Source organism: Poeciliopsis prolifica, unplaced genomic scaffold (assembly GCF_027474105.1).
Source record: "Poeciliopsis prolifica strain line A6 unplaced genomic scaffold, Auburn_PproV2 SCAFFOLD023, whole genome shotgun sequence".
Lineage (NCBI taxonomy): Eukaryota > Metazoa > Chordata > Actinopteri > Cyprinodontiformes > Poeciliidae > Poeciliopsis > Poeciliopsis prolifica.
Genome location: NW_026562398.1, coordinates 899490 through 1043668, shown reverse-complemented (window position 1 = coordinate 1043668; position 144179 = coordinate 899490). Strand labels below are relative to the sequence as shown.

Genomic DNA, 144179 nt, shown 5'->3' with positions numbered 1-144179 from the left:
GATTTATTGCCTGCTTGGTTATATTCGAATATATGTAGAAAGAAAAAAAAATCTGCATTAAATATTAATCCTGCATGCTGGACATGTACGGTAATAATTTCTATTTTGTACTTTCATCTTCTCCTGTATAGTAAGAGCATGTCGTTGATCCGCGCTTCTCCATTTTTTTTTCTTGCATTTCTTTTCCTTTTTTTAAGATAACACAGGACTGCCGGTGCAGTACCATTTTTGGCGAGGGGCTTTCATGATGATTTTAATTGTTTTTTTGTTTTTTTTTTGTCTTTTAAGGGGGAGGGGGGCAGAGGGAGCTTGTAAATATTACGCAACTGCACAACAAGATTGAGGAGGCTGGATGAACTTCTTTTCTTTTGTGTTACCTTCATTTATTGTTTGTTACGATTTATTTTTCTGTCATTTGTAGCGAGTTGTGTCGAAAATAAAGGAAGATTGCATTGTTTTGATCTAATTGCATTTAAATACACCAAGCTGTGTTTCAAGTGCACTTTTAGATGATGGTTTAAAAAGTTTTCATTTTGAACTTTGCCCAAACCTCCCTACAGGAATACATGCTATCGTGTTATGGTGTTACATTGTTATTATTATTTTATTTTTGTTTTGTTAAAAAAAAGGGGGGGGGGCGAGGGGGGCCCAGTTGTAACAGTTTTAGTTTGATATTTGGGCGCATGTTGGCATGCTGACTTCTGAGTCACGATGAAACAAATACTAATGATTAAGTATTGATTTTTCTTTGTTGTTGTTCATTGAAATTCTGTTTGAATATGTTTTCTTCTGCATGAACGTATCCCCTCATTCCGACGGGCAGCCACCTGTTGCTCTCTGTCACTGGGCCTAATATTAATGATTTGTATTTTAACTATGTAGAAATCATGCTTGCTAAAAGTTTTAAAGTAGAGCTAATATTTAGATAACACATGTTTTGATACAAAGTTTAATGCTCTATGTTTTCCTGATTTTTTTTTCTGCCGGTCAGTAAAAAAAGGGGACTCAGGTTGTGCAAATTTTCAAAATGAAAACAGTGTTTATGTTGTGTAACATGGTTTCTTTTGTTTGTTTGTGTGTGTTTATGTCTGTTTTTTTTTTTGTTTTGTTTTGTTTTGTTTATTATTATTATTATTATTTGATGATTCTGGTTCTGCTGGCCAGATGCGTAGTTATGAAAAAAGTCTTTATTTTTAATGATTTAAATTAAAGTGTGTGAGATCATATCGATTTGAGCACGGTGCTTGCATTGAAAACATGTTGAAAAGTCATTGCATTAAAAAAAAAACAATCTTTTTGGTTTGTTGATTCAACTGTGTTGAAATCGAACTGAAACTGCAGCAGCAGCGGGATGTTGTTTTGTTCTGTCTTTCACCGATTCCATGTATACCTACTTCTAGCGATGACGTGGGGGAGGGGATCAATTTTCAATCCTGTTTATATATGAATTATAAGTAACACTTAAAAAAATTGAACTGTTGCATTCAGGCTGGTTTCTGTTTTGTCCTTTTGTTGTTGTTTTTGGAAAAATAAAAGTTTCATATTTTGCTTATTAAAGTCATTGAAATGGCAATTGTGATCTCAAACTTTTTTTTTTTTCTGGTCTGCCAACAAATTAATTCACGGAGAATGTCTCTCGACTGCAACAAATCCGACCAGTAATAAATTAGGATACTTTTCCAATCATGTTCAAGATAAACCACATTAAAAAAAAAAAAAAAAAAAAAAAAAAAAAAAAAGGAACCTGTCGACTGAGCTGATTTGTGGGATTCTCAATCTCTCTTTATTTGCATGTTTATCTTTGCTTGATATTGCATCTCCTGATGTGACAGTGATGTGCAAACTTTGGCTCGAAGCCCGCTGGTCTGCAGGGATTGGATCACCGGGGTCTGTCAGTTCATGCTATGGGCCGCTGCTGCAGGGAGATTCCTGTACCTGCTGCTCCGCCTGCATGCTGCTGACTCCTACAGAAAGCCCGTCGTCGGAGGCGCGCTCGGTAAAAGGAGATCTTTGACCTTGCAACACACCAGAGAAAGGGAAGCAAACCTCAGATTTACATTAAAGCAGGAAAATAATTTTCACCTTCGCCGTTGCATGCATTTGAATACACTTATAGAGAAAGTTCAGCTCCTTCTTGCACAATTTTGACTTTTTTTTTCTTTTCTTTTGGGCTAAAGAGTCCGACCATGCCGCTTATTACCCGCAGCTGCACAATAACTCATGTGCGCACTCCGTGTGATTTTATTTTATTTATTTATTTATTCCCATTTAGTGACACAATTACTGACAAGTGTCTTTACATAACCAATCCAATCCCCGCTCCGACATACTCTCATAAAAATAATCTTCTTAATTTGACTTAAAACAGCACAGGTGCTGCACAAGAAGTGAAAACCGTCCAATAAAAACACAACGCGTATGTCGCTCCTCGGTCCGCATAACCCCGATTGTGTTACAGTGGAAGCAGGAGAAGCAGGGAGTAAGTGTCGATCTGGTCCCGCTCTAGAGTTTCTGGTGTCAGAACATTATCTGCTCCGTGTCTGCACATTCTCAAGGACAAAATCTGCCAGGCAGAGAGTCAGCCAATGAGACCGAAGCACGGTGAGCCTAGTTTACTTTCTCTCCCCCTTCCCTCTGGACAGCCACCGCAGCCTGAGGGCAGGAGTGCAGCTGGGGTGAAGCAGCAGAGAGAGGCCCCGGGCAGCGATAATAACCCGAAAAAACAAAAAAACAAGTGTTTTTAAGGTGAGCCAGTTCAAACTTTTTTTTTTTTTTCTCGAAGAGAATTATGCGCTGGAAGAGAGTGAAAGGGGGATGTATGGAGGAGGACAGAGATGTGTGCGTTTGTGCTTGAGATGTCAACAAAAGTAAAATGTCAGCTGGGTGCAGAAAAGTGGAATTTAACATGAGAAGAAGCTCTTTGCCTACATGCAAACACTGATTCTTCTCCCTGTGTCCCAGAAGCTATTCGAGGTGAAGATAATCTTATGTTTTCTGAATGCAGTTTGACTGATATGAAAACGCAAGATAAAGTCACACCTTAAGGAATTAAAACACAAATGAAATGCTAAGATATTTCAGTCATTCTTTGGGGAACTCAAGATTATGAGTCAAATAGCAATATCTTTTAAGTGTTTATTTTCACGTGATTGTGGAATCCCAGACTTCAGTTCATTTGCATAATACACACAGAAATATCATGACTTACACAATCATGAGGAAGATTATTGGCTTGACAGTCCATGCCCTTCACAATGAGGGTATTAGTCAAAGAGGGCATTTAAGTATATCATTGGAAAGTTGAGCGGAAGGAAAAAGTATGCCACCATGCACAGATGTATCTAATAGATGGGCTAAAGTTGTTGAATATCTAGCTCAATTCAGATAAGAATGGGCTCTGAGCACAATTGTTCAGTGGACAGTCTTGTTTTCAGAATTATGCAATTTATTTGAAAATTAATCTACTTGCTGTTATTTTAGCAATATTACAAAATTTTAGTGAAACAGAATTTGAGTCTTTACAAATGTAAACCATAATCAATGAGTTTAACAAATCGAAACATTTGAAATGTCTCACTTTGTGTTTAATAAACTGCAAAAGTTTCAACCTTTTAATTAAGTTACTTAAATGTTGCATTTCATTTGAAATGAAGGTTCCAAGTATCTTGAGGAAGTGTGAGGCGCAGAAACCAGGCAACTTGAGGTTCAATGGAACATTTCCACAGTCATTGATGATTTGGGGAGCCACGTCATCTGTTGCTGTTGGTCCACCGAGCTTTATCAAGTCCAAAGTCAGTATAAGAAAACCTTCAGTTGTAAAGCATCTGCCCACACTGCCAAAAGCACCAATGATTGCTTTATTAGTCTTGGTATCACTGCTTGGTTGGACAGAAAACCTTCATTACCTAATCTCCATGTCTGGAGTATTGTTAAGAAGCATATGCATGCAGATGAGCTGAAGGGCCTTATTAAAGCAACGTGGGCTTCCACAAGACCTGAGCAGTGCCACATTCACACAAAAACAGCCAGGACCAAGTCCTAAGACCTTATTCTGTATGGATGTACTTTCTGGTTTACAAAAACAGTCCTTTTTTTTATATAAAAAGTATTTAAAAAAAAAAATCTTATGTCATTTTCTAAATCTCTTAACATCTGGATTATGGGTTTGTAGCCTTAAGCCAGATTCCTCAATATAACAGTAACAAAAACTTGATTTGACAAAAACTAATGCATTTGATAAGAAATCATATCATTTCACATTTTCCACATTTTATGATGCTTCATGCTTATTCCAAAGTAGATTAATTTAATGTCGTTCCTTTAAAATTGTGCACAACACCATTACCTAATTATTACAATCTGGAAAAAAAGGCTAGTCTTTTTCCAAATCTATTAATAATGCTTTGTTTATCTACTGTTGGCAGCAATTACAGCCTAAGGTCTTTTTTGAAATATGATGCCACAAGCTTCATATTTTATGCCGCTTTACCAATTTTTCGTTGCAGTACTTCTCAACCTTCATCAGGTTGCATAGGAGAGTGGATATAAGAACCATTTTCAGATCTCAGCAGAGGTCTTAGTTTTATTCAAATCCAGACTCTGGTTTGTCTAATCCAGAACATTCCCAGAGTGGGTCAAAAGTCATAACAGTCATTTGATAACCTGTCCATACGCTTTGAATTGGTGTCCTGCAGAAAAATGAGCCTTCGCTCCAGTCTGAGGTCTCGATTGCTCCACAGCAAGTTTTCATCAAGGCAGTCACATTGCTGCATTCATATTTCCCTATATCCTGACTAGTCTGTGATTTCCTGCTGCTGCAAAACATCCCCATAATATGATGCTACCATCACCATGCTGCATTGTAAGGCCTGGCAGAGAATCTTCTTTCTCATGGTCTGAGAGACCTTCAGGAGTCCTTTTGCCAAACTCCAGACTGACTTCTATGTGTGTTTTACTAACATACACAACTGATTGGTAGATCACTCATGATTCACCAATCAGATGCATAGACTGTTGTCCTGCTGAAAGATTTTTGACTCTCCACAGAGGAAACCTGAGGTGTGATTGTCAGGTTCTTGGTCACCTCCCTGACTAAGACTGCTACCCCCTGTTCCTTCAGTTTAGACAGTCATCCAGTTCTAGGAAAAGTCCTGGTGGTTGTTACATTCACCAACGATGGAGGTCATTAAACTCAGTGGAACTTTCAAAGCACCAGAAACGTTTCTGTGTCCTTTTCCATTTGTGCCTGCAGACACAAATGGAAATGTAGACCACCTGTCTCAGTGATCTACAGGCAACATTTTGATTTTTTTCTTGGTGTTTGACCCTTGATCTGCACTGTCAACTTTTGGACCTAATAAAGACACCTTGAGCCTTTCCAAATCATGTTCCATCAACTGAATTTGTTACAGATGAACTCTGCTTAAGTTATAGAAACATCTCAGTGTCATCTTCATGTCAAACTTCAGTAAATGTGATTTGTCAAAAATCTGAAAAACATTTTCAAAGTTGGAATAATGGAATATTTCTATGTAGAATTTTGGGGAAAGTGATTAATCCCACAACTTGGAATAAGGCTGTGTGTGTAAGGAATCTATTTACAGACTGTGCTTCATTTATTACGAGCTGAATCACATAAATTAAGTTTTTTGATGATATTCTAACTTATTAAAATGTACAGATACACAATTCAGATATTCTTCATATTTAATATGATGAGTTATGTTTTGATGCTAACGTAATATCTGTGTGTGCAGGTGGGTGAGCTGGGATCACATTCACAGTGTTGTTTAATTTCCTTTTGTGGCTGCATCTGAAAATGTTCATTTCCACAACTTAACCTCGTCTGGAATAATCACAGCAGTGTTTTGCTAGAAGTGGGAACCTGAATGAAATTCTGTGTAGGATCTCATACAACCTTGCATCGGCTTTGGGCAAAACTAGATGGAAACAACTTTTTGTTTCCAAAAACTACAGGCTTCTGGCCTGTAGATTTTGTTCAGAAGGGAAGGTTTTCTCTTTACCGAGAGCTAACATTTGCAAAGAGTTAAGAAAGGCAGAGAGTGAACCTATAAGAAAGCCTCAGCACAACGGAAGAGCCAAGGACACAGTGACCAGGCGTACTGTAATGATTTTAGTCTCCAATCACACGTTCACATCCCCCCACATCACCCATGGAGATCCTATCTGCATTCAGCTCTGTCAGTTTCCACTGTCAGCTGCTTCAGCAGATGCAAAGACTCCTCAGGCAGCGGCTTCAAACCTGGCCTGTTTCTGTTCACTGCCTGGACCTCACAACATTTCTAAGATCTATAGTCGGTCCCTGCAGCCAGACACTCTTGAAGCTTCTGCCTCAGCTCTGCTGCAGGTGTTTCAAAGTCTCTGAAGTGAGCACACTTCTGGCTCCTCTCTAACATCAGATTCGACAAACCACAAGCTAATTTGCATTGATGCATAAATTGAAAGATCAGTTGTTTCTTTCACTCTCAGGTGTAATGGTTCTGTTTTATCTATTGTTGATTTACACACAGTTTTAGAAAATGCACATTAAGAGAATACCAACTGTCCATTTACTTTGACTGGAAGCGATTCCCCTGTTCCACTGAAGTATAATGATTTACTGAGAAATTAAAACAGAATTTTCTCAAACGAGACATTCATGCATAAAAGAAAATGCAAGCCATTTAGAGAAAGTGTTTTCAAAGTATAAAAAGACAAATAAGGTTGAGTTCTAATCTGTTTATTTTCATTACTTTATTAAGGTTAGCTTGGTCACTTTATTTCTCATGCCTTAAAAAAATATTCATCCTCTTGGACCTTTTTCACTTTTTTGTCACGTTGTTGTTGTGAATTGAAATATATGATTTTCAAATAATTTTATAACAAAAACATCTGCAAAAGCGTATCATGTGTTTGAATTTCAGTCCCTTTTATTCTGTTACCCCTGAATAAAATTGATTTTGGAAACTTGTATTCGTCACCTAACCGATTCCAGCTATGTTCATTTGTTGTCAAGATGAATGTAGCTGTTCTCTGAAGCCTTCATAGCTTAGAGAACATCAGCGAACAGAATAAGACTACAGAATAAATCAGACTTACCAGGGATAGTCGTGGGTAGCTTTAAAGCTGAGTTAAAGGATAAAACTATACCCCAACCTTTGCACATTTAACGGAGCAACATTAAATGCATCATCTGAAAATGGAAAGTATATGATGCAACGTCAAATCTACTAAGACATAGTGATCTAGCTGAACTGACAGACTAGGCAAGGAGAACGTTAATAGTCACAATGAACAGTGTCTGTGGAGGAACTGCAGTTCCACAGCTCAGGATTGAGAGCCTGTCAAGAAGACAATAAGTTGAGCACTCCAACCGTTATGGAAGAGTAGAAGCAAGAGAGGCACTGTTGAAAGAAAAACAAAAGAAGTCCATTTAGCAGGTTGATTTCAGTCACAAAGAAGAGGATGGTCTGCTCAGATGAGGTCAAAATGAAACTTTTTAGTTTAACTAATGCAGAACATCAACAGTTGCATCATGCTGTGGGAATTCTCCAGCTGCAACAGGGAAGCTCAACATAATTTATGGGTAGGAGAAAGGAGCTAAACACAGGACAGTTCTAGAAGAAGAATGCTCTTTTTTTGTGAAACATTCATTATCTTTCGTTTCACAATTACCTACTGCTTTGTCGATCTTTCTCACGAAAATCCAAACAAACTGCATTGAAGTTTGTGGTTATAATGTCAAAAATTGGAAACATTTTTGTGAATGCTTTTGCAATGCTGCGTATTTTTTTGTATTTTCGTGCTTTCTCTGACAGAGGGGAATCTCTGTCAATACAATGCAATCCACTGAATGTGATGTGGTGGCAACAGACCTTCGCTTTCTTCCTCTCTTCCCTCATATTGCTCCCCATCTTTCTTCTTCAATCCCTCAATGAGCACAGCCAAGTCTTGAGAATTCAGATCATGGCAGCATCTGGTGTTCATCTACACTCTGTCAAAGCACACATGCATAAGCAGAAAAACACATTCTTTAATAAATACATATAAAATTCTACATGGTGGTGCAGATATAAGAATTTATTTATATACATAATAGTCAAAAAACACATTTAGTCCCATTATGATAGACTGAGTAAAATCTGACTTAAAAAGTTTGAAAAATACATGCTGATCATTCTGCAATTATATATTTTTAAACACGTCTCAGCTCCATGATCAACAAAACAAGATTAATTCCTACTAAACATGGCCACTTATTCCCACTGCCCACATCTTTTCATAATGTATCCTCGTGGTCACAGTCAGTCAATGGCCTTGTCTAGCACTGACCATGGTCGCAGCAAGTTGATGAAAGTGACCCGTGTGTACGCCTCTGCTTCCAGGATGTGAAACCCAATTCCGGGTGGGATTGATCCTTGTCTGGCCACAGAGGGGATAAGAGCAGAAGGAGAAGATAAGAGAAGACGCTGAGTGGTCAGCGATAGGGTCGAACCATCAACTTCTACCACAGACAGCAGAAAGGTATAGTGAATGTGAGATATTTAAAGAAAACACAAGGATCACTGGCCACAGATGTTGTGAGTCATTTAATCGGAAAAAGTGCAAATTGCTGCATTCCTGCAGTAGTAATGTAAAAACAATAAAGGGCTGTTCTGGACTTTTGCACTGGCACTTTGTTAAAAGAGTATAAGCATTTAACAGAGTGACTTGAAATCATATTCAGATGCTTGTTTACATAAAATTTTGTAATGTCACAACAAACTTTTATCTTTTTTACTGGGATTTTATTGGCAAAAAGCATGGCTGTAAAGGAGACAGTTTTGAAAAAGTTTACCAAAACAAAATGAGCATAATTTCAGCTGCAAAAACATTGGGGTCTACCAGATTGCACATCGAGATGCTAAACATTTTTGGCATCTTGTCTTTGCAAAACAGCTCTATCCCTGCTGTAGGATGTATGACTGTCAAGTCTCGCACCAGATTCTCAATTGACATCGCTCTGAACTTTAACGGCATCATCCTAACGCATGAATGTGAGTGTGCTTTGATCTAAACTATCGCATTGCAACTATGACTGTAGGTTTAGAGTCGTACTTCAGGAACATGAATTTCTTCCACAGTCTGAAGACTTTTATGTCGTCTAACAAGTTTTCGTTCAGCACTGATCTGTATTTCGTCTTGTCAACAGTGACTGGATTCCCCGGTCCTGTTGAAGAAAAGCATCGCCACATTATCAATTGTCCAAGAAATTTAGCGTTTTGCGTGAATGACAGAAAGCTAAGTCTTGGTCTCACCTTACAATATTCTTTTGGATACTTTTGTTATCCAAGAAAATGTTTTCTCTCTATTCCAGGGCCATGCGTTTAACAGTGCTTCATCCTCTTCAAGCCTTCAGATGCTCTTTTATAAACCAATCAGCTTCAAGCATGTTTAGAATTACAGTAAACTTATAACCTGTGTGGTGTGCTTCTTTGTCTTCATTATACTGTTTGTAATTATAGCAACTACTTCACTACTGAAAGGAAATGGTTGCACTGGATTTTATTTAGGTGTATCAAATAAACTGAACACAAATGTTCAAACTCTTCAGATTTTCATGTGTAAACAACTGTTGAAAACTACCCTTCAATTTGCGTCGGCCTATTAATTGTTTGCTACTTTGCTTTGGTCTTATTTCAGCTGCAAAAGTTTGTTAGCCTCTTCCTCGGCACCATATTTCACCTCTAGGATCTCACTTTTGGTATCCTAATCCAAATTAGTTTGGTCCACTCACTACCAAGATCTCTGCTATCTCAAATGCCTCTGAGCTGAGAAAATGGCTAAATGTTTTATAAAAATGCATTTTTAAGAACTTCCAACCTAATGTCACACTTGAATTGGTTATTTTCACAGAAATTAAATAATATCATTGCCAACATGACAAGTGGCGTTCATAAAACACTACAAAAGTTTTGAGATGTGAAGATGTGCACTTTGGTCTGGTCCTTCCTCTGATTTGCTGCTTGGAAACTGTTTTTAAATAAAGGCTTAATTGGATCTAGTGATAGTGAATTGACAAGAAGGTGGGTAATGAAAGAAGGGGATGACATGCGGCAAAAGTCACCAGGCCAGGAGTTGAACCTGCGACAGCCACATCAAGGACTAAGGCCTCCAAGCTGTCTTTCGTTAGAACTGTCTGTTTGCATGTGTACCCCATCATCCCAACCCTGTGCTTTGCACTCTAGTCTGTTGTCGCCCTAGGACGTGAGGTAAATAATTCAATGGATCCATTAATAAATAAAGTGCAGGGGGGGTAAGAGGAGGAGACTGTGAAGAGCTGAGAGGGACAGGTCACTCATCTTTACAATCACCAAGCAGGGAGTGGCATGATTGCAAGCACACTCTAAACTCCCCCCCTCTCTGTGTTTTCTTTTCTCCCAAGGAGGTGTCTGGGCATTATAAGCATTAGCTGTGCTGAACTGTGACTCTGGGGTTGGAGCAGGAAGTGGCACTTCAACATATTTCCCCTCTGATCCGCTGGGACTGAGCCACTTCCTGTAAAACAGGTGGAGGGAGGCAACGTGGAACTACTGCCGCAGATTAGTCTACTTTCACCTCAGTCAACCTGTTTTCCACTAGGACCCGGTAAATTCCAGCTGGCAAATTTTATTTCTATATGCCAAAGCTGGCAAATTTAATATAAACCCTGCCAGGGGAGCTCTAACTGCGAAGGCGCTTATGACATTGTGGTTTTGGAGAGTATAGAATGTAAAGCGGGGTCATTATCAACTTCTGGAAAGCAGTAGCACTTAGCTAAGAATGTGCAGAGAGGATTTGGAGTAGAAACCATTTCAAATTATTTTTGTTAATACTTAAATATAACACGTTTTAATACAAATCCTGGAATAAATTAAACAAAGCAAAAAAAAAAACTGATAAAATATCAAACGGTTCGTCCAGCACCTTGTTTTCATGTGCGATTTGTGACCTCATTGGCAGCTTTGGACAAAGTTCATCCAACCTTTCTGTACAGCATAACCTACATATTATTTATTTTTAATAGTTCAATGCAATTAACTTTCTGCATTTTTCAATTTCTATGAAAAAAAAATTCCCGGAGAGTTATTCTTACAATTTTCTTACAACCATTACAGTTCGGAGTTCCTTGTTGCATTAACAATCACAGCCTATTCAGGTTCGAGTGTAAATTTACTGGGAGGATTGGTGTTTTTCTCTTAGGGGTGCAGCAAAAAGAATAAAACAAATAAAATAAAATAAAAATGGCTCATCATTGAAATGAAATAATAAACTCGATTTTTTTCATACATTTTTAAAGTGTAACTTTGAAGGTAATATGAATTAATTGGCCAAGTGCCCAATTAGATCATATTTATTGTGCCAGTCGAAATCAGACACTGATTTAGTGTTATCTCTTTTGTACATGAGCCATGACAAAACCCTGGCCCAGATCTACAGGCACTCGCCCCTGTTGGCCCCGGTCTAGAACCCCCTTGAAGTAGAGTAGTTTATTTCAAGTCCCTCCTGCATGCCATTTTGTGATGATTAATGTTAGAGTTTCCCACATTAAAACCTGCACCTGAATTAACTTTAACGCAAGCTTTGCTGGGGAATTCCTCCTGATGAAGACTAACAGTAGTTTTAAATTTCAAGTCTTAAATTTTTTTTTTTTTTTTCGAACAAGTTTTTTTCTTCTGCCTGTACTAGGTGCTAGTGCAATCAACCATGAAGGGAGTAGAGGATGCAGAGTAATCTATCACTGGTTTCATGTGATTCAAATCATTGGAAATGTAATAAAATGTTAAGTTCTTGCAAACATTACAGTGTCATAGCCGATATCGGAGTAGCCATGTTGGCTGTTCAAACGCCTGAAGTTCAACTTTGACAAGAACTCCAGTTGACTTTCCAACTTTAAAGAGAAAAGAATGAATTTCCAAGAAAAAAACTGAACTCCCTTCATCTACACTATTACTAATCAAATTTATTATGACAGCTTATGAAACCATTTCCTGTCTGATGAACAAAATGTTTTTCAGAAGTCTTTTCAAAACTATTATTTTTACACTTTCTTCCTTATCCTTTCATAATTCCCAAATGTATCAATAAAAAAGCCACTCATACTTGACTTTTGTGTGCAAACCTCTAATTTATCTTTTTGCATCATATTTGGATATAAACATTTCTTTTCCTTAATATAATTTTTTCAAATTCAACTTAAGCTTGGACAAACACACTGGATGTCCAGTTTATTTGTTACAAATAGTAGCAGCTCAATGCATTAAGGCATCTGAGTGTTATGAAAATGACTTTCTGAAGACCAAAAACAGCATCAGAATAATAAGTAAAAGGTATTTAATGTAACTTTAAATATAGCATTGGTTGTTAGTCAGGCCTGTATATTTTAGAAATGACTGAAATTGGAACTATTCGCTTGGTACCAGCAATAAGCTGTTTTACATGTACATTTTTTCACTATTTTATTCACCTCATTCTCACATTTACTGTCTTGCTTTCACCCCATTTTTTCACAACCTGGGCTTTCTATTTTATTTTACAGCTCCTGATCTCTATTTAGATTTCCTCGTTCAGAGTTTAGAGTTGCCATGATATTCCCCATTGCCAACATCTGTAAGTGGTTTGCAGGCAAGAGACACGATGGAAAAACAAGAAATAAAAAGCAGAATGGTGTTAAGCTACCGGGGTTAGATAGAAACGGAGGTTTTGAGACGGTTACGAATTGCACGGGGGATCAGAGGCCTCCACAGACAGCAGACCTGGCTCCATCTTGACTGAAAGTTTGAAGGGAGATAATGTTCAACATTCTTTTTTCTTTCTTTTTTTTTTTTTGCAGAGTGCATAACAACATAATACCTACTATTCTGAGGCTTAGAGTGGTTTGAGTTCCTGGGACCCCACATTTTAATTTTACTGGGGGATTGACCTCAGTCACGTGTACGGTTTTAGACAGATTGTCCCTAAGCTCCAGCACTTTTAAAGAGATTATGTTATTGCAAACGATTAAAAGAAGCAGATACATTGAGGGGAGCTAATGAGGGGTTTCTCCCCTCCCCAGCTGCTAGCTTAATTCAGTGCTTACTGTCCTGTTGATAATGCACATTACAATAGTATTACAGTGGCATTAGAGGCTTTACACTGTTGTGGCATTAGGATCTACACTGTTGACAGTGTAGCAGAGGCTCAGATGTTTGTGCACTTTGTTTTTTTTTGTTTGAGCTGTTGGCTTTTCTCCATCAACATGTGTAAGGGGGAGAGGCAGAGTTTTTTTGCGTACAGTGGAGTCTCATTAGGTAATGAGGATGATTATCCTGTAATAGGTGGTGCAGAAGAGTGGCAACAGCCTCAGAGTGGGAGGGGGCGAGTTGGGGGGAACATGTGTCTGTGATTAGCGGCATAAGCACATACCATTTATTTGACACAAGCTATCTGTGTCTCGTGATTGGTGCAGGGCTGTCGTCTGCATGTCTGCTTGGCCCTATGCGTCCTTGACTCGGAGGGTAGACAGACAGATGTGGTGTGAAAGGGGAGCGGAGCGGCAGTGTACGCAGCGAGTGTGGAAAGGTACTGGGCTGAGAGTCTGCTGTGGTTAGAGGTAAAGACTGGAATATTGGATGGGAGTTTTGTGGGTCAGACTCGAGGACGGAAAGGGTTTTGTGAGTGCACTGACGACAAACTTTTATTACACCAACGAGCCATAACCATTTGAATACGATAAGTAGGTCCTAATTATGCCAACAAGACAACTGTGACCAGACTCTGTCCAGAAGCCCATAATATCTGGGTACCTGGTTGCGATCAACAGATCCTTTGGAGTCTTTGGCTTGAGGTGTGGGTTTGCTGTGGATTGGGTTTTGCTTTCCCCAGATCCCATCAGAGCCCATTTTACTGGTTTCTGGATACTTTAGAGGCTGAGTGAACACCTCAGCCTGCTCTGTAAAAATTTTAAACAATTTCAAAGTTTTTACATTAAAAACTTTCAAGTAAAATATAGATTTTTTCCATTAACATATTCTGGAAAACTTGCTGCCATCATGATGTGTTTCATAAGGATCTCTGTTGACAGACCAAGCAGTGCTAAGTCTGTTAACTGTACATTTATAGTTTACTAATTTATTCAAATAAAAAAACAATAAAAATAAAACATCTATAATCAATATGGCCTATTATTTTTGTCCACTTGTACTTAATCTCAACATCTCCTGCTGTTCTATGAAGGCTTCAGAGGCAAGTTAGAGAACAAACAAACACTATCATGTTGATAATACAGACAGGGTAGGAAGCATGTTCCTGTTTCAAAGCAGGGATAAGTTACAAAACAAGATCCCAAAGTTTAACATCTCAAAGAGCTCTGTTTCATCGATGAGCTGAAAAGATGAAATGCATAAACAAGAGGAAACCTAGCAGGAAGTGGCTATTTTCTTCATCAATTAGCTTCCATGTATCCACTATTGTGATGTTTATGTGACGTTCAGATCATGGCATGCTACAGTTTGGACTCTACGGCTACACACGTTATGACAACCCCTCCTACTGGAGCTGTTGCTTAACTGTAATGAAAAAGCACCAAAACTGCTGCAAGGTGCAAGTGAACAAGGGCCTTTGGAGACAGAGGTTTTCTTATCATGGGATCAATCATCCGAAACATACAGAAAGTCTAGATTGGAATAATTCTGGGCTAATCCGAAAAGCAGAATGGTCAACAAAATCCATCTCTGGATGTGCAAAGGTAGAAGAAAAATCCCCAGAAGATTGAGGGGAGATTAGGACCAAAAGTTCTTCAAATCATTATGTGAAAGCTTCAACATATCGCTTGCCAATTTTTTTTCTTTCTAAAAACAATGTGTTTCATATTACTTTTAATTCACTTCAGTTATGCACTGCTTTGAGTTTATCACATAAAGTCTCAAACCGATTAATTGACGTTTGTGGCTGTAAAATGACAAAATGTGGAAAAGTTAATAGGCTATAAATATTTTTGCAAAGCACTGGACATTTGAGCTTGCTTTGTAAAATCTTAAACTTTTGCGGCATACAATTCCTCTAACGCAGTTGTGAAGAAACAACCTCAGGATTGACTATCAAAGTGGAGAATTTTCCTGGATTTGTGAAGAAGGCTCCCCTGTGCATGGAGTTGCCCTCTCAGTTCCACCTTCTATAAGTAGGCAGGTATTTTTATCTAGGATAAAGTGCTGACCCAGTCTAAGGTAATTACACCCCTGTTGGGCTTTTGGCACAGGCATGTCAGGGCGGCGCTGAGTGCACCTTACACCCCATCTACGTGTAAACCACACTTATCTTGCTATTTACAAGCGAGTACTGAGCCATGCTTCACATGGCACACAGAGGGTATACCTTGGCAAAGCTGGGGAGGCTTTTTCCTGGCAGAGGTCTGATGACATCTCATCCTTCTGCAAAGAAAGGCAAAGAAACACTATTCCACATTTATGCAAGAAGTGTAATCAAAGTAAGGAATAAAGCAAAATGAGTTGTGCCAAACCAATGGATTCTGCCATTTTTGTAACTCTGTGTGGTTTATTGCCTGGCATGAATTTGATTAAATAAACCCTATGAGGTTTAGGCATCTTCTAATCGCTTCTAGGATAATGACATAATGAGGAGGAATAAACATGAATGATGCATATTTTCTCCTCAAAGACATTATGAACTAACAAAAACACATATGTAAGGGGAACAATGGCTGTAGAAGCAAAATGAAAAGGAAGCTTTTCTTTGTTACAAGACTTCTTAGACATTTACATTTACAGTTGAAAATAATGATGCTGCATTTGTTAGACAAAGGGATTTATGAGTTAAGTAGCAGAGTTGAGTGTTATTGATATGTTCTTGGATTGTGTGATTACCGTTTTAAGAAACAAGACATACTGGCAATTCAACAATTCATCCATATGAAACAAAACAACAGTACTGCAATAAAACATGGGGACAAAAATCATAGCAGCCTGAGCCTAAACTGTAAGACTATTAAATTGATCAGTCATTGAACCTGCCTCGGAGTCAGCTGGTTTAACACGGCTTTAATATTGGTAAAGTTTATGCTTCCTAAGAGTTAAACAAGCCTCTAAAATCAGCTGTTCAAATAGTCTAATGCAAAGATTGGACATAGATATATTCATCATAAATTTTAATGCTGTTTAATGTTCAAAGGAAGTTATTAAAATATCATCAATAAAAAAATAAAAGAAAAACATCTAAAGATAGATGTGTGTTTGCTTAGTAAGATATTAATGCTGGGTAAGAAGAGGTTCACACTTTTTTTTGTAACAATTTGGCACATTGTTACAAATCTTAATTTGTCCCTATCTAATATATATATATATATATATATATATATATATATATATAATATATATATATATATATATATATATATTTTTTTTTTTTTCTGTCTATTGACCTTTATTTCAGATGTCTGTAATGGTAGTATTAATTAAATTTGGTCAAATGTAACTATTTCTATAGAAAATTTACAATATTTATTAAGAAAAATCAACATGAAAGACATTGCACATGTGTTTTTCAATCGTAGTGTGCCAGGACAGCAATTTCTCTTTACAAGAGACTTTCTCAAGTATCTATATATTTTCTCTCCCATTAAATGCATGTTCTATGGAAAGTATGTGCTGTGTGTTGCAAGGCAAAGCAGAGGCGGAGGGAAATGGCTGTGGTCAGGCCATGGTCCTTGAAAGAGAAAGAGAGACCAAAGCAAGGGGAGGAGGACAGAGATGGCAAAAAGAAGAAAAAAAAAAGAAAAAATTAAGAACTTTCTCATTAGGGTCATTTGAACAAATGTGCATGCACTCACATACACGCTCACGCACACTCACCAAGAAAAATGCAGCAACAAAAACACACATTGTAGTGTTCCAGCTGATGTGCTGTGTGTAGTAATACGCTGATGGGAATGTGCCACTGCACGTTAATTCTCCCTTCACGCTTGCATTGAGGAACACAGAGGCTCTAATTGATGCTAAACAAACTGCTGACCCAAACTCAGTTCGAAGGTCTGTCAATGATGTGCACACACAAACACACTCTCCCCAACTAACTATAAAGTCTGCTGCTGGTCCTTAAATTCACAAAAAGGCAAATTTGCAAAGCTCAACTGGAATCAATCTGAGGGATTGTGAACTGGCATGCACACATTATGGTCAGATCGTATAAATCTTCCTCCCATGAAGAGGAATGATTCACCTTGAAGGTGCTCTGCCATGTCCTTAGACCTGTGCAGAACACCTGCAAGCGCACGCATATGCATGTCAGAAGAATGTTTTTGTAGAGATGGTGAGGCCAGTGAAGGTAAACTCCTGCACACAAACATAGCCACAGATATACAGATCATGGTCCCAAAAGGAAGCTCCAAGCAGGTACAAGGATGTCTTTGTGTAAGCCAGATTTCCCATGTCTCCCTGCTCCAGCACACAGATAGATCATCTGAGTGTATCCCTCTGCATGAAGGGCAAGTGCATGCATGCTGAAGAGAGAAAAATGGGGAGGGAGGAAGACAGTGAAAGAGTGGGAAAGAAGTTACAACCCAATCGGCTCTCTTTTCACACTTTCGTCTTGTCTCCCATGTCTTTGCCTCTTTCTCTCCCTCTCTCCACAGAGGAATCCAGTCTCTCTACTGGGACTAGAGCTCTTTGAAGGTGATCCAGAACTGTGCTGCTGTTCCTGCCTCTGCTCTCCTCCCTCTCTGCCCTAAACCGCCCCTCCTTCCCCTCCCGAATCCCTCAACCCCCACTCTCCACCCTCCGCTTCCACCCTTGAGCCCTCGGGGGGCCTGGATCCCGCTCAACCGAGAGCAACCTCGCTCTAAATCCAGTCCCAAGCTTAACACTTATGCTGCAGGCCTCACTGGCTGTCCCACTGCACCAAGGAGACGGTGGGGGGCCCAGCAGAAGAAGACGGAGGGTGGGGGCAGGTGCGGGAAAGGGAAAAGACAAGGGAGAGGTGTTTGGTCTGTATCCACATGTGACATTTTAGAAAAAGAAATGAAAGCAGGAGATCCTGCAAAACACCTTTTATGAGAGCAACTCTTCTCCCAATTTGAAGAACACTTTTTTCCCCTTCTCTCCTTCACTCCACTGTTTATTTTTCTTTTTATTTCATCCTTAAACTCCCTCTCTTTTTCCATCCCATTTCCCTTCTTTTCCCTCCGTCCCAAGGGCGAGCGCTTCACAGACTCGTCCAACTGGTTTCTTTGGCAGATGTCGTTCACACAATCACATGTTGGGGTGCCAACATACACTCAGACACATACCTTCTCACTTCAACGGAGGGGTCTTTAGCCGGGTGTCTCACAGACAAGCAGGAAAAGAAAGATACTGACAAACAAGCAGAGGAAGAAGGGAAAAAGAGGCAGATACAGAGCAGGGGTTAACTGGAGGGATGTGCATTCCTTTGGCTTGCCTGGCTCTGGAGTGAAGGAGACATGTTGCTGGCTGTTCAGTTTATTATCCCCAAGCCATATGGGTTGGCAGGCTTACGGGGTGTGGTGGGATACATTAGTGTGTGCGTGTGTGCACGTGTCTGGATAAGTCAGGGTAAGTCGGGAGTGTGATTAAACTTACATTATGTCTTTTGTCACATACAATATGAATCTGTGTGTTCTAGACCACAATGACCTTTCTCTCTGGAACTGAAAGTTATTCTGGATTAATATAAAAGAGCTCTTCAAGCTCATCTAAACCTACTAAGCAATACAGGCTGCGGAGTTATTACTGTGTAGTGAGAAACACTATTTGAGGAAAAATGAATTAACTGCAGAGAAATCACAGTCAGGATATTGTGTCATTCAGTGCTTTCCAATGGCTTTAAGAACAAAGGGAAGTTCAAACTTACTGAAGCTGGGATCTTTCCTTGCTGTGGTCGTCACTAATATCAGTTGCATTAGTGCAAATGTCACGACACTGACGACTGACGTCTTGTTCGCCATTCTAAGTGAGTTGTTCACAGTTTTTCTGTTTTGCTTATTTAATTTGAAGTCTGTGTTCACTTTATTGCTCTTTGATACGAATCGACGTTAAAAAAACAACCGTCAAAGATTATGTGTGTGCCATTCATGCAACCAAAACAAGTTCTTCTCTTTCAGGGCTTTAACTCTTAAATGTTTAAGGGTTTTGTGCCAGTATTTTAGCTGAGGGTCTGCTATGACTTGGGAACTATGTTAGATCTCTGGGGGCCAAACTTTTTCAGGTGCATCCCTTTCCCTTGGTTGAACTGATTTATGTAGTCATCTTAAACACAAGTTTGATATAGGCAACAAATAGTTGTTATTGTTCATTTAATATCTCTCTAGACCTGCTCAGTAGAGTGTCTTGAGAGTCTTTCAGATATAAATGTAATATGGTTCTGATACAGTGGTTTGCAAAAATCCTAAAAGTAGTTGAACACTTTCACATTTAATCCCGTAACGGCTTCAGCGCGTTAAATTGGAATTTCACGCAACAGTCCCATAAACACTTACTACAGTGCAGCTGGTCGCAAGTTCAACTTTTTCAAAAATATTGGTGAACCACAATCTAAATTTATGTCTTTCAGAGTTTCAAAAGACTGTGATGTGTCACGTGCTGCTCTTCTGACAGTTTTCTTTGGCTACTTCCTCTTGTTTCACCATGTGTCCGTTCTCAGTGTGGTTCCAACAGCAATATTATCTTGAAACACTTTTCTCTGTCCTCAAACTTTATACCAGACACATTGAATTCGAATGCAATACTTATTGCACTCATAGTTGTTAGTCAAAAACTATTTGCTTAATATCAAATTGAATGTTAAATGTTCGCATATTTACATCAGGTAATCTAAAACACGTTTGACATGTCTAAAAGTGAAGATGGTGTATTATGTACAATATCAGTCCACATGTACTTTTTGTACCTTTGTTTTATCTAAAACAAATGATTAAATTCAGAATGTTGTACAGCTGTTTTGACCTCATAACATAAAGACTTGAGTCTAAGTCTGATTTTTTTTACTGATATACATACAGTCTTCAACTTAACAGTCTGTCTATGAACCACTGACCTCATGAGATGGGATATTCACATATATACCAGAAAGCCCGGCAGCATAAACACAAGCCAGTAAACTCAAAGTTGAAGTTGCTGATCTAACAAGCTCAAACAAGATCGTCGTTTTGCGCTTTCATTTTTTTTTCTTTTTTCTTTTCTGTACTTTTGAGCTCCTACCATGGATGAATGCTCGGGTTTTATTGGGATGAGTGAAGGGGGGCTGCATGATTTTCCTTTGTATTTTTCCCCAAAGCGGATGCGTTTTACTTTGACACCGTATCTCACTCCCAGTCCCACTCATGAAGTTTCCATTAAATTGCTGTGTAGTTCTGACCAAAATACACACCGGGTCCGTCTTGGTTGGACATTCAAAGACATAGTTGCAGGGAATCGGTAGCAGTCTGTGAGGTCCCAATAACTTTAAATTGTTCTAACTGTTGAGTATCATTCGATCCAACTGGATGCGATGCCAAATCGGATCCAGTGCATCTTGGTCTTACGTTCTTCTGTTTTTCATTTGCCTCATGAAAGTTCAGTGATCTATGAATCTTCCAAAATGCTCAAACACTTTTTATGTTATGTTTCCATTGTGGTTTTTGTTGTTGCACTGGCTTTTGCATTTTGTTGGATGACAATATCTTTCCTCAGTGTTAATCTATGAGCAAAAGGAGTTCTGCATCAACAAGATATTCTTCTATAAGTGAGAGAGTTACTGATGGTAAGAATATTGAATTTTGACTCTCATTTAGTCAAAGTACCATCCAAAGCTAAGTTTTATTACCAAAAATGAAATGCAGAATAACTTACAGCAACGGGAATAAAACATACAGATTAAAATTTCAAAGTTCATTAAATAACATCAAAGGTGATCAGCCAAACATCGTCTCCAAAAGCACTATTCTTTATGCTCTGCACTCCTTAGTAACTCCTTTTAACTATGGTCCTTGTTTTCTAATCACCTTTTAGTGCCTTCTTCCTCTTCAACTTCAAACGGGTCAGGTGCAGTGTGTCCCTGCATTGGATTCTGCTAACATTGTGCACACATGCATGTGTGTGTATGGGTATGAGGAAGGCACGAGCTATCTATAGCCTATGTATCCCCTGGGGATTTGAGTCTTAAACTCCATATTCATGACACATCACTGTGGGGATTAGAAGGGCATCATCAGATAGAGGGGCTTACGTCAGCGGACATACACAGCAGAAAACAGCGAGATGCACAGCCAGCATCAGTCTCAACCCTTAAAATCACAGCATATCCAATTTCTATGAACTTCCTTCAGTTTTTGGGACAACTACTTTCTATCAGTCTTAATGTAGTGATTATTTACCTTTACCAACAGCCATAAAACGCCCTTGGAACTCTTTGAGTCAGTCTCTGGAGTGCAAATAATTTTCTGGATGAAACCAAACCAAAAAATGTGGGATGAAGGTGGAGGCGGGGCTGTGCAGGGAGTTAAGGCCAAACCGCATGGAAGCTGATCTGCAGGGGAGGCAGGGAGAAGGGAGGGGGAGTTAATGCAGGCAGCATGGATCTGTGTTGTGATTGTTTGTTAATGGCTGGGTGTGCATCCATGCGTGTGTATGTGTGTGTTCTTATCTCCTCTGCTCCACAGCAGCGGGAGCATCGGAGGAAGTGTGGCCTTTCCTTCCTGTGCCTTTCACACTGTCACGGCACACACAAACCATAAAGCTGCATGGCTCCAGCCAACATATAGACACAACGGGAGTGAGGGAGAGGGAGAGAGGAAGAGAGAGTCGAGGTAGCTGAGAGTGCAAAACATGTGTGCGTGATTTGGGGCTTACAGTTCATACCATTTAATTGACATAGTCGCCTTCTTCTGTTTGGAACATGGTTGTTTTCTACTGTGATAGAGGCAGGGAGCAATTGAGGGCAGGATCCTTGAAGCAGCTGGATTCCTTGGGGTGGAAAAGTAGTCCTGCTGCAGTGGAGGGTACTGGGACAGTGGATATAAAGCATGGGCTGGTTTCTTCCACAGAGGAGCTGGGGAAGGACACCTTTCTGCCCTATATTCTGCAGCTGGCACTTTCTGTTGGCAGGAAGCCATTCACCTGCTTCCCCATTTAACCCAGTGCTGGAGCTCATCCACTTCTCAACAGCTTTTAAGTTGCCCTCATCCAGTTATTGAGTTGTCAGTCCCACAAACACTCACTCATTACAGCATAGAGTTAAGTCAGGAAGGCATGGTGACACTAAAGAAAATAAAAACAAACATTACTGTTGGGGACTATTTCAAGTGTCAAAATGTAGCTACCTGATGTAAATGTAGTTTTATGGAAACTACCCTCAGTTTCACCGACGTTACACAACGATTATGTCTGCTTGAATAACACAGCATGATTAAGACCATAGCAACGTTTGAATTAACAGAGGACTACGTTATGTATAATAAAAAAATTTAATTGCGTTTGAACTGTGTCCTACCTTGTAGAAGTGCAATGAAATGTTTTTCTATTAATGTTTAATGTCATTATAGGACATTAAACATACATTTTATCTTCTTTAATCTTTCATCTAATGCCTTGCATATTTAATTGAGGGGTAATTTATTGTTATTTTTTAGAAATTAGTCCATCCATCCATCCATCCATCCATCCATTTTCTTCCGCTCCATCCGGGGTCGGGTCGTGGGGTAGCAGCTTAAGAAGGGAGGCCCAGACTTCCGTCTCCCCAGCCACTTCTTCCAGCTCTTCCAAGGGAATCCCAAGGCGTTCCCAGGCCATCCGAGAAACATACTCCCTCCAGCATGTCCTGAGTCTTCCCTCAGGCCTCATCAGGGAGGAGTCCAGGAGCCAACCTGACCAGATGCCCGAGTCACCTCAACTGGCTCCTCTCATTGTGAAGGAGCAGTAGCTCAAGTCTGAGTCCCTCCTGGATGACTGAGCTTCTCACCCTAGAAAATAGTACCAACTTTATTCCAGAAATAATATAATAGTGATTTTTTTTTTCCTTATGTACAAGGATCCTACAACGATTGTCTCATGTCAACTCCCATGTTTCTCAACTAGCATCAAGATTCAACAGCATCAGGTCGTTGAAATGAGTGAGGCAGTGGGGAGCAGTAAAGTATGTAACTCAATCCAGCTGGGGGGAAAGCAAAGTGGAAAGATGGTTCCACCTGGTTCTCTAATGCCTCCTTCTAAGAGGTGAGGTTATCCTGAGTTTCTGTTCTGGCTAATAAAAACACAGCTCCCCTGATATTGGGTTCTAGCATAATAAAATACATAAATTTACTTTTAAAAGATGTCTGACTAATGAGGATCTGTAAAAAACCAGTGTGCACCAATAACACAAGAAACAATGTTTCTCTGCCTTTTATTACCAGGTCAGTTAATTGCGCTTTACTTTGCACTAGTGATTTGGAACAGCTTATTTCAATGATGGAGCAATATTTACAGAAGCAATCAAAGAACACATGAAAATACAGCAATACAGCTGTCTTAACATGTGGCGCTCATGAAGGTGAAGTAGAGTGACGAGCGTCCATCAACGCAAAAGAAACACTGTTCTGTGGATACTTCCTCAGATGTTGTAATATATATATTTCCTATGTTTACAAGAACATACTTTTAGAAGAAATCCAAACAAAACATAAAACAGCAAGAAATGAGGGCAAAGTGTGTACACAGGTGGTGTTATTCTTATCTGGCACATAAGCTCCCTCTTTTTATGGTGGAGCGGGATGGGACCGCTGGAAGAGCAACACATTATTTTTATTTCAGATCAGAGGCCTGACTTTGACCTCTAAGCACAAAACTAGTTACGCACTCTAGATCAACTTCTGACACTCTCCGTTTGCAAGTTGTCCTCAACTTAATTTTGCCTGCAGTTTAAAAATCCCAAAACCATTTTCTTCCGATCTGCATGTCCACCTCACCTTCTGACATTATGAGAATGTCCCAGACCTCATAATGACTAAACGTAAGTGACTTGTAAAGCTCATCCTTGGTTGCTTCCTGTTTCCTGTGATCTTTGAGCTGAGCTTCCTGGTTGCTGGTTCTGGGTTTTGTGGAAGGCCACCTTTCATCGTTATGACACATCTTTATGTCTGTCACACAAAAAATATGAGAGTTTTCCAGTTCACTGTTAAACTGCCACCAGCGGAGATTGTGAAGAAAAAGAGAAGACAAAAAGTATAAGTAAAAGTGAATCAAAGGCAAAATTATTATGCAATCGTTGAAGACATGGCAATAAAAAATAAATACTAAATGAAAGACTTAATTTTTCAAATCACAATAAGAGTATAAATGTTTTGCAAAATTTTCAATTTGAGCAGTCAAATAGCCAAGTAATTTAAAATTTCACAATTTTCAAATATTCAATTAAAATATTCACAAATCAGAAAAAATAATTAAAATTACATTTAAACCACAGTATAATTTAATCTATGCTACAATAAAGGCAGAAATTAAACAGAAAAGAAAGGATCTTGTTATATATATCAGGATGTGTTACATATTTTATGACTGCAACACATGTTAAATAGAATGAAAAAAGATAAGATACCTTCTTCAATTAGGAAAAATGATAAAAAAACAAACAAAAAATAATCTAATCAAGAGACAGCAATATGCTCTGTAACAAACCTCACAGTCCCTCAAACAGTGTATCTTAAAAGGGAATTACCAATGCAATACACCAAAAATAACAGACAAAAATACAAGGCTGTGGCAAACACAATTATGGGAAAGTAGACCGTTACATTCTCTATAAAGAACTTGAGCCTCAAAAGTTAATTGCTAAATAAGCTGGCTCTTCACAAAGTCCTGTATCCAACCGCATCAGTAGAAAGCTAAAACAAACGACTGGTTTGTTCCTCAGCAGTGCAACATTCTCTTTTCACTCAGAAGAATTTTTTTTTTCTGTAATTCAAAAATTAAGGTCACAAAGTCTAAAAGAAAATGGGAGAGGTATCGAATCCAAGTTGTTTGAGGTAAAATGTAAAGTCAGTGATGATTTGGGGCACTGCTGGTATTGATCCACTGTCTTCAATCAACTCCAAAGCCAGCGCAGACAACTACTGTACACAGACATCTTACAGCACTTCATGGTTCCTTCTCCTGACAAGCTCTATGCTGATGCAGATTTTATTTCCAGAAGAATTTTGAATCTGCCCACACAGAAAAAGCCAATACTTGGTTTCAAATAAAAATGAACAGAACTTTAGTCCTTTTCCAGTCACACCGAAATCTCAAAGCACTTTACAGTACTGTCAAACTTAGCTGCACTCTAGGACTTATAAACATTTATACACTGATAGGGAACTTTGGGAAAATGTCTTGCCAAGAACAGATCAAAGTTAGGCAGAGAAAGCTGGAATTTCAAACAATTAATCTTCTCACAGAGGCACAGCCTTCTCAAATGTTTGATGACCACGTTGAACAGTCAGCACACCCATCTGACCTAAACTCCATTGAGAAACTATAAGGCTTATGTTAAGACACTTTCTTCAAGCAGTAGTGCAGGGAGAGGCCTGCATCTTTCAGAAAGACAGTGATCTTTGCACTGTGAAAGCGTCAAAGATTTAAAGGCTTATGACATGACACCTCATTCCTCACCAAACATGGATCCAATTGAAAACTAGTGGGTAGTTCTGAAACAGGAGAAGGAAAACTATCCACTTCTCTGAATAGTATGGGAGGTTGTGATTGCTGCTGCACAAACTAACAAACTCCATAAATGGAAGAGTTATCACCAACATTGAAAAGAAAGATGGCTATTTCGATCTCTTATACTTTTGGGTGTCAGAAAAGTTTTAAGTTGTTTATAATTCTCACTCAAACAGATAAAAACAATAAAGTAATGTGCTTTTTATTTAGTCATGTAAAATTTTCACACAATAGTAGATGCCTAATAATTGTGCACGAATCAATATTCTCTAAAGAAAGCCAAAATTTCACTTTCACTTTCTTAAGCATTAATATTTGTCGTTTATTAATACCTTTTCCAGTGCTATAAAAAAAAAAAAATTAGTAAAATCTCAGAATCAGGGAATCGTTTTTCACTTAATCCAGGTCCAGAAAATGTGATTGCCGAATGGCAGTCATATAACACCAATTATAGGGAGGGAGAGTGTTTCTCTGAGCCAGAGGAAGGGCGTGAGTGTAAAATAACACTAAAACATTACCGAAAGAAGGAAGGAGATGGAGAAAAGGAGAGGGAGGAAAGTGGGAGATGGAAAGGACTACCCAAACGGGTGTTCCAGAAACCTGTCAAGGTATTTCCTTCTGCAAACACAAGCTTTCTGGGGGCTGCATAGCGCAGGCGTGCAGATGCGCATACATAAATTCAATCCAGCACATTGAGCTAAAAATACACGCTAGAGGTCAACAGCAAAACTTTGATTTAACATACGCTTTGATTGTGGAGATCTCACGCCAACTTTTGATTTCCTGTGTGCACTGCATGAGGCTGCGACAGCTGGATCTGTGCATGTACACGCACACACACGCACACACACACTGTGCACATGCCCGCACACACACACATACAGAATAACTTTCTATTTTCCATTGACTTCCATTCATTTTGTCCCTACAGGCTACAGCATAGTATTTGTTGAAAAAAATGGGACTTAAATGTATAAAATACAAGGTCACACCCACACACATTTAATAAGCCATTCAATAGCCCTAAAGATCCAGAGTCTCTAAATGTTCAGCCGTATCTCAATCCTTTGGTCTCTCATGGCTCAAACAACTCTGCTCCACACATAATTTGGTCAATGTCTTGTCATTTCTAAAAATTTACAAAGGGTTCCTGTACATACTTGCATAAATATGTACACACCTATTCAACACGCACACACAGCTCTGCCTCTACGCCAGCTGTAGTCCGCCCTGTGTGTTTACACTGCCTGCTGGACAAAGCAGATAGAGTGAAGCGAGAAGCAGGGAGGACTGGATGGACAAACTGTGGCTGTTTGTCTGAAGGGGCTTTCCTGATCTCACAGGAAATGTTTGAAAAAAAGAAAAAAAGGCGGGGGGAGATGGGGGTATGGAGGGGCAGGAGCTGGAGAGGCAGAAACAAAAAGACAATTACTGAGACAACAGAGTATTATTACAGTAAATATGGAGAAATGAGTGAGACATGAGTAAAGAAAAAGATTATCAGCTATTCAGATAGTCCAAAAAAAGGTGAGCACAACTCTAGACTTACAGCCTCTGATAACTCTTTTGCACATAATTTCCACTGTCAAACTAATGTGCCTCCTAACACTGCTGTTGCATTTCGACTCTGCCACCTGTGGTTGTTGACTCACGGGCTGAACCCTCAGAGTGGATTGTGGTCATTTTGCGGCAACAGTCTCAGCTTTTCCCGCAATCTTCCCAAGATCAAATTAACGGCAACCTTCGACGGGATGGAAATTATTTATCTTCTGTGTGAGTGTGTGTTTTCTGTTACAGCTGCATGTTGTGTTGCCACTGCGGTGACGTTGGGTGGGTCTGTGGCATGTAGCTTTTGCCCTCCGGTCATGGTCGGGGGTTAACACTGTGACTGCCTGTCTAGACCCAATGACTCCAATGTGTGAGCATCCCTCCACATGTTTGATGACAGCCAAGAGAAATAAACAACAATGATCATTAAATATTGATTTATGGGATATTAATTCTCAGAACAGGCACATTAAGTCCAGATATCTAACATTTTAGCTTTTCCTTGTGTTCAATTCTTGGATTTTTGATTTGCTATTTTTCTGTCATCCCATAAGACCAGACTTATCAGTATTTTTTTAAAACACAAGTGACCTCAACTTAAATACTTGAAAATTTAAGAAAACTACTGTGCAATAAAACAACATGAATGCCTGAGATCACAACTATCTACCTCTTTTTAATGTTTTATTAAAAAGAGGTATTTTTGACCTAAGAATATGTTCTTAACATATGCTAAAGAGTTAGTGCACCAGTTTAAAAAAATAAAGAAAAAGAAAGAAAAATAAGGCCCAACAGCAATGCTGGATTATATATTTATATTCGTCCTTCAGTTGCTGCAGAATCTCATTAAAGACTTCACTCACAGTTTCTTTTGTAATTTTTGTAAAGCGCCACTTATTGGTCTGGAGGGAAGTAAAAACAGATGTCCTTCCATGTCCATGAAATTATTTCTGAAAACAGACCCATATGGATGGCAGTGTTTTTGAAAACAATCCATTTTAGAAAAAAAAAAAAACAAAACCAACTCCTTAGTGTACAGGGCCTTAAAGGAATCTCCTGAACGCTGTCATTTATGAGAACGAAACATGAAAAAGCTAAGAACAGTTAGTGTCATTTCTTACACATTATAATAATGCAAACAAACATAAAACAAATGTATTGAGAACCCAGCAGTTACTTTGCTTTTTCTTTCTCAAAGTTTAATTTGAGGGTAACATGTTGGTCTTTGTAACATGGATTTATGGCACAACTCTGAGCGAAGACATCAGAAAGTGTGACAGATTGACTTATTATGCATATTCACATTCTTCTTAAATGTTTATACAACCTAGGATCCTCAAAATGCTGGTATTTTCCAAGAAAATAAACAAAGCAAAAAAAAAAAATATATATATATATATATATATATATATATATATATATATATATATATATATATATATATATATTCCTGTGAATGCATAAATATCCCTCCAAAAGTCAGGCATAAATGACAGGAACATGTCTTTTCACCAGCTATGTTGATGTGCTTAAAATAGTTTTGTGATGTTGCATTTTTAGATAAGTAGAATTTTAGAAAAGTTTAATTTTATGTTCCTTTTGTCTTTGAGGTGAAGAAAACTGCTGTAAAAAAAAATCTAAGTTGAAAAAAAAAGCTAATTGTAAATAAAAGCACTCAATTATAACTAGCACCTTCATTTTTTTCAGTATGTAATATTTATCACAACATTTTGTAATTTTTACTTCCAACTTCTATGTTGCTAATTTCTTTGTGCTGTTGCAGTTTGGAAGCTGACCACCTCTTCCTGGAAGACTCTCCGCCTTTCTCTTCCTCCCTTGTCCAAAAACCCCCTTTGCTACATTCCTACATCTACTATCCGTCTGTCATAATTTTTTTCTCTCTTTTCTATAATCGCACTGTCCACTCCTGCTCCGTGTGTGGAGAAGGGCCTCTCAGCAGCTTGTTTGACCTGCGATAAGGATATGCTCATTGCTCAATGACGCCTAGCACATGTTGTTCCCTCCTGACAAGAGTAAAAAAAGCCCCACAAGAGAGAATCAGGGAAAGTGTGTGAGCGCGAGATGCTGTACGAGAGAGGGATGCGACATATAATTGTGCTCTAATGAAACATAAACAGCGCAGTCTGAGGGAGTGCGTCTGGGCCGGGCCCCTGCTGGCCTAAAGGCTCTGCTCTCCTAGGCTCTTAATTATGAGTGAGCAGGTCAGTCACGCCTCCTCTAACCTTTCACCAAATACTTTAAGTATTGTAAATAGCGTGTGTTTGTTTATGTATTTGAGTGTCTCCTTGCACAGGTATGTGTTTATGTGCGCAGTGTGCGTCAGAGAAAAATACAGAGATTGGGTGCTTTGTGGGAAGCCGTGCTCTAAAGAGTCCTCCAATTACTGTATGACACCAAACCTGCTAACTTCAGACGTCCACCTGCTTTTTTATAATCCGAGATGGCCACATTCTCTCAAAGCCTTGTCTCTGTTTTACATTTTTCCTCATTCCAAATGGGGGGGGAAGCACAGCTGCTACATACCTCTGCTTTAGGGGGTCACACATGTCTCAGGAATATGAAATTCAGGAGTGACTGTTCTTTTGTTTCCTAGCTTGTCCTCCTTTTTTCCTCCCACATAACAGCCAGATCTATCTGATTTCTCCCCCACCTCCCCCCCACCCCCCAAAATAATGAGCAATGCATGTTTCATTTTCCTCTGCAATCTTGTTGCACCATTGTTTATTCAAAGCAGGTGTGTGTGTTTGTGTGTCCATACACTGTGCATGTGTGGGAATGACACTTGCGGCAAAGCTAGGTTTATCTAAAGGAAGGTTGTTGTTTTTTTTCTGCCCCCAGCCAAACAGTCTGACCACAGAAACCAGTCTAACCAACCTCACTGTCTGGGTGGCTGTTCTGAGTTACATCGTCAAAGTCCCAATCAGCCAACGCTTTTATTGTTATAGTGGTGAGAGAAGAGGCAGAAACATTACAGAAGACAGAACACAAGCTCTGGAACTTAAGAAACCATTGCCAGCGCCGTGCTAAAAATCTCACTGAATCCAAGAGAAAGTTAAGATCACAAAAATAAAGACACCTGTGTCTTCATTCTGTGTCTTCGTTTTCACACATTTCTCTCATCTCTATTTCTGTTGTTTCTTGCCCCTCGCAACAGACAGGTGAAAGTAAAGGAGCTAACCAGAATGTCCTGACCCTTGACCTCTCACCTCCAACTTGACTCATCAGTTGATCTGCTCTGGGTGGCCAAATGTGTTGACCTGACCTTAAGCCTAACAGTGACCTCAGGTCACTGCCAGTTGGTTTCTGCCTGCAACAGTACACACACAGCCTGGGAAAGGCTCAAGATGTGATCCGTTAATCATGTAAAGAACCTGTTACAAATAAAATCCAGTACTGCGGAACAACAGACATCTAAAATTATTTTTTTAATATATTTTTTATGGAAATTGACATTGTAAAGTTTGACTACTTAAAAAAGTTACTCCATATAAAATGAACACATTTTATGTAGGTTACTTCTGATTTTGTCTACATGCTTGAAATGATTAAAATTACATTGCCTTTTCCACTTGTTAGCACCCAGGCTAAAGAGATGATGTGACACTTAATAACTGGTTTGTGCTTCATTGCTTCTATAACTTCTTTGTCGTGGTTTGTTTTAAAATCACATTGTTGCAAACCACTTTCAGCATTGCATTTATGAGGAATGCCATGCAACTGTCGAGATGATACCACTTAGCATACGTATGTGGCATTTATAGTGAGTACTGCACGCCATGGAAAGTGTACCACATATATTTTGGCTGTACTGGGAAGAGCTCAAGCTGTGGAGCCAGAGTCAATAACACTAAAATCTGCCACATGGATCTAAACAAATAGAAATGGTAAACGGTCTGTAAATAGCATTTAATCAAATCTGAGGGCTCCAAAGCGCATTGCGTTGCAATCAGTCACTCAAATTCATATACAAACTCACACACTCGTGGTGGTAAGCTACACTGTAACCACAGCTGCCCTGGGGCAGAAATGAGGCTCCCATTCAATTCACAGGGCCCTCTGATCTCCAGCAGCAGGCAAAAAAGTGAGAAAAGAATAATGACCTTTGGTAGTGTCTCAGTAACTCTGTGAAATGTCACAAGGCAACCATAGGCTGTCTTAAGGACAAAAGGAGAGGGTAAGCGTTAACGTCAAGGGATCAAGTATTATGAGAAATGCACACAATTTAATGCTTGGATTACACTCCTTCTTGGCACTGACCATGCTAGGGACACACTACATTTAAAGGGGGGGAAAAAAATCACAAGAAATACTAAGATTAAACCTTTACTGGTTGCAGAAATATGTGATGCTTACATTTTAAAGTGGAAACTGACCTGTCCACTGAAAACTTTCTGAACATACATCAGAAAGTTTTCATCACTGGAGGCAAGGCAACCTAAACAAGCACTCAGAGTCCAAGAGCTGGAGGAGAAAATGCAAACGGCCGCCTCTACATCTCTAATTGCATGTTTTCCCCCCCACATACCTGTAATTACACACTGCCTACCACTCATCTCTCTGTCTGTGGCAACACTTGTGTTAAACCATAATGAAGTCTGACTCTAATGATTTACAACTGCTTAGCATTAACACATACACTAACAGCTACAGACATGACAAAAGACAGTGAAATTACATCGTTATCAAACCAATTAAACCATATGCGATAAAGACAAAAACATGATAGGCAAGCGAGGAAATACCTTTGTCTTCCACTTTAGGGTTGGGAAACAGAATGCAGGTATACCTGACAAGGCCCACTTCACATTCTCTTTACCTCAAATCAGCCAATATATAATGAAAAAGTACTGTGTCCTTTGATTTATTTACATTTGTCCTGACTGACTAACTAAGTCTGCCTCCCAAGGACAGAACTTTGAGACAAGAATGTGTGCTTATGTGGATTCATTTGCATAAGTAGGCCATCGGCTCCTAATGGAGGCGTTTTGTTCGGGCGTTAACAAGGTGTCTCACTGGGCCTCTTGTTCATTCGTTCCTTCCTGTCGTCCGCTGACTCTGACGTCCAGGCAATCAGCGCTGCATTTGGGCTCTCTCTTTGTGTGATTTACGAGCTCCCAGATTCATTTAAAAGCCATTGTTCTCCTCTGACGGATACCATGGCTCCCCTTCGCTTTCACACTCCCGCTCGGGGACCGCACACACATTTTTTAACACAGTCGCCCGCTTACTTTATCTCTCACTCACTCACCCACTTGCTCAATCACTCAGCGCGTACACACAGAGCGGCCATCTATCATGAAGCGATGCTGGAGGAGATTGTTATCCTCGGTAACCGTATTAACCCACGGATCTCCAGCTCAGCCGGTGTGCTAAGATACTGGACCAAGGGTGGAGGGGGTGGGGGTGGAAGAGAGAGAGAATGATGAGGAGAAGATTAGGAGAGAAAGTCAAAGAAAGCTAATAAGTGAAACATTTATTCACTTGCATGTTTTTCATTCATATCTGTCATTCTCCAGATTTGCTTGTGGAGTGAGGATGGAAAAAGGGAGCGAAACGCATCCTGTTGTGTAGCTGTTGAGGACAGTCTGACAGCGAGGCGTCTGTAAATGCATCAAGACACACCTGCGCTTGATTAAGTGTGTTTAGACTGCAAATGGAAGCAGGGAGGTAATTTGGAGAGCAGAGGTTTTATGAGAGTAATCATCTCCAATAACGCCTGCTTGGGAATCTTAAGCACCCGCCCTACACACGCATACACACATTGTGACTAATGCACACCACAGGCACAAACAGATACACATCCTCGCCTTCTAACCCTCTCGCGGCCGTGCATGGAGATCCTTCATGCCTCTCTGTTCATTACAAGGTTTAATAACTGGGTTTTAATCTTATTCCTCATAAGTGGACAAGTTGTATTTAATTTTTTTGAGATGAGGACATATTGGCCTCCCACAAAGCATACTGAATTGAGTTACAGGCATCGCTCTGTGGATGTGTAGGAGATTAACTTCTCTCTCAGTTCACATTTTCAAAGAGGGCTCAAAGTTGCCACTGGGACAATAGTGAGGTGAAAAAAAAGATAGGAAAAGGGAAGGAGGACATGGGTTTGGAAATAGTTCAACATAGTTATATTGTTATTGTTGAACTTATAAGAACTTAAAATAACACAGTTGTAATTTGTAGTATATTTCTTTGCAACATCTGTACTGTTTAGACAAGCTATGTTTCTGCTCTTAAAAGCTATGTTTAGTCAGACCATGGTTTATTAATAATCTTGCAACTCCTGAAATAAAGTAAAATAAAATAAAGTAAAATAAAAGTTTATAAAATGTAACATATAATAACTGTGGATGTTTTGAACAGTTGCTCACATAAAAGGACTTCTTGTTTGATTTATTGAGAAACTCAACATTAACCCAGTGTTGATCTATTTGTACTAGTTTCCTTCAAATAAAATACATATTTGCATGGGGTAAGTATGATGCATTAAAATAAAAATCACAACACTGAGCATTTTTAGGCTGAACTAAATGTTCTGAAAAGATCATAATACAGATGCTAAATGTTCCTATCAAACAAGGGTTATGCAAAATTCATAACATTCATAATGTGCTACTGTCAGAAAGAAAAATATTAAATTCCAAGCTGGCTTCAAAACACACAACTTTTTAAACTTGAACTTATTATAAAATTTGTAATAAGGTACATTTATGATCCATCATATCATCATAGAAACAGAGTGAATGGAGAAGTCACTCTGCTCAGCCATGGCAACAAGTGTTGCTTGTTCTAGATTCCTGCATGAAAATAGTGACAATGAACTATTAACCAAGTAGCATTTTGAATTAATCAGAATACTCTACAAGTTTTAAATCTTTTTTTTTTAAATCAATTTTCAGAAAGGCATCAACATTAATAAATGAAATATGTGCAGGGGAATCTGCTTTTTGACAGTTCAGGTGTTCCGGATGAGCCGGCAGACGCCATTGTTGCAGAGACCAAAAAAACTGAACAACATGGGCATCGTCACTTAAATCTGACAACACAACATATCTTAACAATAACATCGACAACACATACACTTTACCACTGTTGGAGTGTGTTGGAATACTTGCACAGTTTCAGTTCCAAACCAAACAATAGACTTTGATGAAAATAGTGAAACAAATTGTTATCGCAGACCAATACATAGAGGTTTGTGTGTGATTCCAGGAGCTGTAGCAGCATGTGTCAGCTAAACTGTGTCGGGAAGACAGCCTGCAAAGATCCCGTAAGCACAGACCGTAGTGGCACAGGTTTTAGGGTAAGTGGGCTGTTGACAGGTTTTTGGATGGCTCACACTCTGCTTTGACAGGCCAGGAGTTATTATTCATCCTGAGAAAGCCCAGTGGCAGTGCTCAAACCCTTAAACATACTTAGCTTTAAGTGCACGTGTTTGGAGTCAGCCTGAGAGGGACACATAGACATCCTATAGATTTATAGAGTCAGTAGATGATGTGTTTGTCAGCGCTGGCCTGTGGCTCTTTAATGTCACCCAGCCAGTGTGATTACACATCTCTGTACTTCCCAGTTCCTGTCATCATCATGATCTTCTTCCTAAACATTCTGAGTAAAGGTTCAGTGTTTTACATGGGATATAAAGAACTGTCAAATGAAACAAAAGATAACATATTGAATGACATGAATCAACTTATTCCTCCAAAAGAAGCTTTTCTTTAAGGCACTAACCTTACAAGCCCATGGTTAATGACATAATTAAGTCTCAACATTATATATATATATATATATATATATATATATATATATATATATATATATATATATATATATATATATATATATATATATATATATATAGAACCAACTGTAAGCTACATACGCAGCCTGAACAACAATGAAACAGGTGGAGACCTACATACGTTGATCAACGTTGATTATTGACATGTCAGTCTGAGACCTTAAGAAAGTCATGTTTTGCTTGGGTCGCTATTAATACAACTATGACATAATTTTATGCGCTTCTTTATCCACTTCATCTAAAAATTAACTATTAATAAGTTATTTTTCCATCCTGATAATATGAAGGTAAAGCATTACGTTTCACAACTTTTCGCCGTCTGCCGAAGTGCTTCTGTTTAAAGTAAAACATTTGCTAATATGTTCCCTCCGCTGAGCCAGCTCTGGGCTCCCCTCCCCCACGCTAATGGTTAAATAAACAGTGCAATGCCGGCCCTGTTGTGGGAACAGTCCGAGCAATCCGGGAGTATGTGTGTCGCCCTGCTCACCTCCTCTCTAATGCTGTGCAGAGAGCAACAGCCTGCACGACTCCACCACGGGCCGACCTACACAGACAGAGACAGACTCAGACAGAGTGATACAGATTATTTACTCATCGTTAGGAGACTCATTAACGGTTTCTTACCCAGTTCCCCTTCCTCAGGATGACAAAAGGAAGAATGATTTAAACAACTGACAAGAAGTTCTCATGTGTTTCTGTTCCTTATTTCCCTTTTGATACGAACCTCTATCTTCACTTTAACAAAACATTAAGCTTTATTTAAAAAAAACATGTTGTACTACCTAATGATGCGTCTTCATGCAATGAAACCAAACCAATACCAAAGTTTATCTAATGCCTCAAAGCACATATCACAGAGGGTTTTTTTTTTGTTTTACTTTAAGATTTGAGTTTAATATGAGTGGCTCAAACCACAGTTTATTCGTTGCAAGGTATTTTAGACCACAGAATCTTTTTAAAAGCTATGACAGCTGTTACAGGAAGTTTCCCCTTCTATTGGTGTTTGCATGGCCTTTGGCCAAAGTTAATTTATAGATCTGTTTTTATCGGCTTGTTAAAGCTATGACCTAAAAAAAGACATTTTCTAGTCTGAGAGGAACCAGCTATCACGCAGCTCTATCAATCAAAACTTCACCATTTAGTCACTGATCGGTAAAAGTCATGACCACTGACTTAACAGAGGACTGTATCATGAATTATTAAAAATAAAACACACTGAAAACCACTCAAATGAAAAGTTTTTACTGATTTACTTAACACTGCAGTAAATAACTTAATAAATCAGCTTTTTACATATTAGTTTATTTTCAAAATAAGTGCCTTATCTAATAATAAAAATTACCCAACTTTAGGCAATAAACTTTGCCAGTAAGCCTTTTACACCAATGATATGTATATGGGTTTTGCATAGATGTGGAAGATTTTTCACACACTCTTCCTTGCTGAACTATTTTAATTCAGGGTCAAAAGAAAGTTTTTGAGTTTGGATTACCTGTTTAAGGTTATGCAAGAGCACCTCAATTATATTTGGTTTATGAATTCAAAAAGCTCGGCGTTGCTGGTGTTCTTTGGATCCTTGCCCGCCAAATACCCAAGCATGCTTAAGCTTATGATCAAGAACTGAAGGACAAATGTTCTTGTTCCGGATTTTCTGAATTTCTGTGTTGGTTTTATACCAGATGTTACAGGATACAGACCATCCAAAAAGCTCCTTGTTTGTCTCGTTATTCCACAGAATGAAAAAGTCTGAAGGTCTTTGGGAATCATCAGGATATTTTCTGACAAATGTGAGATTGTTAGATATGTTCTTTTCATAAGGAGTTGAGCCTTGGATGTCTCCCATGAAGAGCCATTTTGCATCGTCTATTTTGGTCGATAAATTATGAACACTGACCTTAACTAAGTCAAGTGAGGCGTGCATTGTTTTACATGTTAGTCTTGGTTCTTTTGTGGCATTGTTTGTGAGTGGTAGGTATGCATTGTGTAGTGTTTTCTCTACATGTGATTAAAGACTAACAATGGATTGATGGAGTCCTAAGGCCTTTTCAGACTGATAGATGTCAGTGACATAGTTTCTCATCTGTTCTTGAATTTATGCAGATGCAGGGCAAGATGTGGTGTTTTGTTTTTTTTTTTCTTGATCTTTTAGTCTACTTCATGTCATCAAGAAAGGTTTTGCTTGAATACAATTCTTGATTCTACCCATCTGGAAGTAATCAAATCTTGCTGTGACTATTGAAATTGAACAAAAATTATGGTCAATTACAGTTGATTTATGGTTTTGCAAGCGAGGGGGCAAACATTTTTTTTTAAAACAATGGATCACAGTTTGGTAAACGCTCCTCGACTAAAAAAACATGAGTTGAAAATTGCTTTATACTTCATCTGGTCATCTTTGTCTGGTGTTAAAATAAAATTTACGACCTGAAACATTGACGTCTGCTCTAAAAATAAAAATGAATACATAAGCGAGAGAATGAAAATGTTTTGTGGTGCTGTATTTTCTACTAAATAAACACTTTTGTTCACAAGATGCATGTAAATAGGCCCACTATATGTTTCACTCAGTCAATCTTCCAGTAAAAGCAGTCAAGTGAGGCGTGCATTGGGCCGGGGCATAGACCAGTAGGAGGTGGAGTCTGCTGGTGCTTGGCCATGTGCCGCTGCACAACTATGACACAATGGGTCACCAGGGCCATCCTCTCCTTCTGATGTGCACTGAAAATTCAACTGACTGCAGGAAGAGAGCAGCCTCAAGTTTGCTTCTATCGACAGAGGACAAGAATCATGCTGATACACAAATTAAAATAATTCTTTATGCAAGTTTGGGTTAACTCTCACTATTTTCATTGACACAGTTTGATGAAGTGTTTGAAGAAAGTCTGCAAGAGGAAAAGCAGGACAGCGAATGAAAAACGAACAGAGACAGGGATACAGTTAGCCAGCAATAAGTAGGCCATGACTGTGAATGGTGGCAGTGTCTTGTCTTTGATGTCAGTTTGTTTCCATATCCCGCACGCTTGATTGGACTGCTCCAAACAAAGCGGCAGGAGCCCAGTTCAACACTTCAAGCATGCACTGACACAGAATACCTTGGAGGCATATGTGGGTTCTCTTCATAAAAGGCTGCGAGCTGAACAGACCACCGATCGGAAGTGATTCACTCTATCCTGAACATGTTGACCTATACGTCGCCAGTAATGCTTTTTAGATGAACCTGCCATGTTTATTCCTATAAATGTTCCCAGAGGAGTTTTGATTTCCTCTTTTTTTCTTTCATCATTTAAAAAATAAAATTCCATAAGATATCTTCGCCATGTTTGTTTTTTCTGTAAACATTTCGCTTCAAGGCAGTCAAACTACCCTCTGTCTCTCCCCAACTTATGCACACATTAGTTGGATACTGCATGTTGTTCAAGAGGAAAAACAAACTGAGTGAAATTACCTCTTGAGACTTCATGTTCAAATGAGTACACATAAACATACATGAGGCAGGCTTCTCCAGGCATGTTTACAGATGTAGCTCCCTAGTGACTGGGCTTACAGGGGAAATGAAGTCCTAAACAACACAGCGGCCTATAGGGATACGCAACAAAAAGTGCACCCACATACACACACACACATAGACATACACACATATTAATATGCATACCATCGTACATATTTATATGTATGATCATTTAGGAATCATACACCAAATATTAAAGATTTTAAAGCAGACAGGTAGATGTGTTGTTTTCTTGATGTAATAGCAGGTGCACTCCAGCAGGTGGGCAGAGGTTGAAAAGCAAAGGTGCAAATACATTTGCTAGCCGTACTTATGGGCAATTTCAACTTTAGAAATCTGCTTGTTTTTCTTTGGGGGTTTTTCCCTCAATAAATATTCTTATGGAAAAAGAAGCATAGTGTGTAAACTCAAATTTAGTTTTGAAAGGTTTCTAGCCATTTATGAATTTAGACATGGAGGAAGAATGAAAGAATAAAACATGCATTCATATGAGTGAAAATTACAAAAACAAAAGTTGTTTACAGTGTATACCATCTGTACTGATTTTAGTTGAACCCGTTCCTAAAACAACATTACACTGACACTGGGAACAACAGCAGAAGGTGAGAATAAACCCCCAGTACTAGATCAGTAGTACTGGGGGTTTACTGGTACTACTGATTTACTGGTTTATGTTTACGGTGAAGCTTGTGTCTGAAACCAAAAGAATGACAGCGATCAAACTATGATCGCTGTCATAGTTTGATCGCTATCAAACTATGAACTTTGTTAATTAAGAAAGTGATGTTGACAGTGTCAAACGCAGGTGATAAGGCTAACAAAACTAAAGTCATAAACTCACCATGATATCAATGCACACCTTAGGCAAACCAGTTCCAGTTGAATGCATTTTACAAAAAACAGGTGGGTATGTATCAAAACGTTTGTGTTGTTCCAGAAAGAACTCTTTACAAGATTTTTGAGGGAAAAGGTAATTTAGAAACAGGCCTGTAATTATTTGGTCCAAGCTGCATTTCTTGAAAATAGCTTCAAGATCAGCTTTTATGAAGGGGACAAAACCAACTTGTCCTTATTTCAGAGTGACTAATATCTGAACATCTTCTATACAAATGCCTAACAAGACATTTTTACATTTAGTGCCTCTCAATGAGTAATGACTCTCACCTGTTTTTTTCAGCACTGTTATTTAGGACTCCAAACTCCAAACACTTTAATCTTCAGAAATGCTATAAAATAGCTCATCATACAGTATTTTAAAAGTTACCACCCACCTACAATTTTGAAGGCTTAGAGGAAAGGCCCATTTTTTAAGATGGGAACTGTGGGTAAGATCAGGCTCGAACTTCTAAAAAATAGAAAAATAATGGTGAAAAAAAAAAAAAAAAGTTCTAATGGGGGAGTCAAGCTGACCGGTACTCTGAGCAGACCTGTTCAAAAGTTAATTTAAGACACGCAGCAAATAAGTGAAAGATGTTCTGATCAGATGAGAGAAAAAGATAAACTTTCTGAAAAAAAATGTGTCAATTGTAAAAATGTAGCAGAAAACTCTGCACATCACCCCGAACACAATATCCTCACCATGTAGCACGCCACAGTGGTGGCAGCATCCTGCTGTGTGAAAAGTGTTTAGGAGGGATTTGCTGGTAAAGGTCTAATGGAGAATAGAAAGAGCTAATTACAAAGCAATCATTGAGAAAACAAAACCCTGTTAAACTGAGTCAAAATCTTTAGAATAGATCCTAAACATACAGCCAGTGGCAAAATGCAATGGATTAGAACACAGTATATCCACATGTTAGAATGGCCCAGTCAAAGTCCAGACTTAAATCCAATGGGAAATTTGGGTAGAGATGTTCCCCATCAAGTTTTAGTGAGGTTAAGCTACGGCTATAGCTAGTACAAACATAGTCCTAAGAGTTGCAGCTGTTATTGTCAGAAAACACAAATGACCCACAAAGAATTGACTCAGGAAGTCCAAATACACACCAAATCTTTCAGATATTTATAGTTGTAAAAGTCACACATCCGTTTCCCCCTCCTTCAGAAATACGTACAACCTTTATAACATAATATCCCAATAAACAATAATTTGGGGCATTGTAACTTAAAATAGAGACTCAAAGGGTAGAAATGCACTGTACATCCACACTGCTAATAAAGTATTTGTGTACAGTTTGTACAGTACGTGCAGTAACCATAGTACATATGGAGGTACTCAGACACGTACAACGGCAAGCACCATGCAGAATCCATAAATGCTGTTTAGAGAGAGTGCTTAGGCAGCACAGCACAGCACATTCTCCATGTCAGTCTTCCTGATGAAATAAGGTTTATGGAGGGGTGTGGTACAACAAGGTTAGCTCCAAAACAATGATTGTTTGTTGTAGTTTTATTGGCAGTGATAATTGCTCTCCCTACTTAAGGATCCCTTCATATAAGCAAGCCAGCATGCCACCGCACACGTGCACACACTTACGTGCCCACAGGAATGCATCCACTCGTGCAGACACACACGCAGACATATGCATCCATGGTTAATGACGCTGTCAACATGTGCATTTCAAGAGATTACGGATGTTCTCTCGAACTGCTAAAGGCACAAGACAACTATTCTGTAAAAGTTTATTTGCTATTATACCAACAAGCTGTGCATTAATGAGAATTCTGCAATATGGACTTTCTTGAATGCCCTTTTCATTCCCAGAGGAATAAAAAGGACATTTGCAACAATTTATTAGATGCAATCTGTAATCCTGTGCTCGCCGAATATAAACATTATATTTTTATTGTAAGTAAATGGTCGTGCAGGAGCCATAACATGTAGCGATCAATTTTATTCACCAAATGAAATGTTCTGTATTTAAAGCAGCAGCAGCATGAACTCTTCATTAATCCTTGTTCCCCACAAACACTGGTACACATGCAGAGAGGCTAGGGGTGTTTTCCTATGAGGCGTACGTAAAGGCAGGCAAGCTCAAAAGCATAATTGAACATGTAGCTACAACACCACAGGGAATTGGCAGTGCCTAGAGAGAAGTCTTGGCTCCCACAGAGAGGCCTAGAGCCTAACTAGACCAAGCTGTGCCAGGCACTGTAACATACTCACAGTGCACCCTCTCCTTTTCTGCTATCCCACCCCATTAAACGGCTACCCCCTGCTTCTTTTTCATTTACTAATAACTATTTAGACATTTCTTATTCTTCACACCTACAACAGGGATCAATTGGTAGCACACCATTAAATCATATTTTTCAAGAAACTTCCTTAAGCTCTGTAACAGATTCCAGGAGCCTGTTCTGTCATGTCTGTTCACACGGGCTGCGACTCACAAAAAAACCTGTGAAAAACAAGACCAAAATAAGAGCATGAAATATTTATTTTTAGAACCTCAATGCTTTAAAAATGATCTAAAGCAAAAAGTATGACGTATCACATCTAGCACATAGGCAAAGATGTTTTATATGGACAATGTTTACATCAGTATAGCAACATATAATGATGTGGAAAGCAAGATAATGGGCAAGCAAAAAACACATAAAGCATAAAAAAAGACTTGATTAAAATCAAAGGTGCTTCATAAAATCAAAGATATCGCATTTGGTTATTCAGGTTTATGGTTATGCAATTCTTGTCACAGTAGTCAAACTCAGTTTTTGAAGAATCAGACGTAAACTCAAGGTCAAATCAAACAAGAAGTTTTATTATTAGAGGCTGATTTCACAAATTGCTTATGGCTTAAGTTTCTATTTCTGAATGAGTATGAATTCAAAATCATGTTTCCTGTTAAAGCATTAGGTGCATTTTATAATTAATGAGTATCACTGCTCTGTCTTTTTCCCTCGTCACCACAGGGCATGTGAAAAGGCAAAGAGGCAAAGTAACCTGCAGCTCTCATGTTATCAGTTTGTTAGCCTACCTTTTAAGCTACCCTACATTTTAATTTCTTTCGAAAATGAACATAAAGTGAATGAACAGATTTAGTTCTGTTTTGCATGTTTAACTCAGACTATCCTGGATTAGCTGCATAATCATAAAGGACAGATTACAAAGTAAAAGAAAGCACTTTTGAAAAAAATATGTTGACAAAGTTTACAATCTCTAGACACACTCATCTAAATGGTCATGTATAAACTGTTGTGAACACAGTGAGAGATGTATAAATATATGCATTTCCACAGGAAGAGCGAACAGGACTTTAATGCCAAGCTGTGGCCAGTCCAGGGAAAAAAAAAAGAAGTTAGTCTAATTTTGGAGATGGTGCCTAACCATTTCAGCAAGTCAAACATCATCATATCTAGACCAGAACACTGTGGGTTTTTAGGAATGTTTAAGTTTAAACTTGTATTTTTAAGTGGCTCCTCAACGTTACTTTGTTTTAAACCTTTAAAAGTTTAGCTGGATTTCAAATGCTCGATAGAGTTCCGATGTCAAATGTTTTAATAGATTATTTTATTTAGTTTTTTTTTTTTTTTTTTTTTTTTTTTTTTTGCTGTCTTTAAGTATGTCATGTGTTATGGCAGCAACAGTTAGACATTTACACTTCCAGTGCCTTGTACAGTGCCCTCTTTCACTGGCTCCCTTTGAAGAGTGTTACATAAACAGGCTTCTCTGGCACGGACCCAACTTGACCCAGCCCTGACCACCCCAGAGGCCAGGGTTCAAAAAAGGAAAATGCCTTTTTGAATGACTGAGAGTGACATTTTGGGGGGAAATATTTAAACACAAAACAAGGAAAGATGTAACTGTTAAATAATAATAATAAAAAAAACAGCAATAAAATAAAACAAAACTGGAAGAACTAGAAATTAAACCAAATTAAATGTGTAATATTTCAAGAGCAGAGCAGGAAGGAGTGAGCGCCATGTTAAGCTTTGCCACCTGGAGGCTCCCAACCGTGTAGTTAAGCAAACACCTGCGATCGAAATGTTGCTCTTCCTTCCATCTCGGCTTTCCCGCTTTGTTTTACATGATCTAGTATTTTTCATCCACTTCTGCATGGCTATGTAATGAAGCCCAGCCTGTAATTGGGCCAGTTGGGTTATTTTAGGTTAGAAGCACAAAGTAATTACCAACCCCTCTGTTCTACTGTACTGTCAAGACAGAGAAAAGAATGAGACTGAAAAGACAGGAGGGAATGCAAAGAAAAATGCACAAATTCTAAACAGAGGATTCGTGTCCTCTCTGTTGATCCAGTGACCTCAGATTAAATGGGAAGTTACTCAGCAGCTTAGAGATTTTGCAGAATTTAGCAACAACTTTCCTTCTTGACTTCTGCATCCTGTTGATGAATTCTGGAAACACAATGAGACAATGACATAGGCTCTTTTAGAATCTAATACATATATATGTATGAAAGGAAAACTGGAAGTGCAACTCTGAACATTTAAGTTGATTCAGCATATTGAAAGCATTACACAGTGAAAATCTGCGTTATGCAAATGGCCATATCGTGACTAAGCGAACACTCAGTTACTACAGTAAGGCACATGAATAGAGAACAAGAACAAGCTGTGTAAAATTATTTTTGTCAGTTTTAATTCATCTTGTTTTGTCATTCATTAAACAAAATAGCAGTGAGAAATGCAGGAGGTGCAATTGCTGTTTTTCATTTGCTTCTTCTTGTTCTGTCACTTTTCAAACACAGAAACATGGTCAACTGGAAACGCAATGAACAAAAGAGTAGAAAGAAATAAACAGAATCGCGTCTTGTTTCTGGTAATCCATGAGACAGTTTTTGTCTCATCTTCTGTGAAAAGCTCGTAACAAAACCCATATGTGAGTCACACGTTTTATTTCAGTTCACTTTGGTCAGGCTAACAGCAAAAGCTAATGCATGTTGTGCTCATTCCACTTGTAAGTGAGTTAACTAAAAATAAGTATCAAATTTCTTTCCAAGGCATCACATAACTAATAATGTAACACTTGTATTATGCAAGTTACAACTCATATATCCTCCAGCTGTTGTTTATGTGAGGCAAATTCTCTCTCGGTCATTAAACCCCTTTTCTACGCAAAGTCACACAGAAGACCAACTGCAGCTGATGTATAATTCAGCCTAAAACCCATGAAATTGGGGAGATCTTATTGAAAATAAAATAAAATTACTACAAACTGGAGCTGTTGAAACAGGTTGTAAATATTGTCTGGCAGTGGAAGTGTGCTACACTGAACATTTCTGCAGCAGAATGAACTATGAGTGATTACCCAGCCACTGAGGTAATGCTTGACCTTTCCAAGACTTCCAGTCGGTCTGAAAGGTGATGTCGTCACCTATTTTAGAGCAGCACACATCGAAGAAGCCTATATGTGCTATAAGATCCCGCAGTGCCGCCGCGGTTCACGCGTTACACAAATTACATCACTAGAACAGTTTTTAATAATAAAATAAAAAATGTTAAAAAGACAAGGAAGACAACAAGGGAGAGTGCATGTAATTTTAAGTTAACACATAATTAACTGTAGTACAATATATTCAGTTTATAACCAGGGACTTATATTGTTTACAGTTTACTTAAGTATTGTTTTCTTAGCACTTTAACATTTTTACTGCAGTTGGCATTAAATTCCAGCGCTTTATTGCACTGAACAGCACAGTTCTTTTTCTGTACATAAGTTTTAACTTTTGGTAAAATGCACCTCCTACCTGTTCTGCTGTCTCTGAGAGACAGTTGAGGACGATAACAATATAGCTGATATACTCTGATAATTTTGTTTGTTTGTTTTGGGATTTCTTAACAAATGTGGGGACACATAAGTAAGCAGAAAGAGTAAAGAGTTTTTTGGGGGAAATAATGCATCTTATCTGAGTATGGTCTCTTTTTGTGTTCACATTGTTCATACTTTTGAAAAAGTGTTTTATGGCATCTGATTTTGTTAAAATCTCATCTTCACTAAAACTAGAAAAGAATAACTGCTATTTAAATATTTGCATGTTTGTTTGGAGACCATAATATTTCTATTTATGTTAACTTCTATCTTTGTCCTTTAAGTTTTTGTGTAGTTTTTTATTTTCCTGTTAATTTTCAAAATATTGGTTAACATGCTATAACACCGAGCTGTCATTTATCGGAACCAAACGAAGGGATGACAATGTCTGCTGCCTCAAGTCGTCTATTTTTTTTTTCACCTCTTCCTTTTTCTTAGCCTGACTCACATCAAGTCCGAGGGACAGTCAGAGAAGCCCCATTAACACATCGAAACTCAGCCCCATTAACACATCGAAACTCAACGATGGTGGACCTCACCAGCGGAGTTTCGGTGGAAAAATTTTAGAGAAATTCACTCAGCACTTTTCTTGCGGTTCTCACAGAACCAAGTGTGCAGTCACGCTGCCAGATCCAGAAAAGGAAATAAGATGTGTGAACTAATGGAAAGAATGACAAAGTGTTAATGGTGTGACGAAAGAAAGAACAGAGGTCAAGCAGAGCGACAGGAAGGGTCAGCAGACAGGACTGATGATACATAAGCAGTAGAAAAGGCACAAACTGGATCCAGCTAGTTGCCAGAGTAGGTGTTGTTTTCGTATCAGTTCTTATTTTTGTAAAAAATAAATAGATTATCCTCTCTCTTGTACTTTTGTTGGTGGCATAAGCAGTAAATCACTACTCAGATATTTGCTGATGCCAACTTTTGCTGTGTAAAAATAGACGAGCGGGGCATCATATCACATCTGGTTGCACATCAGCCAGAATACCAAAAATAGCAGCCAACTGATGAAAAAAGTGAGGTAATGCAAACTAACTTTGCGGTGGCTTGCAAAATTATTCACAGTCCATCATTTTACACAAATGCAGTGTGTTTCATTGGGACTTAAAGGCATTGATCAATACAAATCTAGCATTTAACTGCAGAGTGGAGAAAAAAACAAAACAAACCTGGTCTTAACAGACTGAAACATAACCAAAAAAGGGCAAACTGGATGATCACGTATTCACACTCTTTTAATGAGATAAACCTAAATAAAATCTATCACAATGTTGCCCATTGTAACGCTACAAGATCTGAAGCACTCCATTGCTTTGGGGGAAAAATCTGGTGAAAGGTCAACAGTCTACAGATCTGTGAATCTGTACATGCATGACTCCAAATCATTAGCAAACTAAATTCAAGTTCTAAAATATGTTCAAAGCAGTATTCAAATTCTAAAAGTGACTCAAACTAGCGATCTGTGACTAAATGTTTGTGTGTAAAGAGATTATACTTGTATATTTAAAAACATTAAAAACTCAGAGACAGCTTTCACATGCATGCAAGACATCTCTTACAGCAAAAAAGAAAAAAACAAGTCTATAAGGAAGGCCTTCTTTCAGTTCCCTAAAATAAAAGGGTTCATTTAATGTGTGTGTGTGCATGTGTGTGTGTGTTTGCCTGCATACATAAGTCAGCCTATGAGAAGCTATTAGAATGGGTGTGGGTGAACAAAGATGACTGTGGTTTTGAAGGAATTTCAGACTGTGCCTGGCCGCAAATAAATGTGAATGTGGATATATATCTCCAAGAGGCAGAGACAGATAAAAGGCAAACAGACTGAGACAAAGACAGAGGAAGATGTGCTGTGATTCACGGTTCCTCCTCTTAAACAAAAGTCCTCGGCCGTTGTTGATGTTGCAAGCTCTCGGTTCCCGCCGTGTGAGGATTACAGAGGATGGAAGTGGCACTTGGCTCCAGAGTCCGCCAGACAGACCTGATTCTAAGCTGCTACCTCGTGACTGCAAGCAGAAGTCAAGCAAACAGACAAGTTGTTTTAGGGAACCCTGATCCTCTAAATTGCCAGTAATGAGGGGGTCAAAATGCTTTACTAGCAGGCTCAAGACACGTATGCCTTACAGGCTCCATAACGTCGAGGGCTTCAACTTACTCTGCTGCTCACTTACTGTCATTCACTCTGCTCCTTCCTCTGCTTAAAAATACGTTAATCATGTCAGGACACATGATCTGGCCTCCCTGACCTCACAGCTGCAAAACATATAAGCAAAGATCTACTGTAGCTGCTCTAAAGAAAGGGTTCTGAGCAACACACAACAGTAAAGAATTATATATATATATATATATATAAAATGCTAAAAATTTAGCATTTTTAGCATTATAAAAATGCTAAATTTTTGGAAATTTAGCATTTCCAAAAATGCTAAATTTTTGGAAATTTAGCATTTCCAAAAATGTTGAAATCCAACAGCGTTGACTTTAATACAACCAGCCTTCCTGTTATCTCTAAATGTGTTGCTCTCGCTCATCCTGAATAAATGGCAGACATGAAACTACACTTTCCTTCTGAAAACTAACTTTGTTTTTAAATGGTTCATTGGTACAGATAATTGCTAACTTTGCCATCTACTGATAGGAAATAGGTTCTAATTTGTATTTCCAAACCAACTGCTAATATTTCCTGATGGATCAAGCTGGAAATCATCCACACTGGTCCATCTCTGTTTTCATTTTAACTTAAAAGGGAAGATTTTTGATTTATCCATTTGCCTGTTCACTGCCCCCTGTCAGCTGTGTGGATATATTTTATGTCATACAGTTGTGCGTCTCTTACCTTTGTTTCCCTTCAAATATAGTTGTGATGAATAAAATAAAGTTTAGCAAGAAACTGAGTTTATTCTAACCCAAACTTGTGTGTGTGTATATATATATATATATATATATATATATATATATATATATATATATATATGTATATATGTATATATATATATATATATATATATATATATATATATATATATATGTATATATATATATATATATATATATATATATATATATATATATATATATATATATAATATATATATGGTTTGCTCAAAAATCTTCCCTTTTAAGTTAAAATGAAAACAGAGATGGACCAGTGTGGATGATTTCCAGCTTGATCCATCAGGAAATATTAGCAGTTGGTTGGAAATACAAAATTAGAACCTATTTCCTATCAGTAGATGGCAAAGTTAGCAATTATCTGTACCAATGAACCATTTAAAAACAAAGTTAGTTTTCAGAAGGAAAGTGTAGTTTCATGTCTGCCATTTATTCAGGATGAGCGAGAGCAACACATTTAGGAGATAACAGGAAGGCTGGTTGTATTAAAGTCAACGCTGTTGGATTTCAACATTTTTGGAAATGCTAAATTTCCAAACATTTAGCATTTCCTAAAACTTAGCAATTGCTATGTTTGTAATGCCAACCTTTCTAACTATGCTAATTATTAATATAAGATGCTTATGATCACTTAACATGTTTAATACTTCAAAAATCATTTTGGTTTTCTTTTGAAATATTAGTAAAACTGTACATTTACATATACATGCAGCATGACATTGCATTACTTTCTCATATATTCATCCTTCACAACAAAAATGCTGGAAAAAAATATTTTGATGTCTTTCCTTGGTGTAGATTCCCAGTCATCCAGAACATGTTCTTCATTAGTGCTTAAGCACAAAGGAACTGGGCTTCTTCTCTGGTTTATTGATTGTTTCAGCTGTTCAATATTTTTTTTATTCCTACTATTCATTGGAAGTTTCAGACTCATAATTTCAAACTTTTCATAAGGTCATAAGTGTCGTTTGTCAAATAAAGACGACTGAAACATCTGATCAAATTGAGAGAATTGCCACTTATCTGTATGACATAATTACTTACTAGTCTCTTAATTAGTGTTATTGATCTGACATCATCTTTTAAGATCTGAAGTCCCCAAACCATTATGTGAGGAATGAACTATATTCAAAAAACAAGTCCATCTGGTTTCTATTTAGGCATGTAGGATTCATACTTTGTAGTTAAGAAAAAAAAAATCAGCTCAAAGTTTTACAAAGAAAGAAAAGTGATTAAAAAATGTCCACCAGATCCTAATTAGTCCATCTCTAACAAAATAGTAAAAAAAAAAAAGCAACAAAGCTAAACTGAACCAAGCATTTGCTGAGTTTGCTCATGTCTCTTAGCATCTATACAGTGAGACAAACAGAGTCTCAAAGTCTCCTCTTTTAATCCTGGCATGTGTCGAGTGGAGCAGAAGTGGAGAGGGTCCTGAGCCAAGTTTCCCAGTAAAGAGCTTCTGAGTTTAAGGAGCATGACAAACAGAAGGGATGCAGACAGGAAAAGCATGCAGATGGAGAATGTTAAGTGTGTTTAGAAGAGACAGGGACCTATGTGGCAATAATAAAGCCAGGGGTCAATGCTCTAAAGATGAGAGGTCACAAAGGACATATGGGTTGAGGACAAAAAAAGTTCATCTTTGCATCTCAAAGATAGCTGAGAGTGAATTAGTCTAAATTTATTCCGAGAGATTAACTTTACATTACCGATGTGAGAAGGACAGCAAGTTTCAAAATATCAGATATGATGGAGCAGTTTGTAATTGTATAATAAATATGGAGTTGGTCTTCAAAGTCTGAAGATGAAAATAAAACTTTAAAATAAAGTGCTAAATCCTAACCTAGATGAATGTGTTGCTTTAAAATTCAGAGTGAAAATGAGCAGTCACGCCGGGAGCGTGTGTCGTGAGATCAACACATGTCCCAGGAGGCAGCATGTCTGTGTGTGGGTACACTTGGTCATCTCTGGACTGGCTGCCGTTTAGTCAAACAGAACTAGGCGTGAGGACGTCTGTCCGAAATCGAAGCATGACATCAGCCAGTTGGCAGGAGGAGGTGTGGGAGCAGGTGCTATTTGGAAACAAGGGAGGGATGGAGACACGCAGAGAAAGGTGGAACTGGGGAAGGACGGGGAGAGGATGGAGAGAGGATGGAGGGAGGATGGAGGCGTGGGACAGGAGAGCAGAGGGAGGTGCTGGAGAATGGGGCTAGAGCCAAGATCCGAGTCCAAGTGAAGCTATTTTTAGCTCTTTATCACGAACCATTCCAGCAGACCCTGATTGCCACCAATATTATCCTTCTATTTCCCCTTTGCTCATATTCAGCTCATATCCAGAAGGAGGCAGAGCCACATTTAACTGACTGATTTCATGTTCCTATTCTTGGACAGAAGTATTTTACACATCTATCATAATATTTCTGTCACATTTTATGCTTCACGACAGGATGTCGCATTTTTAATATGAATGATTCGGAGATATATTTCAGCATTTACCGTTCCAACTTAAGTACTTTTCTGAACCACAAATTTTAAGTTTCTTTTTTGGACTGGAAACATTCAACTCCAAAAATAAAACTCACATTATGTTGCTTTGTATGCCAAGAGCTGTGCTGCATAGACTCCTATACATCAAAACAAGAAATGAGCTAAAGAGATTGACCATATCAAATGAACCTACCTTGACAGCATAGGAGGAGTTCAGCAAGGCTCTATACTGGGAACAATACTATTTAGTCTCAAGTCTGGAGGCAAACTAGCAAACACATTAAAATCCATTGTGTTTCTATTCAAAAGGACATTAAGTATTATATTTAAATTTTTAAAGGCCATAAAAATATAATTGAAGTTTGTTTGGCTTCCAAATGGGGTCACTCCATGAATTTCACAGAAAACAACTTTCACAGAAAAAAACAACACAATAATTCTGCCAGATCCTGCACAGGCAGAATCTGATTTCTGCCAGTGCAGGATCTGATGTGAGGCAAAATTTTCCAGTACAAGTAATACTTGATGGTCTTTTAAAGCAAAAACATAATTGAAGGCTCCAACATCTCGACAGCTCCACGTCATAGATTCTTGCGCTGTAGTTAAAATTTGCTTTGCAAATAGACAAAGAATATCTAACCAACTGCTCCTGACTCAGAAGAGTCCAGGATGTATATCATCTCTTAGTGAAGATAGAGCCCCTCTACCACCCTGCTGAGGTTAAGAGCTGTCATAAAAACTTTTTTTAAAATCAATTTGAATAATAGACTGGAATTAACTGTACTGATAACTTCGATCAACTGAAATATATGTATGGTTGGACTGAATTTACATTTTTTGTAAAGTGCCCTTATAACGTGTAGAAAAGACTAAAAAACCAAATTGAAAACATAATAATTATACTATACTGTACCATGTCACAGCATTGTCCTATGGACCTATTACTATAAAGGGGGCCCAAGAATGGTGCAGGATGGCTGGGTTGTATTGGTAGCTTTTGTAATGAAAACAGAATCAAACCACACTAAACCATATTGTACTGCTCAGAAAAATTATTACACAAATATTACACAAACTGAATTGTCATAAAGTGTTTAACTGCAACATCTCATCTTGTCTTGTCACAAAAAGGTTAAAGAAAATCTTTTCATGCCATCAAAAACTTGAAAAGCAAAATTAGTGCGGCTGACCTTCCAATGAGAAGATCAAACTTTAGGGCATGCCGAAACACAATATCAATGTCAACCCTGTGGTCAGTAAGAACAAAACGTTGGCCTTCCAATACAGAGAAATAAATTCATAACTCCCTAAGCATTCTCATAAATCACACTGCGACTTTGGTAATAGATAAAGAAAATTACTGTAAACGGATCTGTAGCTAAACCGTATCCAGGCCCTTTGCAACAGCAGGCAGTGGAAGAAAGTCACTGTGATAAGGTGTAGTGTCTCTGGCCCACATGTTACAGTACAATAGTGTCTTTGTCTTCCACTTATCTAGCTGCTGCTTGGGCTGCGGAGCTGAGTGTTTCAACAGCTACTGTCTGTCAGACCGTAGGACACAATCTAGCTCTCTGTATAAAGGCTTGTTGTCAACCAGTCTGCGTAGACAAAGTAATCTTCTGAGCCAAGGCAGATAAGGAGGTTTTTACAGACCCACACAGATGCCTTCTCAGAAAACTGGAACCGACAGTCTCTACACATTTTTAACATGAGGATTGAATAAAGAAAAAAAAATCTGATATTTGATACAATTAAGATAAATTTAGGAAAATAACACAATATCCAAATCTGTTTAAAAAATAAAATAAAAGCACACAAGTTCCAAACAGGATAATAACTGGAGCTCTAAGGTGTGAGCTACAACTTAGGAAATGTCCTTGGCTTTTTGGTTGTTTTCACGGTGAATCCCAGAGTCCACCCACACAGGCAAGCCCTGCAGAGACCTTCTGTTCTTCAACACAGGACACAAATGTGCACAGAGAAAACACACATACACACATAATGCAGGCTCAGAGAGACTGTCATGGAGAAAAGGAAAACAACAATAGAGAGTTGAATGATGGTTTCAATCTGCCTGGACTTCTCTCACTTCCACAACAAAGCATTTTTATTTGTCATTTCATGGTTTGCTAAAAGTTTGACATTTATGATGGACTGGCTGTATAAGCAATGTGCAGAGGGAAAACCTCTGGAAAGAGGAGGGACGGCTGAGAATAACAGCTAAAATTAAACACTTTAAATGTGATCTCTTGGTCAAATAATATGGTAAGATACAAATCAAATGCAAAAGGCTGTGGTAAGTAATTTAAAGATCTATTTCAGAATGCATTTTCAAACAATATTTATAATTAAACACAAAAGCAAACAAAACTGGATAAAATAATGTGAAAAATATAAAAGCTGAATGGTTGGACAACAGTGCAAAGTCCTAAAGTAACACTGCTATTTACTGTAAAAGTGTGTTTTAGATAATTTTTTTTGTGCTTATATTGTTTTGGTGAGACTGTGTTACCATGACACAACTTAACTTGGAAATATTTGCTATTCCACTTTGCAAAAGTCTTCCAAATCTATCAGATTCTGAAGTCATCTCTTGTCCTTGATCCTCTTTATGTGATCCTACAGATTTTTCATCAGGCACAGTTCTGGACGACAACTACAGGCTATTTCAAAATGTGACTTTTCTTCGGTTGAAGTTGTTCTTTGGTTCTCTTCCATCCTGTTTAACACTCCATTGACGAGTATTCGTTTCATTAATTAGTATAGCACTCATTGACTACAGGACAAACCTTTACGTTCATATGTTTTATGGCGCAAGGGGACAGTGGAGAACATATGGATAGCTCAAATTATGGCACGGCAAGATATAATGTGTGTTAATGGCCATGAAACCGCATGTCACTGTGGATAAAAGAACAAAACCAAGACCGAGAACAGTCCTGTGATTCACCTTCAGCCTCTCTCCAACTCGGTTTTGCTGTCTGTTTATGTCGTCTTTTGTTTTTTTGTTTTTTTTTCCTTTCCCGTCTCTTTCCCCATTACTTTCCAATTCCACTCTGCATCTCTCCTTTGCTCTGTCTTCTACATTTTTCCAGACCTGTGCTTTGACCTGAGGGCTGCTGCCTAAGAGGGAAATTATCCTGTAGCATAGACCAAGGCAATGCTGCGGTTATTCTTTGAAAGAGTCTATTTCATGCCACTCTTTACCATCAAGTATTGGTTAAACAAATGATAATCCCAGGAGTTTGACTGCTGCTCAGATTTTTGACTGTATTATGTATCAAATCAGCTTTGCTTCTGTGAAAAGCCTCTTTAAGTGTGCTTACATGGCTGTTTAATGGCCTACTTCTTATGTTGCTTCTGCATGTAAGCAGCCTGTAAAGGCACACTCTGCTGCCAGAACAACTTGGCTCAGATTCAGTTAACACTGGTTTGATGTGAATAGCTTCATACTATAATGGCAGTCATTTCTTACCACAAGCTTTCTGTACCCTCATTTCACCCTTTACCTCTGTGCAGCAACAGTGGCAGGCCTGCACATGCTACGCCTTTTGTCATTTTAATGTTTTTTTTTTTTTTGATGGAGTTTAACATGACTTCTTTCTTTTATGTTTCATCTTATTGTGGAAGTGGGACGGTGCAGTCCACAGATACGATGCTGAGGGTGGACCTTAAAAGGCGAAATGCAGAAAGGCAGGAAGAAGTACAGAAACAAACGCATCCAAACACACTCTTGGCTCACAGACTGTTATCGCCTTTTTTTTTCTGCTGTTGCAGGGTAGTAAAGTGATCCAGAGAAAATGCAGGAGGAAATGACTGGGACATAACCATGTGGGCCTTACAGCTGCTGGTCTATTCGGATGCATGATTTTAATGCAGCATGTTTAATTTTGATCTTGTTGGAAATTCGTCAATTAGTTGCTGGAAGAAGGCTTAAGGTGGTTATGCACTACTGTCAGTAAACAGCTGCACTGGCTAAATCCATCTATCAGTAGTTCTTGTCAAAAAGTAATGGTGTGGCTTGTCAACCTTGGGTGGGCTAGTGCTAATTCTCCACCTTCTGCGGCTGTGGTTTTACCTCTTTGGAAAACTGTGGCACAAAATGGCTACCAGATGTAAGAAGCTGGCATGGGTGAAAGTGAGCCATGGATGGAAAAACCTCTTTTTTAATAAGCTCAAAAGAAAACTTGGTAGTAAAATGTTCACTATGGCATGAAAGGAGGCTTTGGGGCTGCATCAGTGCATCACATGCGATCATCCCGCATAATTACAAGACTTTTATGAACTTTAATTTTTATTTAACAAATTTTACATTTTAAATTACAAATGACAGCTAAATTATACTCCCATACTTCTTCATCACATAACTCATCTTTTATACTAGTCTGAATCATTCGTGTAATGATATCGTAGCAGCAGGGTTGCAAAAAGATCCATAATAAGTCTATTACACAGAATGTGACTTAATTTGATAAAATTGGATTCATTTATGTATTTCTATGAGATTTATTTTCAAATGAGAATAGACAGCAACTAAAAGTTATTTAGTAGCTGTTTTGTTCAGTATTACTGCTTGTCTACATGCATGTAAAAACAAACAAAAAAACACTTTAATTCATGATATTACGAGTTAAAGGAAAAACAGTGAGTTAATAAACTAATTTATTAACTCTGTACCATGGCTAACAGCTAATGATGTTAAAGTTGGGATTTGCTTCATGGCTTCCTTCATCCAGCCACCATCTTCCACTCATCTCAAATCAGGTTGCAGATTAAACTGAGGGGAGAAACCTAGACATCTCATTTCCCAGCAACACAGTGCAGCTCATTGTTGAGGATCTTAAATTCAATATAGTCTTCAGTTGGTCTGGGGTTTTCTTCGACTAGGATGTGTTCAGAACACCTCTAAGGGAAGATCTTTATTCAAGAAATATAAAACTTGAGATGAAGCTAGAGAGCAATTTAAAGCAAAGCTTTGTGAACATTTCAATCTATCATCTGAAAATGGAAACAAGATGAACTGCTGCACAACTGCTGATCAAGACGTGAAAATTCATGTTCACAGTTGCTCCCCAGTCAGTTCTACTGAGCTTGAGCTTGTGTAAATTGTAAAGTGGCTAAACATCAAACAGACATACGTTTGCTTGTCATGATATGTATGGCTTTGAGAACATGCAAACACATGTGTGTCTGTCAAAAAAGACGCAACTTTACCAGTCATTTAAAAAGCCTCCAAGAGACCTTTTTTAAAGCAGGCCCGTCTTGTTGTCTATTAAGGTAAAGTTACCAAATCCGATTCATACAGCCACTGTTTTTTGTTTCCTAGTTACAGCAAGGAATGTCAACAAGACCTTTGGTGTTTCCCCTGAGTGACTCCCCCAATCTGTGCTCACCTCGGTAGCCAATACGCCGATTATCTTTCAACATTCATAAACATTCAGTGGGGAGATATGGAGTGAGCACGCACACGCAGACACGCATTTTCACACACACAAGCACACACACCACTTATCTAGAGATCATCTGCAGAGAGAGAGAGAAAGATGTTATTATAGGTCCCTCCCAGACATGATGTCAGTCAGCTTATAAGAGGGGTCTTTAAACCTGACACACGCTGAGACTTGTGAAATGCAACTTTTTTTTATTATACAGTGTACAGTGTTGTCCTCTTTCTGACTTTATATGAAGGACTGTTGTGTTTTAATTCAGTCCCGATGTCCACTGGTGTTTGTTAGACAACAATCTGTCTCTTGTGATTTTTTTTTCTGTTCTGACTAGCAGTTAAGTACATACTCTCCAGAAGCAGAGCCTCCTCAAAACGAGGCAATGGAACTGGATAATTATAGGTTGTATTTCACTTTGTGTATGTGTGTGTGAGAGAGAGAGAGCAAAAGAGGGGGAAAAAGAGAGAAAAAGAGATGGAGAGAGAGAGTGTGCAAGACAGAGCAAGAGAGAGATAGTTTTGAGGTTTAAGGGGTGTTGGGGGCAGAAGGGGGAGTCAGAAAAAAGATGTTGTAATTTTCACTGTGAATTCCAGCTTGATAACCAGAACCAGCTGGCTTTTGTCTCTCAGACGCACATGTACAAACAGAATTATCAGCCCTCTGAATAAACATTTACTGGAGAAAATCTGATACTGAGATGTGAATGAATTCCTGCTGACTGCACAGTGAGCACAAAGCAACACGAGTGCTTGTCTGCTCAACTTCACTCCACGGGTGACCAGATATTTACATACATTGTAGCAAAAAGACAACATTTGTGTTCCCACTGTCTGACATAAAATCAGACTAAGCAGTTCCTCCATCAGGTTAGCTAGGACTACCAGTTATTTTTTAAAATATTTTTATATTCCAAAATAATGAGATATACAGAATGTATTATTTTCACAAATTCAGAAGTTTTCACACACTAAGACTACTTTGCCTTTAAACAATTTGTAGAACTCCAGGTGTTGATGTCACAATTTCTAAGCTTCTGATTAATTCTCAACATTTGAGTTTCAAGGATAAAGATCTGTGGATGTATTTTATGACAGCACTACTTCTTTTGTGATATTATGAAAAAAAAATATCAAAAGAAAATAGGCAGGAGAATAGCAAGTCTAAATGTTGGCTTCCACCATTCTGAATTCACCTTTGCGGAGAATTTCCAGATCCCTGAAAGTGTCACAAGTTTTCTGTATAATTACATCTAATCATATACATCAGGGGTGCTCAAGTCCAGTCCTCGAGAGCTACCATCCTGCAACTATCAGATGCATCCCTGCTCCAACACACCTGAATCAAATGAATGACTCTTTACCAGGCCTGTTCATAGCTGAGCCTGGTCTACTGGAGTAAGGCTGCATCTAAAAGTTGCAGGACGGTAGCTCTCGAGGACTGGACTTGAGCACCCCTGATATACATGTATGGGAATGACTAGTGATCAAACTGTTCAGGACAAAAACAAGTTCCGTGACACAGATTAATATGTTCTGGGGTTAAAAGTGTCCATTAAGCATCTCTGAAACAAAAACAATGTTTCAGAAATGCTGCGTGAAGATGGAAAACGATATCAATTCCCACTCTGCAATAAGTTCTATACTGGCATGGAGACAGCATGGCCTGTGAGCCATTACTCCAGAAGAAACATAGAACGCACCAAACTAAAACGCAAGCTTTGTAAAAAGGTCTTCATTACATTTAGAGGAAAAGGGATGGAATCTGAAAACCTGAGAAGTATGAGGGTGGTAGAATCATGTCGGTTGTGTGTTTTAGTGGAAGGGAGGTTTCAGGCAAACAGTGTGTGCAAATATGTTGTTTTCTATGCATGTTTGGTGAAAAAGAATCATTTTTTAAATATTCTTGTCAGTTTGCGGAAGACAATACAACAAAGCGATGGTCATGCTTTGTCTGTGACATTATCAGCCATCCTATTCCCTCTTTTGTATTCAGAATTACTCAAAAAAGAATTCAAATCAGGAAACAACATGCTTGAAAAGAACTTCTCAATGAAACTAGAGTGTGTTAGTTATGAGTGCTTTCAATGCAGATGGAGGTATATCGGGGTGCCTCCCACAATCCTTATGACTGTTATATTAGCTACAAGCCCTATGCACTTCAACCTCCACCAGGCACAGAGACAACTTGGCAGTTGACATCTCTACTAAGCTACATCCTTAGCTACCCCTTGTTGTTGCAGTATTTAAAAAGATGTGAGGTACACAAACTCCCACCAGGATAACTCTGGAAGTGAACACAGATTAAAGTCTGCTCCTCTCAGAACGGGTGCCCTGAAGGCTACGCATAGGAGAGCAATAGTGCATGTGTGTGCACGTCTGCGTGTGTGTGTGCTCTGGCTGCTGTAACTCTGGTGTCTCTGCAAAGGTGTGTGTTTACAAGCATATGTTGCTGCACGTTCACGTGTCTGCAACTCCTGCCTTAATCTTGCAAGTTCACCATCTACAGGCCTTAATTTCGAGTAGACACAAGTGCTGTGCAAGGCCATAGAGAGGCAATGAAAAGAGCCATTTCTCTCTACCTACAGATCAATGGGTTCCCATTCAATTAGAAAGTCTGAAACCATTAGCACCAAGCTAATGACTCCATTCTAGGGAGCTGGGAAGCATTGGCCTAAGGGTAGGATGGTAGCGGGTGGGGGAGCCAGAAAAAGCAGGGAAACTGGGTGGGAGATTTCCTTAACTGCATGTATTATAGATGCACCACACTTTTTTAGTGTCTCTCAGAACAAGTGGCACAATTTGCCAAGGGCATAATACAGCAGGGTGTTGACACTTCACCCCTTTTGGCCTTGGTTTAGCAAATGGTAAACTTAAGCCACTTATTTTGCTTTTCTTTTTGGATTTAGAGGAACTTCTTGTTTACAGCAAACACATAATTAAAGCCAGGTAATCAACACTTTTAAGCAATCTATTCTAATGATATACTTAAGTTAAGGAACATCCTGCTACTGCAGTGGTTATGGCAGCAATTCATTAGGGTTTTAAGTTGTGCGTTTTTATGTCACCTTTGTGATATTTCATTTTTAGCAGCTTCTGGCACCATTGCTCATCAATTCTGTTTTCAATTATGTCGTTGTGAAAAATGTCATTAATTTTTTAGCCTTTTTTGTCATACTTAGATGTTTCATCCATCCATTGTTGTGACCTACTTATGCTTGCATGGGTCATTGGTCAAGAGACGGGTCTCAACCTGGACAAGTTGCCGGTTCAACACACACCCAAGTACAATTTAGAGTAACCTAACCTAACAGTCATGTTTTCGGACTGTGGAAGCAGGCTGGAAAATTAACGCCTGCAGGGGGAGAACATGAAAACGCCATTAAAAAAAAAATCTCTGTGCTGGGATTCGAACACAAGACCTGCAAGGGAGTAATGCTACCAACTGTGCCACTCGAACGCCTCAAAGATCACCAAATCTTATTTTAGTTAAAGACAACAAGAATCTGTTTTTAAAACATGATTTAGTTTAATAAGGAGGTAAAAATGATTCACTCAAAAAGTAATTGCCCCTTAATCCTAATGACTGGTTGTACAACAACTTGCATGAGTGTATTGCGATAAATGGCAATGATGCTTTTACATCACTGTTGAGGAATGCTGACCCACTCATTTTTGAAGAATTGTCCTAAGGAAGTTTTCTGAGCATGAAGAATCTGTGTAAGGTCTTGGTACAGAATTTCAATTTGATTCAAGTTTGGATTTTGATCAGCCCACCTCATAACCCCGCAGTATGTTTAACTTTTTTTTAAGCCAATCAAAAATAGACATACTGGTATTCTTTAGATCACTGCTGCCGTCAAAATCTGACAGCTGAATATTCTTCTTTGAGGATTGTGGTAGATAACAGAATTTATGGTTCTATGAATGACAGCAAATAATGCATGTCCCAACAGTACAGCAGCTCCACAACATCACATTACCACAGCCAGGTTATTTTCAGAATTGCTGTTAGTTTTTCTTAGACATACAAAACATTATGCATACCAGGGATGTGTGATATGGCATAAAATTCATATTCCGATATCTATTATGGATGGCTATGATGATATATATCACAATATGTTTTTGGTATAAAAACATATGAATGAAATGAAGCACAATAAATGGAAAACCACATACTCTGAGTAAAATATACAGAAGACATCCCAGTTTTGGAAAGCAAGGCATGCACTGCTTTAGATGTTGATCTGATTTCTTCTTTGACTTGTTGCTTTTGGTGGACAGGTCATGACTGAAAAGGCTCACCACAGCTCAACGTTTTCTCGATTTGTGGAAAATTACTCACTTTTGTTCACTTGAGTCCCAAACTCAGAATATTTTATGATCCTTTACAAATTAATTTAAATGAATTATGCATTTTCTTGTCTGTTAATGAAACTCTTAATGTCTGTGCATGTATTGCTAGAGAAAGAAAGACAGAAAGAGAGAAAGGAAGAAAGAAAGCAAGAAGGAAGGAAGGAAGCAAAGGAAGAAAGATGAAAAGAAAGGAGGAAAAAAAAAGAAATGGGTGCATACGTTGAGGTTTTACAGGTAGGAACCATGTGGCTATCCAGGCAAAGGTAGGACGCCATGGTCAGAGTCCATATCCTGTGTCTTAATGATGTGTGCTGTGGCCTCGGGGGAATGAGAGCTTTATTGGGGAGGCAGCCTGCCTCTGGTAAACACATGCTGGAGCGCAGTGAAAACACTGCTGGCAAAGAACTGGGTCATTTGGGATAAGCATGAGAGCAGCATAGCCATGACATTATGTTAGCTGAAGGTTTTTTTTTATTGTGCCTTATGTAGAAACTCTCTTAAATATTTGTTTAACTTGACAGCAGTTTGTCTTAAAAGACTGGTAACTTAAACATGTCTACAACAGTTCATTGCACACTAAAGCACTTAAGTGTGCACTAGAGTAAACTACACTTGTACAATGACCTGCGAAGGAGTTGATGTTTTGCAAATGTCACATTGCGACTGCAAAAATTATCTTTAAACTTTGACTAAGTTGTTAAATGATAATGTGACCACAATTTCATCTTTTTTTCCATCTTATGATCCTCTCTTGTCTTCTTTGTCCTAGAAAAAATCCTTCTGAACTTAAGTAAAACAACAAATCATCTTCTTAAATCAGCTGATCAAGATCAATATCACTATCAAGTTCAGACATTCTTAAACATTTAGTCCTAATCCTTAAAACACAGAGGTGAGATTGCTCCTCACATAATTTTAGCACCAATGGAAAAATACTTCAGAGGCACTGTTAGTAGTTTCACTCACAACCTGAACAGCCTTTTTAGATGTGTACTTCACTGTTTTTCATCTGATCAGACTCCCAGACTTGTGATGTGTCAAACTGTGGAAAAAATGGATATGAACTGTGATGCTGTGTCATCACAAATCATTTACATCCATTAGACAAAAAAGTAAATAAATAAATAAAAACTAAATTTAATCTTGCTTATGGTTCAGATTTAAATATTTTTCATCAATGTAATAATATTTAATTTAACAACAGTGACTGTTCACAGCGAATGAGGCATGAGGTAAGAAGTTGGTCAGAGGTTTGAAGTTAAGCTAAAAAGCAGAGCATGTGTCATTACTCTGAAAAAATCATTTCTCATGATTCTGTCCCTTCTGAAAGAGGATCGAGTGTTAACTTGATCACTTCTCCAGACCTCAGATACTCATCCTTCTTGGAAGTAGTGCTTCATAGCATTTCAAGAGAAACACTAAATTGCTTCTTGTTTGATTGCTCCAGCCTAACTGCTGTAGCACAAGAGGAGCCAGGAAAAGTAATTGTACGCCGTCATAATTGACTAGTTGGGACTGCTTTACTTTCAGAACCGGGGACTGCCAAGATGGTGGTGTGGGAGCTCTTATGGGACAGTAGGGGAGGTGGGAGGTCAGAGGGGGACATTGGTGTGGGTGCAACAGTGAATGAAGAGGAGGGAGCATGGCTCTCCCTAAGAAGTGCTAACTTGGACAGTGGGAGGAATTTTATGTGGTTTATCCAAGAGCTGCTCCATCTGTATAAACTGACGCCTGCCAAAATTTAGCCTCTCTCACTCCATGCACACATTGCTTCCAGAATGTCGACTCCCTCTGTCAAAAGAGGAAAAGAAAAAAAAAACTTAACTCCCTCTGTGCTCAATAAAACTTGAAAAAAAAAATTGCTCAATTTATCTACCATGTTAACAATTTGCATCATCTTCATGCGGGATATAGGTTGAAAGTTTTTCCCAAAAAACACTCAGACACATAAACAGCTCTGTCTCACTCCTGGGCAACATCCACCACATGTTATAAAACCCACAAATGAGAACACGCTGAGCAGGAATGACACACATGAGCACACACTGTCCATTGAGAAGGTGAGTCCTGTGGCCGTCCTGGCTGCAGAGTACTTAAACGAATTGTTTTTGCCCGTTCTGCTGAGCTGCTCTAATGACAGCGGTGTGGAGACAGAGGTTATGTAAGTGTGAGCTGCAATCACACTCCACGCCATTTAGACGTGACTCAGCTGGCCCGAAGCCTGTTTGCGTGAGTGCGTACGTGTGTGTATGTGTGTGTGTGTAAGCAGGACAAGGGAAAAGTAAGACACTGAGATAGGGAAAAAACTGTGTGCAAAAGGAAAAAGAAGTCACTGGACAAGGAGCAGGAAAGAAAGGAAGAAAACCAGTTCAAATGAGGTAGAAAGATAGCTCAACTTCTTTTCTCTAGGTATGAGTGTGTATGTTGATAGTATAAACTTAATTTTGGGGGTTATTTTTAAATAAAATAAGCAAAGTTGGCTTTTATTGTTAATGTTTTTCATATATTTGAGGATGAAATCCACCAGAAAGAGTTGCGTATTTAAGCATTACACTCTGTCCCCTTGGTTTCCTGTAGGGTTATTGGTTGACTGGCATATTTCCACAGGATATGACAACTGTGCGATCACCTTTTCAAATTCAAAATTCAGCCCAAGAGGGATTAACACCTGCTCTACAGCGCCCCCTTATGTGCCTAAAACCGAGTCTCTTTTTGTAGTTTGCTTGTGTCTCTTTAAAACTTTGCTCTTCCTTTGCCAAGGGGGCAGGGTTTGTACTCTGAGTCACTGGGCTGTCCCTGGCACAGACAGACACATGAACATAAATGCAGGCACACACACTCAACCACGCGCACACACACGCACACACTTGAACCTCTTCATGTTTATGAGTGGAGCTGGCCTTCTGCCCAGCTTTAGGGTTGAATGGCCTCAAAGCTGAGCTCCTTAACCCTTCAGGAGCTCACACAGTTTCAGTTTTACCCAAGACAGAGGCTTCTCACTATGTTAACACTTTACTGTTCTGGACCAGCTTCATCCAGCCCATTAAGCAAATCTGACAAAAGAAAAAAAAAAACACATACTGTAAACCAGCTATAGCTGTTGGTCTATATTTCAAGCAAGCCGTTACATTCTCATCAGCTGCAGTTGACTCCTTCCAAAGAGGTGTTACAGAAAACAAATATAATAATAGTTTCTGCCTCTTTACTTTCAAAGTAAGTTTTCCAACATTTGCTGGATTATAAATAGTGTGTGTTGCTGTTAATGACGGTGCTGGCTCAAACGGTAGCTTCTGAAAAGGAAAAAGAAACATTACATTTCTTCAGCAACTGAAGCCAACGTCATTGTGGTACTTGGACAATGCTTTAGGACGAGTTAACTTAATCAACGTGCTGCATCCAGCCAATGTTGAAACTTCAAATGTACAATAAAATGGTGGTATTGAATGGAGCAGAAGTACTGCTGCACAAATATGGCATAACTGCTTTCAGCTTAGCATAATCCAAGAGGGAGACTTTAAAGCCATCTCCTCCCTCAAATCTTTAGGCTTGGTCAACAAAGATCTTCACAGTGGGACAATGTGAGGAAACATAAACCTAGCTTTTGTTGGCTTTTTTAAGTATCTTTTTACTTGTTTTTATTTGAAATTTCAATTGCAAATCAAATCATATAAAACAACATTACAGTGCATAATAAAAAGTATTTATATGCAGCCACTTGAACTGTGATCCATATATGTTTTTGCTTTACTAAGAAAAACAAATATGGTTTTTCAGAAGGTGGCTCTTATAAAGTGTTTCAGTCATTATGGTCATGCATAATCATCAGTTGTAAGTATTTGTATAAGTCATGGGTTTGGGAATTACATATATTTTTGGAGTTCTTTAAGGGAGATTAATCCTAAATCAGTCCAGTTGCATAACCTCAAGAAGAAATTCTGAGTTATGGTTAATTTGTACCAGTGTGCTTGGAACCAGATGAGAAGGTGACACTGCATTTGTCCAAGCATCATAGAGCCTCACATCACTCTGGTCCTCTTAATGACATCTCATAGAAAGCTGAAAGATGTTAGCATATGTTTTTGAAACCATGGATAAAATGACATATCTAGTCTCTGTACTTACCGACACCCATCCACCATCACTCCACACATACCAGGTCTAGCACAGTTGAAAGGAACATGATATAGAATGGATGAACATGGGTGGTAAGGGCACCAAGAGATGGTGTTAAGTGTGTTAAGTATGATGAGTTTAGTGACAGATGATTTGACCTCATGTGCATCAGTCGTTGGATCTCGGCGTGAGAGACGTTGATGCCCCGTCGCCTCACTGCTCCCTGGAAGACGGATGCCTGCAGTGTTGTAGTTTCTCCAATAACCATATGAGCTTAAATGGCAGACTGTTGCCCTCCCACCTTTACCAGAGGATAACCTTCTGAGTAATCCCTGGAGGGTTCATCCTAATAATAGGATCCTGTTGAAATGATAGTGCAGCACAGAATTAAATGACTGTCAAATGTATGTTAAACAATAAACGCTTCGATGCAGTACGACTTGTATGGATGTGATATATTTAGGCCTTGCAGCATTGTTTTAGCTAGAATGTACCTGAATGTACTAGAACAGTCTAAAACAATATACAAGGATTGCATGGTCACACATGCACAAATTAAATATGGTTACAGAAGAGGGTTCTGTAATTCAAGTGTGTGTTAATGACTCTCTCAGGTGCACTGGTGAAGACGATGAAAACTCTGGCTGTGATTTACTGTGGAGGGATGCAAGCTGGGACACGACCCAGAGATTCACACTGCAGCACACCGATGCTCTGCACGCAGAATCTCAGACATGGCAAGGTAGTATTCAGAAATGAAACTGCACAAATAAGGGGTTCAAATGCAGTAAATAAAATGTTTCCACAAGAACAGATTTTTATAAAGCCTAATTAAAGCAACAAACTCTTTCATCATCTTTTCTTTTTAAAGTATGTTCATTTTTGGTTTGTTTTATGACCAACTACACTGTAATGAACACTGTGAAATATATTCTTTTTCTCTTTACATGGCCTGTTGAGTGGTATAAAAGCCAGCCATCAATCATGACAGTCACTTAGCAGCCATTAAACTTCAACTATGTTTGTATATACAGTCGACCAAAAACAAAAACATATGTGCTCATTTACAGGCCGCAATCTTAATATAGTCATGCAAACGACTTGTTTTCTTTGGTTTTTTTTCCCTTTACACCAAATGTAGATTGGGGGGAAAAAGGAGGAAGGTATTAGCGATCACAAGTCTGTGGGCAGTGATTGCTGGTCAGAGCTCTGCCGCACCGTCGCATGCCGGCAACTTGCAGTTTTCTGACTGAACTGAAAGTAAAACAGAGGGAATAAGCGCTGATTAGTTTCTCCACAAAAACAGAACAAAAGAATGCACAAAGTTTTCTTTTACAGAAAAATGAACTAGACACTTTCCTGAGTTTTGGAATCACTCCGAATGGATGACCAAGGAGTACACCTCAGCCGATGGTACCACAGAAAACTTTTTATACCTCTTTGACCTTTCACATTTTGTCAAGTTACGACTGGAAACGTGCTCTAGTAGAATTTCAAGTGATAGTCCAATATAAGCTGGAACATAAATGTGAAGTAAACAGCAGATGCTTTGTTTTCACAAAAAAATCTAAAAACTAATGTGCACATGGTCTCTGCTGCTTAAGAATAGTTCAGTGCATCCAATTACCTTCAGAAATCACTAATTAGCTAACAGACTCCACCTGTGTGTAATTTAATGACAGTATAATAAACCAGCTGCTCTGTGAGGGCCTCAGAGGTTTATATAAGAACATTAAACAACAAATTGCATCACAAAGCCAGCAGAAAGTTCAGGGATACCGCTGTAAAGAGGTTTCAAAGTTAAGCAACAAAGAAATATTGCAAACTTTCATCATCTCATGGAGCACTTAACCAGTCATCTGGAAATGGAGTACCACACATCTGCAGTAACACCGTAAGATTACCATGCACCTAAACTCATAGGAAGCTCAAAGAGAGCATTAATTGGTGAAGCAGCCATGGCAACTCTGGAGGAGCTGTAGAGATGCACATCTAAGGTGTTCAAAGACAAGACAGCTATCAGTACTGAATTGTACAAACCTTGCATTTGTGGAAGAAAAGCAAGCAAAAACAAACCCTTGTTGAATTAAAACCATAAAATGAGGCAAATCAGATGAGAGCAAACCAAAACCTTTTGGTCTCCAAACATGATATGTGGAGGGAAGCTGCAAATCACCTTAAACATGCCCTTCCCATGGTGACACATGAGAGCGGCGGCATCCACTTTCCATTTCTGTTATGCAGGATTTCATGTTGATCTATAACAATAACTTCTATTCTTTTGTGGCAAAATATGAACAAATTTCAAAGGGGTTCAATGTACTTTCTCAAGGTGTTACAATTCCCCCATGTATTTTCTTTGGATAATCTGAACTTCTGCACCTCAGTAATGTGATCTTTAAGATACGAAGGAGACATGAGTTGGATAATATCACCTCTGGCTGGGTTAAGAAAAGACTGATGAGGTTTGCTTTAGAGAAATATACTCCCCACCAGAGAGAAGTCCGTTAAGTCCTGTGCACACAGAGCACAGCTCTGTGCCCTACTTCTGTCCTTTACCAAGAATAACATGTACCTGGACAACACTGACCATTTAGACAGCTGCAGGCAGAGTACAGTGAGAGAGGCCAGGAGTGAGGGCTGAGGGCCAACAAGGAAGAAAAAGAGCAGAGAAGGTAATAATGTGGAGCACAATGAGTGAACTAAACAGAGAGAAAGGAGAAACAAAGAAGAAAAAAAGGACATAAAGTTGCAGCAAATGAAAGCGACAGGGAGATATGCCCCGATCCTTTTAAAAGTTAGTTGAATCTCTGGAGATTTAATTGAATTTGAAATGAGTTGGGAGCCACAAAGTTAGCAGAAGCTCTGGAAGGCTTAGCAACAAAGATGAAGAGCTGGTGAGTGACAGAAGAAAAGAAAGACGGAGGAGGAGAGAACTCAGGAAGAGTTGCATACATCTCCAGCCTGTGTGAAGGGGGAAAAAAATAAATAAAAAGGTTCGGCCACGCACAGGTAAATTGATCTCACGGGAGGGTGAGTAATGGTGGAGTGAAAAGCACCAAAGGAAGGCAAGGATTTGAAACACAGAAATTCTCTACAAAGTGCGGAAATATGGAGTCGTACTGGCAGATAAAAGACGAGCAGTGAAGTTGCAGAGGAGTGGACAGAGCTCGTGAGGAAATAAGGAAAGGGATTTAGGGAGGGCCAGCACTCCAGAGGGCTCTTTCCAGAGCAAACAGAGCCTAACAGAGGGTCTGTTGTCCGGGTCAGGGTGGGCCAGAGGAGGGACAGAAACACTGGGATGTGAAATGTGACAAATCTATTTAAGGGCCTCGGCCAAGAGGCCTTCTCCGCTCTAAAGCTGGTTGGAGGGGCAACAGGTCACGGTCAGGACAGTAGAATTTAAAGCACCATTTCAAGTGGATGAGCTTAACTGGAGGAGGTCTTGTAATTACATTTTTACGACTCACTGTATATGTGATCCATACCTAAACTCCACTAGATGATCCAAGTGAAAAGAAAAGGCTTTGTGATTTCTGGCAAATTGTTGCACACATCTAGATCTGATGATCTAGATTTTAAAGGATGTCAGTCAAAACATACAACTGCAATATGCAATGAACAAATAATGATTTCCAAAGTATTCATGTCAGTGAATCTTTTTTTTTGTTGTTTATCTTTTGTCATGAAATAACTATAAAAGTCCACGTATACAAGTAGGATGTGGTAGACCAAAACAAAGTAACACATAACAGAAAATACCTCTGGAGGATCCTCCTGCTTAAGGTTCCAGAGGAACCAGCAGCTTCAAATAATTGTTTGCTGTTTTGTAAGGGCATTTTAACAGCTGCTCTCTTAATCGGATGAACCTGTCTAACAGAAACCTTCTTCATTATGCCTTTGTACAAACAAATCCTTGTTCTGAATCAGCCACAAATCTCTTCACAGTACAATAACGCTTTAGTTTTTGTTAAATATCTAATGTTTTCATTCCTTGTCATTCGGAACAACACTAGCTGATGATTTTTGATCCTTTCTCTTTCCCATATTGCTTGAAACCTGTGGCCTGCTTAACTTTGTGGAACATCCTTCTTAAGTAGATTTCCTTTAATTTAGCTCACCAGACAAACTAATCAACCCAGCTTTCTGAAATTAATTATAGTGATTCAAAGAGCTCTGACACAATACCATCTATAAATTTAATAGCACAACAAAAAATGTAGCCTTCATGATTAAATTTTAAAATCCAATTTGCATAATAGTTTGGAAGTGCGGTGTAGGTCAAGATCAGGCGCTCATTAAGTAATCTGCATTAAGTAATATTGATACGTTAAAATTTTCAGATTAACTCCATGTGTTAACACTGACAGCACTAATAAAAATATGGAGAATTTTACTTTGCAATTTGGGCTGGACTATCAGATCAAATTCTCATTTTAAGATATTGGCAGTTGTGGTTGTAAAATGACACTTTAAAATATTTTTATAAGCCACTGTAACTATCTACAGTTGCAGTCTATATCTTTTGGCCTTGAATTTTTTTTGCATAACATTTTGCACAATCTACAAGTATTACGTTTAAATTTTTCTCACTATTGCAATGTCTCTGTACTTAATTTTCAATAAAATCTTACTAATTCAAAACTATTGATTGACTTCTAAATGCCTTCCTAAAACTATCCTAAATATGTGGCCAGATTTTTTTTTCTAATGTAACAAAAGTCACACCTTGCTACTAATTGCCCTTGATTCCCACATGCCCCTTTTCACATTACATTTTCCTCTGCACTTTGATTTCATATGTGTATCACCAAGCCTATATTCTTCTATAGCGAAGCCACCCACTGCCTTCCTTCACCCGCTGCTCTGCCTGGATCATGAAAGGCCCAGCTACAGCAGCCGATTATGCAGGCAGCTGTCAGCCCTTTCAGGTGAGGCCCCCCAGGCGACAGTTCAACTGCTTCAGTCTGAGGTTGTGCCACCGAGCCTGACAGTAGCACGAACAGCACAGAGAAAAGAATGTTAATGGATCAAATGAGATGAGCACCGAGATGAGAGGAGGGAGCGTGGAGCGGAGAGGAGGGCACTTGCAGCCGCTCCTGATCAGCTGTCATTCACACAAGTCCTCATGTGTGCGGCAGTCTGTGTTTATTGTGTGTGTTTGAGTGGAAAGCACTGGCCGCCCAGGATTACGCCCCAAGTCACTGACATGTTTTACCTCCACGCCGCCTTGAAGTTTAAAACATAAAGGAAGAGTGTGAACAGAAGGAAGGAGGGGTTGATAAAGGGAGAGACGGATAGATGTGGGAGGCTAAATACAGAACCCGACTCTGTTCCTTTATTCTTGCATCTAACATGCCTTTCCAATCTTGCTTTCACTCGGGTAACTCCACCCTCTCTTTGGATGCCTGTCTGCCTGGGAGCAATACCTTTCTGCGGAAAAGGCAACATATCAAAACTTAACGGCATTTCCTTTTTTGAATAATGCTGAGTTCAAGATTATTCTGTTTTGAACTTCACTCGTGCGGTTGCTTCTTCCTCCTTCAGGGCCAGCCTTCATGAGCGAAGATGAGATGCTTTCGCACTATCACTTACGGGCAGTCAAACAGCCTCCTGTGTGGTTCGTGTTACCGATTGAAACACTGCCTGATAAATTCTTCCATTTCCCCCTTTTTTTTCTTCTTCTCTCAATTTCTAGAAGCCTGGTTTCTCTGCAGGACTCAACACTCAGAAAGTTAAAGCCTACACGTGTGTGTTTTCATGCCATGAATAAAGCGCTCTGACAGCATAGGCAAATGGATATTTGATCACCAGCTAAAGAGGATTGGAGTGACACCGAACCAGGAAAAGCCTGTCAAGTCGCGTTATGACGCCCAGAAAGAAGCTCACTCTGGATCTCTCTTGGTGTCGCCAAGATCGTCACCCATAATGAGAGTGCAGGAAAGTTTAAAGTTTCTGCAAACCACCAAATTACCTAAAATAATCGAGTGTCATCTTCCCGCATATCATGTTGACTGCCTTCAAACAAAACCGGCTCGTATCAACCCCGTTGCTCTGTTTCCCTTTAACCGACACCTTCACCAATCCCTGGCAGATGGCTTTAATTAATATAGACACGATAACAAGATTTCCTGTGATTAATACCCGCAGCAGTTATAGATTTAAGTGCGAGAGATTCCAGATAATGTGATTACCAGCACTTGGAGGCTGGGCATATGGCAAATGATATGAGGGCAAATCTGTAATGCGTGTGGATAACAGAGAATCTGTGTGTAAATTTTTGTTTGCACAAAACAAAAAACTCTGTAAAAAAACAGAGCCCAAACGTCGTTTCATTATTCCCTTTTCATCCTCATAGTCATCTGTAATAACGCATACAGAGCACTCCAGAAGTTTTCATGCTCCTTGTATTTTTGTCACTTTAGAAACAGAAACAGGTTAATAAGAAAATACGTAAAAAACTTATGGGGTGTGAATATTTTTTCGAACTACTGAATTTGCATTAATAAACAGTAAATGGCCCGAACTTGTTATGCAGGCCAGAAATATGAAAAAAATGTAATTGCAACAAAGGCAACTCCCAGGTCCGCTTTCTAAAATAACCACTAAGTTTCTTTTAATTTGAATGTCAGATGTTGACCAGTTCCTGGACACACAACTGAAAATAAAGGGAAAAAAAGTACAACTCAATGTGAAGGAGGGTGGAGGAGAGCGGTTTAAGGAAGTTGAGAATTTGTTCTGACAGTTTCTCTTAATAGTCTTCCTTTTTTCCAAATATACAGCTAATTTTGTTTTCAACATTATTTACAGCATAAAATAATCATCTTTCCATACTCACATTTACAACATGTTACAGAATATACAAATACAGAACATGTTAGTTCACTAAACTACATCAATGTAGGCTGAAAGACAAACAAACAAAAAGTCCTCTTCTTCCACCTTTTGTTAACTTGTTTAGATACATGATTGAATGCATATCAGTGTTGGCACTCAAAAATAGATCCAACTAAAAAACAAAGTACACAACTGCTCTGCCTTTTGGGGTTAAGGGTTAAAGGTTATCATGTTAATCTATGGCTTGTTCCAACTGTGTAGAGGACGTCTCGGCACATCAGTCACACTCCAGAGGATCTGTCTAATTAAATCGTTATGCACACAAAAAGTGCATCCTAGAACACAAGGAACGGGACTCTGTCTTTGAGACTTTCAATGCAGGCTTTTAATGGAACATTTTCTTTCTTTTTGACAACTTCATCTGTAAGTGGGCTCTTCCTTAAAGCAGAAAAGGGAAATGAAACTTAAAGGTTTTCTCCTACATGGTTTAAGACACTGGTTTTGTTTTTGCAGTTTTTTTATCCATTTACTAAACATGCATCCAAACATAGCCCAAAACTGTGCATTTCATTTTACTTGAGTGAAGATTTTCTAAGTATTCTTTAACTAGCTTCAATAAGATTGTGTACCTGTACCTGTAATTTCGGATTAAAAGATTATGTAATTATTGAATGTGTCTAAAGAACACATTCAATATTTACAGTTGATGATTTAAAGTAAAGTTGCTATTTAAAATAGCATAAATCAAACCAGATAGCACAGTATTTTTATTTTCTATTAGGGTCAAAAATTGACAGTTGGTCTCAGAAAAACAAATTAGCATCAACATGTTATGTAATTATGTTGTAAAAACAATTTACATTATTAGTGCATTCCATTCTGAGAATTGGTGGAAAGGGTTATAAGGTATTTTCAAAACAGCAATAATATCTATGAAAGGAGGAGACTGAAACATAATTGTAAATTGAGCATTTTTTTTCTTTTGCCACACAGGCAATAAATATGTCAAAGTGATTGAATTCAGCTAGCAGTATGGCAGGGAAGAACTGGAAAACGCTCTCATTAAACAAATAAAGAATTAGATGTATTTAGCAAATTGTATGTGAAATCCAGGCACCACTGCTGTGCGTGTTTATCAGTTTATCAAAATGTTGCACTTTGTTAAAGGTGACAGTTTGCATTAGAATGTGGGACCTATTTAGATTCCTCATGCAAAATGTTGTACTATGGAGTTCATTTACACTTAACACTAACCCGTGAAATTAGTATGTGTTTAGTAAAAATTAATGGTTGTTTTAAAATTGAACAGATAAGCAAAATGTGACATACTTTTTAGATTTTACAAACAGAAAAATATTAATTATAAAACTAATAATGTGAAATAATGTCACATATTTTCAAATAAAATATGACATTATTTCACAGATTCTATTATAAACAGTATAAAGTATATTGCATATTCATTGTGATTTTGATGTATATACTATAACAGCTCTTTTAACATTGTTCGTAAAAGTAGACAGACAGTGAAAATAATTTCATTTAAAAATGATAATAATAATGAACACAGGAATAAATGCTTCAGATTCAATTAAGTCTAGTAACAGTTATAGTCCTATGAAGCAAAATCAATGTCCTAATTGATTCTCTAGGAACATTTAGGGCCCAAACCAGAATGTCTAACTGCCTATAAAGCAAAATACCCTCTGAACTATTCTGGGCTATTTTGGTTTAAAATTTCCCTCCTCAAGAATGCTAGTTCTTCAACAGGAAGTTAAAGCAATATATTTGTTGCTTTACTCTCCTCCAGAAAAGGACAACACGGTGGAATTTGTTTAGACTCACAGTTGCTATTAAAGTTAAAAGTTAACGTGTTTCCCTGCACTCCTGCACCAGACACAGCAAGGAGAATGAGGCAGGGTAATATGACAAAGAAAGGGAAGAAGTTGGCACAGAAAGTGAATCTGGGGAGCAAATGCAAACAGAGGAAGGAAGGAGTGGGATGGGGAGGTGGGAGAAAAATGGAGGAGGAAACTCGGTGGGGGAGGCAAAGTGAACAGAAGAGATGAAACTAAAAGCAGAGCAGGGAGAAACTCCAATAAAAACAGAGTGTCAAATGTAACCTGTTCATGCAGCATGGGGCTAACTCTCTATAAACCCTCTTCATCCTGACCATGAGTGACAGAAGGCATTGATTCTGAACTCCATACATAGATCTCATAACGTTTTTTTGTTTAAATGTAACTTAATGTAGCATGACTAAAATCTGAAGCTGCATATCAGCAACCGACTGCAGATGTTTGAAGATGTCAATGTGACGCAACATGAAATCTGACCTGCTGTCATGTGATGCATTTTCCTATGAAGATACACAATCACGCATGCATTCAAAGTCCAAATACGCAGTGATTATCTCGTACATTGCACACAAATACAACCATGCGCATCCAGGGTCACGCTAACTGTAGCCGCTGGGAGAGTTTGCGTCCCAGCAGCTATAGAGACGGTGTAAGACAACCGTCTCTGCTTCCTGTTTTTCTGGAAATGAAACTATGTCAAAGGCAATAACACTGGCAGCAGGCAACCTTGGCTGCTATGCTCTGATTCATGAAGTTTATCCAAATCCAAACCCATGCAATCGCAAAGACGCAAAGGCAACATTACTTAAAACAAGGGTGAAAAACAATGGGGACTTTGATTAAGATATTCCAGCATCAATCAGAGATATATAGCAATATATCCAAGCATGGCATTTAAAAGGTTTAGACAATTCAATTTTGTATAAGGCTCCAAGTCCCTCGAACATACTAATATGGCTGGTGATAAATTTTCTGCCTTTAAAGATGAATTTAAAAAACATAAGACAGAAAGTTTCCTCCTTGTAAGCAAAAGAGGTATTTTAGCCCTCACTTCTACTACATAAAAATTGTAATGAAAAATTAAACAATTTTGAAGGTATTTTTATGGTTTTAAAACACAAAAAACAAACTTTATTTGATATATATAAGTAGAGAGCAAGGGGACTGCATGGGTGGAGCAATGATACGTATATATACATATATGTATAGATTAGAGGAGAATGAGCAAATTGTGTGTGAACACTGAAAACTTAGGAAGTCAAATCAAACATAAAAATGGACATATAGCTAATTCACCCATCCAGCCCATTGTTATTTTCTTCTGTAGCTCATGTCAGATGGAGCACTTTGTTCCATATTTACATCACTGTTCATTTCTAAAAGGAGCTGTTGCAAGTTTTGGCTCCTCGAAAGGCCTTAGCTCATCCATCCCCTGAGCACATCACTGTGGTGAAGGATTGTGGGCAAGACACGGCGTGAGTGAGGACACAGAAAGAGGGGGGTCAGTAGCAATAGAGAGGAGCACTTATTCAGGAAAAGCATTAAAGAGGCAGGTATTGATTTGGGATTTTAAATGTTTTTCACTTTGATATATCCAATTAGCCTCTGAACCCTGTATGGGTGTATAGCTTGCTCCCCAGGGGCTGAGGAGAGGGCCACCATTACACTTTTCCTCAGGCTTCTTCAAATAATAAGAAATAGATAGTACCTGTTAGAGTCCTCATCATGGTAACTGCCAGAAGGCTTGTTCTTGTCTATCTATTTAGCTGTCTGTCTTGTTCTCTTCTTTGAATCTCTGCTTTGACATGGTGACTTGTCCAGGCGGTGTGGACAGCACATGAATATAGCTAGGCTTTAATTCTCTCTGCACATCCATGCATCCCTCCTCCTCCTCCTCTAACTCCCCATTCCACCGCTCAATCGATGCTAAGTTATTTAGCAGATAAAAGAGTTGGATCAATCCACCGGCACATATGAGAGTGCCAGCAACTCGTGTATTTTATCTGGTGTGTGTATGAGTATGAGACAGAAAGAGTGCGGTAGCGTATGAAAGAGTCAACCTGCATGTGTGGATTTGCAGCCTGGAAAAAGAAATGAAAAGAAGTGCATTTATTTATGTGTGAGGTAGCATGCATGATGCAGATTGCTGCTGCTGCATCAAAGCAACACATAAAGCCTGTCCTTCACAGTTGAACATTTACCTTTTTAAGCTTACTCTTTTTGTGACATTCTGTTAATTGTAAAGATATAAATTAGGTATTTTTTAAAGTATGTGCATGAGAGTAATCAAATGAATCGTAAAAAAATTGCCCAGAATTGAACAAAATAGCTCCTGTCACTTACAGATAGATAAGGTACTGTTTAGGGAAGAGAGGAGTTAAATGCTTGGTGCAGCCTAGTGGAAAGCTCTTCTAACATTAGAGCTGTGTTTCTTTGGATATTTTAATAATTCAAAGCAAATTAATAGAGAGCAGAAACAGAACTGAGCACAAAACCACAAGAGTTTTACTGGCCTCCAGAGACCGTTGAAAAGGTCAGAGGAGAACAACTTTAAATCTTGAAAAGGTCAGCTCCTGACCCCAACAACCAAGGTAGGCCAGCATAGCTTCACCACACACCTATACAGACTAAAAATGTTTTTTTAGACCATTTGAACTTCGAAAACAATAAGACTTTATGCAGTGTTTTGCAAGACAATTAGTGTATGAGAAGTGAAAATAAATTATGACTTTCAAAATAGTTTCTAAGTAAATCTCTGAAAAGTGTGCTGTGTATTTACTGTCCAAAATTCATTGATCTATGGTGCATTGAAATTAAAGACTGAATGTTTGGGTCTCACCACTCTACTGGCTTGACGATCAGTCTTTGCTAAATGTTTCAAGCTTAACCTAGCTTGATGAAGAGCTTTGACAAACATCAGTTTTCAGGATTTGCCTCTTATCCTCAATAGACATGATGCCAAGTGGTAATCAATTTAGCTGGTTTGTCAACAACTGACCAACTGGCGGTCACAATTTGTCCAAAAGTGAAGCTTTGATAATAATCGGAAAAAAATTATAAAACGTGGCCAGTGGGGAAGACGCAATTACATCATGATTTACTCAGAGCATTTACAAGGTGGAATAGACTTTATTAAATTTCCAAAACCTAAATGGAGTCTGGGAAAATCTAAAAGATGGTTAAATGCCTCCAGCAACCTCATGAGCAGATGAATGCTGCAGTGATCTACGCCATAAACCACATGTTCATCTATATGAAGATAACCATCTGCAAATAAGGTCATTTACGGTCTGGTATGGAACAAATGCACAGTTTGCACATACAATTTAATTTAATATCAATTTCTCAGTGGTTTCATGCAAATTTCACAGAACTCATGTATGGCTAATTCGAAAGTTTATTTATTTATTTATTTTTTTGGACCACAAAGCAAAAATGCCCCACCAAGTGTTTCAGGCAACACTATGAGAATCACTACTTTCACCAACATAAATGTGTTTGTCTGTCGAGAGTTCTCTCTAGCCAAGTTAAATTTCTGTTCTTGCGGAGCCGTCCTGCATTGCGTTATGTCAACTGAAGTTAATGTCCGAACTTCAATCAGGCTATTCTAATATTGACAAGTTTTGCTCTAAATTATTCAGGTGCAGCTATGACTGTACATTTGGTGTTGCTGTCATGTAGGAGCCTCTAAACAGGTTTTTTTTTTTTTAGAATGACCAGTATCTAGCTCTATCCAACTCTACCCAGCTTCCCTGTGTACCGCAGGGCAATTGACATATCTTCAAGACTTATCAAATGTTCATTCTCTCTGAAACACAGCATAATAAAAGAAAGAATACCTAAAGAACAACCATATTTTTGCACAAGCACATCAAACTTCCACAGGACATGTACATTATACCTGGAAAAAGTTATTGAAGCAGACCACAGTTACAGTTGGAGAAACACACAAACCACAACCAGGCAAAGACAAGCTTTGAAAAGCAGTGAGTCATTGAATCACACAGCAGGGGCCAGGGAGCTGGGGATTTCCACACAGAGAAAACAGGTGACCAGTTCCCATACAAATCTGTGAGCAGGGCAGCTATCTAGAGCTCCTTTTCCCTCCACTAAAAATAGGCCAAGACTCCTAATACCATGTATGTGAGTAGGAAACAAGGAAAAATAAAAGAAATTGATGTAAGAAAAAGTTTGACCCTATTGCACGGGTCAAAGGGAGCTGACTGGAATCCAAACCAACTTAACAGCTGAGACACACACCTGGTGATGTGATTACACACACAGACACGCACGCAGAGTATCCCCTGTGAAGAATCAGCCCTATGCTTACCCATATACATACTCGAGATGGCTATGGATGGCCTGTTTTCACCTCAAATAAAGATTGCAGAGACTGTACACAAACCCCATAAACACCTGAGCTTAGCACCAAACATCGCTTCACCCCTTCCTGTAAAACTGCTTGGGTTCTAAACACACACAGCCCTTCATTCTTCATTTTCAAGTGACGTGGAAAGCTCTCAGGGTGTCCTCCTCCTGTGCCTCCATCTTAACCTGTTTTCTAGTAAATTCATTAAGATATGCGGGAGAAATATCACAATTATTTCTCAGCTACAGTTTTCAAAAACATTGACCTGTTCACACATCCTTTTCTTTAAACCGCAAACATGATGTAACATGATTTTGCAGAGATGCTTGTCAAAATTGCTGTTGTCCAATTTTCCAAATATTTTCACAACAATTTACTCGGTGTTGAACCTGTTCTTGCTGCCAGTTCATTTTGTCTGTTCCTCCTGCACAGGCTTGAAATGTAAGGATCGATTGGATGTCTGTGCTGGGCAGAGAGATGTGCAGAGTTGGAATAGCTGCCAGGGAGTCTTTGACTCAGGCTGATATTATTCATCCTGAACAATATCCTAAAATGACTAATTATATGGGCCAATTAGTGGGCTAATTAGACAATTATCTAAGCAGGCAATTTATTGGCTGGGAAAGAAATCAATACAGGAAAAACATAGCTGTAGTGATTGAGATTCAGTTTCTTTTACATCACCTGCTCAACCACTCCCCACACAAAGCTGTGAGGCAATTTTGATTATAGCATGCAGCTATCCATTTCACAATCCAAAATAAAAGCACATTTTAACATGAGATATTTCCAAAATGTGCCGTTTAAGTTCTTGCAGTTAATGGAGAAGGCATAACTTTACAATAGGACTCTTTCTACAAACAGTCAATAAATAGTTCATAAATTAATGAAGGTGTAAACTCTTATTACTAAGCAGTTAGAGTGGACTAGTGAAGTCAATAATCTTGCCAAATAGTGAGCCATCATGCAACTCTTCTATGTCCCTATTCAGCTTTTCATCATTTGGACCAAATCTCCATTCAAACATCATTAACAGATTTAAATGTAAATTAGCACATGATGCAAACACAGATAATTTTTCAATTTTCCCTAAGTTTATTATTATTTTTAATGCTTTCAAAAATGTTAACAGTCTTTGGCAAAAGGATTGCAACAGCAAATTTCCTTAGCCAATGTGCTACAACACATTGGCTAATTATTAATATTAATATATATTTTTTAAATATATATTTTTTAAAAGTCTCGTAGGTTCATTAATTGCTGATTTATTCAATATTCACTATCCATTCATTAGGAGAGCCATTCTGTGACGTGGTCGCCTGAATTGAACTCTGAGCATTTCCACAGGGCATGTAAGTGTTCAGCACTATGGAGAAAGCTAACGGCACAAGTGTAGGAATAAGTCAGATCTGCTGTTCCCACAGGACACACACACATAGTCAGGTCCCACTGCAGATCTTATCAGATCACTGTGTCATCACTATGGACCTGTTCTCCTTTCAGTGCCCTCTTCGTCTGTTTATTCTCTCTGCTGTTCTCTACAGCAGACTCACGCAGAGGGCTCATCTTTCTCAGTCAGTTTTGCCTTTCTCACAAATACGTGGTGATGCACACACACAAAGCTCCTCTTCCTGGTGCTCCATACTGGCAGCAAGTCAAAGTGGTGCTAAATTGTATTAAAATAGTGCAGCGCTCGTTGCAAATTTACATGGGAATTAGGGAGAGTAGAAGTAATTACTCCAGGCTAGTGCAGCTAATTGAATAAGGATGCAGCCTTTCTCTCCGTTCTCCCCCTTTTCTTCTTTCATTGTGTACACAAGGCTCTGTGATTCCCTTCAATGTCAATGTGCCACTGCTTTACCCTTTCAAGGGACAACTTTGTATATCTAGGCAAGATATAGCACTGGGGGGTGGTTTGCATGCATGTACATGCCACTGTCTTTTGCATGCGTTTACGGATCCTTTTTTTCTTCCCTCATCTGTTTTTAAAACTTTTTGAAGAAATGATGTGTGCATAATGGCTCCGTGTACTGTATATGGGATCACCAGGGTGTATTTGTACTCCTGAGCCTTGTGGAAAATTATAGATGGATAAAAATCTATGTACATTAGGATGTAGAGGTGCAGTTAGGTGGGTAGAGCCTTTCCTGTGGGAGAAAAATCAGAAGCAGTGTGAGCAATATAAGAAGATAGGCAGATATGACCAGAGCACAAACAGACAGCCTGAGGCTGTGTTTGAAGTAGGCCTCCGAGAGAACACGTTGCCTTTGAGGTGTGGTGAGTATGAGCATAACTGTCACTCTGACACACACACACACACACTTGCTCATCCACGCACACAGAGACTTTTCCCATTGGTGCATTTGCATGGCAAAGCGCCTGCTGGCTAATTCCCAGGTCTGTTTAATTTTGTAATTACAGTGACCGTTACAGTAGAAAACAGCTAATGCATCAACAGATCCCTGACCAGCAGATTGTGAGCGGCTTTGGAAAACATACTAAAAACATTTCACCTTTTATTTTTTTCCTTTCACTTTGCAAAAAGAGACATAAATCTTTTTGTCTTCTCTCTTTGCAGGTCTGTGTGTCAGCCGTGCGGTGTGAAGCACAGAGGCTGGCTGCTCTCAGGAATATCAACCTGTGGCTGTCAGCCTTATCAGATCTAACCCGCTCAGGGAGAACTAAACACACTTTCTCTCTGAGCCGGTCTCTTTCTCACACATGCACTCAAAACAGCTTGGAAGAAAACAGAAATGCACAGACTACACATCACACAGATTTTACTACGCGCCTGAATATTAGGTTTGTTTTTAAATCTATTACTATTACTTTTTACTTAAAAGACTTGAATATGTCAACTCATGCATGTTTTAATCAGAGCCAGAAATAATGCTCGCTGCAGCAGAAATGTGCATAACTCAAAGTATTTCAGTTTACATAAACTTTTATTGAATCTTTGCTTTTAAAATGTCCTTAATAAGAGTGCAAAAATAGAAACTGATCATCACATCATTTAATTATGAAGCCCCAATTTCATAAACAATTGTCAAAACACCCAGGTCAAAAGTGACCAAAAATGGGATTTTCTGTCCTAAATGCCAAAAGTTTGTATTGCAGTACACTTTACCTGAAAAATAGTGGTGTGAAACATGGACATGGCTGCATCCTACTGTAAAGAGGCTTTTTTGCAACACAGGAATGTCGCTCAGAGTACAAGAAAAGATGGAGGGAGTACAAACATGTCAGTCCTGGAAGGAAACTCGTTAGCGGCTGAAAAATATTTCATTTTTGGTACAAGTTGATCTTTTAGCAGGAAACTCTTAACACACATCTAGAGATACATCAGTTTAGTTTAGATCAAAGCATTTTAATGTGTTAAATAAAATAGGCATCAATCAAGATTTAAGACTTTTACTGAATGGAAGAAAAACATCTAAAAAACACACCCTATTCTGTTTCACCCTATTCTTTGTGTTGGTCTATCATATAATATCCTATTAAAATTGATAGTATGTGATTGTAACATTAGAAATAATGTATCATGTCTAAATTTCTATTTTGAAATTAAGGCTAGTCATTTTGTTACTTTTTGTCTTATGTTTTATGGATATTTATGTTCATTATCTAATGAGAGAACGACCATGAGTTTTGCTATGTTTTATAATTACGTTTGTGGTCATTTCACAATTTCTTATCCAATTTCTTTTTTTTATTTTTGATTTTGCCTTTTGGGGCACCTGCTACATCACACCCCCAACAAGCACACACACACACACACGCTTACACTTCTGGGCTTGTTTACACTACTTTACACAACAATGTATTGTCATTTCTAGTCCAAAAAATTTCAAACATGCATGTTATGACTAAAATAACATTTTAATCCATAAAATCTTTGCAAGTATGAAACAATAAATATATCTGAGCTTGATAAATCTAATAACACATTGCATGAAAAGCTAATTTTGTTTTTATATATTTGGTCATGATCATTTGTGTATGTTAGCATGTGGGTGTGGGTTCCCTGTGGGTGATATTATGAGTAAAAATACGTGCTGACGCAAAACAGTCAGACATGGAGGTCAAAGACTTTATAGTTTGCTTTCATTGATTCCTAGCCTCCGGTGCAAAAGTTGCCTTGCAACTGTGTTCGTGTGTTTGTGTGCGTGCGAGACAGAGAAACAGAGATTAAGATAGAAGGTGCATGTGTCTACATCCTAATGTTTCTCAGTCTAAGTGTGTCTGTCTGCATTTACTGCTGTTGCCCTAGACACAGCTCCAGGCCAGTCTGTGTTTCCTGGCTAAAAGCAGAGTCCTACCAGTTAGTGGAGTAACACAAAGTGATCCAGAACAGGGCCCTGGAGGTGATTCTGAAACATTTTTGAGAAAGAGGAGAAAATCTCCCAGGGATTAAGGAGGACTGCGGCAGTGTGAGACATGAGTAGTGGGAGTCAAAGAGGCAGTTTAACAAGCAGCAGGCAGCTTTGGGAGACCTCTCTTGAACCATGATGAGTTTTTCCCCTGATTTCTTCCTTCACAAACACACAAGAGAAAAAGGAAAGATGTGGCTCAAATGTGTTTTAGGGTAAATAGAGATCTCTCAGCTCCCCTATCTGACTAATCCTCTTGAACCAACAAATGAGGGGGAGAAAGATAAAGGGATGAAAGGAGAAAAACTACAAAGATGAATGAAGAGGGGGACATCTTTACAGATACAATTGTGATTCATTCTTAATGTTACCAGGGATTTGTTGAATACAAGCGAGACTGTTTGTGGTTTAAACTTCTGTGTTTGACATGGGTTGTTCAAGATCATGAAAGATCCTGTAAAAAGCTTCTTATGTTGACTCTTTTGCCTACTTGATTTATGCAAAAATATAACATATGTTCTGTCTCTTGAAGGACATTTAAGCCCCTTCTCTACAGGTGTGGCTTTAACCGGTTCTTCCACAGTCTGCCATTTGCAGATTCTGCTTGGTTTCTCTCAAATATATATATATTTTTTTATAACCACCTCAGAGGTGGTACAAGCCAGGCCATGTATATTGACAGCAGACTGCATTTGTTGACTTTACAAAGTCCAAACAACAACATCACAACCACCAAAGCAGACCGGCGGCCATGGTGTTTGAAATCACAGAGCTGTTCAGTGTGGAGGAGAGTAGTTATGAGAAGTGCCAAAAAGGAACACAATGAACACAGAGACAGTTATAGTTTTATGCTGGCCCATGAGAAATACTGGAACAATACATGATTATTGTGTTGTGATGTGCATAATCTTCGTTTGTTTTTTTCCTTTCAAGTTCATGTGTGAATATTGGTGTACATCCTTTGACTGAATTGCCTACGTTCAACAAGTTGCACAGTAATAAATAAAGCACCGCAATACAGAGATTTGCATGTATGAAAAGCTATTTCACTAATTTGAATTGATTTTATTATTTTTGGGGCAGCTATAAATTTATCTTAGACAAAATAAAATAATGAAACTTTAGTGACAAGACACATGAAATTTAGGATCAATTTAGGTTTTACTCCTAACTTCTTGACACTTTTGGGTGTTTGTATATTTCAAACTAAAATATCTGGGAGTATTTAAGTTCATCACAACCACAAAGCCGAAGTCATCCAGTGCTCAGAGTCGCTGCCAATGACATCATCAGAGTATCGGCGACAGCTCTTGGGTGCTCAAGGCCCATCAATGTTCCCACGTTCCTGCCCATATTCACACCCACAATTGTGAGGAACACACTGCCAACGGAGACGCGCCCAACTTGGATAAAACTGAACCAGCGATTAACTAGAGTACGACTTGACAATGGAGAAGAAGCATTGCTCAGTCATACATACACATCTTTCCAGATATAAAAACTGCAATATTATCAAAAAATGACATGACCAGTAAGCAGCAAGCCATTCACCTGAATTTTTTTTTTTTCCTTTCATGAGCACATGAGACGTCACTATTCATATTCCACCTATCTGTTTAGAATGAAGCCAGATATTTTTCACTGAAATGTAAAAGTAAACACTGCTGTGGAAGTCCCTCCATTTCCTGCTGACATCCTGTCATGGGTATTTATGCGCAGACACACACACACACATGCCCGTACATGCACACATAGTGCAAGGAGGGGAGTGTACTTTCTCCATTTCCCAGCAAAACCATGCCTGTCAGCCCTAGTTTTTCTACACTGACCTGTCATAACCGCTACACAAACAGGTGGATCAGGGGTGAAGCTGGAGTCAAATGAAAAAAATAGGCAGGAACATTTCACTCGACAACAGCTGCAACTGGTGAAGTATAAGAAGGCTTAATTGAAAACTGATCAGCTAAATATTGCTTTGGATAATAAGGTTAAACATGCCATTTAGCAATTCATGTTCCATCAGTGGTGAGAGGCCAAACCCTAAATAGACTGCACATGCTTCCCATTAAAAATCTTTTCAAACTTTTTCCAGCTTTTACATTGATGACAGACGCTTGTTTGATTTATAACAGTTATAGTATTATGGATCCCAACCACAAAGTCTTATGATTTAACTGAAATTAATGTATTTGAAAGAAGATAATACTGACACAGATGTTGCACTTTCCAGGCTTTGAATTGCAAAAACTCTAAGCATTTTTAAGTGGTGAATACAGCTTGGAGTGAATGAAAACACAAAATTGAGTTCTTCAGGAAATTCAAATTTTTCAGGAGATCAATAAAAATTATTTTAAGTACAGAAATAGAATGTTATGGCCAACACAATTATTGGCAAGATTGCTTTGACGTCATCCAAAAGTAGAGCAAGCCAACAAAAAAAAAAAGCAGGTAATTCATAATTCTTTTCAGAGTGCAGTATTCAACCATATCAAGGAAAGGTTAGGTGAAAGGAAAACCTGAGGCACAAAATGGTGTACAGACAACATCTATAACCACAGCCTTAAGAGGGTTGAGCTAGTTGGTTCAAGAGTAATTTGAATATAAAAAGTCATGAAGTCTGCCTGAAGTCAAGAGCCAACTCACATCAGCATATGCCACACATGGGCTACAGCTATTGCAATACATGCGTTGGCCCAGTCTTAAACCAGGAATGACATCTGAGGTCTCTTCCCTGGGCTAGGGCAAGAAGCATCAGACTGTAACTCACTCATCCAAAATCCTCAAGAGTTGCTTCCTGAGCTAACAACATGATTTGGAATTCCAAAAGCACAAATATCTAGTTTGATGATTACTGCATCACTGTGCTTGACCAGCAAACTCTTCTGACCAAAGCCCCTCAGCACATCTATGGAGTACTTTGAAGAACAAGATGTCAAGATGTTTTAATGTCAACAACAAAAAAGTTAACCTCTACAAGACGGCTGAAATATAGACGAATATAGACATGTTGTCTTCTACATGGATCTGATTGGCCAATTTCAGGTTAAAGATGCTCATAAATTGATGTACTTGGGAGATAAAGCTGGAAATGGAGCACCTATCTAAGGATGTTTTGGAGTACAAACAACAACACCACCGATAACTTTTTTTCCACACCTGCAAATGCACACAAATTTGTTGTATAATTGTTTTATGTTGTTGGCAATAAAAAAAATCCTTCATTTGCTTAATGGTTAAAAAATAATGCATCATAAACTTTGATGTTAAAAAAGAAATGCGCTGCTCATAAATAGCAGACTAAAGCAATGTAGATGTCAAATCTTATAAGTACTTCCTCAGGGGAGAGACTGCACCATCACCAACAAGATTCATTTTGACATTTATATATTCACACTGCCAATTTGCACTTGAAAACGATTGAACAACAAGAAACACAAGTTTTTCTGATGCTTTAAATTATGACTGTATCACAGTTGATATGAAATATTCATCTGTGGTCTCCTACAGGGATGGCATGCTGTTAAAAAGGCATTGATTTGACAAGGCAAACAAATGCTGATGAGCCCTGATAATCAATGGTGGCATTGATGACAGTGTGCGGTGGCCCTGGGCTCTGAGCTATTCGATGGGCTTGGAGTGAATAATGAATGAGGAGTTTCCTGATTGATCAGTGAGGTTGTCTCTTCAGACACTCGACTGGCATTTCAATGGGGCCCCCAGCACGAAAAGACAACACACCGACAACGCAACTGTCACCGACGTCCTGCAGGACTGGCCGCATTGCTGCTTCCCAACAAGGCGAAGGACGCAGCGTGAATCAATACAGCCCACTCACGTTGAAAAAAGTGGCTTTTAAACATATGAATGAGTGAGACCAGAGACTATAAGAAGGTCTGAAAGAGGGGAAAAATCTGAGTTTGCCCTTGAGAAGTAAATGTTTGGCCTGTTTGTCTGGCACACAAGGGTGCACAAACGCATACAAACAAACGGAGGCATAAAAATCCCACAAAGACTGGTGACAGCAGTGGTAGGCTGTGTTAAGTCTGTCATCTGCCTGGCTTCTTCACACCACTGCTGAATGTCAACTCTTCCCTTTTGTACCTGAAGGAGGTGGAGGAACGACGAGGGAATAAAAACACTAAACAATAATAAAAGGTCCCCAACAATGCCTCTATCTTTACGGCATCTACTGCCACTGTCTCCTTCTCTTCACTCGTCCTGTTCTTCTCTCACTTCCTTTGTGCAATCCGCCCCACCCCACCCCCCACATTCCCTCACAGAATATCACTTAGCACTGCCCTTGAATCCTCCTCCATAAATGCACACACCGAGGTGCACTCTGAAAAGATTTGAAGACACAAAGTGGGAAAGATGTCACCACCAGTTATGACACTGGGTGACTGTGGTTTGTTGCCGTTCAAAGGTAGCAGCAGGTTTCGGTGTGGGCTTTTGTTACAGTATATGATGTGATTATAATACACTAACAATGATAAATTGTCAACATAGTTAACTGGTAGTTAAATCATTTGCTTTGCGAAACTTCCACTGTTCTGTCTCTCTATGTGAACTCTGAGTTACTCTCCCAGTGTGAGCATTTATTTTCAAGGATGGGAATGATTATGCAAACGAGTGAAAAGTGCATCAATCTGCCCAGCCAATAAGAAATACTTCCATAATTTGGTCCAACTAATTAGCCAATACATCTCCTTTATTTTCTTGGCTAGATAAATACCGTAGCTACTCCCCATTTCCTTGTCACATTCCTTTTTATGCTAAAATATAAACATATTAGCCTCAAACCCTATGAGCTCATTGATATTATTTCAGTTTAATTGTTTATGCGTTATAACGTGTACAGGATCAACAACAATCCTTAAAAAGGTCATGGCTTTTACACTATGCTCAAGAATATGCCTAGAAAATTTCCCCCATGCCACTATATCACCATCTGACCACCACATCTGTATATTGCAGTGAAAATCTAGGCTAGTCTGATCAAGAAACATTTTTTAGTGAACCTTCTAATGGTCATTTCAGTTTCTATTTTTCTTTTTCAGACCATTCTCTGTAAACTTGACAGCTTGTTGGAGGTTGAAAATCCCAGTGTTTCTGAATAAAACTGTTACTGGTTTATCCTGGTACAGCAGTGGTTAATTGTTTTTCTATTGGTGTAGTCCCAATAACTACACCAGTCCACATCTTTTTTTTTAGACAATCAAATTCTCCCTCCAGTGCTCCTGGAAAGCTAAGCAGTTTCCAGCGTCAGACAGAGTCCGGAAGAGCAATGGCGGGTGAGAATAGCTAATACCAATGTTTGTTCCTCTCAATTACAGTTTTAAATGGAAATCAATGTTGCAGAGGGAATGAGCACAGCCCTTAACATTGGGGTGATAATCACATTAAGACGGGGCTTAAATCAACACCAGACCCCGGCCTCTGGAGGGGGGAGAAACAACAGAGAAAGAGTGGAGACTATTCAATTTTCTCGCTCTCTCTTAATCTCTCCATCACTCTTGTACAACAGTCTCCTCCAACACACACAACTGCTGTCTGGTTGTCAGGATACCACCCATAAGTTTCACCATGGTAACATCTGGAATAAAGGTGGGTTGGCACGGCGGCAGGACAGGCCTGGAGTTTCACTGCAGCCATAAAAGTAACAAAAATAAATCTTTTATTCAACTGCTCTACTCTATGCACGCACGTACACAGTCAAACACACCTCGGCCAGTTTAATCTAACTTAGTTTCTTTAGTTACAACTATAAATGTACAGAGCTGTCTCTTAATTCCTCCCTATTTCAGGGACCTAAACAAAGCAATAAACGCCAGGCATTTTGCTTTGCACTTTTATATTAATGCTGTAACAGCAGACTCTCACTATGCTGGGATCAGAGAGGGGTGGAGGTATTAAATACAGTTAGATGATGCACAGCTGTTTCAGTGGGACAGGAAGTAGAGACGGAGAAGTGGTACAGACAAAACTGAGAGACAGTCCTTTTTGCATAACCACCATAAGCAGAAAATTATGTCAGAGTTGAATTGCATCTGCTTAAACTTTCTGTAACAAATAGGAGTATGACTCCTAGTGGCATAACTTTAGATCAAACTTTATGGGTCTCTCATGTATCAGTAACGTATTTTCTAAATTACTCTACTTGTGTTGCCATTTCTGCCTTTTAGCTGTATTTCCTTTTTAAGAGGGAAACACCATGCTTGATGCATTTTAAGCACATCAAATTCGGCATATTGTCAACAAAACCTGTTGCTATTATAACCCATGGTACCAACAGAGAAGAAAAGGGAGCCACAAGCAAACAAAAACATAAATTTTCTATAGGAAAAAGGTTACAAGGACCAGAACACTTACACCAAGAAAGAATAATTTGTGTACAAAAGAAAGATTTTGTACACAGTGATGATGAAAAGTAACATTTTATTGTGCCGGGAAACTCACTTGAAATAGTGTTCAAATGATGCATGCTTTTTAAAAATCAATTATTGACACACAGGCTAATGTTTTTGTCTTGTTAATTACAACTTTCCGCTTGCATAAATGTGGGATTAATAAAAAATAATGTTGAATACCTGCTTAAGGGTTGTTACCTTAAAGAGAGACTAATATCATATCAGTTTCACTATTAAAGGGGAAATCAATATTATTTAATAATAAAAATGAAATCACCCAACTCTATTTGAAATATTTTTATTTTTATTTTAGATATTCAGACAAACTACAGTGAAATGTATGCTTTAATTTCTATTCATATCTAATGTTTGACAGTTTCTATGTATGGTTTTTAAATGAACTCCCTGCAACGCTAAATGAAGGTGTTAAAGCTGCTCTCTAATTTGGATGGCCCATAGTATTTATGTATTTAATCATGTTTAAATTTAGTCTACCGTATCATTTTATATCAAAGGATTTAAAAAATGGCAAGAAACATAAAGAATGAAGGTAAAAATAGGAACTTCTCTTGATCTCTAGAAAGTCTATTGAATAATGCTGAGTTATGCAGGGCGAAAAGGATTTTACAATCCAGAGGGCTGTTAATTATTAATAGTTTTAGGATAAGTTACTTCAGTGTAACAATATCAGAAACCAGATATCACAACTAATTCAACTTCTGAGAGAAATACACCAAACAGGACCATCACCTCAAAGGACAAACCAGTCTTGAAGCATTTCTTCATATTTTGACTGGTTTCATTTGGTTTTTACCATGATGTCACCTAAGGAGTGTTTTTTTCCAGTTAACTCAGAAATTTTGAGTCATGATATTGCCATTCAGAAGTATAGTCATCCTGTGTGTAAAATAAAGGGTTTTTTTTGTCCCCAACACTAGTGTTTATGTAAAAAAAAAAAAAATTATGTCTAAAAATGCAACATCTATTTTTTATTTTAAACTTAAATTAAAAATTTGTAAAGATGATATTAAGTTGAAAGAAGTGTTTCTAGACAGTTTAATAATTTCATCAGTTTTAACCTGTTTGGTTGCGTGGCCAGGTACTACTCTGCTAAATCCTACTTCTCTTTCTCCATATATTTTGTACCAGCCCCAATACACAACTGCAAACACAGGTCCCCCTCCTGTGCACATCCTCTATGCTTGGAGGGTGAAGATATGCAAAGCGTCACCATCATCAAAACAAAAACTGCAACAGAATATAGGGCAATTGAGTGAATTAAAATGCATCCCGGGAGACATGTCTTTCTTTCTTTTCTTCTTGCTCTTTTCCCTGCTGCTCAGACACATGAAATGCTCTTCTTCTTTTCCATTTAGTTCTGGCTACATTTAGCCCTGTTCTGACCAGATGCTGATCCAAGTCTCAATAACACCAAAGAGCATCTGTTTATACTTAGATTTTAAATGTTAGACTATGGAAGGTTCAAAGTTGGATTTTTACATTCTTTTAACCAAATCGTTGACAACTATTTTGACACGGTTTCAGTTGAATTGAGGACAGAATCTAAAGCCAAATCATCAATAAAATGTCTGAAAAAGTACCAAAGGGGGGAATCAGAAGAGGTTATTCAGGGCCAATGCAGTGGTTGAATCTCACAATAGTAAGATAAAATTTGCCTGGAAATCTGAAAATAAAGTCAACAATAAAATCAACAACTCAACGTATGGAAAATGCATTTGTTGATCACCATTCTGCTAAATGCTTTAGTGTTCTTTAAAAGCAAAAAGGAGGTTTTTCTTTCAGTTTAAGAAACAGCATCAGTTTTCAGCTCTGTCACTGATGACGAGGATGATTTGAAATTATGACTTGCAGCGTCACCTGAAGAGATATCAAATCTGAACCTTGCATTACCATTATAATCACTTGCAGGTTCTGGCAAAAACGTAGCAATGTGATTATCTGGAGTTGGGAAGGATTTCAGAATCATTTTATTGTAGAATTTCCATAAATAAAAATACAATAGATGACTTGGGATGTTATTCAAGCTGAACATACTGGAGCTATGCCACAGATTTTGTCCCTAACAGGCTACGCAAGCTTTAAAGCGTTCAATTTATTCAGCAAATATGACATGTATAATAGCAATAACTTATATTCAATAAAGTATTGTGCAACATCTTTTGAGTCATTTATATGGTTTGTATACTCTGAAAAAAAATTTTTTATCCACAAGTCATCACAAAGAAATTAGGGATGGCCACTGGCCATCTTTGCATCAACACGTAAGCTCTTAAATATTTTTATTCAGTACTTCCTAAATAAAAGCCAATTAGTCACAGAATTGGCAGAGTGATCGACATAACTACAACTAGATGGACGATAGATGAAGAGAGGGATGTGATGAGGGAATCAAGGGGACATTCAGAGGTGTATGTGTAGCCAATGTAAAGACAACTTCTGGTCAATAAACCAATGCAGAGGTCAAACAAGCATGTGGTTGGGGAGTAACCACTGAGAGCTACACTTCTGATCAGCTAGTTAAACTATAGGTTCAAAGAGCAGGCTTACCATGTTTTCTTTTCAAATTACTTCCTTTCTACTTAACTGCTGTTAAAGACTGCTTTTGCAGGACAAACTAAGACAGAATTAAAGAAGAATAATGTTCAGAAAGGTTACTTTTTTCTATGGTACTTGGATAAAAATAGAAAAAGGATTCCCCAAAACACTTGAGATTGAGAAGTAAATCACCACAGTTAATGTTTGTGTTTGAGCTACGATAGGCCTTGATTCATCTCCACCAGTGAGGGAGAAAAGCAACCACCCGCATGTTCTGCTTTAATCCACAGTACTTAATCTTTTGTGGAAAAAGCTCCGCTTATCGTGTTTTCACGCATGCAAGTCTTTTTTTCCTCTTCTTCTGAGACACACACTCGCGACGTTTGCCGATGCACAAAGAGCCACAAAGTGTGTAGAGCAAACGCATGTAATTACCTTCAGAACAACGGTGCAACAAAATGCCAGACAGTGTTTGCATCAGCGTGTATGTGTTTAGAGTTTTGTAATTAGCAGAATACATTTAAATACATTTGGCTAAAACACTCCTGGGAGAGTTCCTGTTTGCTGTGTCTGCCTCAATCTCTTGCTCCCTTTCTTCTCCCTGCTTGTGTCTCACAATGCCTGCAGTGCTCTTTTTCTTTCAAATTTACAGATCAAACTCTTCCCTTCATGCAGCGGTGTGCTGTTCTTTCTTTTATGTTGCACCTCACCAAATCCGGACTGATCAATAGGCCTTTAGTTTACATAATGGCGACGCATTGGCAGAACACCACCAGGCTCTGGGCCCATCTTTGTGCACTACTTTTAAGTAGCTCAATGTCTGTGAGGTCTCTGTGAGGTCAAGTCATTTCACGTCGTGATTTTTTAAATTTAAAATCAGAATACTGTCTGAAAGCAACTGTGAGCGTGATTTGAAAGAACAAATTTATTTACTATACTATATCACCGGACAAGCTTAAATATTATGAAGTTACAGTCAACCTTCCCCTGAAGCTGCTGCTTGCTCATCAAACCAGTCTTAATTATTCAGCAGGCAGCCCGGTGTCTTTCATCTCTCTGTTAATTGCTGCGGTCGACTCCTCACTGGGACCATTGCTCCCAATGAAACCCCCCACTCCCAATTCTGCACTGTGCTACCACACAGGATGCGTGTTGAATTGAGGGATCACTGTGGAAATATATTTATCACATTTTATCTTATTTAATAACAGGTAATCATTTAAAAATATATGCAACTATTCAGATGCTAAGATCTGCAAAGGATTGGATTTTTGTCCAGGTTTTTTTTTTTTTTTTTTTTTTTTTTTTTAATACAAAACTGAACAAATATTAATTTTCTCGTTTTATGTTGTTACAAACCCCTCAACGTATTTGAGGTTTTTCATCCCACTGATTCCATATTAATTATTTTTAGGTAGATAGGTTTGCCTTAAAATGAACATTTGATGGTTATACAACATAATTTGCACGGCATTATGCACATATCTAGATCCATCAAAATCAAGCAGCATACAATCGGATTTCTGAAACAGTTGAGAAGTAAAACTGGCTGGCATTATAGTCAGATAAATTGCAGTTAGCCAGTCAGGTCCATAATCAGAAGGCAGACTTATTGGCGCAGGAGCTTACTGAGTAAGAGTGGGAGTAATGGGGTGAAATGTGATGGATAAAGAGTGAAAAATAATGGAAAGACAGAGATGATAGTAAAAGGGATGAAAGTCTTCTACTTTTTGTCTAAGATATACTGTTTGAAAGAAGACAGACACAAGAAAGAAACTGTGCATGTCCTGCATAGTTTCCATTGTGCATTATATGCACAATGGAAAATATCAGAAAAGGAAAAATATCAGTAAAAACAAATAACTATATTACTATATGAGGTCCTTACAGCAAAGCAGACTCTCGCAGCCACTTCAGGCAGCTTCTGTGGGGAATGTTGCAGCATTACACACAGAGACACTGCACGTACACGCAAGCACACACACGCATTTACTGCAACATACATCAGCAGGCTGGAAACAGCACATGATAAATTCTGAACACAATACATTTTGTCGAAAAGATTTAACATCTAATTCAGGTCTGACAGCTTCCTCCATCTCAGCCAGTTACATTTATCCCCAAGCCACACAGAGATGGCCTTGGACTTCACAGATGGTGAAAACACACACAGACACACACACACTCTGAGGAAGAAGGGATTCACAAACATTCTGTTTTGTGAACCTGGTCAACCATCAGGCACTGCTGTGAAGCTCATTGAAAAGAGTATGATGAAGCATTTTCAGGTAGAGACTAATGAAAATAATCTGGGTCTGAAACATTAGTGACATTTGCAGTGAGGCTTAGTTTCCTCCAGGTCTTCTTTGACTACTTTAAACCTTTCTGATATTCCCTCTGGGATCCTAGGGTTTCCTCTGCTGGTTAGACCATTTTTAAAAAGTAAAACAAATAATTAGTGTAATGTGGCTGTTTGTGCACTGAAACTTCATAGTGCAGAGTTGCTGGGATGGCAAGATGAAAGTATGCAACAAGTGAAAATATGAGAATACATGCTAAAGGAAACATGAGATAACATGAGAATACATAATTGGCTGTTGAATTAAAGCCAATTAGTTGATTTAGTTGTGTACAATCTGGACACAATGAAGAAAACACAACTAGTATAAAAAACTGGTGAAACTCATTTTTGGTGCAAGTTCAAAATGCACCAAATTTCTGTTGTCATGATGCTCTAGTCAAGTTAATGGATTGCAATCTCAAATTATGAGTTGGCTGAGTTCCAGGTGGCCAGCAAAGCTGGAGCCCCAAAAGCCATTCCATGGAACACACTGGAGTGTTAGCTTTCTGGACAGCCCAGCAGTGTAAAGGCCACGGCAGACTTCAGATAACTGAGTTGGACCAGAAAAAAAAGTGTGAATGCTTGTGCAGCAAACACAAATGAGCCACTGCTCCAGGTCAACTTGATAAAGAAGTTAATGCAAGTTCTGTTAAATTGTGTCACAATATGCAGCACATTGCAGATCGTTGAGTGTGTCCATGTCTGAAGGCTCCAAATAAGGGGATGTGACCATCAGAACTGGATCCTGGAGCAGTGGGAGGAGGTATCCAGCTCATTTTAATGTAGCCTCGTCAAGACATCAAAGATTATTTCCAGAAACAATTTTATTTTTAAAACACTTTACTGCACAGAATGACATTTACAACATTTGCAAGAGTGAGCTATTTTATGACAAGCCATGACTTAAACATAATAAGGAATAAGAAAAATTTGAACAAAAGAAGAGGAGAAAGTGTTTAAGAATTGGAAAAACAGTTTTTAATTAAACTTAAGTCCTGAGCTGGATCATATATTTTACTGTACAGCTAAATACATAAAATGGCCAACTAGGTTAGCATTAAATAAAGATAAATAATGAATCTTCATAAACACCGCACTTCAGAAATTGCTACTGAAATGTGTATTATACATGCGATAAGAAGCAGACACACGCACATACACACAAGTCTCCTTAGGTCTTGAGGGAGCATGTCAGAACATATTAGTGACACCACCCCACACTCAACTAAAGCAGGGTAACACCAGCCCAATTTGTTTCCCTAATAGCTGGTATATTTTTCACTCAGTCATTCATTCACCCACCCACCTGCAAACACACACAGACACACTCTGCGCTTATTATTATACAAATATACCCTTGAACAGGCCTCAAGTTCATCCGCTGGGGGTGCACAGAGAGCCTGGCTGATATTGGGAGAGAGGTCACATTGCACTGTAAACACGCTTTGTCTGCTTATTCATTTATTTACTATGCTCTCCCATCACCACTCAGCTTGTCAGCAATAGGGGTCTGGGTATGTGTGTGCTGGATGTGGACAAGGTTTAGGCAGTGTTTGTGTTGTCAGTTAAGAAACATTCTGGATGGTGGATATGACTGCATTTATTTTTCAGGGAACTATTCGTTAGAAAAGTCAATTACTTTGAAGACCACTTAGAATTTTATGTATATATTTATTTATTTTCCATTCATCCGTGCTCCAGATGAACACCGAGTTCCCCTGTTGACTATAGCATCTCTGTCCCTGGTATCGACCCTGCATGCTGCTTAATATTCATAAAGTCTATTTCAACAGATTCAGTTGCTATAGAGCTGCAACGCACACACACTCACCGCTAAATCTATTCTCATTGATCACCATTGGCTTTCTTGAACGTCCATCGATCCAGTTCAAACTCACGCTCAAGGTCCCTTCAAAACACAATCACTTCACAGTTCACTTATAAAGAAAGGTCTCTTCCCCCTTTGGCATTTTACCCTAGAAATGACTGTATTTTCTTTTATCTTTTTACCAGTGTGCAATCACAATTCTCACTGAATCCAATAAAAGGTAGTGCCAAAAGTGATATATGTGTTGCTCTTTGATATTAGTTTAAGCATCACAATTCAAAGAGGATGTTCCATGGGCCAATTTTGATATAGATTTTGATATAAAAGACATTTTATTAATAAACGCAAATATTGTATTTTAAGAGTTAGAGAGCCTAAAAAAACTAAAGCAGAAAACAAGAAAACATACATGGTTTTTGAAGCAGACAAGTTAAGTTTAAAACAAGCTTTTCTAAAACATAAAAAGCAAGACCAGTGAATGTACTAAAGGTTATGACAGTGAGCTTCCTTAAGGCAGCTGCAAACTGATTTGACGTAGTACTTTAAAATCATCTGACGAATGCTGACAGACACCATCTAAGCACAGCATCTGAGATAAATAGAACAAAATTATATTTTCCCTTTAAATTTTTCATCCCTTCACTCCTCCCCTGCTTCTTCGGGGAGCCCGTGGCCACTGGTCTGCATAGCTAATCATACTATTGTGCTAATTAGCCCTTCGTAGCTAGTCCCAGAGAAAGAGACACCGGAATCATGTGTACACATAGTACAACTTGCTCTGCCATTTGTGCTGGCTAAACAACCTCAAAATCATTTTGTCAAAGGCGTGGAAACATCTCTTTGCCAAGCTCTAAAAAACAGTTGCATCCAACTTTTACGAGCAACCGGTATACACCTGAACCAGGCATTATGAAGTCTCACACAAACTCACAGACACGCAGGCCTGGGGCTGCATTATTCATTCCTCTAAATTGGGAACACCAGTTGTGTGCTCACACACAATAAACTGAGATGAATTTATCAGAAATCTCCCAAGTGCACAAAATATGAAAAATTTAATCATTCCACAGAATAAAAATTCATAAGGAAATGTACAAAATCAATATTTTATGCTACTTACTGTACCTATTCTTTATTACAAACCTATTCAGGAACAAGCATTAAAAATTTAAGAAGGCAGAAAAGACAGGATGAAGGAGAAGTGACGACTTGAGAGGGGAGGAGGGTACTGCCAGCGACCTGCGAGTTCAAAAGCAATACTGTTTCATTCATGTTTAAAGGCACTTTTTTGTTTCTGTAAGAGCCACTGAGACAGTTTTGAAACAAGCAGAAAAGCTTTGATAGATTGAGCATCTTAAGCAGTCAAGGTGCTGTCAACATAAATAGCAAGGAAAAAGTGGAGAGAATGTTTCCAACTCTTTTCAAGGTTATGGTCCTAGGCAATGATTGGAAGACAAAATTTAGCAGTACAGAGTATTGATGGAGGGTTATGCATTCATCCATGCATTCATATATATATTTATACATCCATTCATAGTCGTTTTGTCCTGATTGTTGTTGTAGGTGTGAGGGGGTGGCTGGGGCTAAGCCCAGAACTTAATGTGTTTGGGGGTGGGGTACATCATGGACAGATCACAAGTCAATCATAGAGACAGAAACTCAATCATTCATTAAAGCACTGAAATGCAAAGATAATTTAAAGTGAACAAAAACATATGCGTTTTGCTCTGGAGATAAGTGGAATTTATTGAGTCCTAGAAAGACAATAGCCAAGACTCCATGTGTAGTCAATGATTCAAACTGAGCTGATCAGCATGTAATTATACCTTTTCGTTTCTCTTTGTACACAGATAACAGATTTTACAAATATCTAGTTGACACCAGTGTGCCCCAGAAGTCAGAATATCAGCTGGAAAAGTTGATGTTTTGACTTCTGAACATCAGAAGTCAGAACCTGCAGAATATCTGTATTCTCTAAAGATATACTTCATATCTGACTTCTGACTTCAACTTCTGACTTCCGGAGCAGCCCTGAGTTTTGTATACAGATTGTAGTGAATGTTGCCTGGTGTAAGCTATTGACAACTTCTGACACTTTGCATCTCAGTGAACCATTGGCATCCACAATGCTGTAAGCTAAATGTTTGACATCTGCTTTGTGGTTTAATGCATGAAATAGAAAGCATGACATAAAAAGACAGAATGCAGCATCTTCTACTGATTAAATAGTTTGCACAACAATGAAGAAATCCCTATTTTCTGCATTCTCATTTGCAACAAGAACAATCTTAACTTGTTTGTGACATCATTGCGAGCTCTGCCCGCCAATAAATTGAATGCAGCATAAAGTCTAATTGAGATCACTCTGGTTGTGTAATGGTGCTATAGACAAACTGAACTAAATAAAAAAGTGTGTGCTTTAACTTGCTTTGTGGGGATCGTCCCTGTTCATGCTCTCTGCCTGTAAATCCACAATACTGATTTATTATAATCAATTTCTAATGGCTACACATATATGCTTTAACTTAATGAAAGTTACATCCATATTGGTTAAACAATAAAGCTTTATTACGGTAGTAGTTGATTAAAACTTCTAAAATCCTTCACTCTTGAAAATAAGTCAGTGTAATGATCAATAAAGTTGTCAAAAAATAATGTAACCTGAATTACATAATGAAAAAAAAATATACATATAAAATATATCATTCACCTCAAACTGAAAAATACTCATACATACAAGTTAAAACTCATCCATACCCCTTGAGAGTTATCCCAAAGTTATTTTTCTAAATTGAACAAACAAGTTCTGACTGAAATTAATATGAATGTTTTTGGAATGATTTAGGTAGAGATTGAATCTAAATATAAAAGAATCTGTGGCGGATGCTAAATATTAGGATGATGGAGCGGATCCTGTCCAACATCTGTTTTTAAATAAAATCTAAATTAAAATAGATTTCCGTTGGGTTTATTTTGTTCCCCCAACCTACAAGAATCAACCAAAGACACAAATTACCTTACTGCAAAAGAGGAACTTAGATAATTTTCCTAACAATTACTTTTTGCTTTTTTAATTAATTCTCCCTGTAAACAGGTTTTTAAATCGCAGCCTTCCAGGGTTAAGGATACTTTTTAGTTTAGATCTATGGTATTCACACATGCATGAAGGGTATTTCTCTTTCTTAAAACCATTCATAAATTATTTAACTGCAATTAAGTGTACTTAGTCCACATTTTGGTTCCAACTTACTATATACCTCATTCACCTTTGTTGAGGTGCTACCTAAAAAGCAAGGGAAGTAAAATTTTACAAGTTACTAAAATGTAAATATTTTTAAAGCAAAAGAGGTTGCTGGTGTTTTCGTTTGGTGCTATTAATGTTTTTACATGATTATTCACCATGTGTCTCACAGCTGCTGTAGCCATTCAGACACCAAACTGCACACACACATGCCTGTATACGCACACAAATAAAATAACAGTAACAAAAGAAATGACAGACACTGACACTCAGATGAATCCCTTCCCCAAGTGCACTTTAATGGAAGAAAGATGTTGCATTCAACAGAGATCACCTCCAGACTGTGAAATCACAACAGTAATTTAGTCCAAATGTGTTTCTCTGTAAACCCTCTCCCTGGATAAAGATCAGTCTACATTTATGAATGGCATTAATCACTCATTAAAACTGAAGCTATAGAACGAACCGACCCCAGACAGAAAGACAGCGATCCAAAGCTTCTGTTGGCATTGTTTTCTCTGAAGCAGCAAGTTTCAGCTTTGCTTCGTCTTGCCAGATAATCCAGTCTAAGTTAGCCAAAGTTTAATTATACAAACCGCATATAACAACGATGTCATAAAAAGGTCATCTCGATTGGTCTGTGTATGGAACAAGACTGCATTTGAAAACCACAAATCAGATCAGGTGCTTGATCGGGGTTAGCAGCAGTTTCTGTTCACACAGGTTAAAATTTAATAATTCATGTCAGCAGGAAAAATAAACACTGGTCTGAGCTATTCTATAGTAGCTCTGGATGTTCCTCCAGAGTTACCATGCGTCATTTGGCTGCATTTCATTGCTCATTTTAGGTAGACAGCCATGGTTTATGGTCAGGCCTTGGTCTGACCATAAAGTTTGGCCTTCTAATCAAGTTTATTGTTTGGTTTTCTGCTGTGTTCCTTGACCTTCACAATGTTTGTTCATTAAGGCCTCAACAGAGTGGCTTTAATTATACTGAGATTAACTTAAATACACTTTGGTAACTTTTGAAAGCAGAGGATTTCTCTGGATTTCAATTAGGTGTAAACTAATATAAAGGGGCAGAATATAAAAGGAAATAATACATGTGCCATTTCCCTTCTGGTTCTCAATTGTGTTCATTTATCACATAAAACCAGAATAGTTTCTGTTTATGTGATAACAAAAATATATTATATTGTCCCAATATTGAGAATATTTCTCAAGAGGTAGTAATATCTCTGAAATTGACTTTTTCAAACCTAGGTAATATCTGAATGCAGTTCATCAGCGACTTTACAAATACAGCGTTTGACAGTTCAGTCATTCCTTCATTCATCTCTTATTCAATAAAAACGATGCAAGTGTCTGAGAGCTATGCCCCTCCTCTTGTCCCTCTGGTAGCCTCATCTCTGCCTCCTCTCCTCCCCTCCTTTGTCTCCCCCTCTCCCAGTGGAAGCATAGTGCCAGGCCCAGGGCCCCTGCCTCTAATTGCTGGTGAATGGAGTGTTTTCATGGAGTGTTAGGCAGGGCCCTCCCCTGGATTAGCATGCTTACATACACACGCAGACGCACACACAACATGTACTCAGATACACAAATGGATTAGTGTGTTCACTCATGGGAAGAGGACGTTGATTTGAGCCGACAGCAGCATCCCTTTGGAGAAAGCCTGAGCAAGCCTGGTGGATTTTCAAACATGCGCACACGCGCACGCACACGCATACAGCTATATATGAATATATATGTATGTATGTATATATCTATGGTGCACATTCATGCACAGATACATTGTAATCGAGCTAGAATGGAAGACATGTTAAAGTTAAACACATTATGCAGACACACGCATGCACACGCACGCAAACACACACAATCTGAGCTCCCCAGTTGAGGCCTGGTGCTGCGGAAGACATATGGGGTGAATCATGTGTTAACAGGGAGTACTGATTAACACATCTGGAGGGAGGCGGTGGGAGTGAGTGGGGGAAAGATGGGAGGGAGAGGAAAAAAAGAGAGGAGGCCAATGAAACAAGAAGAAGTGAGAGCAGCAAAATATTCACAAACTGTTAAAAAAAAAAAAGAAAAAAAAAGTCCCAACAATAAAAGAACAAAGCTGGAGACCATAAACTGTGAAGGAATGAGGGACTCTCCATGCAGACGTGGTCAGCTGTTCCACAAACCCTTTTACCCTTTACCTTGCTCAGTTCTACTGCTTAGGTCAAATTTAAAGCACTCAGGGGAATATCAGGTGGTTGTGACTTATTCTTCTTTGTCCTGGTCAAATAAACAGAAGAAAAAAAATTATCACTTTTTCACAAGAATGATACAGAGAACTAAAAGTTTCAGACTGGAGAGTTTTTAGAGCAACGGCTTATCAAAATAAAATAAATATATGGATGCGCTTATTTTTTTCTCATTAAAATATAACATCAAAATGTCAATCTATCAAAACTCCTGCACCGTTAGATGCTTTATATGTATCATTCTGTTTATAGTAAGTTTTAATAACATGGGTTTTACATTTTGATATTGGGTTAATATGAATTATGTTAATATAGTTTCAATAATTGTTCTTGTTTTTTAACATATTACTAGGTTTTGGGTTGTTTAGTCAGTTTATTGCAAAGCACTTTGTGATTGCTATGTCTTGAAAGCTGCAATGTAAATAAAGCCGCTTACTTCTAATTTATTGAGTTGCACCTTAACTGAAGATCTGACCTTTTGTTCTTTTATGGAAGGGAATAATCAGATTTTCAGTCAGTCATGCAAAATCTGAAAGAACAAATTTCATGAAAATATTTTTTTTATAAGTAACCATTTGTTGTATTGCAATTGAAGAAAATTATGGAAAACAAAATTATCACCCCTGGCTTCTGTCTGGTTCAGAAACTGAGTGAAGTATGTTATCACCTTCTTTTGGGCTCAAGCAGGCAGTTATGCTGCTCCATGCTGATTCCTATCTGTCCCTTCTGCATGGCAGCAGGTTTCAAAATCAAGCCGTTTCTTCTAAGAAACCCAAATGAACCAGTAACCCATATCCAATGTTGTTGCCTCTTTCCATGACTTAAAAAAATGCCACCTCTCTCACAATAACTGCACTGGTTTCACTTACATCCATAAACAGACGTATCTGTGGTCATGGTCACTTTAGCACAAAATCAGACAGCCACACTGGAGCACAGCCAAGAGCTCAGGTACACATTTAGCACTGCCAAGTCAAACACAAAGAAGCACATGTGCAATATGTATTTAGCACATGTTTAGGGCAATATGTTAGTGTTGTGGGATGATGCTGTTGTTATTTTACACTTAGATAATTGAGGCTACAAAAGGCAAGGTTAGGTGAAAAGGTTCGCATAAACAGCTGTCACTGTGTGCCAAAAACAAAAGCCCTTCACCAAGTTGTAGAAGTGTTTTTACATCTGATCTTGAATTAATTATACCTCTAACAGTCACAATCCGCATGCATTTGTACAGCTTTTGTATAAATATTGTACATATGTGTGAGCAAACAAATCCTCACGCAAACAAAAACATGAAGGAATGTGGAACATTTTTCCTGGTGATGGGAAGGCAGCCGACATTCTCTCAGCTTTTAAAGGATGGCGACTGTCAAAGTCCAGCACTGATTTTAATTAAAAGTCTTTTGTGAGATTTGAGAATTGATCTTTGTGTTCTTCCGATCTGACTGAGCAAAGAACTTACAGTTTTTGTTTGCAGATGTGTAGAACTGCTAGAGGTATTCCTTTAAGGACTTTCAGCTGTAATTCAAAGGACTTGGAATAATTGAAGACACTTTTTTGAATTTCATTCATGAGTGAAAAAAATAGAAACAATGAAATCTATCATTTCTCATTTTGCTCCCTCTTCACTGTTGCAGACTGGTCAAACATTTTCCGTCCCAATATTTATTTATTTTTCTTTTTTTTTTTATACGTTAAAATCTTGAAACATTTCTTTATTTATTATTAGATTTTCCACATAATGAGCAACATGCATAGACATTCAAGTGACACTTGAGACAGTACTTTGGAGAATAACCCTAAACTAATACATGACAAGACAAGAACCAAGAATAAAACAAAGCAAATAAACAGAACCCACCAATCATTTCCATAAGTACTTGGATAGAAAGTAAATAATTAAAAAATAAGCAGAGGTAACAGAAAGTAAATAAACTATAAATTAGACAGAACTAAAACGGGGCACCTAAATGGCTCAATGTAGTCTGTGCTACTAAAATTGTAAAAAGACTTAGTTAAAGGGTATATCTCAATACAACTGGGAAGTAGGAGCACCAATCATGGGGTCACATCAAGTGACAAAGACATAATATGATCCATAAATGGTGACCAGCTTCTTGAAAATGTGATTTCAGAGCCTTTGAGAGTATGCCTAATTTTTTCCAGTTTCACAAACAAAAGTGCAACTTTTATCCAATGAGAGTGTGTGGGTGGGAGAGGATTATTCCAATGCATCACTATGATACGTCTAGCCAGTATTGTAAGGAAGGCCACAAGGTCAGCATGATGGGGAGACAGTAACTGGTTTTTGGGGAGGACCCCAAATAAAGCAGTGAGTGGAGAGCGCTGTATTGTGGTTGAGGTAATTATAGAAAGTTAGTCAAAAACAGATTTCAAAAATTGAGATAAGGAAGAACAGGTCCAAAACACATGACTGAGAGTCGCTGGGCCCAAACCACACTTCATACAGCTTGAATCCACGTCTGGAAAGATTCGAGTCAGTTTGCTTTTGGACCAGCATACTCTATGAACAACTTTACACTGAACAATTCTGGGTCGAGCACAGAATTGTTCAGTGCCCGACACTTTCTAGAATAGTTTCTAGAATGCGTTCTAGAAACTATTCTAGAGAAAGTAGAATGCACTGGGGAGAAAAAGGAAAATTTTCTGGTGTTCAGGTTAAAATAACGCCAAATGTCTGTGACTGCATATTGCTGCATAAATGTAGCATATTGGAAGACTTAGAGACTGAATACAACTTGCTTGAGGAACGATCAAGTAAAGGGTCAAGGCAGCAGTTAAAGTCACCCCCAATAAAGTAAATTTACGGTAAATAACTACAAAAAAAAATAAATACTGCAGTCTTTGCAAAGGAAACGGGGTTACAAGGAAGTATGTAAAGCACAAATGCAGTAGCAGTCCAAGCGAGCGTCTACTCCTCACGCATCCCAACCGGAAGTCCGTCCCAATATTTATATAGTGAAACCTGTGGCTGTAATGTGAGAAAGTGTTTTGGTAAGACAAGAATTAAAAAGTACTGGAGCAGAGTTATTACTGTGGACAGATCATTATAGCATCAAAAGTTTACTTTTACAGTTTTTGATCACAATCTAAATCCTGACATATCTGCTTCATGTCAAGTTGTCTGAGTATTTTCTTTCCACTTCAGCCATGGATATAGTTGCAATGTGCTTCTACAGGATGACAGATACAGTATGATTAATATCAGCCTCCTGACTAGTTTAAAAACAGCCATCATCCCTCCCTCCCACCCAACCACACCAATCAATACCTCTACATTATTTAAATTCCTCCCTACTACATTAGATATTTAATTGACTACCTGTAGACAGATGACTGACCCGCCTGCTGGCATAAATTTATGCAAATGGCATACAGCATGACTTCCCCACGAGGTAGATTTAATGGTCCGGCCTGCTCAGGACAGAGTTCAACGAGGGGCTGCGGGGGTCAAGCACAGTCTCTGACTGCTGTGGACTGATCAGTGGATCAGCGCAGAACATGTTTTTGTTCTCTATTTTAAATTCTAGCCTTCAAGATAATTGAGTAAGAGAAAATTAACCTTTTAAATACATTGAATAAGAGCAGCATGTGAAAAGAAAGAAAAGCCACCGGTTGACTCCGGCCAGAGAATCTTGAATGGAACGACCTCCAGTTCTGCTCCGCGGGCGGAAGCAGGCAACAGAAATCCCATTGCAGGTGTCTGGGCCTACTGTATGCTAATGGAGAGGATCAGATGCTCTTCTCACATAATGGGGTTTGACAAAGTGAAAATTAACACAACCTCACTCCTGCTGTTACTGTTGGAAGAGGCGGCTGATACGGCTTTGTCTCAGACTGCTCGACACACACACCCATACACACCTTCCGACAGATCCCACACCAGTTGTCGTTCTCATTCTCACCCAGACAGTTACGTTGTAGGCCCCCTCCTATCTGCATCCCCTCGCTTCCCCCATCTCCATACCTCCACATCCTTTCCTCTCACTCCCCCTCCTCCTGCACAGTTACCCCTATCTAGGTGTTTGTGTCCTCGGCATAAACATCCCTCCATCCCTCCACCTTCTCTCTTCCCTCTTCTTCTCCAGCGACTGTTTGCTTCAATGGACTTTCATGACAACTCATTCTGTAAGGGTCCTTTTTTCTCTCCCTCTCGCTCCCTTTCTCCTTCACTCTCCCCAGGTGAAATATTGATGGATTTTTTATGAATAGCTATGAAAAATTCATTCAAATTCCAAAATGAAAAAGCGTAAACATTCCACATCTGCCTATGCCTCCCGCATTCATTATCCTTCACAACATCCTCGGTCTCTCACTCTCCCGCTTTTTCCCTATTTGTATCCCCCCCATCCCCGCCTTCGCCCACCACCGCACCCCTTGTCTACCTGAAAAAGACATGCTCTTTCTCTTTTTCCACCACTTGGCCTAATTGCTTAATTTGACCTGCTCTCCCATCAATTAAAAGTCTGTCAGTGGTAGACAGATGGAGGATGGATCAGAGGGCTAGTCGATGGACGGATCAATGACAGAACGGCTCAATAGGTAAATGGAGATGGCCACTGATGGAAAAAGGAAATGAGGGAGGGGAAGAAGCAGAAGAAGAAGAGACGGCAAATTGAACGAGCTGTCGTGACATAAAGGTGCAGCGCCTCAGTTTGAATTTTTTGCATTTTTTTTCTCTTTAGCTCCCACTCTTTGGTTTTCTTATTTTTTCCTTTCTGCAGTCAATTTAGCAACTTACAACTTTTCTCTATCCAAAAAGCATTCATGGCGAACAAAACCCAATTAACGTAAAAGCAAATGATGATATATGAATCACGACTTTTATGCTGAGTGCTTGTTTGTCTCTAGAAATAAGCTTTCAACTTAGTCCTCTTTTGTCATCCAGGTCCAAAAACAACTCTACCAAACACATGAGCAACTCTTGGACATTTTAGGGAAGATGTTTCAGTGGACATTGTGCAGAGCTCATCTCCATGGATGTTGGCCAAAAAGGACTAAATCACTGTGACAGCCACACAAAAGCTTGCTTGTCTTGATTAAAAATCTCCCTGGACAGATTTTTTCAGTAAAATGAATTCAAACAAAGTTGCCTGGACACAAGGTTTTGGCATTCAGTCTTAAAAGAAATAACATACCTTAGTGACTGTGATTATAATTTAAGGGTAAGGATTCTTTAGCATGTAAGAGTTACTTTGTGTTTGAGATAATGGTTGTCAAGACAGGAGTTAAAAGCTGTTCAAGCAAAGAAGGTTTTTTTTCATGAGTGATGACATGGTATGATGGAGCAAGAGATGGACAGATAGATCGGGGTCTCATGTTCAGTAATATGTATGTGTGGTAATAAAAAATAAAAAAAAAGAGCTGGCCCCATTTAGATTCTGACTCCCACCTCCATACATATTCAATAAATTAGATTAGATTAAATACAGATGGATGTTTGCCTTTCTTTATCCTTAAAATGATTTTCTGCTTACAGTTAATGAAAACATAGCATTAAAAACTAGATTACTACAGCAGAATAATAAATTTTGAAAAAAAAAAACATTTTGTACAGGAAATAAGTTTGGTTAAAGATTAAAACAAAACAAGAATGTTCAAAAAGTACTTTTAATCTGAGAAATAAGCCTAATCTGAATGCAGTCTAATTTTTTGAATATTACTGTATAATCAATGGTGGTTTCTTGGTTTGCTGTGTTAAGTCCTTCCTGCAGTGGTGAATGTAACAAGACAATTAATAATTTTGCATTTTTTGCATAAACATGTGTTCCCTTTGCATTTTTACAAACTCAATGTTTTGAGGAATTTGGGATCTGTTATTAATCTGTTCAGTGGGGTGTGTATGTCCCCGACAATTTCCTACTTTAAAAACTGTGATTATTGTACATTAATAGGGTTAATGTACAATGTGCAATATATGGGATTGAGATGCCCATATATTGCAGTTTTCATTCTTGCCTAGCTGTAAGCTTGTCTTTATGCCAAAAAAGCAGAAAATATTTTAGTCTGTTTTGACAAGAATGCTTTATGCGTGTTTTAACTGTTGATGTTAAAATTCAGTCCAGAGTTTTTAACAGTAAAACTGCACTATAACGTAATTTAATTCAGAGTTTTAATTTAATTTGGAAACCTGAATCCCATACCAAGTTCATCATCATTAACCATGTGGTGTGCCTTCAGTTTCTTTTTTTTTTTTTTTTGCACACGTACATTGTATACTCATTACACTTTGACTGACTGGTGTTCCCTAATTTTTTGTGGTGTTCCCAAATTTTTTGATTCATAGGCAAATAATTATTTCCCCCATATCAGGAACTACTACTACCTATGTTTATAAAATATGAATGCATAGGTAGGATGGACTCAGGCTTGAGGACAGAGTAAGATCTGTTAATCAAGAGAAACTCAAAATACAACCGCTTCTCCCCCACATTGAAATGAGTCAGTTGAGATGGTTTAAGTATCTGATCCAGATGCTTCAAGAGTGCCTCCCTTTAAATGTATACAGAAAGAGACTCTGGGCCATATCCAGAAATCATTGGCAGGATTATACACCATTTCTGGCATATGAATGAATTGGGTTACACTGTGGAGTGGTAGGCCTAGTTCATCCTCACAACCCAATCAAATCAGCAGAAAATAATGGGTGGATGAGAGGAAAACAAAATAAATATCTCTGCAGAGCAAAATATCCGTGTTCACTTTCTTTGAAGACTCTCATACAGTTTTACAGGAGAAATGTTTCTCAAACAGAGACTGTAGTTTAGTAGTTAAGAGATGCTACAGAAAAATAACAGCAATAGCAACAATCTCAGTACAGAAAACGTTTTGCTTTAGTTGTGATCAAATCCACGTGCAAATTTATAAAAGCCTTTCATCAAACCTGCAGAAAGAGGAACAAAAAGACTGCACTTAAAGTAAAATGGAAGAAATGAGATTTGAGACGTTGATTTGAACAGAACTACATGCTGAGTCACAGAAAATCAGCCAGTCATGCTTTTACAATCACAGGGAAAGAGAATCATTTAAACAGTAACTATCATGGGTATATACACATAAAATTATACAAGCACAACCACAATTATTTTGTTGTTGTGCCCTTCAATACTTTGTTTTAATTAGCTTTCTCAGGAGATTGTGCCTCAGACCAATTAAAGAAGATTATCAAAGAGGGTCTAGAGCAAGTTGCATGCCCACTAAGACTTCCATCTCCAGGGATGGTAGAGGATGAAAGAGACCTTACAGCGCAAACACACAAACCTAAAGACATGCAGGCACCCCTATCTGAGACAAAACAAGGAACCCTGGGTAGCATGCGAGATAATAGAGTCTTGTTGTATTTTTTAATACATGCCAAAACAGAGGTACACCACATGAACATTTATGTACACACAGAAATGGTCAATCATTCTGTATTGACCAGTTCTAGATGGATTGCCGAGGAGAAACAAAATGGAATCCTTCCTCTCTGACCCTCAAGGGGAACTAAAACCAGTTCAGTGAATGCAATCATTAATGGAGACACCTCCAGAACATAAGAAGAGATTACTGACTCAGAATTAGGCAATAAAAACACACATTAGGTGTTTAAGATCAACACTAGAATGAAGGGAAAATGTCTGTGGGGGCAACCCTTTCGCTTGCTTGATCCTAAGACAAATCAATGAAAGCCTTTTTAGATTGAGGTGGAAGAGCTTGATGTACAGTACAGTCAGGAGTTTTCTTCTAAGAAAAGCTTTTTAAGTATAACTCTCATCGTCTGAATCCAAAACCTGAAAAAAAAAAACATTTACCCAACTGTAGCAGTAAAAATTTATTCGGAATTTGCAAATGCAAGACTGTGTCTGAAGACAACAAACAAGAGATACTCTGATGGTAAGTTAATAGCACTCAGTGGTATTATGCATAACTGTGATTAGATAGAGAGAGGCTGATGACACAGTTTGGTTTGCTCCCTTGGGAAGCAGCTGGAAGAGTCAGATCAGGGGTCAATCGCCATGGGATCAATCTCACTCAAAGAGGTGCACTGCATTCAAAGACATGCTTTATGGCATACATTAAGCTTATGTTTTGTACAATATACGAGTTTGTATGAAGCTACCGTTGAAGTCCCAATCACCTTTCAGCACCTCTCATTGGTCAGGATGTGCTTGAAAAATAAGGAGAGTTGATGTGTGGAGCCGAGAGACATGGAAAGGGAAAGTGACTTCCCTGGGACTTCATTAAGCTAATCTGGCTACCGATACTAACAAAGTTTAAAGGAGGAGGTGAGGAGAAAGCTCAAAAATGGAATGAACATTTATTAGATCAGACCGATGCAATTGTCTTTGGTACTCATAACACAATTCATGCTCAGACACACACCCTCATCCATCTACGAGAAGCAGAAACAAAGACACAAACTGTGGGACCAGCAAAAACTCTATGAACATGCACAATATACAGATAATTTACAAATGAAAAGCACTGATAAACATTGACAAACAGAACCAACAAGTCTGAGTTACGGTAACATTGTCCTCTGAGACGCTTCCCAACAAAGAGGTAGTGCCAAAACTAGAAGATGCAGTTGAGCTTATTTTATAATGATTTCTGATATTTGCTTGGTGGTCACCAAGTATCATTTTGTCATCAGAATCATAGGTTACTGGACTGGATCAGAAACAAGAAAATTAAGTGATTGCCAGGGTTTTGTGAAAGGTATTCCTCGAGAGGTTTTTGTTGTGAGACTGGCAGACCATTCCTGTTGCACAGGCTGTGGTGAAATAAAATCCCATCAAGATGCTAATTTTCTGAGGTGATTGTTTTCTAAAATCTTTCCAAGGTTTCTGAGAACACCACTTATGGGAAATTTGTCCAAGGTTTCTGAGAAAACCATTCTGTTGTTCAAAAAATAAAAAAAACATATTTGTTTTATTATGTAAAATACAAAAGACTGTAAACATAAAAAATATAAAGACATACAGTATGGCATTACACTGTGAGGTTGGTCCCTGACTGTCTGGCCAAGATATAGATTTACATATATCCTGTATCGCTCACTATAGAGGAGAATAGAGAAACAATATGATATTACCCATAATCCATTTTTTATTATATTGAAGGGAAAATATGACACAAAGGCAATTTTCTGTTTGTTATCCTTGCATTTCACCCATCAGCAGCCACCAACAGGTGGTACTTCCAATATCCCAACACAAATGCTGAGTACGACATATGTACACATATCACACATGAATAATATTTCAAAGAAAAACAGCAAAAAGACGATATGTGTATTTAAGAGCCAGTTTTTGAGATGATTGAACTGTATAATGCCTTGCAAAGGTATAAATCGCATAAACTAAAATTTATTTTACTAGTATTTTTGTGTGGTATACCAATATAAAGCAGAGAATAACTGTAATCAAAAAGAAAAAGGTCAAATGGTTTAACAAAAGGTCTAATAGATAAAAATATGAAAAATGTGGCACAGATTTAAATTCAGGCTCTCAGAATCAATGCCTTGTAGAACCATGGAGGAAAGTTTTTACCCACTCTTTGCAAAATCGCTTAAGTCAAAGTGGATTTTCTGTATACCATCAGTTCTGACAAGCTTCACTGTTTCTGCATGGTGTGCTGCCATCTTTCAAGGAATGGATGGTGTGTTCAGAGTAATGTGCGGTTGGCATTGGTTTTGCCACTTTGCACATGTACTAAGAGGTTCAAAATTTTCGGTGGCTCCTATTTGGCTTGTGGCAAACTGCAAATTAGATTTCTTTCAACAATGGTTTAATTCTCACCATTCATGGAGTTCAACCTGCAGCTCCTCCAGACCACGGGCCTCTTAGCTGCATCTCTGATCAATAATCTTCCCTGGTCTGTCAGTAAACTTTAGGTCGACAAACTTGTCTTGGTAATTTTACAGTTGTGCCATTAATTTTCTCCATTTTAGGAAGATATGCTGAACAGTCCACAATGAGATGTTCAGAGCTTAAGATACCTTCAAACATCTGCTCAAATTTATGCTGACTAGTGTGTTGAGGCTTATTTGCACTGAATTTTATTTAGGGGTATCACGACAAAAAGGGACCTAATGGAAGTGCATATCACATATTTCAGATTTTGATTTTGTAGAAAATGGTGTAAACGTACATCGTTGAATGAATTACTTCAATTCAGTTAAAAGTTTGCAACAGGTGTAATATCTAAAACATACAGTGAAGCAATTCCAGAGGATAAGGACAGAGTTGATTTGAGGTCCATTTGTCTTAATGTATGAAGTTGAGAGAAAGTTCTGCTTTCCAGACAATATAATGATGAGTAGAGTATTTGGCTGCGACACTATATTGTCCGGAAGCAGTCTTAAGAAGACTGCTTCCTGAGAAAATAATGGTGGCGGCCAGAATTCTCTTTAGCTCTGGATGTTTGTGGTTTTAATATGTCAACTACCCCAAAGCAAATTCTAGAAATCTGTCAGTCTTTTTATTTAAGTCTTTTAATCATGTCATCACTGGGGAAAAAAGGGATGTAATAGTGGCAGTAAAACAAAAGAGAAACACTTGAGCAAAGATGAGCCACAGATTGTCATAAGAGGGCAAAGTCTTTGAGAAAACTAAGGCAGTACACAAGGGGCATCAGTGGCCAAGAGGAATGAAAAAGGGGGAATAAGGTAGACGGATAGGAGGAGAAGGTAGACGAAGGAAGGCTGGGAGTGCCACGTCGTTCTTAATCTAGTTTGTCTGTCGTAATCGTGTCAATGTCACTCTCAATCAGGCAGCCACAACTAGGGCTATACAACTTCAGCTTGATTGGCCCAAACCTTGTCTTTAAAATGACCTCTAAGGGAAGGATGTGCATGCATCGCAAGAGGCACAAAGAGACTGGGGGGAGAGGAAAGGAAGAGAGACAGGTGTGTGTTATTAAAGGGAGGACAGTCTTCTAGAGACAATATGAGAAAGAGGGAGAGAGAGGGAGCTCAAATTAACTTTAAACCTGTTACTCCCCCACCAGTCTGTCAATTTCACTTTGGTCGCTTTCTTTGTTCTGAGTTTTCAGTGTGACAGTATTGATTGCCCTCTCTTATTACACAAGAGAATACAGATATATCTGTGTGACTGACTGCTGTACAGGTGCTTTTATAAAGTTCAGCCATATTCTTGCCAACATTCAAGGCAGGCTTTGTCCTCAAGGCACTATGATAGAGACTATTATTTTACAAAGTTGTGTGAATGTGCTCGGTTGTTTTTAATGTTATGTTAACTTCTACTATGGTTGCACAGAAACAAATACTGTGGTCAGAAACAGGATGCAGTAAGCAAAATTTCAATGTGTCATCAAATTAGGTTCCTTAAAAACATGTAACTGTGCAAACAAACCTCAGAAATCACTGGTTATGAAATACAGCCATGTACCTAATATTCTCTTAATCATGTTGCAAATATTGAAGAACACTGATCATTGTTTTGATGTATAGTGCAAAAAAAGCTTTTGGTTCAGATAAGATTTTATCTGATTTTATAAAACCATTGCTGAGTAATGCTCAGCAATGGTTTTATAAAACCTATCCGTCTACCTTATTCCCCCTTTTTCATTCCTCTTGGCCACTGCTGTGTAGGTGCATGTCAATGAATTAGGATATAATTGAAAAGGTAATTTATTTCAGTAACGTAACTTGAAATTTTAAACTTATTGTGTGGATTAATATTACAGAAAGGGATGCATTTCAAGCATTTCTTTCTGTTAGTTTAGACTATTATGTCTGAGGGACAATTAAAACCAATATTCCCTTTTAGATTATTTTTTTCAAATCCAGTCTAAATTTTAGACAATGTTTTGGATAACTAAGATGCACCATTTTTATTTCTGAATTTGAACAAAAGGTTCCTTGAAAAAGCTAAATCAGTTAAAAGCATAACATTTGGTCCATTCTTTATACGTCTAACATAGGGAATGGAAATGACAGTTCTGTTTTTGAGTACTTTTTTTTTATTTTTATTGGGTTGAAATCAGTATTAAAGCACTTCAGCTCGTTTTATGGCTGTGGACCGACTTTCAAAGAATCTTTAAAATTAAAGGCTCGTTCATGTTTTTTTATTGTTCGTGGAGAAACTGGGTTATAATTTGAATTGGTCTGTGAGTGGAAAGATTTAGTATCAGTGCTTGTGTACCCTATTATCAGTATGATTCATCCTTATAAAGTTGATCTGCAACTGATGCACCAGAAAATAAAACCCAGTAAAGTAATTTAAATTCTCAGCTAGTCATTTAATTGTATTTTACTACATTTGTGCATGTGGCTTTGTTTTTTTGTCACACGGTGACAAAGAAAGAGGACTTATTTGAAGCCATCATTGTTTTAGCACATTGGCAGTCAAACATTACTACACTGTCATAAAGGCTAGAAGCTATTTGCTGTGCAATAAATAGAAACAACTCACTTGGAAACAAATAAATTTTTACTCCTTGTTTTCTGCTGACATTTTTTTCTACAGATACTTAACTAATAATTATCTTAGAGTAAATTTCATCTGTCTAGATCAAAATGGTTTAATTATTTTCTTTGTAACATCGACTGGACACATACCTATGAAAGCAAATTAAAGGCAAGCGCTTTAAGTGCTGGAATTAAATTGATGAGAGCATATAGAACTTTTTAGAAAAAAAGGCCAAAATTATATGACTGAATGAATTTTGCACAAATGTTGATTTCAACAATTGCTCTTCTAATTGTACGAAAAAAATTGAAACTGGAAAATATGAAAAGAAAACAAATGGGACAAATTAATACTAGATTATGAGGAATTCAAGCCAATTTATTGCAATGCAGACATGCATTTAAAGTTCGACTCAATCAAATATCAATATGTGAATAACAAAGCATTTCAAGAATAAGACTAACACTGTCATTTTACGGCAAATATATCTAAATTTATTTGCTTCTCAGAAGTAAACTTATGTATTACAATAAATTGAGTAGCAGAAGCACCATTCTGGGTGTACAGGAATAAAAAAAAACTTAAAAGATGAAACCGATGGGGACCAAACGCTTGTTCTCATGGTAATCGGTAAATTGATACATTTATTAGACTCTGACAGAGAAGTAGGATGTGATGCTACAGAGATAATACCACCTCTGCCCTGGAGTCAAGTGAGATATTTAGACCACTGCATTCCATGCAAGTTGTATCACATGTTATGTCAGCTTTATATGCAGCTGCACCCATAAAAACCATTTCAGTAAGTTCTCTACTGCTCTTAGCTAATCTGAAGGGTGCAGAAATTTAGGAGGCCTCTGACTATTCACTCTCTAGGCAGCTACTAACTTGCACATCTCATGTACCATCCTCCATCTATTATTTTCATGGTTTGTCACTGCATGACTGAGTTCCAGTTGCTCCAACCTGCTTTCACTTTGTTTAAATACAATTTACAAATGTTTAATATATTAATAAGGATTTTTGCAAAGTGAATAATTTCTTTATATTTCTTTATATGTGGTTCACTGCTATCTTGACCAGCCTGGATGACTGAAATTCTTTGGAGATGGATGTTGGCGAAATTGTTGAAATCAATTATTTTGGAGGGCAACTCCAGGATTTCTGTCAATCTAGTGTTTTTGTCTACAGTGATCCAAATCTATGAGCACTTTCAAAAGGAAAATTTGTGGCATAAGTAGCTTTTTTAACTGGTGGTCGGTCGGAGTTTTTTGTGTTTTCTGGGAGTTTAAAAGCAGAACATTTAACAAATGGAATGCCTGTTTCACAACATTGTGGAAAAGCAATGACTGTGATATAGTAGGATCAAGGGTACACACTGTGAATATCCATGTATTCAAAGAAAAAACTCTTTTTAGATTTAAGCATATCTCAGGACTGTGTAGGCAAACATACAGGCCTTAAGTGTTAGTCCTTGGCAAAAATAAAAGCTTAAGGCTTGTGAGAATCAGAAAGGCAAAAAACTTTTTTCAGGCATGCGGCCAGGTTGGCAAATCACTAATCAGGCAACTGATCCAAGTAAACCTCCAACTGGCCCTCAGCCACCGGGCAATCCTTATTGTTGAACTATGCAACTGCGCTGTCTGTTGTGGCCTACTGCTGCATAACATATGGTCTTTGGCTTTTCATCTCTCCAGGGAGGAAACACCCACACAAACACATGCAAAAATGTTGTTTGCACACTACACACAGAGAGAGGGGCATGGAAATGCAGAAACAGACACCAAAATAGTAACTAAACATACAAAGCTCACATGCTAGTTTTCAGAAGAAACATTACAGAATGACCAACACAAGTAAACCCCAAGTGACAGGCCAAATGAATAAAACATGGAAACAGGGCAACCCCTCTTTGTTGAGCACCATTGCTCAGAGAAATTATGCGCCAGGATATAATCCCAGGAGGCAGCTTCAGATTTGGTCGAGTTTTGTGTCTGATGTGAGGCTCTACAGTTTGACCAGGATTGAAGGAGAAAGATCAAGAGAAGTTGTAATATTTCATTCACCTCTGCTGGTTAAGTTCATCTTCAAATATTTCATGCACCGAATTATTAGAATGAACACATTTATATATGGATGCACAACTTAAATATCTCAACAAAATTGCATAAAACTTTGAAACAGATCACCAGGACACATGCAGAGAAGCACTAACACGAACAAAACCTTACAGGCAGAGTCATAGCCATGCTCAATTCCACTTTGCCTTAAATCAAGGCTCAGCCAGGCCAATGCAGCAATCTATACTGCTCTGGGTGAATTAACGTTAGTAATAAGATATCATGGCTCTGATTGATCCTCTATTTCCATGTCCACACCATAAAATGACCCAAGCACAGCCACAGCACACCATCACTCTAATGCTGCATTGATTCCACTCTGAAGTTGGGCCGCAGATGAGGGTATGCATGAAAGTGGGCATGCAGGTACAGATGAGTGCAGAAAAGGCTCAGATATGGAGCTGTGCTGTTGTCGCACAGGCATATTGTAGATGGATGTTAATATTAAAAAGACAATTTCTATGTTTCCTTGGCTTCACTGTTTCTAAATCAGAGCCAGAAAGCTATTCAATTATTTATCAAATTGAAGCACTTTAGTTGTGTTTCATTGAATTCAGTTTATGATCAAATATTGCATAGCAGCACGGATTAATGCTATTTCCTGCCACAAAGTCGCAAAACAGAAAAAAAGCTAAATAATAATAATAATAATTACTACTTGGAAAAGTATCCAAGATCCTTGAAGGTCTTCATGGTATTTTATGACATTACCATAAACCTCAGTATTTTGGATTGGAATTTTATGTGAAACAAACACACATGTGAAACTGAATAAAAATAATGGATGGTCTTGGAGGCGGTAACTCTTCTGACTGATCCAATTTCAGCCAAAATCTGGTGAGAGCTTCCTCTTCTTCTGCTTTTTGAATCGACATTATGTTTTTCTTCTATTAGACTAAATCCAATGCGGACTGTCACTGGAACGGTGTATATCTTTATTATCACAACTTTCTGATTGGGAAAATATGCACAACCAACCAACTGGAATAATTTAATGTTTTTATTTTTCTACACACTTACCATTATTGGGATTCATAATCTAATTGGAAAAAAAAACAAGTAGCTCAGAGCAGGGGCGATTCTAGAATTTGCCCTGTAGGGGTGCTTAGCCCCCAGCAGGGCTAAGACCAATGAGAAGATAGTCGTTTGTGCGTTTTCTAAATCTAACTGCTTATTTACATCCATTCACAAACAAAATTAAGAGACATCTCAGTAATTTATAGAATAAAAGAACTGCTCATTTTACTCAAACATATACTTATAAAGAGTAAAATCAGAGAACCTTAATTTTTTTCCAGAGGTTTATAAACTCAGTGAAACAGAATCTCAAGAGTACATCATACCTGCCAACATCTGCTAACATTAATGAGACGCATGCAGCTGTGGAGTGACACAGTCCGAGTGGGATCTGCTCCCCTGGAAAATAAAATAAAATCTATACTCAAAACTACACATTTTCAGGCATTTGAAGAACATTTTACTAAAACCAGTTTATTATCAAGTCAGAATTTCAGGTAAATGAAACATGAAAACTTGTCATTAATCTTAACTTTATTTGGAAATCATACTTAGAAATTGCATTACCCTTATTTTTATCTGAATGTTATGTGGCTTTTGGCCTTTTTCTTTAAATAAGAATATTTGTCCATCTATGGAAAAGTACACATTACAAGTCAAGGTTTTACTATTTCAGTTCACAGTTGTAGAACTATCATTTTTAATTCATTGTTAAAATAAAATTGTGAAGGCTTAAAAAAAATAACCACTAAATATTTTAAAAAGACATTTATTTTGTATAATACACATGATTATACAACTCCTTAAAACTGGGCTAGATAAGCCACTGCTTGACATTAACAATTAACAGGGAGAGCCTGACTCAAACTACCTGGATGTCAGACAGCATCCGGGTCTCATTACGTGTCTCTGCTTATTTCCAGGCCCAAATGAGCAACTTTATGTTTAAAAACAAGCCCAGAAAAAGCGCAACCCACGACTTAAAAAATAATATATAGATAAATAAATAAACAAACCTAAAGTCACTTATAATAATCGAACTTGACAGAAACTCAAAAGAGTTCCTGATTGTCCAGCAACAAAATGCGCATCTCTCTCCTCTCTCCACTGTTTACGTTTCGGTTGTTGCTGACAACTGTTGCATAGAAACGGCGGTCGCTCCCCAAGGCACACAGAGGAAATACAATTACATTACAAAAAAGAAAATAGTAACGAACAGTGATTTGGATAAGTAACTTTAATCTGATTCCTGTATTTGAAATAGTAACGCATTAGATTACTCGTTATTGAAAGAAGAGGTACGTTACAACACAGTGCCAAGGTAGCACACATCGTCAGAATACTTGATTTGTAGGCCTATTACGTCACAGCGCTGCATGTATTCTTGTGCAGAGACGTCATAGGTTGTGATGTCACAAACTGCATTGTAACAGGGGTATAAATAACTCCGGCTTTGTGTTCTGCCTCGGTTCAAGGTAGTTCTAGAGGAGTCAGGATCGAGTTCAGTGCAAGACAGCAAATGGATTTACTTAGAAGAGATTTGCGATGTTTAGTCGATGGCCACGCCATCCCGGCCATCGGCAAATACATTTATCAAATTCAGGAGGAGGACTGGCTGGATCTTGAATTTTTGGACCTGGATCACAGGGAGGACGAGATACCTTTTGTGATATCTGTCGGAGGTTTTCTCAGATTTTGTTAAGGACGTTTTTGAGAACCTGAACTACGGATATGGTGATTTAAAAGCCATATTTGGGAACCAGGTCTCTCAGGCCTTCGCCCGGGCGATGGGAGTCGACGAGATCATCCAGGGAGAGCGTGCTGAAGTACTTGACATGCTCTTCTTGAAGCATGCGATACCTGCAGTCATGTCTCCTGTCAATGATGAAGACCCCATGTCGATCCTGAAGTTGGGTTTAGGGCTCAGTTCTTTGGTACAAGCCGTTATCAGTATCGTCCATGAATTGATGACAGCGAGGAGATACACCGAAGAACTGAGGACGTCCTTCCAGGAGCAGAGAAAGGACACAGTCCAACTTTTTGTCAACTCGTTGCTGTGTTTTGGCATCAGGGAGTCAAAGATTGTTTTGATTCCCTGATGGAGGCGCAGCAGCGTATTGTTCGCAACATCTGCACTGACATCGAGGGCCATCTGGCAGAAATCCAGGTGGACTGGGTCCCTAGCATGACAAAAAAGGTTTTCAGGGACCTGACAAAAACTCTTGGATGTTCTGCCAGATGAACCCTGGGGTTCATGGAGCATGAGATTGTTGACAACACGATTGTGCTGCGTCTTTTAAGCCAAATAGAAAAGCACCAGAAGAAGAGGGGCGGTTTTTTTCACAAAACTTTTTTCTGCTGCTAGTAACAGCTTGAAAAGGTATTTCACCAAATAGCGTGACATACCTGTCGACCTTGGCTCCATGTCGCCCTGTGCCTCCGCCTCTCTGTTCCTCCGTCGGTCGTCTTTTCACTCACGTCGGCATTTTTGAAAGCTTTTTTTTTTCTTCCAACGACACAGATTCAGGTAGAGGACGTTTTAAAAAGACGCGGGTTGATAGCAGCTCACCGCGGTTGCTCAGTGTCCGTCTCTAGGCAGCTGTGACGTTCAACGTCGGTCCGTAGCGTTCTGGAGTCCTTTAGCTCCCGCCACGACAGTGTCGCTGACTTTAATATTTCCTGTTTTATTTTGGCCATTATTGTCGAACTTAGTTGATGTGTTGATACCAGGCGTGTCTATCGGACAGTTATGTATCGGTTCAATACGGGACGCACATGTAATGGCCAAATATGGGACGACTCCGTATTTTACGGGATGGGTGGCAATTCTATTCAGGGGTGCTGAGATGCGCCACTGGCTCAGAGGAAAAATGAAGACCCCCAAATGACCCATTTTATTTTGTCCACGCTTTGTTGTGCTGGCAGATTCACCGGATGCAGTCACACGCCAGCTTAGATGACAAACAAGAATCCATTGAAAACATGTGGGGTTACTGCAGGGAATCTTATTATTCCAGGAAACTAGAAGTCATAGTCAGAACTTTGGTCAAAATTTGAAATTTAAGTTGATTACCTAACCCACCAGAGGGACAGTCAGAGTCACATCACTCTCCATGGAACAACGATGCTGTCAAGCATGTCTGGATATAGCGAAGCTTTAATAAAAATAAAAACCCTCACACACACAGATGTACATGGGGACTCATCCAAACTCAAGCTTGCCTGTCTGAATTAAAACCTGGACAACATCCCACAGTCATTAAAACCAGATTGCTTTGAAGACATACACCACGCAAACACATGGGATCTAACACACACACACACGCACGCACGCAGACAGACACATGTGCAAAATGCACCTTCTGCATCAGGGCAAACAGTTTGTTTCCACTGTATAGTCTCGCTGTCTGTTCACAAAGGAACACAGATTATCATGCGCTGAACTGGCTGCTGTAAGCGTTCAGGAAAAAACAAACCAATTGGCAGATGTGACAGACAGAGATACATAAAGACAGACACAAACACAGACACAAACACTCGCATGGCAGCAAACATGAAGTGAGTAATGTGATATAATATCAAACAGGTGAAAAACTGAATCATGAGTGGTGGGAACAGTGCTGTATAAGCAACTCCATTGGCCAGACAAAGCCTAAGAAAAACTCAAAATAATTCTGCCTATAGCTACAGACAATAGCAGACAGAACAAAAGCCATCACCATGTTCACATTAGTGAGCCAACAGGACTATTTTTACATTTTACTGAGTCACAAAGAGTCTTCTCACAGCAGCGTGTCACTTTTCTCATATCAAAGCTGCATTTATAGCAGACAAAGCTTTGAAAGTGGGCCATGGCTCATAAAATGCCTTTATGTTCCTCCCCGGTACACTAAAAAAAACCCCAGAAACAATGCATTTTAAGTCTGCAAATGGGCAAGTGTGTGTTTGCGTGTGCATATGTGCGTGTGTTGGCGATCAAATTATAATTGTGTAGCGAGTGTGAGCATCATGTGTATTTGTTTACTCTGCGTCTGTGCATGTGCGGATACACCCCACTTCCCCCAGTGTTTAGATTTGAGTAGGTGTTGTTGATTTAATTCTCTCGACTGACATTGTTCTTTTCCGATCTTTTTAATGGCTGACAGAATGTGCAGCCTTAACACTCGGCTAACAACCCTGGCTTCCTGAATCGCGTGTAACCTAATCACCAACACCATCTGTTAATTATGTTAATACAAAAATGCTTTGGCTGTTGTTCACATCCATTCTCTGAATTAGCACCCCACCTCCCCAATGAGCACCCTTCTCTTTCTCATGCCCAATTCTTTCCATCATTTTTTGGGCTTCTGTTTTCCTTTATTTAAAATCTTGTTGTCATTATCCTTTCTAATTCTATCTCCCTACTTTCCTGATTTGCCTTTTTTTTCCCATTCCTGCTAATCCTTAACATTCTAGCTTTGTTCCATATTCTAGTTACCAACCTCCTTCTGAATGGTTTTGTGTTTTTTCCAACTCTCACATGTACAGAAAGTGTCAAAAATCTCAAACTCTTTATTCCTCCTCCTCACAATCCCTTTGCTTACACCCTTCAGCTTGCTATCCCCTGTGGAACTGAGTCAGAGGCTAAGCTGCTTGGAAATCCCTTGAGGGATTGTCTGAATCCAACTTATTTTGAGTGATATCGATCCACTCTTCTTCTTAATTGTTATTCGCAATGCTAATCTGTATTTATAAATCTAAGTTTCTATTGATCTGTTGCAAACATAATAAACTTTGTCTTGCATTCATGCATAAAATAAGCATTATTGTAATGCAGAGAAAACATCATTTAATAGTCATATATAGCACTGGTCATTATATTAACCCAATCGAACAGCAATCCCAGCAAAGCACATTCCCCAGGGAGGACATGTTCGAGCCGAGGGATGAAGTGGGCACTATGCCCAGAAGAAACAATGCTCACAGAGGCAAAAAGATCAGAGTTAAGAAGAAATGGAAACTACAGAATACAAGGTAAAATAAAGTGGTAGAGGAATGTTTATCACATCATTATGAGTGGCACAGCTCAAAGGATTTTTGGTGATAGAAATATATTTGGGTGTAGAAGTTTTTTTGCAATTCTTATATGAAAAAGACAGAAGTTTACAGGATCATAAGTTTGTCTGAAGTGCATTGCCTTAAGCTGTTAAAGACATACAATTTTTTTCCCCCTAAGTTAACCTTTTATCAAATACACTTGACAATATGTCAATTTATTGATATTGTTGCATTATTAAATTCATAAATGATTTCACAATTTCCAAAGTAAAACATCAAACTTGTCACGCCATCTATTGTCTTCAGATTACCCCAGATCATATCAGGAGACGACGCGATTTTATTTTGTCCCATTTTGGCTCCGTCTGAGGGATCCCAACACTTGTTGAGGACAAAAAACATATACAGCCCCTGTCCTATAAAAAGGCCTCTTCAGTTGCCTTCTTAGGATCGTCATGTCCTTAATGACAAAGAATCTGCATCAGAATACTTGAGGATAAAGTACCATAAATACTGAAACATCTTTGCTTGAAGCCATTACTGATCCCCAAATCAAAAGAAGCAGTTCATATTCTTTTCACAGTTGACAACCAGGGCCTCAGCCAACTCTCATCCGGTCTGCTTCTGGAAATCACTGCAGTCGTGGTCTCAAGGTGCCAACAGAAGCACATCTTCAGCAAAAAGCAAAGATTAGGTCTTAATGTTCCTAAATCCAACACCATTCTCTCCCCATATGAGGAGATCCAGTTAATGAACATGATAAGCAGCATTGGTGACGAGACACAGGCATGGCAGACTCTGTTCGTACAAAGAGCAGCAATGACCAAGTCTCCAAAACACAAATAGATAATTCTCTTGGATTCCCATGAAGCAATTCTGCGAGGGATGAAGGTCTGATCCATAGTTCCACAGAGAAGATGAAATCTGCATAACTCCTGAATCTCAGAACTGGTAAGAACTTCTCTTCTATCATCCCTTCGTAATTTTCCACAGGGAAGGGGAGAATGATTACAAGGCCTTCTTTGGATTATTTTCATCCATTTTTAGTGCCCCGCATTTGGGATCTCCACCTCCTCCAAGACAACAAGGTGGAAGATAAAGATCCTTCTGACTCCCGTCGCCTAATAACATCCTCAGTCCAAGTCTGAAATTTCTTCCTGCAAACCAACAATCGTCTGAGATGATCCTTGATTCAATTTCTTAAGTTAGCCAGTGCTTTTCCATGGCTTGCTAAATTCCTCCCTTACCAAATGTTTCGCTTATGAAACCAAATAATCCAAAAACTAATGAAAATATTTCACCCAGCACATTCAAAGTCTGAAATATTGCCAATGTATTTTTAATTAAAGGACAAAGTGAAGTAGGAAATCAAAGAAATATAGTCTCTAAGGTAAGATAAATGATACATGTTCAATACAGTTTTTCCATAAAACATTTAATGATATTAAAATTATAAATTACTCTGACTCTGGCAAAGACTTTCAGTTTTTTTTTTTTTTTTACTTGGTTTTATTATAAAAAAGGACTTTCCACTCTATGAACAGTTTAATAGTTTGTACAATAGTCTTGGCATTATGAATAAACCTTTTCCTCTCCACCTGCTGTACTTATTCGGAATCAGAATCATAATTTTCCGAGCTTGTGAGTATCAACAAGGTATTTGACGTTGGTGTCACATGCTCAGTGTGTACAAGAAAGCTCCAGTTGGCTCTGACTACACCAGCGGTCCACCTTCTGTCTGTAAGCATACTCATTACAGTCCTGGATCAATCCCACAACTGTAGTGTCATCTACAGTCCGCATATGTTTCACAGATGGGTTTGCTGAGGTGCAGCCATTTGTACAGAGATATAAATTGAGTGAGGAGAGAACATCTCCCTGAGGGACACTAATACCGATTCTTGTGCAGGAGTCTGGGTTATTGGTGTTGAAGTCTCCAAACAGGATCCTGTAGGTATCTGTAAATAGTAGATGGTGCAGGATGAAGTGTAGTCCCAAGCAAACTGCAGCATCTCTTGACCTGCTCAGGAGTGGGAGTGGGATGTCCCTCAAATGTTTCAACACCAGTTGCTTAAAGGATGTTTTGACCACAGTGGTCAAGGCAACAGGACCAATCCTTTTTGTCCCACAATTGGGGAATGGGTTGCCTGTAAAGTAATGGAAGCAGGGGGAACCTCACACAGTTCCAAAGATTTGAAAATCTTAGATAAGATGGGGGACAACTGGCCAACACAAGTTCTTAGGTATAAGGAAGAAACACCATCAGTCTGATGTGCTGCTTTATTGCAGGCATGGAGTCAGAAAGGAGAGAGTAAAGAGTACTAAAGCTGTTGGTTGGGGTTCTAGGTAGTCCATTAGTGTGGGAGGGAAGTGTGAATGGCTGTTTTTCAAACCTGCAGAAGCAGTTGCTGAGACCATCAGTCAGTCATGGGTCAACACAGTGTGAGGGGATATTGGCACCTGGCTAAACAAGGGGAGGGAGTATATAGCTCCTATGCTTCTTAGGTCTGGAACCAAAGTCTAAAATGCATGAAATCTGCTGAAACTGAAATTTAAATCAGTACTGAAAATATTCCAGTTTACTGCAGTTTATTCATAAATGCTTAAGATCAAAGCTGTTGTTCTGCAATTTGATAATTTGCTTAAATTTTAACAGTTATTTTATGTAGTTATGTTTCAATGTGATTGTTCATCCTGATTTAAAATGGTTCAGAGAACAGCTGTAGTTGCGTGACACCAAACTTTAGTTATTTGGCAAAATATCAAGTCATGTTTGCATCATGTTGGCCCATGCTTGGAGGATTGCTAGGTATCTTTTGTCAAAAATCCAGCATTTTTGTGTTTTAATGTAGAACTAATTTACCAAGGGACATACGTCATTTGTTTAATTGCTCAATTCAGATCAGCAAACACGAGAAACCAAAGGAAGTAACAGTCAAAACAATCCAGGAAAAAAAAAATCTCACACCGGTTTTCCAGCTGTAATGAAACATTGATACCCATGCTGTCAATATTTGGTTTGTAGTCGTAGATCCAGTCTTGCTAAAAAATAAAACACACACCATGAATCATTTCTATTGTTTTCACACACCTACATATACAATCAGTCACCACTCAAATGCATTTGCAAACCACACATGCAAACACTTACCATCACATACCACGCTGCCCTGTCCTCTCTTAGCTGTGAAGAGAGGCCACAGTTTGGGTGCAGCCCACAGTTTGTGACTCTGAAAAAGTGAATGGTATTTATTTAGAGTGCCGTGCAGCCAGAGATTCACAGTGGGAGGTCAGACTATTGATACTGACATGCGAGAAAGTTAAATCTGCATCTTGACTCTGCTTTTGCACCTCCAGCATTCTCTATGTCCTTTATTATTAACATTAAAGTGCTTCCTCTGCACAGCACAGGCATGTCCTTGTTGCATCACCATTTAATATATCCTGGAGGCGATGAAAAGCAGCTCAACACAGGAGTTTGATCCTTGTGCTCCTCTCTCGGGAGTGAGGTGAGAAAGGGTTGGGTTAAGAAAGGGACGGCTCCCAAAAACAGCTGCTGGCCTGCTGGATGCCGCAGTTGGTCCTCTGGGCATCAAAAAGCAGGCAGGAGATTGGCTGAGAGGGGATCGAGGTTGTGCCCAGACGAAGAGACTCTCGAGGAGGCAGAGTCACCTTCACAACTGGCTCTCCATCTGTCTTCGACTCTTGTCCTGACTGTCTTTACTTACAGTTGAATTTATATAAAACAGTGGTGCCCAAAGTCAGTCCTCGAGGGCCAGCATCCTGCATGGTTTAGTTCTCTCCCTGGTTCAACGCATCTGGATCCAATGATGGCTCGTTAGAAGACCTACAAAGTACACTGACATGCAGAAAAGGTTGTTACTACCACCAGTGAGAGAAGTAAAATATGCAGGATGTTGGCCCTTCAGGACCAATTTTGGATAAACTGTGTGTAGTAATTATAAGTTGTTACTAGTAGTACTTGACATAAAAATGGACATTTTAGAGATGATTCCAGTAGCGGTAGAATCTTCATGGCATGGTCTTGAAGCCATGGTGTAAAAGTGACCTCTGGCAAGTACAAACAACACAGTAGGGTCATGGCTGTTTTCAAAGTGAAGGGAAATTGTCCAAGTTATGAAGGTCCAAGCCCCATAGAGAAGGTCCTTTGTAAACAAAAACAACAACAACAACAAAAAACACGAAGTTATTTTCATGTATGTATTGTTTTTTGTTTTTGATTCTCCAAATCTATGTGACAGGCACAACTGACAACACTAGAATATTAGAGACCAACTCACCATATCTGTTATTGGGGTAGTGTCTGATTTTATGCAAGCCCACCCCCATTGTGTCTGACTGCTTTTTTTTTTTTTAATTCCCTTACTTTTGTATGTACAATTTACTTAAACATGGGTCTTAAGTAAAGATGCCAAAAGGTTAGATTCAAAATCACACAATTCCATTAGTGTTTGACAAGTTGTTGATGTACAAGACGACGTTGATGAAACACTTCTCTTTTTTCACTGAGCGGAAATACTATAGACAGTATGGAGACTTTTAAAACAGAAGGATATACGATAACTTGTGGCTCATGTGGCTTTGGAAACAGTAGTTACCCTTGTTAGAGGTGAACATATGTTACAGGTAGTCTGGAAAGCTGAAGAGAGTTGGCAGAAATAGTGTGTGAAATCTGCTGCCAGGGTGAGAGCACTAGTGCCAAGGTGAAACCTGAGTGGGCCATACAGCTCTGAGTTTTGCAGCTCAACATGTTCAATGTTAGCAAAATTGCTATAAGGTGGTGGAAAACATCTGCAAATAAATTGGGGGAAAAAAATCCTTAAGTATGAATGAGACTGATCTGAGTAACTCACTACAGCGGTGTTGCTGGAATAAAAGATTGAATAAATAAAAAGCAGATTGACTTAGAGTTTCACAGTAATTCTCCGTTCTGCAACAAAATATCTATTAAGCTATAAATATCCATCAAGCTGTGTTCACAGAGGGGGCTAATGTGGACCATGATGAGTGTGAGTGTGTGTGATGTGGCTAGATGGCAGCTGTAGTTCCTATTTGGGTGTGGGTGGTTGCATGTGGATGTGTGTAGATTTTCATGTCTGTATGATAAATGGCAGCCAGATATTGGGTTAAGAGGCAGGGCAGCCCAGATGGACTTGTGTTCTGTGCCCATTTAGAAACACATTGCCTTACAGATAAACAGGCCATCTTACTTGGTATTACACCAAGAGCACATTCTAAACATCACAGTATTCAGTCGCATTTTCACTCGCAGCATACCCAGTAAATACAAAAAAATTATTTTTTTTTTAAACAAACCAACCAATGGAAATTACCTGTCACTGCCTACTTTTCAAATACTTTCTATGTCCTCACCTGCTTTCCCCTTCTCTCCCCCTCCCCCTTAATTTCATCCCATTTCCCCTTTGCGTGTTGCCCTGAATGAGTGGCTTTACTGGAAGGGTAATTTTCTCCATCTTTTTACCTCTTTTGGCTGATTGTGGGGTGAGGTAGTTCGTGGATGTGGGTGGTTGGGGGTGATGGAGATTTTTTTTTAAAGCAGAGCTGAGGGGTGTCTTCTGACTACCACATCCTCCTTCCTGATCCAGGAAAACATGCACAATTCCAGGACTCTAACACCCCCACATCCCACCCCATCCCCCAAACTCCCACACCCACCCAGCCTGCCAGCCTCATCCTCAGCCAGGGACTTTCCAGAACTGCCCAGCCCGTCTAGAGAGAGCAATAGTCAGCCCTGGTCAGACCTCCGAGTTGTGTGCCTCGGAGCATCATACTGTGAAACAGTGGGGCTAAGTCAGGTGGCCATATGATCAAATAATTGTACTCTTTAATCATGCTTATCAAAGAAATTCAACTTCACCCACAATTGTATGTGAGTCAACAAATAATCACACAATGCACCACCTTGATAGATCAAAAGTGCTTTTTGAATCTGTCCTCTCATAAAACTCCTTCAAACATTGGATGCAGTTCAGCAGGTATAATCACAGATTTCCAGCGCAGCATGTGAAACCTATTATTTGTGATCACCTTATTAATATACATTGTTAATCAAAATAACACATATGACTTTCTTCACCCTGTATTTTGGGAGGTCTGCTCACACAGCTGAAAAAAAGGCATCTTTAGTGGCAAAATAGAGAAAGGAGCAAAAGAGGTGTGCATTTTTCAGCATGCAGTGCGACGGTCAAGTTGAATCGAATTGATGTAGTTCCACTGAAATGCAGGAAGGCAAAGATTCCAGGTGTGTTTGCTGGCAAAAACAACTTTGATAAGCAAATAATATTAATAAAGTACAAATTTCTAATTAATTTCAAGAGACTGAAGAAGGAAAATATGTAAATGAGACCAAGATTTCAGAGAAATAGGTCAATTTTAAAGTACTGCCCACACCTTTCTCCTGCTGCCAATTGATGCTGCGCTAAACATGTCACCTTTATTTAATTCATTTGTAAAATGTTAAGCAACTGAACTTGCATATCAAAAGTTGCAAATTAAAAAATAAATGACAATTCAACATCTTAAATATATTTAAAGAGTGAACTCACTGATACAATAAGAAAAAAAAACTATGTCAAAAATATAACAAATTAGAAAAAAGAAAAAAAAATTGTAAAGAAAAATAAAATGGAAAGAACAAGTAACGCGGAGATATTTTTTACAGGAATCCACTGCACCCAAAAAAAAAAAAGTCCCATTTAAGACTAGCAGTAACTTTTTTAATCTTTAAATTATGACACTTCATTGGACCCACCACATATAAACCGCCCTGTTATACATCCTCAGATGCTGAAAAAAGCTTCATGGGAAAGTACCTATTTCTTAAGAGAGCTGTGACTAAAATGAAGTTGGCCACAATGTAAACAATTGTCAAAACGATGACTGACCATTTCCTTTTATAACTCTTTGTCCACTCATCCTGGTAGTGCTAATTCTCATTCCTTACATCTTCCGAAAATAAGCGAAATCAGTTCGTCTGAAAATAGCAACACTTAGCCCAAACAAAACTCCTCTGACCATGGGCTTTCCGCTCAGGAGCAGGTGAAGAGGGTTGGCCTGCATTTCCCAGCCCTGAAAAGGGGGCCTGAGGCTTGGGGAGGATGTGGAGGCAGCCTCCCCTGCAATGCTCCAACCAAACAAGGACATTAGGGAGAAGTTGTTTAGAGTTAAAAGTTGAGAACACTCTGCCTTCAAGGAGCAAAAACACATCAAACTTATCTATGAAGTTCCCAGCACAGACAGAAAAACACCTGACAATCAGACAAACTATATGAACATCCAAAACCTGTTGGAACACAGCAAGAACACTCAGTATTTTTTTAAAGACCAGAGCGATTTCACAACTCTGCAAGGAGATAATGTGGGAGAAAACTGCACACACTGTGTGATCCCAGCAGTTCCAGTAGTGTGTGGCAGGAAGGCGAGGAGGTCAGCATGATAGCAGCATCCAGGAAGAACTCGACCAGAGAAACCACAAAGGAGGACATGATCTGCAAACAACACACACCCAATACTGAATATGAGCTTCGAGTGAGTCAGTAATCTGCACACAGACACCTTGCTTTCCCCCCTCCCCCACTGTCTCTCACACATACACACAAGCCACATTATACAATTGACTATGAAAGGACATCAGGCTCATAACTCTGTTCCCTTGGGGCAGAAGAGACCCAGTCACTGTCAGCCGAAAAACAAAACAAAGAGATGGAAAAATAGAGCAAAATAAAGGCAGAAAAGGAGACAGGCTCTGTGTGATTAGAATAAACGGCAGAGAGATGAAGGGAACCCGGGACAGAGGCTGCTGCCTCTGCTTTAATATAGTGGGGAAATCTTCCCCTTTTCTTGCATGACTGAGAGGTCAACAGGTTTGGATGATTTTCTAATATTCAGCCGCCTGCGGTTATTGTGTTGTGGCAGCATGTGTATGTGCTTATATATGTGTTATGCGAGTATGAGCCTTTGTGCTGTCTGGACATGAAGTCTACAGCGCAGGGTGATGGCAAGAGGGTATTGTAACAGGAGGACAGAAGAAGATACAGACAAGGAGGCACTCTGTTGTGTTGAAAAGATAGAAAGAGAAGACAAATAACGTAGAAAGAGAACAAGACTTTGTCTGCTCATGTAACTACAATTGTCCCTCTAGAGAGCAAGCTGGCCAGCCAAATACTTTCTATAACAAGCTTACATAAATCACTACTACTTTTAGGATTCAATACATTGTCCAGTGATTGTTTTCCTCCATGGCTTACCTATAATATATTAAATTAACATATTTAGACATGCAGGGCTTTCAGAGGCAACGATTCGAAGTTGGAACTGGGCCTGGACCTAAAAGTACAAAAAAGGAATATTCATCTTACATCCATTGATATGATCACCACATAAAATATTAAACGGAGTCAAATGAGCATCACAGCCAGTAATATTGACCTCTGTTACGTATTCCAGTCACTACCTTTCAACTTACGCAGCAGTGAGAGAAAGGTTTGAAGCCTTCAACTAGATATTATCCAGTTTTAAATCAATGTAACAGGTTATGGACAAGAGTACCTGTGGTGACCTCTGGGTGTTTGACAATTACTGATTGACTCTCTCTGTGTTGTGTGGTCAGACAGAAAAGTATGGCTTCTACCCTCAAAAAAGTAAAACATGGAAGTTGTTCACATTATGTTAATATTTAATTTCAAGTTGACACATAAAAATTGTGTTTGTTTTGTATAATTAATTGATTCTAGTAACATGATTTTGTCACATGTTGACCTAAAGAAATAATTTTATTTTGTGTGAACACAACACAATTTAGTTAAGTGAATTAGCACACCATTACCTCTCTTGGCCATAAGGGGGGAGTAATGCAACAATACAATTGTACGAACACAAACCCCCCTTACCCCCCCAAAAAAATCAAACATTAATTTACTGTGGTCTTTATGGATTGGTGAACATTTTTGAAAAGCCAAACTGGAAACCAAGACCTCAAAATTGTAGGCCACACCTAGATTATGGATCTTGGGTACTGTTTCACCTCCAGTGCTAACATCAATTAAACTAAACTATAAAACTAAAGAGTCCCAAGGGCTCATTCTTAATTTACAACAGCTCTGATTAAACATTTCAAGTAGACTCTCAAATAGTAGTATTGATTTCTTTCTGCCATAAAAGGATTGGATATAAAGGTGCTATTAAAGAGTTTATAGTAATTAATATTACTTTCAGAACCAACAAAAGATCCTACTTTGGTTAAGCTATATATTAAGTACTTTGGCTAATATGTAGCTGGAGTTATTCTTAATATCACATCTCAGCCTGAGATGGCTGGAGGCATCAGGTGTGTCAGAAGCAGGTCTGGATTGCTTGCGTTTGTAGATGTTCATACAAACATTACGGTTTCTGTTTCTAAGAAGGCTTTGAGTGTTGAGGTCAAGTCAGTGCATTTAAATTTTAAACACATACACATGAAACACAATGTATGTGTGTACTTGTGGGCTGATGAAGACACCACAACAAAAAGAGCAAAGTCTTAGATCTCGGAAAATGAAATGGCTTAACTAGAGTGAGTGATTCAGTGACTTATGTCTGCATGTGTGCATCTGTGTGCCCTTAATGTACTTTTAGGACAGATACACAAACAGTGGGCAGCCATATGTTCCCATTATGAGGATAATGAGAAACATGTCTAAGGGGTTGAGACAGTGGGGTCAACAAACCAGAGAAGGAGCATATTACCAAGTGATGTGTAAGTACTGGGGGTGGGGGGATTGTCATTACTCAAACACCAAACCAGAACAAACTGAACATATACCTCATAACCCCAGAGAGCATCCAGTTTCACTTACTTCAGCTTGGATTCACATTAGAAAAAAAAAACCTAGAGCTTCTTGTCAGCCTGTGACTTATCTCAGTGTTAGAGACCAAAAAATATCAGGATTTAGCATTATTGAACAAAAGACTCATCACCGAATAGTAATTTTAAGGAAAAAAAGAAGAAATAAAGTGGCTTTAGATCATCTATGAAGCAAATCAAATCTTGCATTGCGCTACGTCATCTTTCCTCTGAATAACTTTAAAGTAAGTTATTCAGATGTTCTGCCAAGATGACTTGCAAGCTGCAAGAACTCCAAAACAAACAGTGCAACATCAGATTGAAGTCAATGTTCTTGAAGTTCTGAAACAAAGGACAGACAACTCTGTTCTTGAGGAAAATGTTTAGGCCTTCAGACTTAGGACTAGAAATTGACTGGGCTACTCTGACAAATGAAAAAATCTGAAGTCTTTACAATGTGGTCGTTATCCTGCTGAAAGGTGAACTAACCTCTCAGTCTGTAACAACTTTTTTCTTTAGGATTGTCTTGTGATAACCTCCAAAAAATTTCTCAACTCTGATTCAGCCTCACTGGCCCTCAAGAAAAGCATCAATGCAGCTTGATGTAGTACAATAGTTTTCTACTTTATATATAGTATTTTGAGTATATGCCTAAAATTTTAAGTTGAACATTGGAGTGTTTTACTAATGGCTATCCCATCAGGGGAAATATGAAATGCTCTATAAATCATGGAAGATTTTTTGTCGACACACTGAAAAATAAAGTTTGTTTATGGAAACTGCCACAGACAAGGGGAAATTTGGAGTGATGTAATGTGTCCCTACCCACATATAGAGGTAAATAAAACAAAAACCCATCAATACACACACTCCTCCCCATTTCTCCACCTTTACCAGCTTTGTGCCTGTTTCTTGTCTCTCAATATGTGTCAACACAAACACTCTAACACCAGTGTTTATGAGAGAAGATTACAACATTACTACCACAGCTCTTGCACTTGTTTACTGGTATGTGCACTCGGAAAGACCCCACAAAAGAGAATAACAAAAGCAACATTTATCTTAGGTTACGTCACTTGGATATAATTAGGTATACACCAGCAGCATGCAAAGCTACAAATGTCTATTAGGGACAGTGAAAGTAAAATTCAGATGTGCTCATTGAGAGCAGCAAGTGCAGATGTGAAGGTTTCAGCTGTGGTCACATGAATCGGCTCCAGAACTCGTCACGTACCAAGAACGCCAGCTCAGCTACACAATGCAACACTCACCTGTTGACTCACACCAATGATATCATTGTGTTGTCTTTTTCAGTAACATTGAACGGGACACTGGTGTTCAAAAGAGTAAAAACAGGGGACAGAGGAACAGGGAGTCAGATGAACATTAGGTCATCGCCTGCAGTTCCATGGGGACACGGCACGTAGCTGGGTCAGCAGATCTCACACCTGCATGAGGCGTAGTGCTGAGTAGGACTGATGATTCCATCATGGTTCCTGAGAAAGAAACTCACTGGCATGGAGAGCCGAGGCTTGGTGGAGTAGGAGCAACATCAAAGACCAAAGAAAAGAGAAGAGAAGAGTGGTGGAGAGTGTAACAGTCCGCATGAACAGAGAATACATCTGCATATGAGTAAGCCAGTACAGTACGCTGTGCAACCAAGACAGAATGGAGTGTATGCATGTGTGCAAAGATCATAAGCAGAACTAAGTGCTGCTGAGTCAGATATATCTGTTCATTTCCTCAGCAAGCCCTGTGAGCAGCACTGATGTGGTCACACCAAGCTGGTATGGCCCAAACCAAGCCAAACCATACAAAATGAGTGGAGAAAAAAAACAACATGCAGCTCACCAGCTGCCTCCCGCCAACTCACACGAGCTCGCATGAGTCTGTCGCTCCAATCATAGCTCCCACTTAGGGGAAGGCGGCCGTTTTCCAGGCAGAGCCACAGCCCAGTCCAGTAAGCCACTCTCTGCACCTGGATTAAAATACAAGGGTCAACAAGAATTTATGGTTACAATTACAACTAAATACTGGCAAGCAGACAGTAAGTCTGCATCTACCTTCCCCTTCGTGTGCATTCAAATTAAAAAAAACACTGCTTTTCAAAAAACAAGGATGAGTCCAAGATGGATACTGTAAACACAACATCAGTAAGTGCTTAGTGGTCCCACTAGTGCATGTGACTGTTCTTAATGAATCACCTTTTTAAGGTTGAATCCTTGTCTTAAACTGATGATTCACATTTGTTTTTGAATCAGGAAGGAGCTGCAAGTTTTGCATTTTAAAGCAAAAAGAGCCACATGTTTCTAATTTCAACCAAAGAGTTTTATCCAGCTGCTGTCTTTAAGCTACTCCCCCATATTCTCATTTTGCCCAAATAATTAACTCCCACACAGACACTCACACAGGACTCATAAAACACTCAACACTGCTTTATCTAGCATTCTGCACATGTTTACATTTGTTGTGTTTTCATATTGTTTTGAAGCAGTGGTTCCCAAAGATTTTCTTCTGGGCCCCCCTAATGGGGGTCCAGTTGAACACCCTGATGCTTTAAAGGATCAGGTGTTTATCACTGCGTTATGCATGTGTAGCCAGATATATTCTCACACACAGGTGTTTGACTTTACATAATTTTGCTTCCGGTCAAAAAAAATCACAACCTAATACAAATATGTTGCTACCTGTTAGTTTCCCTGGGAAGCCACAGAAACTCCAAAGCAACCAAACACAACAAAGGGAAAGAGAAGTGCTTCTGCTAGCTAGTTTGTGTTTACCTGGATATGTCTTTCCATGAAAATACACTAAATATAAAAAAAATTAATAAAAAAACATACTACATCGCCAAAAGTTTTTGAAATGCGTGCCTTTACACACATAGACAAACTTTAATGGCATCTCATTTCTAATACAAAGACTCTAATATGGAGTTGGCACATCCATTGCTGCTATAACAACTTCAGCTGCACTGGGAAGGCTGCCCACTGGGTTTAGGAGTGTGTTTATGGGGATATTTTGCAAATTTCAGAAGACTGGTCCAATATTCTTTGTTGGTACTCTAGCAAATAATGTTTGGACAGTGACACTGGTATTCCAACAGGTTCTGGTAGCACTATAGGTGTGTACACTGAAGTGCCAAAGTTGTTTCTACATATTCTGACCGGTTCCCGTTTGTCCACGATGACCACTTGAGTCAAATGTGTGAAACATGGACATGACTGGGTCTTTAAGGAGTACAATTAACCCAAACTCATTTTAAAATTTGTTTTCTTTCCTCACAATTTACAGTTGTTTACAGTGCAGAGAAGCGCCACAGCTTCGAACTGGCACATTACAATTGATTCTGAATGGCCAAGAGCCCAGAGCTTCTGTGTGAAGCAAAGTGTAGAACAAGGGCCAGGATTTTACCAGGCTAACTCCTTTTGAAGTGTCCCCAAATTCTTGAACTGATTTTGCTTAGCAATCCTTTCAAGATTGTGGCTATCCCAATTGTTGGTGCAGCTTTTACCTTCCACTTAACCTTCTATGAATTTGCTTATAGGCAGCAATTTGTAAGAAAGAACAAGCATCTTCTTACTTATGGCCTTTTATGGCTTTCCCTCTTTTGGTGGAGAGTCAGTTACTGCCTTCTTGACATCTGACAAGTTAACATTCGTCCCCAACAATATGTCTTACTTATCCAGACTCAGAGACCATGTAGAGGTCCATGAAACCTTTGTCAGTGTTTTGAGTTAATAAGCTAATTAGCAGGTGAGATGTAAATAAGCATAGATTCTCTATACTGTCCTCAATTAGATCTCATCATATTTTCTTTTTCCACCTACTTGTTCATGATTAAAGACTAAATCCTGAAAATTCTCACTGTTGTCCCATTCTTCTTTCTTCCCTTTTGTCTTGCTTTCTCTAATTGCCTCTTTTACCCTCAAGGTTGCCCCTCTCCTACACCATTCTGGATTCCACAGCTCTGTACAGATCACTGAAAATTTACGGGCAGAGGATAAGCATCAGATTCTGCACCCATCCACTACGCTTTAAAGCCAGGGGGCACTTTTCCTTGATGGCAGATTCCCTGTGGAACAACAGAAACCTCTGAATTGAGTATATTAATCCTAGTGGAAAAGAAAGCTTGAACTAAGACACTCAGATTTTTATGAAATTCTACAGGGACGAATGTGTATTACACTACGACCAATTTTCAGTTATGCGCTGGAAACAGTGTAGAAGACTACCAGAAATAAAGATCCTAGTATAGCTTGTGAATATTTCAGACAGAAAAGGCTAAAAAAAAAGAAAAAAAAACCTTTGTAGGACACCTTCATTTACACCAAGATAAAATGACAAAGTTTTGCACTATTTACTAATTTGATGATTTCTGAAGAGTCCATTGGTTGGACCAACAGTCACACCGGACCTTCCAGATGTTTCACTTTGTAAAGATTAAAAATTCCTCAGCACAAACAAAATACTTGCAGATGTGTTTATGGACACAAAAAAATTGATAACACATTCCCAACAAGAAGGTATTTTAATGTGTAAAGCCACTGACACACCCTCTTTCCATACCTTTCATTTTAGAGAAAACTCTTTCCAACATCAAGCAAAACATCATCATTAATTACATATGTGCCACGGATGTGAGTACCTGGGTTTTTATTTCGTCTTCGTGCGCATGGTATTGCGATGGAGCACACCTCAGTGCGATCCTTAATAAGTGCCCTCAGTGTACGATACAAATTCCTACAAGGTGGAGATAAATACACAGCGGTCCCCGCCCTCCCTCCGCATCCTGGGTTGGTTCTTTCTTTCTCCTGTCCTCCTACACATACTGGCTCTTTCATGTGCAAAACAGATGGAGTCAATTGACATGCTAATGAGACAACGGCTGCTTCACAGCAGTTCTGCAGCCACAACACCGTACATTCAGATGCATCCTATGCTCTTTTGACTAGGTCCTCCTCACAAATTCACATGCACACACCCTTACATGGCCTTTATTAAACAAAAAGAGCATGGCATGTTTCTTAAAAGCCATATGCAGAACTTTAAAAAATTATGCGATAATGTTTGATTGTATGCTTATTGTACAGATTCCACTGAGAAAAGCGTCCATATATGTAGAAAAGTACACATTAATAAGTTTTCACCATGTCCATGATTACAGTATGACTGCCATTTTTGAATTTCACCTTTCATAGTTTCATAAGATATCGCCGTAGCGTTTTCTAAAATGTGTATAGCTGATTATGAATGAAGGAATATTTTGAAATGGATTTTAATGTTAGTTTCCCCCATTTATATGGGTCACGTTCAGAAGCAATAGTCCAAGATTTTCACATCTCATGGAGAACCGTTCAATCCTTTGTTTAGCCTAAGGTGCTTGGTGGCTTTTATTATATTGAGGTAAAAATGTAAGAAAAAGCTTCCAGAAATTATTGAAATTTCTCTAAAATTATTTCTAAAAGTAACTCTTGGTCTTAGGATTTTTTATTTATTTATTTATTTTTTAAATAGGAGTCACATCTTTAACAGAAATGTTCTGTGGGAATCCATTTTTTCAAAAGGGATAGAGAAGCTGGTCAGGGTTGGTGAAGGGTGAATGGACCTGAATCCTGGGAAACCCTTATATTGCTGTTTATTGACACTTGGCGTACAATCTGAATGAGCTTCAGTCAGGAATAGGCCTATAGCTTTACAAAACTGGACAACAATGTTCAGATTTCTATAAACCTTTGAAAACCAATAACCCCAAAGATAAATTCAAGTTTATAGATATAATGTGACGAACTAAAGTAAGTTCAGGGGATGTGAATACTTTCGAGATCTGTGAGTGTTTTGGACAGTGCCATTTTAATTTCATTTATTCATTCATAAAAATAAATCTGAGATAAACTCATTCCTAACCGTCTACCTATTTGCTAATGTGATTGCGGCAGATCAGCGTTTTCTGCAACTCAGCTTTTTATGGAAAAGCACTAAGGTGCTCGTTCAGGCCAACATGTTCAGTTGCCATCAAATTAATGGAAAGAAGTGAAAGTCTGAAAGAGGCTTTACAGTTATAGAGCAAGCTGCATCGGTTTGGCATCAGCCAGAGATGCAGCCCTCTGTGATTCTATGTGGCCCTCATATATTTAATCTGTGTTCTCCCACTGCTACATTCAGTTTAGTCTCACTGTTCTGTGTTGGCTCTTTTTCTTTATTTTTGTTCAGAGCTTTCAGGGAATTATCTTTTCAGAACAAGTTCAAATGTTTAAACTCGTAATCATGTCACAGTTTGTTTTGTTTTTTTCGGGGAGGGGGTTTCATAGTAATGGGTCTGTTATACGAGATCCTTCTGGGAAATGCTTATCACCTCAGTGGTGTTCCCTTCATTTTCTGAGGACAGAACTGCGTTATCAGCCTAAAGATGAAGGGAGGATTCCTGATAGTTGAGCTAACTGTGGCTCAGAGCATATGGAATACATAACTCCTTACCTTCACATTGCGTTTTGGACTTGTTACTGATAAAAGTCTGGACGATTCTTTTTATCTTTGCTCTGGAGAAAGAACACAGTGTTCATTTCTTTGAAAAGTGTTGTGGGAATGTCCATTCCAAATATCTTTGAACTAATCCATTTAATGCCTCCTTAAACCATGTTTACAAAACACTTCTATTTAAAAAATGGCATCACTTTAAGAGCCATTTGTGAATAAAACTAAATATTATAGGGATTGACACACATTTTAAAACTAATCCTTTGTCAATGTGGTTGTGTCTCCATGGATGGTTGATGGTTAATGACAGCGTGTCCACTTGTAGGCTAGTAAGAACCCTTCAGTTTTAGCAATATAATGTACCGTAGACATACAATACATTCCATTGTTTCTGTAAAGACATTTCTGTTTTGTTGTATGCATTTTCTTCTTCCAAACATCTTGATAAACTCTAGATCCCTTGTTTGCTTATATCTGCCACTATACCACACATTTTAGCTGTGTGTCAATCCCTATTTTATTGAAACAAGACTCTCAAGTAAATCATTCAAATCCCCAGACATAGGTTTGAACATAAGAGTGGTACCATCATGAAGTGTTTGCAAATAATGTCATATTTTTCTAGAATGTTGCAAACATATTACAAATATACATTTGGAATTAAAAACCTGTTTGCTAATATGTTCGCATGTGTCATGAGTTCACATTTTGCATTTTACAAACCTTTTGGGCAACTTTTTTCTGCAGCTATCTTTGCAGAAATGTAGCCCAACATGCAAATGAAAGGTCAGACTTTGTTTTATTTATTTATTTGAATGCATAAAAACGTGGAAATGAAGATTGATTAAAATTTGGATTTCTTCTAAATAACTTCTCCTTGGCAATGTAGACATGGTATGATTTTTGCAATATTTAGACCTACCATTGCCTACCAATTTACGTTAGGTTATGGCTTCTTTGAAGCTGGAAGGCTTCCTTCTCATTACTCTATTAATTAGCTCCTTCCATAGATTCTCGAATAAATTCACGTCGGGACTTTTATTTCCAGTCGGAATAAATATTATGGTAAAATTAATGATTACCGTAAACCTAAATCTGCCAGGAGAATAGATAATTTTGGGATCAACTGTTTTTGAGAAAATTACATGCAGAGGATTATCAGCATGTTTATACCTTTGTGAGGACGACACCGACTTGAGTAAAGATTTCAGAAAAGAAACCTACAGCGGAGTCTGTGTCTTGAACAGGACATGTTATGGGTACGTTACCGAGTGAGTGAACTGAGGAGCACTTGGGGCCAGATTAACAGGTGACATTTACGAGGGTCTGAATGTGTGTGTGTGATGCTGGCAGGGTGGGGACCTGAGTGATTTAGAGTTCCTATCAGCAGACAGGAGTCAACTACTCCCACTACTCCCCACACGAAAAGGGCAGGCTTTATGGTCTGATCCTGATATATGCCCTTCCACGTAGCAACTTTTATTTAGGAGGCCCCTGTTGAACTGCCATCTTCTCTGGCTCACTATTTATGAACTTATTAAAAGACTGATTTGGTGTTATTCACTGGTTGGGTAAATTTTACTGACAATGTAATGAACCGACTAAGCCTGACTTGTTTCCATAGCTCTTTCTTAGGCTTTTTATTTAATTTGTTTTGATTTGAAATTTTAACTGCATAACAGAAAATCAAATTATAGATTTTAATGACTATTGTAAACTGTATGATAGTATGTAGAAAACTATCTACAGTTTCTGCTCTGATCCAAATCAGATAATATGGTAAAGGTTATCTGAATAGTTGTTCAAAAGTCCTATCGACTGTGCCACCAGTGGATTGGTAGAACTTTTTAGGAAGTGCAGTTGGTAGCAAATTTTGAAGCCTGCCTGGGTTCTTTCTGCAAAAAGTTTGCATGTTCTTCTCATGCAATCTGAAGTCTAAAGGTTCTCAAGCTTCCCCACAAAGTCCCACAAAATAGTTTTTTGGTCTGTACAAAAACAATTGTTAAGGGTTATTCTAAATTATCCTTCAGTATGAATATATGGTAGTTGTTTTTGTTTAATTTTAAAGTCAGAATAATCTTTACATTTTTTTGTATTTTTATTTATTTATTTGAATGCATACAAATTAAATGATTATCACCAGAAAGGAGTAGCAACTGGTTGCCTTCACTCAGTTATATTTACTTGAGCAACTTTTTTTGGGGGAAAAAAATAAACTTTTACTAGCTTTACAGCACTGTACTTTTTAATATTGCCTGAGTAATATTATGATGAACTATTGTTGCTCTTATTTGAGTAACATTTCTGGATATGCCTTTTATCCAACACGAGTAACTTTTGATGACTGAAAAGCCAACATGTTTCATCAGGAATGTATTAGACATACCTACAGTCCATGTTAAAGGTCCATGTTAGTACTAGTTTTCTTATTTTAATATTATTTTCTGTTTGCTGAGCTTGTTGGTCCTGCTGGAGACTCAGTAAACATATACACACTATCGACAGAAAGTATTATAGTTTTTTTTTAATATCACAAAATTATTTTTAAAAATTTACTTTTTCTGCATTTATAGTGTTTTGTTTGTTTTTTATTTTAGTCTTTAAATTCTAAAATTTTGCTAATAGCATTTGTTTGATTGCATCATTTTAAGCCATTACATCAGATTGTGACCAGTTACTTGACCTTGGAAGCCTTTTCACTAAAAGCCTTTTATTCTTACTGGAGGAATTTCTTGGAAAACGTCTTTTTACTTTTACTTGAGTGAAATAGTTTTGAAGTAGTGCTCTTCTTAATTGAGTAAAAAATGTTGGCGCTCTAATCATAACTTTGTGAGAGAACAGCTGAGTGGTTAGATGAGTCCGATGATTCAAACAAGTGTATTTCTGACCGACACAGGATCAATCGCATGTACACATCTGAGTTCAGAGTGGAGAATATTTTAGTACAGGGAAAATGTCAGGCAGAAATGTGCTGAAATTCTTTCAAACTACCTCATGCTATGCATTAAAGTCTACTGTGGAAAAATATATACAAATTGTGCAAACTACTAACACTTTTAAAGCAGACATGGTTTTAAGAAGGCAAGTATAAATTTGGTTTTCCAATCCTTCAAACTGGCGATAATCTGTGTGTGTACACATGGTGAGCTCAACATATTGTGTGGATCAAAAGTAAACAAAGAGCACTTTGAAACTTTCAAATCCAAATTGATCTTATAATGCATTTAATTTATGCCTGTAGCACTTTTTTTATTAGTATCTGGAGTACAAATGAACACAAATACATATAGAGTGGATAGACAATAAAATGTGCCTGTTGTGTTTCAGCATAATGTGTCCTTTAACTGCAGGCACTCGTCATGTCTAAAGACATGCAGCCCTAGTAAAAAAGTTTATTTCACTTCTCCGTCTGTTACACACAGAAGAGCACTATCACATAAACACAAAAATACTTAATTATGGTACTTTCAGAAATTGCAGCAGTGTACGGCAATCACATTACAGGTACTCAGAGTTATGGAATATGGTGATAATATTCTAACAGTCCCAGTAAGAATAGTCTTGGGGCTGGAAGATTATATAAAATTCAGTGTACAAATGTATTTTTTTCCCCCCAATTCCATTTATGTGTATAGTATCATTTCACAGTTAAAGTTCTTAGAGAATGCCACAAAAACAAATCCTACATCCATGCAATCCAATTCAGTTCAGGTTTAATATAATACATCTAAAAATCTATGTAATTCAATAAAGTCACACCAGTTTCTAAGTGATTTTATTTCAGTTGCTACATTATTTTATGAAATAATATTTCCCCATACTTCAAACTGCCTCGTCTCAGTTTCAGGTGCATGGGAGATGAGTGGGGAGAAAAGCAGACTTCCAGAATATTTAGGTGTCAACTTCAGGGCATGTGACTATAGCTGATAGTGCCTATTGCATCTCTGAAGGATGGCATCCAATGATTCCTTACTGGGCTTAACCACAATTAGTAGAAAGTAGAATGCCTTTATTTGGGAGCATAATTTCAGATTCTACAAAGGTATCCAATCACATTGCATCCAATTGTCAGCTTGTCTTACCTCTAATGAAAAACCTCTCACCAAAAAAAGGCGTTTTTTTGGTGAGGTATAGAGTACAATAGTTTAAACATACAGTATAAATCCAAATAAGCACACAGCAACACTCCAAGTCACATCTCTTACGCTCCCTTTCACAAAACCTTTTCAAAACATACATTGTATAGTTTTTGCCACCTCGATGTGATTTATGTAATGACCAAGGAAGCATGGGGGAGGTTAATGTTGACACACCACTGTTAGACCTCTAAGCTGCCAACCAAGGGGGTCGTAGAACCAAAATGATTCCAGTGTCTACAGGTAAGCTGGCATGGTGAGACCAGTGAGTCATAAGACTTAGGATTGTTAAAAAAAAAAAAAAAAAAAAAAAAAACAGCAAAAAAACAGCAAAAAGTGCAGTTTCTAGGAGGAAAAGAGGTACATGAAGATTGTTTTCCAAAGTGCAAGAAACTTCATGTATTTGAATCATTCAATGTTTTTGAATGACTAATTAAGAATATTGTGACACTAAGTCCTTCCTTTACCAAGGAGGATAAGGGGTAAAGGTCAGATAAGCATTTTTGTTTAGTGTTGCAGATTAACAGCACAAAGTTGCATATCAGGTGAACAAAATACTGAAAAAAAGAGCGTTCATCTCAAGCCATGAAATAGAACAACAAATTCAATAAGCCAACTAGACTTAATAGGAATCCATTTTAAAGTCACTGCAAATTATTATAATTGTTTTTGTCTGTAATAGTTTTGGATTCTGTTTAACCAAAGCAAAGTTGTATCTGCATGATCATCACCAAGTCAAACTTGGTCCTGGTTTGGGTTGGACTCTGTCAGCATGGCCTCATCATAAGTGAATCCGCTTTCCTTTATGGAGATGTAATTTTGATTTCATTTCCTACACTTCAATTCAAGAGTGAGAACCTTTAAGTCTGAGGCCAAGGATTTTTAAAAAGAAAAAGTTGATGGACCATTACCTGCCTTGGGTAACAGGTAATGGTGCAGGTATAATCGATCAGAAGATAGCAAAATCCAAATCTCTCAATTTGTCAGAGACATTCACCTATGGTCGAGAGATGGACATTGTGACTGAGAATGACATGCAGCTACTTCAATTAGCTTTCTCCATATTGGCTGAGCTCAGCCTTAGATATAGGACGAGGAGCTCCACCATTCAAGAGGAGCTTGGAGGGTAGCTGCTGACACAACACAGTGATGTTATAAATACACTGAAGTAGTCAATAAAAATAGTTTTGTAAGTGTAAAAAAAAAAAAATAAAATCTCTTCCTATACTACAGTAGCAAAACTTCTCCAGGCTGAGCTGATAAGTTTAACATTTGCCTGGGAAAATGCCATTCTCATCTCCCTGGGGCCCTGTGAGAACTCAGAGCCACTCCAAACCATACAAACTGGAGATTGTAAATGCTGACAGTCATGGTCATGGGTGTGTGTACAGAGGCATTTCTGAATGTTCATGTGATTCTCTGAGGGGTGGAAGTCAGTGTTTTTACAGTATTAGGTGTGCAGACTTTAATCTTGCCTCACTTAAACTCTCAGACTTTTACCTTCAAATGAAAACAGAAAAGAAATTAATTCAATTGAGGCCCATTTCTTAAATCTTTCTTCAGTATGTTATTTCTCAATGTAAACATCAATGTGTACAATTGTAAGTGAGCAGGAACAGACACAAGGGACCTACAGTAGAGTACCAGGCAGTAGGAGCCACAGGAGAGTAAATCAAGCTGGAAAATACAGAAAATCTTCTTTGCTTGTGAGAAATGTAAGATTTTAAGATTTGTGTTCACAGGCATGGTGCACAAGTTGTGTCTGGTGCTTGATAAAGATTAGGCTGAGAAGGCCAACAGTATCTAGCCATGCCCATATGGGAGATGGAGTTGATTTTGCAGACTGAGAGACAAAACATAAAAATGGTAAAATCCAAAATTCTCAGGTTAAAATGTTTTTGGGGACCTAAATGCAGAGATGTGGAAGGGAAACTCACGATGAACACCACTTTAATGATGACCACAACTAATGAAATGCGAACACGATTCTGGTGAGTAAATGAAAAGATGAAAAACAGCTGTGGGATGGCATCAAACAAAAACACTGAGGAAAGGTGCTGAGTAAACCTAGGAACGCAGAAAACTAGAACTCTAGAATATCAAAGAATGGAACAAATTCACAAAAAACAAACAGTAAAATAAACTCAAAATCCAAAAGACTGACAAAAATGTACTTTGGCTATCAGAATTCATAGAATGTATAGTGAAAGTATCAACATACCACAAAATACTCACAAAACTTGAATCAATTTATTAATTAGGCAACATCTGAAAGCAGTTCATTGCACTAAAATGTATGATTCCAACAGTAAACAGTCCCATTTTGATAACCATCCCTTATTTTCCCCATCTACTTAAAAATTACGTGCAACTTTGTGTTGGTTTATTACACAGATTTATAGTATAATATATGAATATTTGTGATGCAAAATCATTAAACTTTCTCATCTGTCAGAAAAGTTTGAGTGAGTGATGAACATTTACAACTCTGCCAGCTGTATAT

General features: G+C 38.5%; 1 long non-coding RNA gene across 1 annotated transcript; it reads right to left on the bottom strand.

Annotated features, from left to right (window-relative positions):
- Window positions 1-46709: 46709 nt before the first annotated feature.
- On the bottom strand, window positions 46710-118841 carry LOC129370380 (uncharacterized). Its single transcript, XR_008607051.1, has 4 exons — window positions 118574-118841; window positions 116494-116566; window positions 47426-47507; window positions 46710-47260 (listed from the first exon to the last, which is right to left on the bottom strand). It is a non-coding gene; the product is annotated as an uncharacterized LOC129370380 (long non-coding RNA).
- Window positions 118842-144179: the final 25338 nt, after the last annotated feature.